Below are 141,955 nucleotides of genomic sequence, written 5' to 3' on the forward strand. Positions count from 1 at the left end.
TTTGTACTGCTGTGGATGAGGCTGTAGCAGAACTTAATTTAGCCACTTAAAAAAATATAAAATTATTATTATATAAAACATATATTTTTGAATATTCTCTCCTTGATGTTAGAAAGCCCTTTAATTTGGAACTATTTTTTTACACCGTACAGCGGCTCTGTATTCCTACAGTTTGGGTCAGCCGGTTATAGAAGACAACTAATACGTGCTGTGAGAGTGGAAACATGATGCCAAATTAAAGGGCTGCCTGACGGCAAGGTGTTGCAGTGACAACATTCAAAAATATATGTTGTGGTGCTGGTTTGGCTCAGTTGGTAGAGCAGGCGCCCCATGTATAGAGGCTACAGTTCTCGTTGCACTGATCGCAGGTTCGGCTCCCGGTCTGCCGATCCATTTGGTGCATGTCATCCCCCACTCTCTGCTCCCCACATTGCCTGTCTCTCGTCAGCTGTCCTATGAATAAAGGCAAAATGCCACAAAAATAATCTTTAAAAAAAAAAATATATATATATATATATATACATAGATAAATAGATTGTGTCTCAGATTGTTTTAACTGGCTACTTAAAGTAGATTTTGCTACAAGCAGTACATAGCTAACGGGACATAGCCTCTCCACACAGCGGCCTTGCTGACCTCCATCTGCTCTACATAATATAGTGACCATCTCATGAACTTCTCATCATGGCTGCGCTTCTCTCACAGGATTTTTTTTCTCTGTTTTCACTCTTGCAGAAGGGAATTAGGGCATGTCCCACTGTCCTCAGAGTGACTCTCCATCGTGTAAACCATGTTTTATTCTCCTTAAATCCCCCCCGACTCGTCCGGCCTGCCTCCGCTGAAGAAGGTGCTCTGACACTGTCACACTGCGGCCTGTTAATCACACAACCTTGTTGCTTTTTCCTCTTTCAGAAAATCTATGATCACACAGTTAGTGCAACCTTGTACCGACACCACCTGCTACCTCACGCTCCTCCCTTCTTTACCTCATGTGAGGATTATTCAGCAGCCGAGGTGAGAGTCCGCTGAGAATAGGCTGTAAAGTGTCAGTCATGGTTACCCAGAGTGCTGTTGTCTTAGACAATGTAACCAGGTGAGAGTGAGTGAAGGAGAGAGGAAACCATCAATATGCTCGCTGTGTAAATTGAACAAGGTCATGATTTATGGCTCCCGGCTGCGGCGTGCATACATGCTGAATCTACTCTTTTTTTCTCTCTGTCGCCTGGCTCAAGGACAGGTAAGGGTGCCTTTCTCCTCAGCTCATCCCCTCCGCCGCGCGGTGATGGACAGCCCAGAGGAAGAGCGGCGTGTTTCAAAATGAAGTGAGCGCCATCTATGGGCAGCCGCAGCGACTGGAGAACCGTGCAAAGTGCGCAGGGAGGAAGCACACGATCAGATATGCATTAAAACCCTGCACTCTGCTACCTGCACTCCACCTGCCTCTTCCTGTTCTTCATCACCTCATCAGTCACGTCCGTCTCTCGGTCTCCTTTTACTCTGGGACTCAGACAGAGAGGGGACAGCTGTGGGTTTTCTAAGGCCTCGCAACAGCTGCAAACCCCGCATGGCATTGCATCTGTTCCAGTCTCGCAGCCTCCACTAAAGCAAGCTACGTTACAGTTCATCGTGGGCTTCTCTCTGGTGTTACCCTATTAACCAGTGAGCAGATGGAAATTATATGTTAGGCCTGAAAATGGACTTGCAGGTATCTAGCTTCCTCAAAATGGGACAATTCAAATGAGGCCTCATGGGAGGAATCAGTGCTCGGCTGTAAATTCATTCAAGCTGGTACAATGAAGTCCTCTCTGAATCTTAAATTTGATTATTTATTTGGATGATTTATTATGTCTGCTCGCCTCTGACGCCGCTGCTTTGCCTTTGGAGGGAGCCAGACGTAACAAAATGGAGCGCTCATTAGCATTTGACCTCCACATTACGCTTTGTTTACCTGCCTCTCCTCACCTCTACATCTCCTCAGACAAAATCAGGACTGTCTCGCTGTGACACAGTTTTGTTTCTGGGCGGTAGAGGTAAGTAGCGCATTTGCATTGCAAGATTTCTCAAACAACCTCAGCATGCAGAAACAAGGAGGAGATGCTCGGCTCCTCTGGGACGGAGACACTCCCAGACGCTGTCGTCGAGGCTCTGGAGTCCTGACAGCTGCTGAAATCCCCAGAGGTGATAAGAAAGAAGCATGAACAAAAGTTACAGTAAAAAGTCAGCATGTGAAGGTACGGCGTGTGTTTGGATTGAACTTACTCACCACTAATTGCTTATAGAAACAGATCACCTCAGCTGGTACCAGCTTCTTTCCGACTCCTCGCTAAGGTAAAGCCTTATCTCCGTCCAATCGACTCTGAGAGAGTAATCCATGCCTTTATTACATCCCGGCTCGATTACTGTAACTCTCTGTATGTGGGTGTAGAACAGTCGTCTCTGCAGCGCCTTCAGCTTGTGCAAAACGCTGCCGCACGTCTGCTAACTAGGAGGAAAAAGCACGACAGTATTACGCCGATTTTGACCTCCCTTCACCGGCTCCCTGTCCGTTTCAGGATTGATTTAAAAATGTTGTTGATTGTTTTTAAAGTTTTAAATGGAATGGCTCCTTCTTATCTTGTCGATCTCCTGGATACTGGATACCACTTGCTCTTAGAAGTCCCAAGATCAAGGCTCAAGAACAGAGGGGACCGTGCCTTTGCGGAGGCTGCTCCTAGGCTGTGAAACAGCCGACCTATCCGCATAAGAACTGCCCAGTCGCTTGAAATTTTTAGGTCGCTGCTAAAGACCCAACTTTTCTCCAAGGCCTTCAATTAAAGCTGAGCTCGACTCTTCCTATTTTATCTTTCACCGTCCAGCAATTCTTTTATATTTATTCTGTTTTATTCTTCTATTTTATTTATTTGTGTAATATTGTGTATGTGGATTCTCTTGGTTTTACGGCACTTTGGTCAACATGAGTTGTTTTTAAATGTGCACTCTAAATAAACTTGACTTGACTATAGGCAGAAATGGGGGTTTTAGTTGTGTGAATTAACAGCTCGTGCCTGCAAACAGGTTTGCTTATCTACACCCACACCTACAGTTTTCCTAAAGCGATCCAAAAATAACTAATAAATAAATACAAAGTAAATAAATAAATAGCAAAAATGGATTAAAGGGATTTTAGTCTATTTAAATATTATAGAGTTTGCCTCATGTTCATTCAGACAGTAAAAACGTTAAAAAGGGAAATGCTTGAAATACAAGAAATAAGAAATATCAAATTAAATGAGAAAAATTAGTCAAATGTAACGTTTCTCTGAAATAAGAATTAGAGGGACTTTGGCCTATAGTAATATTTTTGTCTACTTCTTGTCATGTTAAAGCTCCTGTGAGGAGTTTTTAGTTGGTTATGAGACACACTGAAATTAAAACTGATACCTCTGTATGATGTCTGAAAGCAAATGAGACCCTCAGCAAGAAGACTGACTTTATTTAATATTTTAATGCCTGTTACTGCTGCCACTGAGTCGGTGTCAGACATGTGATGAACTACACGCAGCAGAAACAGCCTATTTTCACATTTTCCACAGATTCAAAGGAAGTTGAGCGTTTGACGGTTAAAATAAACAAAATTAGATTTTTCGTACACATACAGGACAAGATAAGATTTGTCCAAAGGAGCCGCCAAGATTGACACAAAAAGTTTCACAGTGGCTTTAACTCATACAGTAAATCTATACCAGAGAAGGGGGGCACGCTGGATATAAGGTAGTAATATCAAATTAAATGAAAAAATGAATTAAATGTTGCTGAAACTTTCCCATATGAAAAAACACAGAAATCATTACAATAGCAATTATATGCTTTGAGCAATATTAACATTTCCACGTTTCATGGGCGAGCAGGTCGTGCATAAAGTGTGTGTACAGAGAATCAACAAGTTATGGTAAACCGACGAATATGTACAAACACACACACACACACACACGCACAGTATCAGCAGACCGGGGGGTGTGGCAGGTAGCTGTGTGTGCTGTAGTTAATTGCACAACGAGAAACTGTTCTCTAATTTATTTCTCGCCTGTCCATACAAGAGTGATCATGAAACCCCATTCATTTCACAGAACACAATTTTCATATTTAATGAGCATGACTCCAATACAATTACAGTAATTAGTCAAATCTCACTCACGGCCAATGGAGCTCGCCGCCATTATTAGTGGATCTTATTAATGATGTTGCACATGTGCCGCTCGTAGGGTAATTGAGGGCATGTGTGGGTACGGGAACAGGGGGACTGGGGATTGGAAAGCGGTGGTGGTGTCGGGGTTTTTTCTGTCTCTGCTGGGCCTGGTGTTAAATGGAGGTCTGCTTGATATTAACATAGAGATGTTTAAACATGGTGGCAGCCGTGCTGTTGATTCCACAACATGGTCAACGGCAGTGGGTTTAGCCGTAGCTACAAAATGAATTCTGTTTAAATTCAGTTCAATGAAGATAAAAGACACATTGGTTTGTTGTCTTACACAAGCTGCTTTAACACAAATCAATGATAGCCTTCTAGCTAGGCTACGTAATTCAGGATTTAAGCAGCCTATAGTTAGCGTCTAAAAAGTACTAGATTTAATCCAAAACCGAAATATTGTCATGAAAGTTTCTTTCAACTTTACTGATGTCTGGTCTGAGTTGGATGTGCTTACACTTGGGCAAAAAGGACACGATTAATTCTACAAACCAAGCGCAGGAAAGAGTCACACGGCAGCTACGGCTGTTTAGCATTAGCTTAATCTTAGTATTGATATCCGTGGGTGTGAAGCGCTCGCTGTGGTTGTCTGTTTTTTGGTTGCGGGGGTTTAATTTGGACTGTTGGTTGTCTGTGTTTGGCAGCAGGTGTTGAGCAACAACTAGGGAGTTTATCTCCGCAATAACACAGCACTAGCTAACGTCACAGAGCAATCATTTAGCATTCAATTCATAGTTTTGCGAACATATAGCATTTTAGCTAATGTTGCAACTGTCAACTATGAAATAGATAGTAAAGCATTTTGTAACTCACCATTCAGCGACCATTGAAATAAATAATTTAAGATTTAAGAATTTAATCTACTGTTGCAGTATACAGAGTCAAGTAGATGTCAGTCAACATGTGGTTGGCCACGCCCACATAATCATCTGTTTTTGAACTACTTTTTCTTTCGTTGATTTTCTCTCAGATTTTTGCGGACATCTAATAAAACTCAACTTTGGTATTATAAGAGCATTTTTAAATTTTCAAGCCAAATTCCCAGAGGCTTTAAATAATTGCATATCAGTTCTCAGCATCTTGGCTGTGCTCTGGACTCGGGAGGATCACAACAAAACAGACAAAGGAGACTCAGGGAGGAGAAGCCCATTTGCTGTGAGTGATGATACTGCAGTGTCTGACATTTTGGAGGTTTGTAAAGCTTCTCTTTCCAGATGGATCCTTATTAAACCTACAGAGCTGTGTTGTATCTGCAACAACAATACGCAGCCTTAAAAGATACTGCACACCACGATGAAAACTAGGTCCTCTGTAGTTTCCTGTGCTTTGAACCAGTTAATGCCAGGGTTGATGTTTATAAGGAAGCAATAATGCGAATCAAAGAAAAGTGACTTTAATGGGCTCTTATCCAATTAAGAGCAGTGTCACCGCTGAGTTAATGAGTGTAACTGTAACAGAAAAACCTCTATTAACACAACATAATTAGCGGAACATGCAGGAATTAGACAGCAGCAGTGAAAACGCTTTGGTGTTTTTATGATTAAACACGGGAAAAGACAACAATTAAGCTCCATCTTAAACCCTGCTCTCATTCAAACCAGAGAGGACGTGTATTGTTATAGGGAAAGCTCCCGGGACAGAGCTGCAGAGGTTGAATTGCAGTTCAAAGACACAAGCTTAAAAATGAGGGAGGTCACGACAACAATGTGGGAGACTCAGGGAGGCCGGGTGACTCGCACACAGCTACGGTAGGTGCCATGTTTTTCATAGAAAACTGAATGATCTAATGTAAATGTCACAACAGTTTTTTTTTTGCCTTTGGTGCTCAAGAGAAGGCAACAGGGCTTGGGTCTTAATCTGAACACATTTTCAGCAGAGATTAACGCACCATTTGGCGACATATTGCTGCCAACATGACGACATACAAACAAAAAATCTATTCGCACTGAAAAGAAGAAGTTTGTACGGGGTTAATGAGGATAATTACATTTTTACACAACAACAACAACAACAGCGTGGTCAGTCCAACACTTTGTGTTCCAAGACTCCAGACTGAATATTTTAACGACTGGATGTGCATTAACTTTTGTAAAGACATTCAAAGTCCCAAAATATGAATCATAATGTTCACCATATTCACATGACGACCATTTTCCTGTGACATCACGCTCAGGGTGGGAAGCTCAGATGCTGTTTGCAAATGTTAATTATTGTAGGGAATCTGACAAGATGCAATAATTTCAACACTGCTTGATTGATCATTGACTGATAAACAAGTTGTATTGAAAATCCAGAGAGACTCAAATTTGATAACATATATCAACAGCTAAGTCACAAAGTTAGCATTCAAGCAATTCCTTGCTAATATTACAGCTAGCTAAAAATGTGCTTAATCAAACAGTAATGCTAGCTCGGAAGTGGTTGAATGCTAACGTTAACTGTCGTCTAACGGTAGATAAATGTTTCACCAAACATTTTTTAACTTTAAATACAGCATGAAGTTCCTTAAAGTTTTCACTATCCAATGTCTACCCATTGTTTACAAGACTTATAGCAGAATATTGCTAAGTGCTTCTCATGGTGATTCATGTTGGGCCTCTCTTTAAATAACATAACAAAGAGTCGGTCTAGACCTGCTCTTTTTGTGAAGTGTCTTGAGATAACTCTGGTTATGATTTGGCGCTATACAAATAAAATTTGGTTGACTGATTGATTTGACTTACAAGCTAGAACACAGCACTAAAACATTAGCATTTTAGCATCACAGCCTGAGTATGACTTCAGAGGAAAATGGCCGCCAGTGGAATATGGTGAATATCTCACAATTGTGGTTTATGTAAACAATTGAAGGAATTCCCAAGAAATGTGATTTTCATGTTCACTGTAAACCTGTTGTTTGCTACGTATGCTAAGTACCAATCAGCTAACATACATTTTTAGCAACAAACTGGTGAATATTAAAGCATTTAGCGGCTAAAGAAAAGCTGTAGACCAAAAAGTACGCTTAAAAGAAGGTGAATATGGGATTTCATTAGACACGTGACGAGACACAGGGCTACAAATGGATGCTAATGTCGCTAACACATTTGTTATATCATTTTTTGTGTTATGAAAGCTTGTTGAGCTGCCCCTAAAAGGCCACAGCATCAATGATTGGTTTAAGTAATGTCTGTATTTCTCCTAACACAGCCTGATTCAGGACTCAGTGTCAGCGCTAACAGCATGTAGTTGTTTGGATGCATCTCATTGTGAACTAACCGATTATTCTGGCTGCAGCATGCTGGAGGGCAGGCCTTATTAGCGATGTGCTAATGTGACATTAATTGCTTTTACTTTTTCACTCCATTAAGAGGCTGCTATCTGTTTCAGGAGCTCGGCCAGATGGTTTATCGGCTCCGCTCTGGCTGCTGTGTTGCTAATGGACTGAAGCGTGTGGCTGTAAAATAACGACAGCAACAGGCTACGACGAGAAATACCCATAACAGAGCAGCGAGTGTGGAGGTACAGAGCATCTGTCACACTGTGGAAAGCAGTACGAGATATTTGTCAACTGGGTTTTTGATTGATTTCGTCTTGCACCCAAATATTGATCTGACAAAAATGAGGGGGAAAGTAATTTGGACGGGCGTAAAAAAAGAAACCTTTGACCTCAAATAGATCAAGTGTGTTTGTTTAAAGTATCTTTAAGCTTTCGTTGAAGATCAGTGACAAGTCTTCATTCAAAATATTGACAGCCATCGACTATATGCTGGAAATAAGGCCGCTGCATTGAGCAGTAAAGCCAAGAGCAGGGTCAAATGCTAAATAAGAGGAAACTGGCACTGGAGACACCCTGGGGAAACCTCCTCCTCTGTGTCCTTATTCTCTTCCTCCTCTGTCCTCACTCTCCCACCCACCACCCCTCACCCTCTCCTCTACCTTGATGCCAAACCTCCATGACCTAGGCCAAGATCAATAGCACAGTTTAAAGAGGATGGACTGTGTAAATAGAGACGATGGATCCTGCCGATGAGGATGCCTTGACCACTGATGGCCTCTGACGGCTGCGGTAGCATTTGATCAAGTCCAACATTGATGGCTGTCAATACATCCGGCATCAGAGACGTTTGGATGCTGTCGGTGGGACAATCAGGATGGTGAAATGTTTAGAGGTTGGGTCAAAAAGATGAGCCGTCAATTTTCAGATCATTTTCTGTTCGAGTGGTACAACTGAGGATGAAGTGAGGCCTTCGGGGATCTGGAGTAAAGGAACGGTATTGGAAAATGGACATTCAATAAGAGCGTCCCGTGGGTGTCCAGTGTTCACCTTGTTCAGTCCAGAGCAGCTGAAGTACAAACTCATCCTGTTAATATGAAGCCTGCAACAACCTTTGCTACTTTCCAATTGAATATCTTTATGTTTTGGACTTTTGGTCAGACTAAACAAGATATTTGAAGACAACCCCTTGGATTTTAGGGAACTGTGATGGACTTTGGTGAATTATTCTGTCGTAAAAATAACCATTACTCCAGCTCCAATAACAGCAAACCCATTATTAAGTCACAGTGATGTTCAGAAAAGGAGGGGAATACAAACATTTAATCAAATATCCTAAACTTTTATATCATTAAATGTCTCTGTCGCTGTGTCTTAATTCAGGAGCTGCATCCTTTGAAAGATGCGGTCTTCGAAGGACGCGTCTTTCGTAGCCTGTGTAGGCCGCTTAGGCCGATCTGAAATGAGACTGGTCTGGTCTGAGTCTGGTCTGGTCTGGTTGTTTTGTTTTTTAAGTTTGTGTCGCTAGCTATTCTGTTGAGTTGAAACCAAAAAGTTTTTCATTTAAAAGTGTATTTCTCTGCCACTTAAGAGTCCGCTATCTCGTTTGAATTGGCGTGCAATGAATCTCGGGATATGTTGGGCAGCGAAGGATGCACCCGATGGATCCTTCGTGGCCCCTGGAAAAGGAGGACCCTTCTGAGGGAGCCTTTGATATGAGACAGCTTTTGACACACTGCTGTGAAACAATTGGCCTTTAAAGAATTCAAAGTAAGAATTACAATAAGGTCCAGCAAAAGGTGAAAACACTTGGCACAGAAAGGAAGGAACACATACACACAGGGTAATCAGACACAGGTGAGACTAACGAGACACAGATGGAAACAATAGGGGCGGGGCACACAGTCACAACGGAGGGAACACACACAGAGGCAGGAAGTGCAGCAGCACGAGAGGAAAGTGTGAATGAGAAAATAAAACAGGAAATGATTACTGAACAATGAAATCAATTAAAAACTACACTAAACAAGAAAGATACGCTCCCCTCCATTACTTTTAGAATACAACGTTTTTCATGTCGAGATGCGATGAGAAATCAGTCTGTAATGTGAACACACAGTTTATATGGAGGGTAAATTAGCAGTTTTTCCACAGTAATATTATGCATCAGGTCTGAAATCCCCAAATAACACCTGAGATTGAATACATTTTCAAAAGTGATTTATTATAAATAAAACATTTTTCTGCATCTTGGAAGACTGACATTAGCATATCTCAGGCATCAGCTTTTCTTGTGCAATATTCCTCTTTGCAGCATTTTTAATGGACCATGTGTATGATTATTTATATTGTTTACAGCTTATTAACATTTACTGGACCCATCGCCTGACAAACAGCCTCTAAACTCCAGGTGCGTTTGTGGACTGTCACTCAGAGTGACAAAACTTTGACTGAGTGACTAAATTTGGGGGTTCAGAAGGTGCAAATCATCAGTGTCTTACTGAAAACTGAGTTATTAGGCTTAATGTGGTATTTGATTAAAACATTACAAGTTCAGTCTTTCAACAACTCCAATTATGAAGGCTGCAAGGTGCAAATGTCAATCAAAGATGAGTAAACGGTCTGGGTGATGAAACATGGACTCCCAACCCTCTTACTGCAATTTTATTGCTTAGTCAAAAAAAGAGACAGGCCTTTCTTACCTTCATAAAAAGTGCATTTGCATCACTGCTTGCTTACTGTTCTGTACTGTTTAATATAAAGGCAGAGCTCCCTCCTGCGTGTATTCAGTGCATCCAGGAGGTGATGCCGCGATTGAATTTGTAGAAGAATGTCCATGTTGAAAACGTTTCTCTTAAAGGGCCGGTCCGCCGATTTTCAACCTCAGAACTTTCATGCTATTATGGGGAGCTAGTGCCATCATGGTAGAATTAGGATGCTATCCGCTTCTCCAGTGGGCCCTGGAAAACCTTCGCCATACTACTTAAAACGAGTGATATGGCGGAGGCCAGGGAGCTTGCTGAACTACACTTCCTCAATCTATGACGCCCGCCTCCAATGTCTCGTTCAAAAGCGTCAGGTTTGAAATGTAGACTGCAGACTTTAAGATGTTTTAGTCGAGCCACCGGTATATTCCCGTCGTATTTTGGAATCAATTTTAATCAAAAGAGGGCATGATTTTCATTTAACATATTCCTCATCCTATAGAAATCTAGCGCCTACATTACCCACAATTCAACTCGACTGCTTACAGTTTGATTGATATGGTGTGTTATGCTAGTAGCTGCTAATGTAGACTCCAGCAGCAAACAGGAGTGGGCAATTTCTCCAGTGTCTTTATTTGGAAAATAAGTCTTCAGCCTCAAATGACATCACTTGAGGCAATTTAACTAATTTTACACAGCTCCCTCTGGATCCACAAAGGGATTTTGTTCCTCTGGCAAAAATGTCCTGCATTAAACGACAAACTAAATATAAGTTAAAATGCAGACCCGACATTGTGTTGTGATGTGATTCATTCATGCAGCATAACTGTTCGAGCAAGATATGTGTGTTCTGAATGTAGAAATCAGCCTCTTTTGTATAGACCATACGAGCAGATAGCATCTTGCTACTGAATATAATATTTCTTCTGTGAAAACAAAAACATTACTCACCTACATTTACACAGCGTGCATATCAAACATTACACTTTGTAAATGCAGAAGTGTGAGTCATAATTCTGCTTATCTCACATGCCTGACAGCTCACACTTACCGCCTCTCCAAGTTATACGCAACAACAAAATGTGTTGAACCTGCAGCCGGCCAGCTGCTCGTATTAATCAAACAGCCCACTTCCCTTTATGACACACAGCAAATAGTCATAAATGCTCTTATCGGCCTTTCTAATAGTGCCCACGTTACAATCAGATTCATGGTGGCGTAAACTATTACATTTCATCTTTATCACATACAACAATCACTTCTTTTTCATGAGCATCGTTTATAACCGGGGGACAGCTTGTTGCGTAATGAAATTCAGAGCAGACTATCGGCCTGAGGGATCTCACACTCTGTTTACTTAGATTTACATATATTTATGTGGATTTTGTTCAGGCATGATGAATGTATGCTGGTAGTCCTGCTGGGACGTGTGGCTCCCTGCAGAACTGATCTGTGGTCAGCGAATTCCAGCCTTATTCTGTACTGTGCAATGTTTTATTACAGAGGAGCCTCTTCATCATCTCAACATGTTTACTGACAAAGACTTTAGAGGAATGTAAGGAGGACAGTAGTGCATTTCTGTCTTTGCAAAATGTATAACTGTTGATGATTTAAGTACACTACAGTGAAACTAAATGATATGAATAATCCCTTTTTTATTTCAGTTAAATCTTCCCACCCATATATCCAGATGTCAGTGAACACACCATTGTTTATCACACAGGTAAAAAGACCCTGCAGCATTTTTCACAATCAAATATGAGGGGAATTTTGAGAGCTCTGCTTTGTATACTCCCCCTTTAATTTAAAACACTTTGATTAATCAATTAATATTCCTTCTCAAGGTCTTTTTATAAACCTCATCATTAATAAAAGCAGACATTCAATTAGCAGCCAAATCTTGATTGCCAATTTTGTCATAACAGTCTCCCTTTCTCTGCTTTTTTCTGCTTCGTTATAGTTGGGAGTACGGTGTGGGTAAGGAAGAATTAACTAATTTCATTAATCTAATTGTCATCGCTTTCAACCATCCCACTAATAAGTACAAATTAATATGATTAATCAATCTGACGACATAAACTCATTCAATTACAGTTTTTCAAAGGCGAGTGGGTGTGTGCGGGTGATAGGGAGGTGGGCGGCCGAGCAGCTTGCTCTGTGAGGAGCCCGGCCCACAAAATTGAAGTCAAGTCAGGCAATTAGTCATCGTGAATGATAAATAAATGGTGATGAATGGTGGAGGGCGGGTTACCCACAAACTACAGCCTGATTTGATTCAGTGAAATTTGGTGCTTTTTATGTAGAAAACAGAACAGACAATTATTGGCTGTTTTAGTATTTTAGGCCAGACTGTGTCCATCCTCTTTATCCCCAAAACAAACATTCATTCTGGGGATCTATGGCCTTACAAAATAAAAGTGTTTGTAGATATGATGTACTGCAGAACTGTCTAACTCTCATTACTATGCTCGCATCTATTTTTCATATTCTTCCTACATTTACTCTGCCACTGTGCGAGTCATAGGCCTGAACTTCTCTCTAAGAACCGCCAGCTGCACAATATACAGTTACTGTTGTTAAATATGATATTGTAGTACCGGACTACTTCCGGTATTTTCCCAGCATGCACTGGGGTGGACTCCAAATGTTATTGTTAAGGAATTGAGCTAATATGCCTTGCTTATAATAAAGTGTCACATTGTACAGTGTTACGTTACAGTGTGTTTGTTGATGCCTTTGTGTTCAGACGTCGTTATGTCACATTCATGTTGCTGAGTTTAGCACATACCATAAGTGCGGGTTCCATCTCCAGTCTTGACCACCCTACCTTTGACAGTATATAAGTCTGCATTTTTCTCTGTGACTGTTTCTAAAATAGACAGTTCTAAAGAAAGCAAACTCCTCTTACTTATACACTTTGGTTTACCGCGATATAAACAATACCGGTCTGTATTTCCAAATAGGCCAGGGAATGTCTGTTTTGATTTTCTATTTAGTTCCAGTTTTTAAAATCTACTCCCATGAAGTGTTAAGTGTGGTTTGTGGTAAATTCTTGTGTCATGTATCAGCAGGAAGGGAAATTCAGTAATGGTGATCCCCAAAACATGTCTTAGACAGTCACTACTTTCTATATTTTCTCTGTGAAACTAATGATTTATTACTTTAGATTATAATTTATAAGTGAAATCTGGATTCATATAGTGTTAAAACCAGCCAAATAAATAAATCACTTCATCATTTTGTTTCCAAAAATATATAAAACCCTATTTTTTTGGTTATAAATTCTACGACTGCTACCACAGCATGTGCAGTAGACGAAGAAAACTTTATTAAACCCTAAGGGAATATTTATTGTACATAAAAGTACATAAAAATGTTTTATTTTTGTGTCCTTGTTTGCTTAATTTCTGCTTTGATAAAGTCTGATCTTTTTGTAGCTGTTGTGTGTTGTCCTAAAACTCCATGTTTTGTTTGTGTTGTATTGTGTTTGTGTTCCACGTGTATTTTGTTTTTTCTTCACATTTTCTCACAATAAAAAAAGAAGTACATAAAAATCACAGACGTGCTGATTCATAGAGTCTCACACTATTCGCCTTAAAGCTCACCCCTACTATATTCTAATAGATGTTCAGTCTTGACATTGTAGGGAAAATGTTTTACTATAACTGGTATCAAGTATCCCAATAAGCATGACAGTGTGACAGTAAGCCAGCGTGCACAACATAGGACCCTGGAACTGAAGAAGCTAAATGGAATTCAGCCATTGTTCATTTTTTTATTTACACCTGTATTTCTCCTGCTGTGACCTGTCGAGATGTCTTTACAAAGATGACTGTGGATTGCTTCACAATATTTATAGTAAACTAATTCCCAACACAATCAGCATTTTCAAGGTTGTATGTTTAAATGATTTCCCCTGTTCTGTACTAATTCATGTTAGACTACTTCCATTCAGATAGTATAACCTGCTATAGATTAACGAGTCTGGGTGTATTTACCTGCAGCAGCTGCTGGATTTTATTTGTGTATTTCAGATCCACTGTGCAGAGAGGAAGATGTGCTTGCGCAGCACTTTGGGTGATGCCCTTTAATGCACTTTATCTTATCAGCACGGCATCACCCCTATTCAAACCAGCGGCTGATTGAGCAGCGTGATGTTGTTCGGGTCTTACATTGGGAATAGTTTATAGAGGCAGCGTCTCTAATTTGTGAAGTGAGGTATTATAGAGGAGACAATTAGACCGAGCTTCGATTGGCGTAGAGAGGCTTGGATGCTGACAGTCAGGAGAAGGCTTTCAAATGTCATACCAATTAATCTATCCAGCCATCAAACAATATTCTGGAAACAAAGTCAGGGGGGGCGATCAATCCGCATCACTTTTCTCCTCACCGGGTTATGGGAAAATTGATTTGTCAAACAAAGCATTTTGGAAGCAGTGCATGGACTTGTTCGGGATCCATTAGCCTCCATTGAGCATTTTGTTTAACATAGGATTTTCATCACAGAGAAAATGCAGTGTCCTCAATACTGTGAGCTACAACTTTACGATTTCTGATTTCTTTGTTCTTGCTAAGAAAGCTTCAGAAAGTGCTGATGAAGATTGAAAAGAGCTAACTTCTAAAGCATTTTCAAATATCAGGCAGTTGTTTTCAAATTATTTCTTATCAAAATAGTGAAAAAAACACTTTAAGTCATTGTTATTTATGCACAACACAAATGCACAGTATAACAATCAGTCCTATCCATCCAAAAAGCCTCAGGCATTATTCCCTGCTATCAGTATTATTGTACACTGTGGGTCTATCCTGCCATCCTATACAGCGAGGCGGCCTTAAGCTGTATCATGAATTCCCTGTGCAGTGTATTGTTCTAAGGCAGAACTGTATCACATTGTGCCCGTCATGCTGTTTTAGAGGGGAGATAGCTTCCTCTATGGGATTTCTCCCAGCACCATCCCCTGATAATGTATCTCTCCCTAAAGGCGAGGCCTCCGTGACCTTGTCTTATTCATCGAGGGCGTCTTAAGCGAAAGAACTGAATCCTGAATGGGCCATTTCCCCTCTTTTAACACCCCTTTAATGTCATCAGTGAAATATGAAGTCATTAGGCGATATTAAAACACTGCTGACAAACTAATTAACGGGAGACATTAAACAGGACGGGCTTGATTAATCCGCTTTAACGATTCTTTTTAAGTGGTTCTGGTCAAAATTAATACAGATTTACTGGTGATCTTAAGAAAAAAATACTCTTATGTGTATCAGACCTCAAGGGCAACCTAAAGTCGCTGGTCTTTTACCTCCCACATCGCCCCCGTCCCACCCACCCACCCTGCCTCTTTGTTGTTAAACAGAGTCTGAACTCACACAGTTGGTCCCCAAGTCTCTGACAAACTACTGTAGACTGTAAACACTCATACTGTAGTCAATATACCATCTTATACACCATATGGAATATATTGTTATTAAATTACTGTCATACATTTTTGTTGTTAAATCATGAAACTTCACTCTGAAGCCTGGCAGTTTTTAGAGCTAAAATTATTTTATAAGAATACCTTGAATATTTTTTTTTTTTTATATTGCTATGATGAATTTAATCACTGTTGTTTTTTCATATGATGCAGACTTCCTGACACATTAAGTGGTACCTTGTCTAGTAGAAATGTCTTTGTAAATGTCTCCCTCTTGTGGTTTAAGCACAGACCCAGGGTCACATGCTCAACATCATTAAGAGTATTGTAGTGAGCAGCAATGAAAACCCAAGAGTTCATTGTTTTCCTTTGTAGTCAGACATCATCACACACACACACACACTTTCTCTCTCTCTCTCTCTCTCTCTCTCTCTCTCTCTCTCTCTCTCTCTCTCTCACACACACACACACACACACACACACACACACACACACACACACACACACACAAAATGTATTTTATCTCATTCCAATGGGCCTTGTTTGGTCCATTTTTACATTATTATTACATATTTATTTCCCATGGCATACATGTACACCAATCATCACCATTTATTGATCATGTATTTCAATGCTTTTTGGACATTCAATTGACAAAATAACGTATAAACCGTATAATGCCGAATAAACCATATGTCTATGGTATAAACAGGCATAATAATGATAATAATAATAATAATAATAAATTTGCCAACGCAAAGGAGTAGAAATGGGCCCCCGGAAGTGGTCAGCGGATGATGTGACGTGTTTCCGTCATCAGTTGGTGCCGTGCGTGCACTGTAGCACCAGCCGTTCAACGATATCACTAACTTTAACGTTTTGGTAACATAATCTGCAAGGATAAAGGTGTATTTTAGTAAATTAACCAAAATAACCATTTCGTACTACATTTGTGGTATTTATAATGTTTGTTTGAAGTGACCTGGCCTAGTCGGGAATTTAAAATGTAGCCATCGATTTTGTACATGGTAGGTGAACGTTAGCTGTTAGCTACATTAGTAACTCGGGCCCGGCTTTATGTAAGCACAAAGGCCGTTAACACCGTCCTGCTTTTTCACAATGTATCCCTCTTGGGGAAACTTTGGTGGACCCCAGTCGCAAAACTATGGAGGGTCTGGGCCCCGTAAGCAGCCTGGTGGCGGACTCACCGGCCAAGCACCGGGGTTCGGCGGCTTCGAGCCCCCAGCCAGCGGCTCACTGTTCACCAGCCTTCAGGAGCAACACCTCCAACAGATGCAGCAGCTACAGATGCTGCACCAGAAACAGCTCCAGTCGGTGTTACACCACGGAAACAATGCTAATGCGTACGGTGGGGCACACACAGGTGGGTTTTCAGGGTCACAATGGCACTCAGAAGCAACGTTACCGGTGCATTCAGACAGCGGTGTTGGAGCTCAGTCGTACTTTCAACAAGGGGAAACTCCTGGTCCGGCGGCTCCTCCACAGGGTCACGCACAGCCGCCGCCACCTCCGCCACAATCCACCCCCAACGAGCCCCAACCGGTTCCTCCCCCTCCAGAGCCCCCGGCAGTAAAACCACCTGAGAACCCCGGGGCTCCCCAACTCAAAGAGGCCAACCAACAAGATTCATCTATGACAGAGGAAGACAAATCTTTACCTTTGCAGGTACTTTCTGTCATCTTTTTCACTTGACTTTGATAATTTTGATGAACACCAAACAACCATTTTACCAAAGTTAATATTATTGTTATTAATTCTTTTGTTATGGTCATTAAATATGTTTATGTTCTGTAAGTGCTTGTCTCTGGGCTATGGTTAGAAAATCTGTATCATGCAGCACATGGCAAACGAGTAAGAGAAGTGGAGAAACAAGTTGACATACATTGAAAATCATGACATTAATAAAGACATTACAGATTAAAAAAATAAATAATGTACCTCCTGGTTAGTATTTTGTTGTTATTCTTTTGAACATTCAAAAACTGTGCAACAGAATTATCACTGTCTCTATATGAAAGGACTCTGGAATCTGGGGCAAAAAAACGTAATCGGGAGATCGCTAAACAGGTTTTAGCATGTGTCCTCTGTCAGGGTTTGTAAAGGCAATGTGTAAATACTTTTGTTTATGACAGGAAATGTTTCAACCGCAGCACATTACTGGAATATATGTATGGATAGATGAAGAGAACAGGGTTCCTGGTATTCTTTGTCTGACAGTCTTGTAACTGTTTTTCCCAGCATCAACAGCAACTTTGGTATAAACAACATCTTCAAAATCTACAGAAGTTAAAGCAAGAAAAGGCCAAACAGAATCAGAAAGAGGGTCCTGTGGCGCCACTCCCTCCAGGTAAAGCGGTTCCTCCTCCTCTTCCATCAGAACCACCAAAAGGTGCACCACCTCCACCTCCTCCAAAAGAGGAACCCCCAGCACCACCTCCACCTCCTGAGGAAGTACGGGTAAGCGTTTCTAAAATGCTACACAGGTGTGTGAATAGGAAGTCAAACTTTTCTTGGATGAAAGAGAACTCAACCAATCTTTTCATGTGAAAGCCTGTTTATAGGTGTTCGGGGGAAATACAGTAAAGGGAAATAGATGAGTGTCATGTTTATTTGCCTGCTTTACCTTTACTGGCATAGATATATTAAGGAATAATAACAACAAGCAACTCACACGTACCTGTGATTGTTAGGAGTCATTTCCACAGTGTAGATTTGGGATATTTATTCCATTGAATTATAAGTGGAACTAAGCATTGTTTTTATTATTTGCATGAACTTACAGATTCAAAATGTAGGAACATTAACTGAAACAGTAAGTCCAAACCCCACTGTCCAGTCATCATTATCATCATGCTCATGGATATTTAACCCCGGTGCTTGTGATACCTTTCATTTCATGAATGTGTGAAAAATCATTGGAGACAAGCACGTTAACTAATCTTACCCCTTGTATTGGTGAGGATTATCATGATTATGACCATCCCCATTTTTTTTATTTGTTCAACAAGTCACATGCCCACGATAAATTAGATTTAAAGTAATGCACTTACATACTTATCTTAACCCTCTTCTTCCTTCTAGGACTGGGTATCATTAGAAATGTTTTCAGTATCAGTGACAAACTGAATAGTAATCTATTCCAAATTGTTGAACACTTTCCTTTGCTGATTGGTTTGATACCCAGGCCTGTTGGACCAAAGTTGAATATTGAATGTTTCTTTTCAGTTGTGACCTGCCTCCATCTAAAAATACATTTCATCCCTACCATTACAAACCAGCTTCAGTAACACTGAGTTACAAATAAATAATTTGCGTCAATCTTGCCTTTTTTATGTTCATAGCCTGAAGTCCCAAAAGATCCGGAGGAGGCCGCTCGCCTCAAGCAGCTACAAGCTGCAGCAGCACAATGGCAGCAGGTGCAGCAGCAAAGAGCCAGTTTACAATACCAGGCTCTCATGCGACAACACGAAAAGCTTCAGCAGATCCTGGAACAATATCAGCAGCTGATCCAGCAACCTGCAAATTTACAGGTAGGTCAATGGTTGTCTTTTTTTAAGGCTACAAAAAGTGAAAGGAGAAAAGGAAGCATAGTTTGTTTAGTGGAACCAAAAGTCAGATCTGCAAACCCAGCCGTTACTTGGTGGCCGTTAGTGTTTATTTTTTAACATTTTTGTGATTTCTCTGTTCTACATTAACCTATATAACTATAAACTTAAACCCCCCAAAAATTGCATCTTTTCCTTAATGTCTTTTGTTGCAGTCAATGTCAGCTGAAATGCAGCTGAGGCACTATGAAATGCAACAGCAGCAGTTCACACCTTTATTCCAAGACTGGAATTGCTCCTTCGTCCTGTGGCACGAACAGTTCAAGACTTATCCCCACAAAGACCAACTGCAGGACTATGAGCGCCAATGGAAGCAGTGGCAAGAGCAGATGAATGCCACTAATTCCCACCTTCAGGAAAGGGTGGCCACTCTCACTGCCACGGTGCCATTTGCCTCAAACCAGTATAGTGGTGGGATGATGGGACAGTACGGCCAGTACCCCGGACAAGACATGCAAATGCAGCAGCAGTCAGTAACACCTGGCATGCAACATTCCCCTGCTACTGTTGGTCCCAGACCTCAAGGTCCAGCGCCCACTGGCTTTGGGCAACCCTCGGAATCGTCTGCTGTTCCCCCCGTGAGAGGAGCTGGGCCTGCTGGCATAGTCAGACCCCCAGGTCCCCCCAATGTTCAGCCACCAAGCTTCAACAGTATAAGAGGTCCACGGTCAGTAAGGATTATTTTGTACAATTCTGATGGTTTTTAAAAAATATTTTACTTTTAACAGTGGGTTTTCAATAGAAAATATTATCGAATCAGTTGAGAGAATATGAATTAAGGTGCATTATACAAGTAACTTGCAGTACCTCATGTTTACATTGAATATCTTTTTTGTCAAGATTTTACTGAATGTCTTTAAATGAAAGCTTATTTTAATAATAATGTTTTCTCACAATTTCTGTCCCAATGGGTTTCAGCGGAAACAACCCAAGGTTTGATCAGCCCCAGCAAGGTTTTGATGGTCCTCCAAGATTTGACCAGCCACAACAGCGCTTTGATGGTCCTCCGAGGTTTGACCAACCAAAGCAGCATTTTGACGGTCCCCCCAGGTTCAACCAACCACAGCAGCGCTTTGATGGCCCCCCTCGATTTGATCAACCAAGGCAGCGCTTTGAAGGGCCACCCCGATTTGACCAACCAAGGCAACGTTTTGATGGTCCCCAAAGATTTGACCAACCTCGATTTGGGCAGCAGCCTAGGTTTGAACCGCCCCCGAGGCACCTTGGCCCCCCGCCTCGTTTTGAACGCCCACCTATGCCGCAGCAAAAACAGCAGCAAGGTCCGCAACCTAAGGCAGAACCAGCCAATAAACAACCAATCGGTATGGATTCCAAAACTCTAGGAAAAGCAGCGGGGAAGCAAGAGACTGAGAAAGAAAAAAGTGAATCAGAAACAGACAATAAGGCCAATGTTGAAGACATGACAGATGACAACTTGCTCGGAACTGAGGGCTTTTTTGTCCAAAATGACCCCATTCCACAGACATTACAAACAAACACAACAACAGAAGAACCTGAAGGCAAAAATGCTTCTAACAATGGTGAAAAATCCAAACCTGTCAACAACAAACCTTCCACAACTGCTCCTTCTAATGCAGCATCAAAAAATACTTCTGTTACAAAAAATCCCCTTAAACCAGAGGGACCAATGACAAACAACAAACCCCAACTTGTTCCAAAGCCCCCTGGGAACCAACAAGGACCGCCAGCTTCTGGCCAGATGCAGACAACACCAGATCCTGCAAGGCCTCCCCCTGGTAGAGGAAGAGGTCAGCCCCCAGGACCTGCCACACTCCCTGGACGAGGACGAGGGCAAAGGGGTGGTGAAGAATTCAGGGGGCCTAACGCTGAACCCCTTGGGGAGAATATGGGAACAATGTCCTATGACTACATGCCCACCGAAGAGAACTTTGAGATGCCAGAAGAGCAGGAGGACTATCAGTGGGAAGATCCTTCATACGAGGGGTATGGTGGTGGGGAATCAGAGGTGCCCCCAGAAGAAATGTGGATGCCAGAGGATCATCACTTCTCAACAGAGGAAGAGTATTATGAGGAGCCAATTGGAGGACCCCATATGGGAAGAGGGAGGCCCCCAATGATGAGAGGAGGGCCCCATATGGGAAGAGGAGGCCCACCTATGGGCAGAGGTGGTCCTCATATGTTAAGAGGAGGTCCACCTATGGGTAGAGGGGGGCCGCCTATGGGGAGAGGAGGTCCACCTATGGGCAGAGGGGGACCACCTTTTGGTAGAGGAGGTCCACCTATGGGTCGAGGAGGTCCACCAATGGGGAGGGGAGGTCCCCCCATGGGGAGAGGAGGTCCCCCCATGGGAAGAGGAGGTCCCCCCATGGGAAGAGGAGGACCACCCATGGGAAGAGGAGGGCCGCCTATGGGAAGAGGAGAACCAATGGACAGGCACTGGGAAGACCCTGAGTCAGCAGAGTACTTAGAGGGAGGGGATCCTTACTGGGAAGAAATGAGACCCCCAATGAGAGGCATGAGACCACCATTTCCACCTGGCCGGGGTCGTCCCCCGCGTGGTCATCCTGGCTTCATGCACCCAGGACGGGGGCGCCCCCCTCACCCAGGACATGGGCCAATGGATCAAGATCCATTAGGCTATGATATGGAGGCTGATGATACAGAAATGGATCCAGCAGGGATGTTCCATGGACAAGACCCTCATGGCCATCCTATGCATCCTGATGCAGGAAGAGGCAGGCGTCGCATGCCGCCACCACCTCCTCATGAAATGTTGGATTCTATAGAGGAGCCATTGTATGATGAAGGAATGGAGAGAGAAATAGGGCGAGAACCTCCACATGGCAGAGGCCTTCCTATGCCTCCTCATGAGGTAGATTTGGGAGGAATAAGGAGAAGACCGATGGGTCGAGGGATGGCTAGAGGCATGTGGCGACCAGGTCCAGCACACAAGGAATATGAAGAGGGATATAAAGAAGGTTACGTTGAGGATTATGGTCATGGAGAAGAAGGGTATCGCTGGCGGCCTCCAACAGACTATCCCCCAGATGACTTTCGGCATGAGGCCAAGTACTATGAGTCTGAGTGGGACAGAGAGCGTCCTCCTCCTGAAAGAGACTATTCCCCTCGCAAGCCACCACCAGAGCCCTACAGAGACAGCCATTGGCTGGAGGAAAGAGAAAGAGAAAGAGGTCCCCCGCTTCCCTATGATGAGCATGACAGGGGAAGAGGAGAGCTTAGAATCCGTGAATACAGGGATGAGCCACCATACCCACCACCACCACCACCTCCAGAATGGGATAGGGCCACAAGGCGTCCACCGCCAGATAGGGGGTATCCTGCTGACTATGAAGATCGCAGACCTCGCTATGAAGATCACAGGGACGACCCTCTTTTGGACAGACCTCCACCTTTACCTCCTGCTGCACCTGTCACAAACTTGCCAGAGAGCTCAGCTGATCCAGCGGCACAAGGATCAAGCGGAGCAAATGTACTTGCACTTTCCCAGCGTCAGCATGAGATCATCTTGAAAGCGGCTCAAGAGCTTAAACTTATAAGGTAAGTTGTACACTTTCATCACTGACGAATATATTTTAATTGTTTTTTGTATTATCTCTTGTAGAGATGTTCCAATAGTACCATATACGATACTGATTGTGGTACATTGACTTGAGTAAAGGCGGATACCATTGTGAAATATATATATACATGTTATTGATAGAAAACCAAAGATTGCTGACATTTTGCAAGCTTCGCTAACATTACACTCCCCGTTAGCACTGCACTGTTGTTGTTTATAGTCACATGATAACGAAACCGTTTTTAAAGGGGAGGGGGCGGTAATAAATTGTGGTATTAGATTGGTGCATTGACTGTGGGCTCAACGATAACCAGTCGTTGTAGGCAGTATATGTAGGTGTACATTTGGGAATCTTCAGGTGACCTTAATTTTCTATGCTTTTGGGTTCACAGAGAATTGCAGGAAGTGAAGACGACGGGTACTGAACCTCAGCCTGCACCCTCTGACATCATGCCTGAGCTTCCTGCTGGTCTTCTCGGTTTGGAGATCCCAGCAGATGTCAGGAATGTTTTAAAGGTAATTCATGTCTTCATACACTTAAAATACTTACCCACATACTAACCCAATTAGTAAGAGTGCATTGGTGTAAGAATGACAAGGTCAAGATTATACCATTTCCATGATATGGCATGTGGCATCTAAGAAATATTATGTAGAATAAATACAGGATGCTAGGAAGACTTGTAGACTTTTAGTCACCATAAATTTCACTAATTCTGTTTTACATATGTTTGCTATTTTGTATTTAACTGTTCGATCTTTGTCATATCAAATATGTCACCTTCAGGGCATGACTGCTGCTGCACAGACACCTCACCCTGCGTCGTGGGATACCAAGCCTACTGTCACAAATTACCAGACATCTCTCCCTCCTGCACCTGTGCATCAAGTGATTCCAAAGACTGTAGATTATGGGCATGGCCATGGTATGAGCAGCACATATGAACAGGTTTATTTAATTTTAATAAGTGAGAGAGATAAAGTGATCGGGCTTTATTGGTGACTTTATCTCAATGTTTCAGAGCCTGGAGCCACTGTTGAGCGTATCTCTTACGGTGAGAGGATAATATTGAGGCCTGATCCTGTGCCGTCGGACAGGGGCTATGAAAAAGGTAAGTCTCATTACTGTAAAGCTCATTTTTGTCTTCTCAAATAGAACTAGCTTTAGCCTTTTAACCATTGTTCACTGATGGACTATTTAATTCTCCTAGAACCTCTTGGTCCCAGAGATCCTTACGGCAGAGACCCGTATTATGACAGACGATCCGACCCTTACATGGAGCGCCGGGATTACAGCAGGGAGAGGGAATTATACCGAGAAAAGCTGCCACCTGAATATGAAAGAGAGAGATTTGAGAGGGAGCGCTATCCTCCGAGAGAGAGAGATGAAAGGTAAGTCGCACGTTTTCTCGGTTGCTCCCTGACTTTTGGGAATTGCACTGCTTCCGTATGTATGTAATATTTCTTTCTATTTGTCTGTTTTCGATTCAAGCACACAGTCCATGGTTGATGAAAGGTACTAAATCACATTGTGCCATGCATTGTGATGAGTCATCAGTGTGTGTCAGTTTGACAAAAAGAAAATCTGGTGGGGAAAAAAGGAAACTTAATTATTCTCCTCCCTTTGTTTAGATCTCCACTGGCACCTGCTTTACGCTCGGGATACAGGGAGAGAGAGCGGGATATACGAGAGAGGGAACGCAGTGACAGTCGGGATCGAGATGATCATTATGGAAGGCCCAGCTATGATAGGCCTTCGTATGAACGAACTGGACTTGACCGCAGTGGGCCTGAGCGTTACAGTCATAGCTCCTCACCTTACGGTATGTTCAATCTCACACCTATTAACAGACGTGCATTCTAATACTTCAGCGTTTGGTAAAGTTTATTTCTAAATTAAAGAGGATGTGTTTGAAAAACAACCTCTTACCAGTAGATTAAATCTATAATCAAAAACAAATAATGCTGTTTTGAGAAATACTTACAACGCAAATGATATCATGCAGTGGACAGAAGAAGTTATCCAGAGGACAGAGGGCCTCCCGCTGCACCAGCCCTCCCACCCCCGGCTCAGCCACCTCCACGGGTCGAGAAGAAGCCAGAAATCAAGAACATTGATGATATCCTCAAACCACCGGGCAGATCATCACGGCCTGAAAGGGTACTAGATACTGCTGAAGTGTTTCTTTTTTAATGTAAAATTCACATTTTTAATTGTCTAGTATTGAATGCTAATTAGAGTGATATATTTTAACAGATTGTAATCATCATGAGAGGGCTTCCAGGAAGTGGAAAAAGCCATGTTGCAAAGCTCATACGGGTGAGTGGATCATGATAAAATGTAATTTAAAGTTATAATCTTGAAGAACAGTGTTGCATGTGTGACGTCCACGGTTGGCTCCGGTTGTAACTCTTGATTTTCTTCTCTGACGGTCGCTTTCCTTTTTAGACAGTTTGCCTTCATCTGAGCGTCGAGTTTGTTTCTTTTTCTTTCTTTCTTTCTCTCTCTTATTTTTGAAGTTGTATCTGTAGTCATCGATCTTTTCTTTGTTTGTTCAGCCATAGTAGATTACTGTTTACTCGCAACACTTGCAGAGATTGGAAAAGCAGCTGCTTAGCTCCGACTAACTGGCTGCCGCTTGTGACACCCAGTCCATAATAATTAAATATACTGCAAATGCAAAGACTTTCATCAGTGGGCCAATCACCGTTGTGTTGCCTCATCAGGCGATAGATAGTGACTTAACAGACATTCATTAACATGAAAATCTTAAAGATTATCACTTGAATGTAATATAACTTTGGGTGTTGTTTCCGTTTCTATTTTCTAACTATGTTTTTACCTAAAAAATATTCAATTTTGAAGTAAATCAATGTGAATATTTGATAACTTTTCTCTTCAATTTTGCTGACATTATTCAGGATAAGGAAGTCGATTGTGGCGGTGCACCTCCACGAGTTCTTGTTCTGGACGACTATTTCATGACGGAGGTGGAGAAGGTTCAGAAAGATCCGGACACAGGGAAGAGGGTCAAAAACAAGGTCAGTCTCAACTGCTACCGTATCAAAGTGGTTCCAATCAATTAAATTGTTAATCTAATTCAGCATCAGTCAACAGCACCAACACAAAGATTGTTATAATAAGTAATCTAATACAAAAAACTGTGTTTCAGATTCTGGAGTACGAGTACGAACCAGAGATGGAGGACACGTACCGGAGCAGCATGCTTAAAACATTTAAGAAAACTCTGGATGACGGCTTTTTCCCCTTCATCATTTTAGACACTATAAATGACAGGGTGAAACATTTTGATCAGTTCTGGAGCGCAGCCAAAACAAAAGGCTTTGAGGTGAATTGTTTTCATAATGTGTTTGAAACAGTTTCTCCTTTTGGCAAGAGAGAGTGAGACTAAAGAGAGTTTGTTTTTCTTATTTCCAGGTGTACCTGGCTGAAATCACCGCAGACACTCAGACCTGTGCGAAGAGAAACGTCCATGGGCGCACGCTTAAGGATATTATGAAGGTTTGTAAAAGTCCAGACAGCCTCAGGCTGATTTGCAGTAAAAGTAACGTTCGCTTTACCTCATATATATAGCATACACGTCTTAATGTAGCATTCTACTCACAGATGTCAAACAACTGGGAGCCTTCACCTCGACATATGGTGCGCCTCGATGTCCGGTCCCTGCTGCAGGATGCTGCTATAGAGGAGGTGAGGTCTTCAAGACTTGACGGTTCTCATATTATTAGAGCCCCTTATCAGCAACTGAGCTACACTGACATGCTTGTGTTTTATAGGTTGAAATGGAAGACTTCAATCCAGACGACGAGCCCAAGGAACCCAAGAGAGAGGAGGAAGAAGAGGGTGATCTGGTAGGACATGAAAAGCTTTATGTTATAGCCACATAGCTTCAGAATCATCTCCACTTATTTTCTTCCCATCTGCCACATTAGATGAATGCAGTAATTCATAATTAGCTTTAGTCATATATGGCTTTGTTTGGTTGAGCAGGTGAGTTGAAACAGATAAAACTGGACAAAATAGGTGTAATTATTGGAAATGATTAGGTTAATCTTTTTAGTTGTATTATTTATGTCAGGTTTGTAAAGAGGAGCAGAGCAGAGAAAATATCAGGCAGTATGACAGAAGAAGTCAGAATACTATCTCAGTCATAATCCTGACATAAAGTTTTAGCTGCAGTCCATCCTTGAAGGAGCAGTTGTGACTTTCCAAGTGTTTGCTTAGATTTCATTTTTACACACTTGAATTTGAAACAGTTTTTATCTTCACATCAATTTTAAATGACATGAAAGCTAAAGCACCACCACGAGGAAAAGCGTTCCCAAACCTCAGTCTGTCTCATTGTGAATTTTGAGGCTCATTATAGAGATTTTTACCAACAAAATTTGGTATTGAACAAAAACCTCACAATGTTATTTATAACAATTTTATTTTATTTGATAATTATTTTAAATCTAATTTATGGTTCATGCAAAATTTTAATTTGCACATTAATGACTAATATATTTCAGCTACGGTGCGAAAGTGTCACATCATGATTACAGTGACCAAAATGATTGTGGTTATCAGTATTATCACAATTATTGTAAAAAATGTGCTGAAAATGTTCAAAGCGCACTTATACACACACTGAAATCTTTTAACCAAGTTTTATTTTGAAAACCACACAAGAATAACAAACAATAACAGCACTAAATAAACACTGAAATAATAACTTAACTTTAGAAATATTGTGTAAACATATGAGAACCATCAAATGTGTACAGCAGATACACGATGCATACAGCAGCAAGACGAGTAAAAGCAAAACGTTTTGCTTCTCTCCTCTGCCGGTGCGCTGTCGCTGCCTTCCGCCGTGTTGTCAGTGTAAACAAACCCACATTGCATGCTGCGCTTGCACCTGGGAGACGCTGGATAGTATTTACCGTGAGTATATCAAAGCGCCCTAATCAAACACAGTTTTAAGGATATTAAAATTTAACACAGTAGCACTAAACGTCCGGAATTTCACCGTGGTTCGCCTTGAAACTGGTAACTGTTTCATCCCTAATTTCAGCCAAATACATTTTACAACGATGAGGATAATATTACTTTGATATGAAAGAAAATGTTTACATTCGCACATAAAATCCGAAACACGAGCGTTCTTTGGTATAAGATTGTGATAGGTGAGCTCATTTTCATGACATTCCCTCAATATTAGGCAACTGTTACGGCCACAACAAAGGAAATGTTTGGCTCACCATGTGTCCAGTAACACATGAAGAAGGACACCATAACCGAGTACAAGTTTCAAAAAGATAAGGAGTTTTTATTTACGAAGAAACAATGCTGTGATAAATACCAAAACTATGGGAGTCTGGAGGTCCCGCCAAAAAAAGAACAAAAGGAGTGAGGAAGTCTGCAGGCTTGCAGGATCAGGGAGAGAGACTCAGCTCCTGCTCCCGCCTCCCTTATATAGGAGGGGCAGGGCCAACAGCAATCAAGCCACCTGAGGGAAAAGAAAGCAGAAGCGTAACACAACTTAAAAAAGAAAGAAATCCACTTCCCCTTGAAAGGGCTAAAATGTATTTTAATTATCAATGACAATGGAAGCTAAGTGTGACAAAGGGGTCACCTGTAGTGATGAACCTACCTTTAGCTCATTGTGTAGGTGTTTGTCCAACATTGTAATTCTTTTGTGTGTGCTTGTCCTAACTCCTTCTAACTTTATTTTATACAAAACCGTTTTTTTCTACACAGAGGGGCAGAGGTTATTGATGTAGTTTAATTAATGTGTGAGCGGCATTAAATCTGGGGTAGTTTATTGCAAATCACATGCAGAGATAGTAGTAATGGATGTCTCGGATGACATCATTAAATGCTTGCATATCCAGGCCTAAATTATCGTGACTAATGACTCATGTAAAAGCACCAACCATTGATGTTTCATAGTAACTCATTGATTTGCTTGAGCAGCTTGAAAAAGTGTCCATGTATGAAACCGTTTTGCAGAATTGCAAACATGAGATCCTTCACATCCTTAAATGTCTGAGGCACCAAACTTTTCAACAAGCTGTATATGCAGTAAAAAAAAAATTAGCATTGCCTTTTATCTTCATACCACAATACCATCTTATTTACTTATTTTTCCAATATTTGACATGCTTTTGCTCTTGTGAAATACAAACAGATTCTTCCTGTGACACCATGAATCTGGTAATCCTGTACAGCACCAGTGAATATACACTTGCACATGAAAATGCTCTACTCAGAGAGATTGCTTTGTGGACTGTTGCTACTTGAAAATCACACACTGAAGCTCTGGACTTTCACGTCTGCTATGTTTATCATTCATCAATCAATCAATTTTTATCATCACCAAAGTTATCTCAAGACACGTTACAAAAAGAGCAGGTCTAGACCGTACTCTCTCTCTCTTTAGAGTGAGACCCAACATGAATCCACCATGAGCAGTACTTAGCAACATTTGACACTGGCAGAAAGACTTCCTTTGAACAGGCAGAAACCTCGAGCAGAACCAGACTCGTATTGATCAGCCATCTGCCTCGACTGGATGGATGGAAAGTGGGATAGAGAGGGATACAGGATAGAGACAAACAAACAGAGCGACAACAACATACTACATACGACATGTTGTCGCTGTAACAACAACAACTGTTCTTGTTGCAACAACAACAGATAATACAGACGAATGTTTACAATGTCAATAATAATGGTAAAAATGTGTAATATTAGCAAGAATGGCATAGTAATGATAAAAGACTGATGATAATAATTGTAACAGCATATAAATATTTTATAAACAATACCCACTTCATTTGGACATCACATTTCATTAGCCAACTTTGTCTATAACGTGTCCAAACAAAATGTTTATAAAAATCCATTTTTTTGATATAAATTTGGAACCTCTCGGTGGATTATAAGTGTACTCTCGTAGGTATGCTCAGTGAACACACATACTATGCTCAGAATGTTCAGACAGTTTAAAATGTCCAATGTATTTAAGGAATAGGAAGTGAAACAAAATCAGTTTATTGTTGGTTATTTGACACCACTCAGTCATGGTTTTAGTTGAGGAGTTCCTGTTTGAGGATGATCCTTCGTTGATCAACTACAATGATGAAAATATGTCAAAAAAATGAAATAAACTTTTACAGTAATGTTTAGGATGTGTTCATTAGCAGTGTCAGGGCCCGATCAGACAGAACGCGTTTTAACCGCTGAGGGCGGCTTTTTGTAGTTGTTTTCAATGAGAGGGAAGCTTTTTGCGTGCTGCTTTGTGTGCCCTGTGTTTTTCCGCTCTGCGCACCTCGAGTTTTTGAGGAAACTCTCCTAGCGCCTCGAGTTGAAAAAACTTCAACTCAAAGCAGAAAAGCGGCCGACGTCATGGCCGTTTCTCATCGTCCAATCGGATGAATGGCGAGGCGGGCCTTCTGTCAGTTTACAATATAGCAGTTAGGTTAATGACTGCTATTGATCTAGTGGTTGCCTTAACAACGGCGTTCTGTCTGATCAGGCCCTTAGTGTTCGCTAAGACTTTCAGGAAACAAAGTGTTTCTCAGGCCTGTAAAAGAAAATGTGAAGCTGCTTCGATCATTGTTACATTCAGCGAGTTGCGAGAACCTGCAGTTCTATACAGAGCATGTGTGTCTTCTGCAAAGTTACTATTTCACATTGATTGTACAGTCAGAGGCTGAAATCACGCCCATCCTCACGTTCAAACACTATCTGTTCAAACTGCTGAATTTTGCACCTGCACATGAATCAAAATGGGCGAGACTTTGATGTCTGCCACGTTTTATTTCAGATGCCGTTTAAATGTGTAAAGGTTTGAAATAATATGATAATAATTTCAATTATTAATGAAATGCTTCATGCAAAACTGAATCAGGCACCTAGACATGCTTTTTTCCTAAAGTGATTATTTTATTTAAAAACGCATACATTGAATAGAGTATAATTGAATTGAAATTATAAAGTGTTGATGTCATCTTTTGTTGTACATTTTTCCTGACACTTCTTTCATGAAACATTTACAGCAAAAGAAAGGAAGACATCAGACAGGGGCATACAATCATTAATATAACCTTACATAAGATAAGACAGAAATGTATTAATCCAGAAGGAAATTACTATATTATTATTATTATTATTATATTATTATTATTATATTACTATACTTGGAGCGAATTTCAGCTTCGTTGTTTAGGTAGCTCTTGAATCCAGTGATTATAAATAGTCCTAAAATTTCTTTACTGCAATTATCACTGCTTTCACACTATTATACAAAATGTGTAAATACTAAATAAATATTCCTTGTTTGCAGAAAGGAACATTTATTTTAAAGTATAACAGAATCATGTTTAGAACTAACATGTCACTCTGATCTCCAGAACAACTATATTACGTGGCAGCGGTCATGATAAACTTTAACTAACCAGCTGTGTATGTTTGATGTCCCTAGCAACATAATAGTGCCAACCTTTATATGAAGATGGGGAAGGGCACTATTTTGCTCAAGCAATTAAGCTGACTTTGTGCTGATTTGCTTCAAAACATTTGAATGGAGCTAAAAATAACACTATATAAAATGTTACTTCATGTCTTTAATCAATAATCAGATGATTGTGTATTGAAAAACAAAAACATCTAAATGTTTTTCTTGTTACATACTTTTGTTTTGCTGAAGCACCATCAATCTGCTATTATTTCTACAGTTCATTTTAGCTCACACCAAACCCAACACCATTGATGGATATCATCAGTTATACCTGTGACCACATCTAACAGTGTTGCAGTGTTGTACAGCAGCACACTGTGAAGTGCTTTACTGTCAAGTTTACACAGAATGTAAAAGCAAAAGGCAGTACATGTCTTTGAAAGCAACAGGTTGCTTCTTTTCTTCATCTTAATCATCAAGCTTCTGTCTGTACGTTAAACTCTGGACTCCAGAGTGCCTGAAACGGATAAAACCTGAGCAGATGGCTGCCGGAAGTTCAGCAGTGTTTCTTTGTTATTTTTGTTTTTCAGCCCATGTGTGGGTTTTCACAAATAACAGAGCAAGTTCTTGTATTCTGTTGTTCTTGTAATTATTACATTTTTAAAAAACATTTCAGGGTGGGCTGTAAACTTGAAATCTAAAAGATTTTCAGTAAATGTCTGTTAAGTTACTATCTTTTATTGAATAACTTAACAAAATGGTTATTGAGGATATTTCAGCGTATTAAAGCCCTTATATTTGCAGTAGTCTTTTCTGGGAAATATCATAAGCAACGTTAATCCTCTGAGTTGTTTGTAAACATTTGCACGGGCCAAACAAATAAAAAAGATCGATGACTACAGAAGACAGAACTTTTACGTCAAGTGCAAACAAGTAAGCGAGGTCCAAAGAGACGCCTGCAGTTACCGCGCATGGCCAAAGATGTCGCCAACGAAAAGAGAATCTTTGTGAGATATTAACTTTTTATACAGCAAATATAAACATGTCGTCTCTAACTCTCCAGCACGCACAACATCCTCCAACACAGGTGTTTCACTTAAAGGGATAGTTCGGTTTGTTTGAAGTCGGGTCGTTTGGGGTACTTATCAATAGTAAGTGTGCTACGCATGCTAGATAACAGTCAGCACGGCTCCTGTTAGGAGAAGCCAGCTGAAGTTAACTGAGCACTGATGTTGATGTTAACATTGAGCGGAGCTAAAGAGTATAATACACTTCACGACATGTGTAGGAAAACAATGTCCTGTAGTCCCCACCGTGAACAGGACTCTGCTGTTTCCATAATATTGTATATTCTTTTGTTTGCTGTCTCTTTTACCGCTGACCCAAACAGCTGTTACTGTGCGCTGCATGTGTAGGTATACAGGGCCACAGTGCAGAGGGAAGGGGCTTTCTGACGTCAATGTGAAGCAGTGACAAAACATTTATATACAGCATACACTTTAGGTGAAACGTTTGTTTATATGTAGGACTCTTTTCAAAGTGACCCCATCTGCAGCAGTGCTTCGCTTAACGTCCGTGTAGAAACTCGGGCCGGCTTCTCCTAACAGGGGTCATGCTGACTGTTATCTGTTGTATGTAGTGCACTTACTATTGATAAGTACCTTATACAACCCCACTTCAAATTAAACAAACTATCCCTTTAAAGAAAGCAGGATGAGATTTTTTGTTAAAAAAACAAAAGCTTGGACAGGACAAAATCGGCAAAGCAATAATAGGTGTGGCGTTGTCCACAGGGGGCGCCAAAATTGACATAAACCAAAAGTTCCCAAATGAGCTTAAAGTTTTGTATAAAATGAAAAGGCATCCAAAATAACAAATACATATATTTTGCTCAATGTGTTTAACATGTCAAAGGTGAAAAAGTAATAAACCCAGCGCAACTTAAATTGTAGAAAATATATAAATTATCAAAGAAGAGATATCTCTAGTTGAATGGCACTACTATCACATGTTAGTATACTCATATAACACTCACTGTTCCTTTCAATGTGACTAGCTCAGGTAGTTTGATTTGATTGTTGATTATTAGGCATAAAATAGTCAACAACATATATATTAGTTATATATAAGTATAATAACTTAATATAATTGTAATGATATAACTATTACCAATATAATGGTTAGGACATTAATTGGATAACATCTCAACTAGAATAAAAGGTGCAGTCTAAAAGTGATGCTCTGAATAAGACGTTGATAAAACTATCCTGCATGCTGTTAATGTAATACATTTAATTTCAATGTATTGTTAGTGCCTAAAAAAACATAATTTTGTGTAATTGGTTTCTTGTCAAAATTTCCATGGAGCTCCAATAAGAGCAAAGTTATACATGTGTGAGAAGATAGCAGTAGAAACTGGCTGGTGCTGTCAGCTATTTGCTGTTGGTGAGCCAGTAATTTAACAGCCGACGGTTGGTTACGAAGAAGTGATGCTTTGTCTGAACAGTGCACTGTTTGCTGTAGGCCATCAGTGGTTACATTTTAAGTTCACTATGATATTTGGTTTAAAGGGCGTTGTCCTTTGAAATTCAAAATATGTTGATCACATTATCTTTAGTTCAAGCAGAGACGCCCTCATGAATCACTGGAGATTGAGCTGCTTTTTTATTCCGATGTAAGAGGTTTGCTTGATAAACTTTGCACATTGGCACTTAATTTGTGTTCTCCAAAGCAGAGCACAGCCGGAAGTTCACTATTTTTGTTTTGCATGTAGACAAAAACAGACTTAGTCTGAACACACTCGTGTCTCTAAACCTTGAAGATCAAGTATTTGCATGCCAGTGAAACATTAGATTAGTCCTCATGCAGTCTCATCCTTCAGATGTCTTTGTTCTCGTTCTTTGATAAATCAGTGTGCTCTCTTTTCAGCCAACCCTGCGCCCCTCTCTCCCCCTCTTACCCCTGTATGTTTAACCCTTGAAGTGTTTCTTTCTATAACATAGGGCTACATTCCAAAAAGCAAATGGGAGATGGACACGTCTGAGGCTAAACTGGGTAGGTATTCCTTTTCATTGGTCTTTATTTTATGTCTAACCAAGCTTTGTCTCTGTAACATTATAATGTAATGTTAAAGTCCCTTGTTTGATTTCATTAGAAAAGTCATGTTGAATTTGAGCACTGAATGGCGTCCTTGTCTGACGAAATGACAATCCTGGCGTGTGTCCTGCTGGTCGCAGGCACGCCAGGCTCTGCCTAGAACTCTTTGCAGCACATACAGCCCAATGAATGGAGCTTTTTGTAAACCACTCTGCCTTTGATGATGTTACACTCACATTTTTGACCCAACAGCTTTCACATGTCTTCGAACAGTGAAAGACTGAATGTACTGAGGGAATAAAAAGATATGGTTTTGCACACAAGGCCAATAAATGGGAGGTCTTGAGCCTGACTTGAATAGATTAAATAGATTTTAGGGTGATGAGGTTTAAGTCAATATGGGGCGACAAAGCTAACCTGGACAGCAATTTTCCTTCTCTACAGATAAATTGGATGGCCTGGGGAGCAGCGGGAAGAGGAAACGTGAAGACATGGCAGGCATGGATCACTTCCTTCAGCTGCCAGACGATTATGCCACACGCATGTCCGAACCAGGAAAGAAAAGGGTAAATTAACACGCTGCGCTGCAGAGCTCACCTATAACTGTATTTGCTTCCCAGCAGGATGATGTTACGGTACTGAATGTCAAAAATGCAGGTACTCCAGGATTTGCTTCAGTTTATACATGAGCAAGTTTTATATAATATATAATGCTTCCCTTGTTTTATTATTTACACTCCCACTTCCTGGTCATAACGCCCTCCCCCTGGTTGTTCTCCTCGTTTAGGTTCGATGGGCTGATCTTGAAGAGCAGAAGGAAGCAGATCGTAAGCGCGCTATCGGCTTTGTGGTGGGTCAAACGGACTGGGAGAGAATAACGGACGAGAGCGGCCAGCTGGCACAAAGAGCTCTTAACCGAACCAAGTATTTCTAAGAAGATAATCTTTTGCCCCCTTTTCCCTCCACTGGAAGGTACGTATTTGAACTTTTACAATATGTAGTTAGGAAGGCTGTAGATGTTTAATGATGGCAGTGAAAAGTTAGAAGAGAAATCTGTTAAAATACAGAAAATACATATGGTGAAAAGTCTCCAGTTTCTTATATTGAAATATGTTCTCAGTAATTTACTTCATGAGGACATGTTTGAGACTTTTTCTTATTACGTGTCCTCCACTGAAAATCTGTTAAAGGTTTCAATAGTTTCTTTAATCCAGCAAATGAAAAGAAGTTTATAATGAAACAAATATTTTGCTCAATTTTTTGTTTGATGGACTCCTGATGTTTCTTTAAAAATGTTTGAATAGTGAAAGAAGTACTTTGAATAATTAAAAACTAGCCCTTATTTTTACTTAAATGATGAATGATTTTTTTTTTTCATATAAAGTGGCAACTATGAGAAAGCTTGAATATCTGTTCATATATGAAAGAATAACGTGACTGTAGTAATTAAAGAAACACATGTATTTATCAAAATGATCAATGATTTCTTTCTCTCTCTGCAGGAGTTCAGAATGTGAAAACACTGAAGCTGCGGTGAAATAAGAGACTCGTCGAGGTGACATCGCCAGTAATTATCAAATTATTTCAGTGATAAGGACACAGCATAGTTTCCTTTTTTTATTTTTAAGCAGTCCTCCTATTAAATTAGTAGTTTATGATTCTGTACTTCCTCTGGCCATGTATCCTGTAGGCCTTTTCTTGCTGTTTTATATTCTTCATGCTTTCTGTACTGTATACCTGTAGCACTGTCTCTTGGTCCGTGCATACTTGAAAAAAGACAATAAAGTTCACAAAATGTAAAGACTCGGGGAGGCTTTCTTGGGTTCTCATTTCAGCTTGTTCAGAAAAAAAATCCCCATTTGTATTTGGGATGGGTCATGAATTACGAATATTCAAACAGTCATTACCGTAAAATGCGGTGTATAAGACGCACTTTTAATGATTTTTTTTTCATCTAAAAAGTGGGCTGCGGCCTATTTAGCAGTGCGACCAATATACCAGTATAAAATGCAGAGAGAGGTATGTTATTGTCTAACGGTATTTTACCCAGACGATTGCACTATCCGGTTGTTAAGTGGTGACGTCACATCTCCGCATTAAACTGTTTCCGGGTCCAAGCTGCTACAACGTCTACAGTGCTGATTTGTGTTTTCCTCGCTGTTTTAAGCGAGGAAAACAAACTTGATTGTTGCTAGCGCTTCGTCACGGACATGCACCGTCATGATCGCCATTGCAGCCGCCACCCTCGTTACTGTAGGCTGCCAGCTACCGCTAGCTACAGCAGCAGTAGCTAGCAGGATTGCAAACTAGACGGGGTGAAAACAGATGGTAGGCTGTAATTTGTGTGTTTTGAATGTGTTTCAAATGACAATAAATTGAAATAGTGTTGAAATACACGTTTTATTAATAAATAGCCATAGAAAATCTCCTTCCCTCTGGGATACCCCCAAAAACAGACTGCGACTTGTATTCCGGTGCGACTTATATTCTGGAGTTTACGGTAATTCACAAATAATGGAAAAGTTCAAATGACTTTAATCTCATGTTAACAATATATTTGCCCATTGTTTTTACTGGCGCCTGGTTATAATGCGGTACTACCCCCAGGTGATGGCTATAGTGCATCTGAAAGCAGTTCGCTAACTGCCATTAAATAATAGAAGAAGAAGAAAGCATTAGTGCCAGGTGCCGGCAAAATGGGTCTGGTGCTGTGAGATTTGGATCTCTATCAGTAACAGTTGAACAGTTCCTAGTGAATATCGAATAGTATTTTTTCTTGAAATGCCCATCCCTAATTTGTAAAGGATTGCAAATCAATGGAAGGAAAATGTGCCAGATATAAATAAGTGAATTCTAACAGCTCATACATACATCTGACTTCACCTGTTGAGCTCCTGTGACATTTGTTAGAATGCTGGTAAACAGGTTTATCAGGTTTATGAGTATTTGCTTGTTTCTGCTTGAGTCTTGAATGGGTTTACAAGTGCATGACTGCAGGACTGAAAAAAGACCACTTCACTCTGTGTTTATAACCTGTTAGCATCATGATAAAAATATACAAGATAATATTAAAGTATAAAGGAAGAAGTAACTTTTGCTTCACAGTTCCACAGTGCATGGACTCATGCACATCAAGAGCTCTCAGGTACATTTATTGCTGTCATTGCAGCATACTATCAACTGCTGTTTTCTCATATCAAGATCTGATTCATAAAAGAAACTGTGCTCATTATATTACAGCGCAAACAGACCCGTGATGTTTGTAGCTGGTTGAAATCCTGTTATGCATCAGAATGTAAATACCCATGTTAGGCTATGTGCCAAGAACACTGGCTACAGTCTGATTTCAGCCTGCTTACTGAGGCCCTCACCTGGCTTCAACTACTGCTGCCATGATCACTGACGTGTGGTCATAAGACCTTTCATAAAGGTGCTTCAGTTACAACCAACTCTCAAGTTTTCACTCTTGCTGCATGTGTTGATTCAATTAAGTGCTTTAGCGGTGACCTTATAAACTTTGTGGGTATATTTTTACATCCTATTTAACATTAATTAAGTACTCATGATTTGTGTGGCATTCCCTGTTAAATGGCAGCTTCTATGGCCTTCTGTGGGTTTTTTTTTCTTTAGTATAGTTTTTCACAATGGTCCTAAAATGCTTTCTGAGAACTGGCTGCAAATTTATCCAGAAAAATCTGCACGTAAAATTGTTCAATTAAAGGAACCAAATACAGTCAATGATTTATCATTTGAAATATTCTAATGATATCAATGTTATCATGTTAAGTCACTTTTTGAAATACATTTCACATTTAAAACTTTGCACTTGTGAAGCAAAGGGTCCAGAACTTTGACACGAGAGATCTTCATCTGGATATCATCATCGCTGTTATCATCCGTTGTGACAATCACACAGAACCACAGCTGGAGACCATGTTGGATTTACCAAGAGGGAGGAAGCCAGACCGTATCATTAGTGGATGATGGATTTTGATGGTAAGTATGGAAGAGATAAAGAAGCACTGCTATTTTGTAAGAGATTAATTTGAGCATTTATGCAGTTTTACTCCTGTAAATACCCTGTGCATACATAATAATGAAGCTATGAGACCGGCTGAATATTAAACTCCTTTTCCTTCTTGTGTGGCGTGGACCTTTTATTTGTGCTAATTAAACAAACATGCTCATCAAACAGCAGGAAACTTGGTTCTGTGCACGTGTGACTTTGTGAAGACATTTCACTGATAATCTCACATAATCACGCAAATATGTATTATTGCTATATAATATGGCTGATATAGCAAAATACATGTATGTGAATCTATCAGGATGTAACAACAACAATGCCTTCTGTACACCCAGCCATTACAGCCATATGGTTGACGTGTAGTTGTGTACTAAACCTATTTTACCATATATTATGCTCTTTATTCAAAACAAAGTAGTTTGCCTGTGAAGGCTCGAGTAAGTCCACTTTGTGACAGTTACCACTGTGGCACACGATGTCCTCTGGATGTTTCTCATGTAGAGTGATGAGTGAACTCGGCTGGTACGTCGCTGTCCAGCTTACAGATCACCTTGTAGATCGCTTTCTTCCACGATGGATCTCGATCTTTTCCCATTGAAATGGCGACGAAAAATTCTCTCAATGTAATCTCTGCAACTTCCAGGAATCTGTCAGGGACCTGTGAACCCATAAGAGAAGTTTTAAGCATTTAGATTAAAGCCTTAAACACAGATTTTGTATACTTATTTTTAAGCTGCAAATCAAGGTAAGTAAGAAGTCAAAACTAGCGAAGGGTCTGTGATTGAGAACAATATTAAACCTGTAGAGAATTACCTGGAATTGTTTTTATCAATCTTAATTCATTTTATTTAGAAAGAATCGCTGCCTATTTTCAATCCTCTCTGAAGACTACAGCCCAACAACACAATGTTTGTACGAAATTGATATTGATCTTTGGGAGTTTTAAAAAAAATCTGATGTATTTGCTGAAATGTTCCTAAAACAACCCTTTACATCAATATACAATTCTTTAATTGGTTTAACAATTGCCACCCAGAATGTACTGCTTTCCAGGCTTTATTGGTGGCATCCTGGAGAGGCCAGTGTGCCATGCATGAACAAATCTACTTATAACTGTCACATGACACCCACATGGATACTTTCAGGGCCTTATAGCTCTCTCTTTAGGATGTACTTTTGATTTCAGCTCCTGCTTCAACACACTGCCTATCACTGATGGGTGTGTTCATGTGTTTAACCTGCTTGACTATCAGATGACGATCAAAGCCTGGACCCCATATTTTCCTTAAAAACCACAACTTTTTTTCTTGTCATGCTTACAGCTCTTCCCCCTTCTCCTGTCCTCTCTGCCACTCGTCAGGAAACAAAAAACAAACACAGCAGCCAACAGCTCACAACATGGTCGCTCACTATGTTTTTGCCTGTTGCATATAAAAGTCTGTATTGCCACTGAAGCTTTTTTTTCCTGGAATCCTGAACACTTAGTAAGACAAACTTGGGAATAGGTATCTGCTGGTCTTGAAAACCATTAAAAACCATTAAATTCAGTTTCCCTCCCAAAAAATATGTCTTTCCAGAGATTAAAAACAATGAATTGTATTTACAAAGTCTTTAAGTTATAACATTCCTTCTCTTGCCCAATGTAGGCATACATGTTACTTGAAATGTGATGATGTGTGAAAAAAAAAAAACTTGTTTCAGGCTGTCTGCAGATCTTATACCTATATAAATTAACAGTTTCCCAAGCAGAAGGCTGTTCAAACCTCTTTCACATAAACTGAGAAAACAAACCCTCCCTCAGCGTCCTGAGCGCTCAGACTGGGCAGAGTAAGCTAGCTATGGCTAACGAGCTAACAGTTACAGTTAGTTAGCTACAGGGTACTTACTAACAGAGAAGACCAATGTCATGAGTAGGGGAATCTTCAAATAATTTCTTAGGATAGGAAACTCAAATTCTGTTAAGTCATTCTCCCGTGTTCTAGTTTATTGGTTGTTTTAATTCTGTTAATTTGACAATTTCACTGCTCCTCAATTTATTAGCAACTACAAAAACACTGAACAGTGAAAGTCTGTAGGGCAATTTTTCAAGTCAGACCAACTTTTTTGATTACCCATTGGCCAAAGTTAGACGACAGCTAATGTAAGCCTATATCTACTTACTAGCTAATCTTACCGCCAGCCAGTAAGTGGATGAATGCTAACATTACCGTTTGACTGTGTTGTACGACACAATAGGAAAGGCGTAAATTCCTAGCCAATGGTAATGTTTGTAAGGAAAGGGTTAAATGCTAACATTAGCTGTTGTCTTAACATATTCAATTCTGCCTTTGTTATCGTTCGTATCACATGTTAAAAAAGGTAGTGTTAGCGGTTAGCCACTGCCAAGCTAACGGATATGCTAGCTAGGAAGTGGTTGAAAACAGTGTTAAAGTAATTTCATCCTAAATCTGCCGTAAGGTTTTGCCAAATTACACATTTTTAAAAAAGAGGGAAAATTCCACATTTAATATAAAATGTGTTTAAGAAAGTTACCAAATGGATTTTTATGTAATTTAATACCAGTATATATTTTCTGGGATTGTGTCCAGGTCAGCCTATTAAATTCAGCCACCAGGAAGTAAAACAATAATATGGTGAACTAAAATTCATAAATAGTAAAACTCAGGACACAATATAGTAAGTTAGTTAATAGTCATGCAATATATTCCTCAAGTCTTAATAAAATTATCATTAAGCTTTGTTCATTATGAAAACATTTATGCTTTACTAGTATGTTGTGTTAGTTTTTGAAACAAATCTTAATTTAATATGATATAAATGACCAATATAATGAGTGTTTAGTTTCCTGTTCTTTTAAACTGACATCACTGTCATTTTATGCTTTATTACAGACGCTGTTCTTGTATTCAGGCTTAGTTATTATATATTTAACGTGACATTTTTTTATAGAAGAGAAGAAATGGAGCTGATTGAATATGTTGGCTGACTAGCTCTGGTTTACAAATATAAAAGGTCAACACGAACTCAGTAACTTTATTATTAATTCCCAGATTAAGTAGAAAATGCTAATCACAGCACCTCTGCGTGCACATAAATACACACCCCAGTTTGTCACTGATTATTCAATATCTCATGGCCTGTTGGATACAACAAGAACCGATAAGGATATTTTCTGCCATATGTCCTTCAAGAGGGGTTACTTGTTATTGCACACATGGTTAAACTTCTGAACTCTGGAAGTCTTTACCTTCAAACGTATCTAATCAAAAAGCACTGAGCTGCCCACTCCCTGCACCATTGTGGTCACTTTTTCCTTCATAATAAGCTTATTTGAGCATCTGTGTGTTTGTTTTTTAGTTGTTGTGCTGCAGTGTCTCATGACTTGTGTCACATTATGCATGATTAAATTCACATGTTAGTGACGTATTATAAAAGGTAATTTACATTTTTTTTAAATGGATACATTTTGAATATTGCCAAACTATTCCTGGTTTTTACTCTCCTTGAACACATTACTGAAGAAATTCACAATTTACTATCACATGCATTCAAATTATTACACACAAAATATTAGGAACCCTTTGTTTAGTAAATCAAGTAAAGCCACAGAAAGAATGAAGATTGAGGCTAGTGGGGAGATTTAAAGTTTAACACAAGCACACACAAAAAAAGGTGAATCATGTGTTGGAGTGCACATGACGATAAAATGACTTAACTTAAAGAAGAAATTACAGCACTAATCACTGATAAACCTGTATCCCACTAAGATCTCACCAGTATTTCGTCCCTTCAGAACAATAAGAATTAAAGTGTGTAGTATCACTCACCTGGAAGTCGTTGGCTTTGTTGTAGTGCACGTTCAGAGCCCTGAAAAGTTCTGATTCTCTCCCCACAGTCAGACCCCTCACGTCGGCCGATCCCTCCACGAGAGCGTGCCGGGCAAACTTCTCCATCTGGATGTAGAAAAACTCCCTGAAGTTGCTGAACCACTTGATGAGCTGAGAGGTGATGCAGCGCGTGAACTGAGGAGGGGGACAGAAAAACAGGTGAGTGAGATGATCAAGGTTTGTTAACTGATGTACTCTAATGAATTAGTATTTATGACAGAAAATGACATGGTTTACAGTGTGTATATGTAGAAATTAAAAGGCAATATAATATGAATAAAGTTATTAATCCTGTTCTGATTGCTTCATTATTATGCTGACCAATAAAAAACAAAGTATTAACTTGTCTTGAACTGATTCTTCATTCTGTAGAGACAGAGATGCATTTGAAAGCATAAATTGGTTTGAAAATACCTTCATGAACCTTCTAATAATTAAACATGCAGTACACAGAACTTAAACCATTGACTGCCTTACAATTAGCATGAATATTTTATCACAAATAGCAAGAAAAAATTCTCCTTGAGATGGGGATAAATGTTAAACGTTGCGTTTGAGGTGCAGACACGGATAGTGCAGTACAGAGTGACAGGAAATGTGGGGGAAGAGGGAGAGGGGATGACATGCATCAAAGAGCCACGGTCAGAGTCGAACCAGCACCCCTACGTCTGTATTTAAAAAATATATATATAATTAAGTTACGTTATTAAAATCCATCAAAATTACAAAAATGTGTGCAAGAATTTCTTACCTGCACGTCATAGAAACACATCTTGAGCACCATGGAGCTCGGGTAGCGAGTGTAAAAGAACATCAGCTTTGCTTTCTTCAGATGACTCGTGGTGAGTCCTTCCTAAATGCACCCGGGTTAAGGAATAAGTTCATACTATATCCTGGACATGAAACGATGGGATACATTTTGTCTTAACTCAGGAAAAATGGAGATAGCACAATTTTCTTCGAAGTTTGGAAGATCAAAGGCGTTACTTGTAAGTGGTTTTAAAGTTGTTGATGAACAAACGGACTTGTTTTATAGCACATCCCTGGTTTCAAGAAAACAATTGGCATGAAAATGTTTTAAAACCTCAAGAAGACAAAATATGAATAATTACAGGTGTCCGAAAGGTAAGCTACAAAAACAAAGACCAAACATTTCATTGTATTTAAAAGGATACGTTCAGCATGTAGAGGTTACTCTTCACCAGGCTGTCGGACTCAGTCTTGACATGAGGGAGACACAGACTCTCTAAAAGCATCGGATCCACCGATACAGTGTGAGTGTGTGGTCTTCTGACGGATCTGGAGTTGACCTTTGATCTCACTTTGATCGTATTCCAATGTGCGTCAAACGTCTCAAACTTTACTTGACCAACTTCTTCTTGTAAGGATCTGAGAGCAAGTTGACGTGAAGTCTGATGACTCTCCTCTAACGGCTGGTCTTCACGCAGAGAGTCATGACTGAAGAGGACTCGAGGGTCGGGATGATGGATAGCTCTGGATTTAGACTGGAGGATGAACTTGTCATCTCTCTCCAGTCGAGGCTTTTGAACAACCAGAGACAGAGCTTCAGTTTGGACATCTGGGACTTGCCCCTCTGTGTTCCCACAACACGAAAGTTTTTGATTATTATCTTTGCAAACCGATTGCTCAAGAGGGAGATCAGTTGCTACGTTCCCTTCCTCAGCTGGCGACGTCTGCAGAAGCGGCATGCTTTTAAAAATAGAGTCAACGCTCCTGTTGACAGCTCTGGACAGTTCGTACTTTAAAACATCTGCCATTAGCTTTATTCTCTCCGGTTTGGATTGATAATAGTTCATCAGCTTCACCTTCTTCCATCCTTGATATTTTCCACTCGAGCTGCTCTTGAACTCACCGTATGAGTCGGTATGATCATCCCTTGGAGATGTTTCAGGTGAATCATTCCAGGCGGGATATTTCTCTTCCTTACTTCCGTCTGAAGTGTTAGTTACTGCATCCCTGTAGTTTAACCTTACTCTCGTCATCTGGCTGTGGCTCCTGCTGCCATGTCTACGTTTTTCCTGATGTAAAGGCAAATCTTGAATTGTTTCATTCTCCTCCATGCCGTCAGACTCATTCTGATTTGTTGTTGCATCTGTGCAGTGCATACCTTTGATGATATTCTCTACTCTGGCACGCTTTGCTTGATGGCCACTATTTACGTTCCAGTGAAGATGGCCACAAGAGCTGGATGAAGGAGATGGGTGCCTTCTCATGGATAAATGTCCAACATCTCTGGAGAGATTGAGCTCCAGCTGGCTGGAACAAGGCAACCTTGAATCAACATTGCCACTGCTGTAATAAACCTGCTCTGGGAGAATTTTCATCTTCTCGCTGTCTTTGTGTAAGGTCACAGGAACACCTGACACATCTATAGGTACTGTCATGGGGTCAGGTTGAAAACTGCAGAGATGCTCTGCAGTGCAGTCACCAGGGCAAACGCTGCCAGAACAATACGAACCTTTGCTCCAAACACTTGGATCCATACTTGCTGGGTTAAAAAAAGACAAAAGTAGACAAAATACTATAATTACAGGATGATTAAAATTACATTAAAGCTTGGAATTATTAAAAATAGATTAGAAACTAGTTTTTTGTGTAAACATTGATCTTGTTTGCCTTGCAAATAATAATAAAATAAAATATACTGTTTTCTCTGTTTTTATGTAATCAAGGGAACTGACGTACATTTCAAACTTTAAAATATTAATAAAGAAATTTTAGTTACTTAAACACAATTATATAAGTAAATGATGTAGATTTAGCATTTGAGTTTAGATAACCATCTTACAGTCTAACTTGATATGAGAATAAGAGAATAAGAAGCACAGCTACATACAGTATTATACATACAATGACCCACCTGTTGCCTGTCGCAAAGGACCCGAGGAGGTCTGAAGCTTGCAGGAGAAGTGACTCAAGTATTTGTAGTGGTCCAACTTAGAGCCCCTTCAGAAACCAGGAGGTGTGGTCTAAAATCCATCCTATCCCATCACAACCTGCCCGTGATAACATTTACTATTATCAGTACCGGACATCCCACTGTTATTACTGGACTATGCAAGGTAGAGGTTCAAATTTTGTCTGTTTTTTTATTATTATTTCGGAACAGAGTGCCTTTGTCTGTTGAAAAAGTACTGATTTTACCTATTGCAAAAATGGTGAATTAACTAATGTTTTTATATTATCATTGAAAAAAATATGTTATTTCAAAAATATAAAGTTCATGACGGTCGATATGTTTTTTTATGTAGTCCAAAAAATCTCGTTTCCCCTATCATGGACCCCCCTTCTAGTGCTGCCGCAGTGGTTCCTCCCAGTCTGTCCGCCCTCGCGCCTGAGAGCAGCGCGAGCTTCCGTACCGCTCCTTCAACTGCTGTCAAAAAGGGACACAGCCGCCAGCTAGCGCTATGTTATCGCGATCCAGATGTGCATACCGGACGCTTGGTCGTTCTCTGTCAGCGGTGAGCCAGGTAGGTAGAAAAAAAGTCACTGAGCTGAGTTTGTTTATTAAACCTTAAACGCCTCCAACTTAATGAAACGAGACCCAGCTAACTGTCTGTTAGCTAGTTTTGAACATACGTTAGCTTGTTAGCTGGGCCTCGCCTGACAAGGACAGACAGACCCTGATGGCTTCAGAGGCAGCTGGTGTGTTTACGTTTTTGAAGGAGCTGATAACAATATCCCCTTAACTATCTGACTATTGACACAGAGGTTATATTTGAAGATAAAAGCTGCAATTAATGTTAGCTTAAAGCAGCAAGTCATAACAAACTAACTAGCTGAGAAACTAAAACCACTATCCTATCTTGCCTCTAAGTTATATTTTCTATTATTTTTACATTTACTTCTTACAATTTCTTTATATCACAGGGCAGTCTTGGCAGGCTAATGTTAGCATGTTATGCTGCCTTGTGTTTCTAAGGCAGCAGCGTGTGGCTGCACTGACAGAAATAGCACATGTCATGTTCACATTACACATGTATGTGTTGTGAGGGGATAGCATGTCTCTGCCCTCACAAGTTCAGCTGTCTGAGAGCAGGTAAAGAAGCTGAAACATGATCACGACAGTAAAAGGTTATTTGTCCTGACAGGGTTGAACTGCACTTCGCCCTACTTCAGACAGACTATGGTAGTGTTGCCAATAGATCAATGCTTGCATAGGTGTCTTAAGAAATACACTAAAGTTGCTAGTTTATAAGGAACACTTATTTAAATTTAACACAGTCTAAAGCTCTGCAGTGCATGTGAAAACCACTCTGAAACAGTTAGCTATAATTAAAACAATAGTAGTCATGGTGACATGGAGACTGCATTAGTTGATTGCCAAATTTATGTAATAAATAGTATATAAATAAGGCTGCAAGTTCTGATTATTTTAACGACATTTAGTTCCCACCAAGTAATTTGATTGGATAAAAGGCAGTCCATGAATGCTGATATATTGTACAACAGCACTGGGACTTTCAATATGTTGCTTGTTGTAAAAGCAATATTAAACTCAAGGGCAAGCTGTTGTAATGAATATAAACACGGCTGTGATTATCTTCAGCGCTCAGCCTGCTGTTTTGTGCCTAAGATGGAATCACAGCAGTGCTCATATTCGCTACAACAGCACTCCCTTTTGTGTGATATTGCTTTACTGTAATTTTATATCATCTATAAGTTTAGTTAGAGGAACTGGAAACAGGGAGTATTCTGCATTTTTGCAAAAAATTAAAACCTACTTTTTATATGTTAGGCTAACTCCAGATAAAGAGGATTTATCTAAGGATGGCTGTACTATACTGCATCAGCATGTAAATGTACCTGAAAGGCAGGCAACTTAGTTAAATGGTGCAAAACATTTTCTTTAAAGTTAATCCACAGTTTTAATCAAAGAAAGCATTAAAGGGGGCCGATTGAACAAGTTAATGGACACAGACTGCAGTCACAAATAAACTTAATATGCTGGTGATTCATCAGTGTACTGGTGTCCTCTCTGCCCTTTATGGTACATTATCCACACCAACCTTGTGAGTAAGAACAATGAAAACTCCACTGACTTGGTGGCTGCCTGCCTGCCTGCACATGCTTCCATTTACTGCATTTGATTTGGTCCACGTCTGACAGCTCCGCCCTCCTCTGGCATCCCACACCAGTAGGTTTTTGTTAAGAGTTCGCAACTGACTTCACCAGGAAAACATCAGCGTAAAATAGCTAGAACTGGACTGACTTCCACACCAGAGGCCCTGCCCTCAAAATACCCACAAACGTGACTCATAACATACAGAAATGCAGCACAGATGGAGCAGCTTGTTTGTGTCAGGATTGGAGAATCCAGTGGTTTGACTGTGGTGATGACGGGTTGTTCTTGTACACAATTTGCTTTGATTTATAAGCCACTTTTAGGCAAAATTGCAAAATAAAATTCTCTATTTTGAGTTTGTATCTGTTTTGTATCATGTAAACAGAATATGTTGTAGCTTTTGGACAGTTGGTCAGGCAAAACGAAACTTCTGAAGACATCCGATAGCTCAATCAAGATGTTTTAGGGACATTTTCCATAAATATTTGGTATTTTCTTGATCACACAATTAATCAAGAAATGTATTGCATTTGAACTGATGAGGAAAATAATTGTTTTTTGAAGCCATATTAACGTATGCCATGTGAAAGGAGGTGGTCTTTGTTTCAAGCAAAACATACTGAGTAGTAAATATTAAAAAGTGGGATTAATCTGATTCTTTTCTTTCTGTGTCCACACAATCTTTTATTTTTTCAGGCCAATAATGTGCTGGTCCGACAAAGTGCATCAGGTACGTGTGCTTCATATTTAGTAGACTCGACCTTTTGATGGGTTTGAGGACCTCATCAGTAATGCAACATCTACAATTGCAGTCTATGTCATCGCTTATAAATAAACAAGCTCTATGAGGGGATAATGAGACGCATATTGAGTGATGTTCTTTGAATGACTTAGATGCTGTAGGACAGTGTTTCTTAAATGAGGGTACTTTTGAAGAAATTAGAGTAATTATATATAAATATACATGTTAGAGCCTCAGGAGAAACAGTTACAGCTCTTGTTTATTCTCTGTCTTCCTTCTTCTCTCACTTTTTTATGTTAAGGCCTTTCTGTCTGCAGCCGGCTAGTTTACAGGAATTCTCAACCGTAAGTGCTCTCTACCACTTTGTTGCCTGTCTTTGAATGCCCCTCATTAACCACAACGTGTAAGAAGAAACTCTCGAGCCAAGAATCCACTATCAGTTTGTGTCTCACATTACTGGTTTGAAGCTGAGTTGCTTACTTCTCCAGCAAATATTGTCTTAAAGAGATTTAATGTGCTGAGTTGTATTTCTTTTTTGGTTTCTCAACATATAGATGTGAATTTCCAACATCAGCAAATGTCTTTCACATCAGATACTTCAAGACTTCTGCTGCTCACAGTACGTACAACAACAGTTCTCAGAGTTATATTGACATCCACTCTGATGGGTGTTAAACTTAAAGCTTTTGTTTGTGCAGGGGACGAGGTCGTCACAGTCAAAACTCCTGCATTCGCAGAGTCTGTTACAGAGGGGGATGTGAGGTGGGAGAAAGGTGGGTAAAGTATTTCACAGTTGTTAGTCAGAGTCATATATTGTTTTACCATTAAAGTAAATGTGACAATACATGCTCTTTCATTGTGTACGTTGTAGCTGTGGGCGACTCGGTGAATGAAGATGAAGTGGTGTGTGAAATTGAGACTGACAAGGTATGAACAAGAACCATCATCTGCCAAAACATTGAGTATGTGATTTGTATTTTTAATGTGTGTGTTTTGTTCTTCCAGACCTCCGTACAAGTCCCCGCTCCAGCATCTGGTGTCATTGAGGAGCTGCTGGTGCCCGATGGAGGGAAGGTAGAAGGAGGGACGCCACTCTTTAAACTCCGGAAAGGAGGTGTGCTAAGTTGAATGATCTTTTTATTTTTCCAGTGATAAACACCTGGTGAAGTTGTGTATTAGTTAATATGAATTGAAACAAGCATGCTGCTGAGAGCCGACTCGATACAGACAAAAACAGTTATTAAAAATGTATTAAATCACAGCACTACAGCGTATTTACAAAAAACTCTGGTAATTGTGATCTTAACTACATTTGTCCTTCCTTCCTCAGCTGTTGCTGCCAAAGCTGCCCCCTCCCCAGCTGCAGAGGCACCAGCTGCAGCCCCACCACCACCACCTCCTGCTTCAGCCCCTGCTGCCATGCCTCCAGTACCTCCAGTGCCGCCACCGGCTGCCCAAGCCAGACCTGGTGTGTCTCCTTCTCTAACATATAAATCTACACAGAGCATGTATTTATTATTATAGAAAATCTGTCTTTTCTTCTGTCAAGTTTCTGCTGTCAAGCCCACTGCTGCACCTCCTGCACCAGCTCCTCCAGCAGCAGGAGCCAGAGGAGAAAGCAGGGTAACACACATGCTGATGACACAATTATCACCTGCAAATGTGAACCACTTAAAGGACGTGGCTCACAGATGCTTTGTTCTCCGTTCAGGTGAAGATGAACCGTATGAGGTTGAGGATCGCCCAGAGGCTAAAGGAGGCTCAGAACACCTGCGCCATGTTGACTACATTCAACGAGGTGGACATGAGGTGAGCCACAGCAGCTCCTGGAAAGATTACACAAACCTTCTTCTGACATTCCCCCTGGTCAGTTCTCTAATGTCCTCAATTTTTGCTTCAGCAACATTCAGGAGATGAGGACCGTCCATAAGGATGCTTTCCTAAAGAAGCACGGCATCAAACTGGGTTTCATGTCTGCGTTTGTGAAGGCTGCAGCCCACGCTCTGACTGACCAACCTGCTGTCAATGCAGGTGAGACACACAGACTTCTTTCTTTTGCTTGAAATAAAACCTCCCCCGAAAGAGTTTAGTGTTCCAAGCCAACTGTTGTCCTTTTTTTAAACCGAACCGTATTCCTAAAATGTTTCACTACAGTTATTGATGATACAACCAAAGAGATCGTCTACAGGGAGTACGTAGACATCAGTGTCGCTGTGGCAACTCCAAAGGTATTTATGTTGCCTTGATAACACTTTCTATTTTCTATAAAAGCTGTTGCTGTCAAATGCAGAATACTCTTGAATATCATGTATTTGTTTTAGGGGCTTGTTGTACCTGTGATCCGTAACGTCGAGACCATGAACTTCACCGACATCGAGAAAGCCATTAATGCACTTGGAGAAAAAGTAAAAACTTTTTGCAACACACATCCTGAGATTTTAACTAATGTTCTTTGGAATCGTAGAATATTAAGTTATATCTCTAAATTGTTTCTGTCATCTGCTTCAGGCTCGTAAAAATGAGCTTGCTGTTGAAGATATGGATGGAGGCACCTTCACCATCAGCAATGGTGGCGTCTTCGGATCTTTGTTCGGCACACCCATCATCAACCCGCCACAGTCTGCCATCCTGGGCATGCACGGCATCTTCAACCGACCTGTGGCCATCAACGGCCAGGTGAGAATTACCTGTCCTCATATATAGAAGGAAGAACTTCATATGCATGCTGTAACTGTGTGACTCATTAAAGAGAAGGGTAGAGCGAAGTGTCAGGTTTTTATACTCAGATTGTCATCATAAAAACAACCAAAGTTTGTGCAGGACAAACTTGTAAAGTCTCAGAGCCACATGCTCAGACAATGATCATTTATACTAAAATGCATCTGCTTGTGCTCCATATCTGAGGCACTCAACTGTGAGTTGTTTAAGGGCCAGTTCGCTGATTTCCAATGGATATGTGGAGCTAATGCCATAACAGTAGGAAAAAGGCTCTGTGCCTTTGGAGGACGCTATCCGCTTCTCCAATGGACCCTCTGAAAACCTCCGCCAGACTACGTAAAAAGCGTCATCTGGTGGAGGCCAGGGAGCTCACTAAACTACACTTCCTCAATCTAGGACGCCCTCCTCCGCTGTTGTGTGTCGTTCAAAATCAGCAGGTTTGAAATGTAGACTGCAGACCTGAAGATTTTTTTAGACGATCCACCGGTATATTCTCGTCGTATTTCGGATTCTGTACCGCTCTGAGCCAGTGCCTGCAGCGGACAACGGTAGTATTTCACTCCAGCATCTCTCGTTGGGACGTTCCTTTCAGAGGGAGGGGCGCAATGCACGCTGGATGTTGTAGGAATGTAGAATGGGGAAAGGCTTTGACTGACAGTTACTTTTTCCAGTGGCCATTTGCTACTTTAATAAAACTGCTTTGTGCTTTGGCAGGTGGAGATCCGGCCCATGATGTATGTGGCGCTGTCGTACGACCACCGACTCGTCGACGGAAGAGAAGCGGTCACTTTCCTACGCAAGATCAAAGCGGTGGTGGAAGATCCACGAGTGTTGCTTCTGGACATGTGATGTTTCTACCAACACATTACCCTCGTGTAAAGATAGCATAAAATATATATTCCACTTCACACAAAAACACGCACAAGTCGCACAAAATTGCCTGAACAACTACTTTTGTCTTTCTAACTGTTCAGTCAGACTGCAGACGGATGTTTTCCTCCTAAGACCTTATGAAGCTCAAACGCATCATGTTATCTGTAGAGTAACTCCTAAAACATATGCTTTAAATGGTTAAAACTTTTTTCACATTTACATGTCTGAGGACTTAAACTTGCGCACACAAGCTTACAATGTTAAAATAACTCGCATATGTATGAGTCAATGCAGGTGGACATGTGAAGCAGTAGATAAACACTCGCTGCATCCTCATCACAGTTGTGTAATCATTAAATAAGACTTCCAGGCAAAAGTTGGCTGCCTGACTTTCTCCCCTGCTTGTTAGTTGCTGCTTCTGAACCACTTTTTCCACAGCAGCTCAGTCAAATTAGTTCAGGATGTTCCTTGGTTTGCTGCTAGTCTTTGTTACTAGCAATAGTCTGGAAAAAAACTTTCGTCATCCCCGTCCTGTCTTTGTTTAAATGTGTTAAAAGCTTTCCGGCAGATTCTATTGTGCACTTTTGGTAAACCACACACGTGAATTCACTCTTCATTGGCAGAAACTGTTCAAAAACACCAACCAGACTTTTAAAAAAAAAAAAAAAAATCTATATACAGTTTATTGTTACTTTATGGGCAACATGTTGGGAGAATTCTGCTGCAGGTTTTTCTGTTGAGCTCCAGGGTTGTTTTCATTGTGCTATCCTATATATAAAATACTTGTATCTATTTAAAGAAACAATTTTTAACATTAAACATCTCAAGAGTTTTATGTTCTTACATTTGTCTTGCACATTTAATTTGCTGTATGACTGTTTGTCCAACTGAAATCTTGGATCCCATCGGCTACAGTCTGATGACGATGTAGCCTCTGGGGACACCGGTGAACATGCCGGGGCGTGTAGCCAGCGGTTAGCGATAAACGTGTCCTTTTCCGCGTGCTGCATTGGCCTTCATTTGTGATGCATTCAAGGATGTCGGGAAATCTGAATGCTGAACGGCTTTCGTGACACAGCGTCAGGGAATTTATCTCAAGTTGAATTTTAGATCTAGAACAGACTGTTAGCTGTTAGCATTCAGATGTGTGTTTATAGAGATGAATAAGAAGCTAAGTCATCATCAGATGACCGCTAATGGGAGCCGGGATGTCATCACGGCGGATTACATTCCGCCTGCTTTTGCTCTCCACATGGACTGTTCTTCCTGCATGCGCTGCAGCCTGCTGATACGTGATTGGTCGATATTACTCGGACTACAGTAGTAGTACACGTAGTACAAACGGAAACCAGAACACGTACGGTCCCGGAAATCCACGTTCTCTTTGAACATAGCAGTATGATCTCAGTCCTGAGTCATGTAATGTTACATGTACACCGCACCAGACAAACTGTTGCATGCACATTTCACTTGAACTTTCCTCTTCTAAGTACAGACTTGGTCTTTTACAAACTGATTCACAAACATGACAAAGGCAAAAATGAAAGCACAGAGCTGAGGCAGGGAACATCTTCGTGGTCTATCTTGGCTGCAGCATTTTATCTCGTGCCAAAACTAATTTGCTCCTGAATTCCCTGCTCTCCCCGTGAATTCTGAGCCAAACACCGATCTTCAAAGCCTCATTAGCCGGGCCTACCGCTCGGCTCTTGAGAAGATCCAAATAATGGGATCATGTCTGACAAAGTCTTGAGGGTTGATCGGCCCTTTCTCCCACTTCACAAACACAGGCTCGAGTGTCTGCAGCTGTGTACGATACCCCTTCAGCATTTCTGTTTACTTTAATAATCACAGGGGACAATGGGTCCTAATGTACGTCTTTGTTTCTCTGCCAGCACCTACACAAATGTCTGAACAACACTGTTTGGAGGAAAAGCACAGGATTCATTATGAGAACACAGAAAACCCAAATATTAGATTACCATGAGAATACTGGAGGTCCTAATGGGCCTGAATACAGCAAACAATGCTACAAGGGTTCCTTTAATTTAATTATTTACTTTTATTACCGCTCAAGATTCCATTAGCGCTCTAGAGATGATGGTAATTGGCAGCGTGTGCCAGTGGGTGCATAGATATCTGAAGGGTTTGTTGGCAGGTTTTTGTTTCGTCTTCAAAATTTGGCCAAATCTGTGAATTTCCAATGGGACTGCTCAATAAGACGTGGGTTTAAAGTCTTTGTGTCCATTCAGATGAAAGATGGCCCATTAGAAATTGGCAGCTAGCTGTTTGTTTTCATTAGGACACATCAGAGAGATAATTTACCTAAATTATTCTGTTATTTTTTTAAATGGATAATTATGTCAGTCATTATATCAACATCTGTATTTTAGTCCAGTTTAAAAAGTCTGTTTTGAATTAAATTGTCCATTTATATTTTAATGCTCCTACACTTTTACTTTGAAATAACTGAGTGTAAAGTTTTGATTATGACAGGGCTTTTAAGTACGCAAACTAATAACAGCTAAAATCCTTTTATAGTTTATGTCATATAATTGTTTTTTCTATGTGCGTCATCCCTGACAAACGCAGAAAAGCGACAAATAATTTTAGCTATTGGTTAACAAATTATGTTTATCTTCAAAATAAAGCCTTTGCAGTAATGTTTTATATTGTTTCTATCTTGACCATGGCTTCAATAGTTCCAGCTACGTAAAGAGTCTCCACTAGAAAAGTAATTCACAGAATGATGACAGAATTTGACTGAATGCTTCCAACAAAAGGGCTCGTCCAATAAGGCCTAGAAAAAGTTGAATGTCTGAATAATCTACAGTATTAAATTAACTTTGTTAGAGTGGAAGGGTTGAAATATTGGCATCGAGTGTTTGATTTTGCACACTTCTAGACAGATGATTTTGTTTTTGTTTCTTGCTCTCTGAAGAAGCTGATCCAGATCAAAGGCAAATTAGATGCACAATTCAGTCAAATGTACCTGCTGGTGTCAAGTTGCAAGAACAGGCGTAGCGCAAACCAATTGAAGCCATATGGCTGCTTTGCATATTAGTATTTAGTCTGTTTACAAGCAGGGCTTGTAAAAGCTTGCTAATCTACCCCCCCTCTCAAATCTGAAATTGACATTCACGCTTAAAACAAAACTTCCTCTCTCAGTTTCTTCTGCAAGTTCTAGGATCACGTGTTTTGTTTCCACTGTGACATTAAACCCCCATGTGAGCACAACAAGGACAACAAGGACTGAGTGTGAGTGTTGACCATGAGGTAAGTATTGAGGTAAGAGCTCTTAAATTAATCTACAACTGTAATTACCACAGTGCTAGTCTGACTTGCCTGCTGTCAGTCACTAATTGAGGAACAGAAAATGAAAGTTCTTTTTTTGGGGGGGGGGGGCTTTTGCCTTTATTTATAGGATAGCCCAAGAGAGACAGGAAATGTTGGGAGTAGAGAGTGGGGGATGACATGCACAAAATGATCGGCAGACCGAGAGTCGAACCTGCCATCAGTGCACCGTGGACTGTGGCCTCTTAGCTGATCCCCCCCCAAACTTGTTAAATTTACACAAATGAACAACAGCTAGTTGTGTTATTCTGCAACAATCACAACAACTGATAAACAGTGTTTGATTTGATATTTTTTCTGAGGTAGCACCTGTTAGGATAATCTTATTCGTCAGGCTGCTCGTCTGCAGGAGAGTAGCTGAGGTAAAATAGGGTTGCTCATATTACCATCTCCTGTGTGGTTACCACTGTTACCACCTGACGGAAACACATTGCACTGTTTGATATCGCACCTTGAGACAATTCATCAGCATCATCCTCAATAATCCTGACCTGCAGGTCTGCATAAGTATCCCTCACATGCATATTCATTTTGTTTCCTTTACAGGCCATTTCATTCAAATCTGACCAGTGTGCTGAAACAACTAGCCCGCATCTGGCCCTATTCTTCCTCTCCTCTCATCCTTTGATATGGACGCCAGCTCTCTTTTCTTCCTGCTCTTGTTCTGTTGTCATACCAGAAGATTATTTTTGGATGGGCAGAATGAGGCGATACCCTGTGTCTCAGCAGCGGACACAGCTGGCAGCGCCGAGGTGGGTGCAGCTGGTTGGTGTCAGAGTTCAAGTGTTCACGCTGGACAGAATCGGGTTGAGTGAAAAACTACAGCGGAAGCAGAGGGGAGGAGGGGAACCGAGGTCATTTAAGGTAAACCTGTCAGCGTGTAAAAAAAAATTTGGTTTGTGATTTAAACCCTCTTCCTGGTAAGTGTCTCTGTATTTTGCAAAAACTACAAAATTTGTCTGATACCTGTTTAAGAAATACAGGTGCTACTTTAGTCACATTGCTAGCATATAAGAACTTAGTCACATAACAGACTCAAGGAACTTGAAGATGCCTTCCTGGTTATCCAAAATCCTCACCTATGACAGCTCAGCAAACTGACTGCAACAAAGAGAGAGAGCCCAAAAAGAAAGTTGGACATTTTCTGAAACAGTTTATACTTGGCTAATAAAGTGATAAGAGAGCCAGTGTCACAAGTAAGTAACTAAGCCTGAAGGGTCACTTCTGCCTAATAGAAATCATTTCAACTGACTTAATCCTATTCGTTAAAGCTCCTGGGAGGAACGTTCTGTTTGTATTGATTTTGGCGCCCCCTGTGGACAAAGCTGTACCTCCTATCTATTTGCTGATATTGTCCTGTACATGCTAAAGCAGTGGCAAAAAATCTCATCTTATGTATCACTCACTTTAAATGTTTGCCCTGTAAAATGTCAACAAAGGCAGCGTGCAGTTAATCGCTTTGTCAGACACCTACCCCCCCGCTAGCAGTTTCAGGCTTTAAAAGTAACTATATAGAAATAATCAATCTTGTTGCTGATGGTCTGGTTTGCTTTTGTAGCTCATATAGAGTCATTAGAATTCATTTCAGTCTGTTTCATAACCAGCGAAAAACTCCTCACAGGAGCTTTAAGGAGCAGACGTGGTGTTTGAAAGCTCTAAAAAAAGTCATTACGTGGACTTCACTTGATTATTTTGTACAACTTGAATGAACACAAAACATGTTTTCCCATTGAAACAAAGTGAAATGTATCCAGGTAAATATAATCAGATTTTAAAGGTTTTTCAGCCAGTGCTGCGATTGTCTGCACAGTTAATATTTAATAAATGCATTATTATCATACACTAACCTGTAGAGAATGGCAGCTGTGCAGTCCTTGTCAAACTTCCTAATTAACCACTCAAGCTGTCGCTGATCCAGAGGTACATTAGCTGCCTGCATGCATAATAACATTTTCTTTAGTGTTCATTGATACAAAAGTGATGTTGCTTTATTTTCAGTTGTACTCATGAGCCTGACCTGTACAGCCTTCCTGAAGGCAGAGGTGGAGACAGTCATGGTTTCTTCCTCATCTAAAGCCTGGAAGAAGTCTATGACGCTCTCGTTTCGCTCTTCAAAGAATTTCTATTAAAGAAAACAGATGTTTTAAATTGAAAAACTGACACACATACAAAGATTTGTGATTTGTCATCATTCCTGACTGCTGACCAGAAAGGTCTGTAGGGCTGATAAGTTCCTGGTGACGGAGCTCATGACGCTGTACCGAACATCCAGAGCAGGACGGCTCTGACGGGCTTCTTCCAACAGCTCCACAAAGTCCTCGCGCACAAACACTGTCTGCACTCACACAGGCACACATTCAGGCAGATGTAATCATCGTGTATTTACAGGCAAGATTTCTATTTATTCTCAAGTTCGTATGCTGCACTTACAGAAATATCGAGCTCCTCCACGGCTGATTTCATGTTGTTTTTGATGGTTTTGAGGAGCGTCACAGCTCCAGTGTTTGTCAGGAGGTTGTGGGAGAGCTGAAGATATGAAACACACATTAAACCTTTCATATATCAAGAGTGCACAACCTTTAAAATCACCGTGGTGATGATGATGACCAAATTCAACTTAGAATACCGGCTTTTTGGCCGCCCACCTTGAGGACCTTGAGGGTCTCGTTGGTGGCGAGGCCCTGGCAGAGCAGCGTCACAACCTGATCGTCTATCAAGTTACCGCTGAGGTCCAGCAGCTTCAGCGTGCGGTTTTGTTTCAGCGCCTGACCCAGAGACTCTGCCTTGATGTGGCCGAAACAGTTCCATGATAGCTGGAGCTGCTTCAGAGTCGAGTTCTCCTGAGGAAGGAGGAAGGTGAGGGAGGTCAGCTATGATGGGAGACAGAGCGGTAAATATACACTGAAGAATTGTGCTTATGTTTGTCACCTTCAGGCCAGCGCTCAAAGCCACTACTCCAGCCTTACAGATGTGATTCCAGCTCAGATTTAGGACTTCAATACCTACATTTGTGGCTTTAAGAAAGAGGGACACATTTTTTACAATAATTCGGTAAACTTTAAGACACAAATGAAACATCTTGAAATTCACTTTTGCTAAGAATACAGTATATACACTATTCACCTGCGTTATTTTTGACAGCGATCCATATCTGGTAAAAATCTAAAGTTTGCAGCCTGCAGCTCTTTGCCTCTCCACAGCTCTTTATTGCTACAGAGTAACACTTATTATCTTTTTAAGTGTGACGTTTCTTATTTAAATCTCTAATTTATCTTTAAGAATAAGAATTCAGTTGGACTTTAACTTGTGTAATATCTGTATGAGTTTGTTTTGTGTTAGCTCCAAATTCAGTCTGAACTAAACCACTGTACCCAACATACGACCCAGATGTTCTCCTCCTGCGACGCTGATCTTGTTGTGACTGAGGTCCAGCTCCATCACCATATAGTCACCCTGAGACGAGAGGAAATGTTGGATCGAAGCTCAATGCAAGTTTAGATGTGACAGTTCCTTCTTAGGATATGTTCATGCAAAATGTTTAGAGGCTCAAATACTCATTTGCCACCTGGGTTCATCTGTCAATTCTTTGTACTAACCTTTAAGGCATCAGCAAAGTATTTAGCAGCAGAGTCATCAAATTGATTTCCTGAGAAGAAGGTTTTTATTTTAATAAATCCAAAAAAGAGCATTTTTGTCAAAATATCAAAATACAATATATCTTGCAGGGGGAAAGACGTAGATGATCACCTGATAGTTTGATGTATTTGATGTAGTAATTGTCTGAGATCATGTTGGAGATGATTTCTGCTCCTTTCAGGTGCAGCTGGTTGTTGGAAAGATTCTGAAGTAAAGACATGCGGTCATTTTTATTTGAAAAAACAAGTGTATTCTAAAAAACATTAATAATTAATCCTCTTGCAGGTCGATGTTGATTTGAATACTCACGAGGCTCTGGATGGTGACGTTTCTTGCAAGCATCTCCATCAGATAGTGTGCGCCCTCTGTCTGAAGGGCGTTGTCCTCCAGCTCAAGGTTGATAACAGCATCGTCTGTCTAAAACACAAAAAAGACAATGCATTTTGATCATTAATTTTTCACTTTTAATTTCATTTATGTGAATATCTACATTATCTACATACTTGCAGAACTGTGGCCAGAGCTTTGGCCCCCTGAGGTCCCAAACCATAGTGGTTCAGGTTGAGATCTGCCTCTTTCAGGTGGAGGAAGGAGGAAACAGGAATGGCCCCTGTCCGCCGACAGGCCTGCAGGTACCGCTCTGCACGGCGCAAACTCTGTCCCTCATCGGTGGCAACTGAAAGCAAGTGGGACAAAAGAGAAGAAAAGGAGGACATGAGGATTTCAAAGACTAGGCATTAATTATTACTAAACAGTATAGTCACTTTAACTTACTGTCTGTTTCTAGATCAGTGTCCCACTCATCACCACTGTCCTCCTTTTGACCCTCGGTTGTCTCCTGCATCTGATCCTGGCTTCCCATTGACAGGACTGGCTGATCACATGGCTGCTGCTCTTTCTCTTGCTGTTCGTCATTGGACTGAAGAACTACACTGTCCTCATCACACTGATCCATCACACCACAAGAACCCGAGAGCCTCACCTTGATCTGCACTACAAAGCCCAGAGAGAAGAGAGGTGAGGTTTGCTGTAGCAGAATTAGTGCAGAAATGCAGAATGAAGCTTTTTTTCATGACCATTAGCTTAATATACAACTTAAGTCAAAAGGTTCACTATCCAGGTACTAGCAGGTCTTTCTTGATCCTTATCAAAGTTGTGCAACTGTGGATAGTAACTAAGCATATTTACTTAAACACTACCTAAATTCAAGTACAATAATACATTCTTAAACTCTACACAACCTTTCAAATATGCGTTTTACTCACTGCATATTTGAAACCTTTGGTTACAAGTTACTTTGCAGACTCCGATACATAATATAAAATATTGTGAAAAACAAAACTTGATTCCTTAGTTAAATTCACAATACACCCTGGTGTATACAGTGCACAAAGTGTCCCCACATTTAGAAGCTGTAACAATGAAATAATGCAATGCATCAGTAATCATTATGAAATAATACCATACATTCTTTTGGAATCTAATATTCTGGATAATGAGAATTTTAATTTATTTATTTTTACTTTTCTTTACTGTACTTTTTACTTTAAAGCGCTAATAGCCTACTTTTGTACTTTTATTAAGCTAAGTACGTTTCGTACGCAGACCTTTACATAGGTTTTACTTCATTATCTCTACACTGAGGTACAGTATATCTGCGTTTGCTTAGTTAGGGAGTACTATCATCACCACCGTTTTTTTAATGTTACAATTAGACGAGAAAGTGCTGTTTTTAGCTAGCTTTAACTCCTTAATTTTTTCTCGACAGGTTTTTTTTTTCCAAGCACGCGACGGTTAGAACCGCGCACCAACGTCTGCAAGAGGGAAATCTTTACATTTGACCAAAATAAAACAAATTTGTATCAATATTTAAAACAAAATGCACTTATTTGTTCAATAGTCGTGTAAAATTCCCTTTATTGTTAGTTGTAGAGAAAATAGTGGCTTGCCTAAACAGGTTTTGTCATTTCTGAAGTGTAGGTTAACTTGTTGAAGTGTAGGTTAACGGTTTTAAATCAACGTTTACCCGCAGAAACCAACCGTTGATGCTGACGAATTTAAATACTCGAAGAAAAAGGCCGGTTAATTAAGGTCAACAAATGTAATTATGCAAAAAGAAATAACTGATGTGCAAAAATAATCGCTACGTACGTTTGTCTATAAAGCTACTTACCAGATATCAATCGTTATTAGGTGGAAAATATAATCTCTGGAAGTCTAATCGAGTCCGTGGAGCGACTGCTCATCATGCAGTTCATAAAACAATCCGCTAGATGGAGCTGTTGACCGCAAATTGAGCCTGAGCATACCGTTATATAAAATATCTACTGCACAGCACAGTAGACGCAATACCTCAGTAAACTTTATTTTGTCTATTAAACATGTTAACTCGGCTCTACTGTGAGTAGAGATGAACAGTGTAAAGTAGTAGTAAGTTGTAGAATTACTGTTTATGTGTTATATAGTTCACCCCTGTAGTTGTCTGATTAAGAGAAGAAGAAGTCTTGTACTTCTCACCTTAACCACAAAGGGCTCATTTAACATTTTATGCTCATGCAAGCAAGTTTATGTCTGAGCAGCACATTGATCAAGGTCATCATATTAATTGAATATGACAATTAAAAATATATAATTGTAGCTGTCATAAGGAGGGTATTTCTTTTTGTAGGACATGACTCGTATCTATGGTGACCTTTTTTCTGCTGTCAAAATATAATGTCAATCACTGTTGTCAAAATAGTCAAGTTCCTTAAGACAGCAGTTCCTTAAAACTTGACTGCTCTTGTAATTACATAACAATAACAATAATTATATAATAAAAGAAACTGATGACAATGCCAGTAAGTGTTCTTTAAAGCTCTTATGTAAAAAATAAAGACTTGCTGGGGGCTTAAAATAGTCAAATAACTCAATTCAACTACATTTCAGTTTTACAGTGATAGAAGTCCGCTTTTAAGTAAGTAATAAAATCTTTGGATATATTGGTATGTGGCAAAGGCTGGTCTCTGTCAGCAGCTTTCTGTTCAGTCTGCAGATGGGGGATATTTATCCTGCTGGGTCCTGAACAAAGAAAGCTGCAAGCATAAATGACAGAGTTCTGTAAATGAAAGTAAAACCCTGACTTTGGCAGTGAGCCAACTCAAGAAATCCTGATTGCACAATGTTTTTCACTTGGTAGTTTTGCTATCATGACTGGGAGGAACAAATACAAGGACTGTAATTTCACTGAAGAAAACCTGAGATACAGCATGCCTGATGTAAAAAGTAAAAAACATATTCTTTGTAGTTAGAAAATAAATTTTAATCTATTCAGAGTACCAGAGTCATACATAGCAGATACAGGTCCAGATCAGACATTGAAATACTGCTCAGCTGAAAAGATTTCCTTTTTGTTTTCACAGCTGTTTGACAGCGCAAACATGACGGACACAGACTGAAAAGATCGAAAAGACAAATCACATCAAGTGATTAACAGGCATTTCATATATGTTTATGTATACAAAGCAGTATAAAACAGGTACAATAATGGACAGACAACAAGTCCAAATAACAACGGTGTAAACATTTTGTGTATATGTGCTTTTCATGACGCCAGCGTCACCACAAATCGGATCAACCGGTATCTGCCACATTCGAGGCAGCGTATACAAATATTACAAAAACAAAAAAACTCTACTTCGTCTGGTGTACTTGTATTGAGTATTGAATACTAAAAAGTCTACACCTGTATATTTCGGCTAGCATACAAAAGAAAACTGCAGATCACTAAGCCTCTGTGGGCCTCTGCATCGTAACAATGCCACACAATCTACGCAGGGCTTTTGTAACAGAGCACCATATTGATATTAGTGTGTTTCCTCACTGTTGTTTCCATTCGTACTCTACCGTTTCCATTGGTCCCTTTTTGTAGAGATGGTTGAAGTAACAGCTAGGCACAGCGGGTGTCAACAACAACACTTAATGCAGAGATGAACCTGGTTATTTCCAGTCTTCCAATGGACAGAGCCAGCTCATGTAGCAGTTCAAAGAAGCCCTTAAACCTCTGGTCTGTGGGCAGAGTCTCCAAAAGTCCTCAGCTTGGAGCTCAAGTGCTTTTTTAGAAATGTATTGCCAGTCACTGTTTCATAAAAAAAATGGCTGCCACAGTGGTGCTAGTTTGGGATTCGGGGTTGGGGGGCATTCACATCCCTGGACTCCTGGTTTCACTTTTTGTCGGCGGACAGCTGCTCAAGCAAGGGGTTGGCCTCGCTGTCGGGGGTTTTGACGCTGTCGGTCCTCACGATGCAGGTGGGCCGGTGCAGGTTGAGCATCACCATTAGCTGCTGCCTCTCCACGCGGAGCTCCTCGATCTGGGCCTTCAGCTCCGAGTTCACCATCTCCAGACGCTCCGATTCCTGTGACAGAGATGTTAAATTATTAGATACTATTGAAATATTTAAAGTTATAAATCTGATATAACCTCAGAAAAAGAATGAGAGAGCCATTTCTATATTTGTGTAGGCACATTAATCCTAATACTTTCAACTAGGCTTGATTTAGCCTGATCGTGTTAGCTCTGAGTTGAGCTGAATGCCTCGAACTAGACTGAGCTGTTCAGGTTAACTGAAGTCAGGGTGTTCTTGGCTACTGAGCTGCTTTGTTTCTGCAGTGTCATGAACTCACCCTTTGAAGGAAGTCAGTCCGTTCCTTCTTTTTGTTTCGGCATCGCGCTGCAGCTACCTTATTTTTCTCTCGTCTCCGTTTCCTCCTTTCCTCGTCTTCATCCATCTGCAAACACAACGGTTTATTAGTATGAGGAACAGGGGTTATATGACTGCATTTTATAAGAAGAAAAACTGACTACTACTTTTTTTAACAACAGAAAAGTAGATAAATCTACAACTGATAGTAGTGATCACATAGATAAAAAAACTGTAGTGCAATCTGTGCTGTACTTCTTGTTGTAAGCAGGAGAGGGGGCAAACAAGTCCGAGTCAAGTAAAAGTGTAGGCTTATATTATTTACATTTCAATCAGTTCTTTAATTCCTTATCCCATAAGATAAGAAAACTGTCACTACAAAAAAACAATGATCATGATGAACATTTGGTTTTTCCAGTCAATGAGAAAGAAACAAACCCTGCCTCGACAGAGCTTTTTAAAAAGTCCTGAATCTGATAACCTCTAACTCGTTGCACATCTTTCACACACCCTTCCACTGAACCATTTCCTCTTTTTTCCCCCCTTCTCTCTTCCTCCTCACCTCTGTCTTGATGGCCAGCGGCCTCTTCCCCAGCCTCCCCAGGAAGTGCAGCGGGGACAGCATGGCGCCCAGCTGGCGGAAGTCGGCCAGCTTGAGTTGATCCGTGAGCGTGGTGGCCGAGATGCCCGCCAGCGGGCCCAGGCTGGGCAGGGAGCCGGCCGCCAGCGAAGGGTCAGGTATCTGTCCCGGCATCATGTCCGACCCGGCCACCACCGCCCCTACAAGGGAGACAGAGAAGAGGAAGAGACACACGGTCAGCACAAAATAAGACTCGCTGACAATAATACCTTTATAGTCCAAATGGCAGAACATTACTATTCTTATTTAAGTAGCTCAAAATAACAAGTAAAGCACATTATATTCTGTAATAACACAGTTTAAACAGCCTGGTTCCATTACTTCTTTGTGCCTAACTCTGATTAGATCTGTTTTGTAAGTTTCTTTATATTCTTATAGTCTGTGGTGGTTACATGCACACCCATCTACCATCATCATATTGCAGCCATCAGACCCTATCTTCTATCTTCATCATGATCTTATAGTTTTGGCATTCAATCCACAAGAAGACACATTTTCTGCCTTCTATCTTGTCATCAAACATCTTTCTAAATACACCCTGCTGTTTCCAAGAATGCATTCAAACGTTGACAGCTTTCACAGCTGTGTTATCTTTTTAGTCAGCAGCCGGTAAAAAAACAAACTTCTCACTGACAGCAGCTACATACTCATCTCTGTAGTTTCACATGCAAATAGAAGCCACAAAACTCTCCAGTATGATCACATAAACAAGAGCTATCTTCTGCACTCATGTTTCCAATCATTTACCGAGTGGTTTTCATCTTCAGTGTTCCTTTGGTTTTTTTTGTCAAAGAGGATTCACTGGATATGAAAAGCATTCATGTCAACACTCGTACATTCCGCCGCCACCCTCTTTCAACAATTGGGGATAGTTTGGAGGGGTTGACCACAGCGCTTTTTAATGCAATCACGGAGGAATGAGGGACTGAGAGGAGGAAAAAGGAGAACTTGTGCAGGCCTAAAGGAAGTGGCTGCAGAATTAAGACTGCTTTCTAATTACTGTTAGACCGAGAGCTGGAAAACTTCTGATGGCCAAATAAAAAACAAATGTTACAGATGGGAAGAGTGAAACATGAGCCGACCGTACCCTGCCCATCCCTGCAGAGGGAGAGTGAGACCAGTGGGTTTTAGAGAAGCGGTTCCTCTTTCTGTTCAGTGTTTACAGAGAAAAATAAATACAGTGAACTGTCAAGCGGTAAGTAATCGGCAAACGTTCAGCTGACATTTCATAATGTCTGCTAAAGAGTTGAAACAGAATCACAGGGTGCATGACTGATACGACGCAACAAATGATACCTCAATCACTTTGGTGCTATCAGCCAGCAAAATGAAGCTATGAGGACTTTTTAAAGATTGCTCATATCAGCGAGGCTCCTACATTAACAGCTTCATTCACATCTCCCTCTCAAACCTCTGCAGGTCGGGCACAAAGCGAACAAAGCCCCTCTCATATGGATCCAACAAAGACGAGTATTGTGGGGTGCTGCGGAAACAGCTGACGCTGCTGGTGGGTGACGAGCTGACAGGCCGACTGCATTGTAAGTTAAACCAAGTTTTTCTTTCTTTGCTGAAGGGCTGAAAGACACGCTCTATTACAAAGGCCGTAAAGGAGGTAATAAAAAAACAAGGTTATGTAACTCTATTCTAACGTACTCCACCCTGCTCATGGGCTGGTCCCTGACTGTTTTTACAGTTGGACTTGGAGTTTACCATCGAGCACGCTGGAAACCAAACTCACTTTTAGGAAGAGGAAATCAATTCAGAAGTGCAGTAAGACTCTGAGAGATATATTTCATATAAAACTTAAATCCACTTTTTCTACTGTTTCTTCCAGCTTGTCATTTTAAAAATCAATACAACAGTCGAGCAAAACTGAAGCAGTCTAACAACCACAATCTTGGGTGGGAGATCGCTGCATATAGCCTCTACAATTTCCAATAATAATCACCTATAACATTTGGGATTACAGCACATCCACTGTCAAGTCTGTCAGCCAATCTCCACCTACACTCGACCTGTTTCTTACCACCTTCGGTCTGCAGGATTTAGTCTCTCCAAGGACAAGTTGCTGTGTGGAGCCAGTGTCCAATGAGGCATTTTATTATTTAAATCCTGACAGCCCCCTCCCTCCCTCTCTCTCACTCTCACCCCCTCACACCCTCTGTATGTATACTCCCATTTACACTGCACTTGGCAGCCGCCTGTTGTTTTTGCTGGAGAGGAAAAGAACAAGACAGCCCTGGTAAAAATCTCTCTCTGACAAAATTCCCTCCCTCTCTCTCAGAGTCCCGGGAGAGGTGGAGGAATGAAAGGTGCCAAAGCCCTCTCTCTCTCTCTCTGTCTCTCTGCAGAGAGGCTGTCTAAGAACAAGACAAACCATATGGTGGGCTGCTAATCCAGGAGTGAATGAGAGAGCGCTTTTTAAAATAGCCAGACAATAGTAGAAGTGCTGGAGTGAAGTGACTCACACACTGGATTTGCTATAAGCACTCTTAATCTTTGTAAACGTACAAAATCAAATCGACACGTGATTCAAGTTAAAGTCTGCTTCTCCCTGCATATGAAAAACCATGACATGTGTGACATAAAGTGTAACTGTGCTGGAATTCAAAAGATGCGATCCAAGCTACACCCTGCGCCGAGAGAGCGGCCACAGGAACTGAAGCGCCCGTTAGGAATGACTGAGTAAATCAGGTTCAGAGCCAAAATGGAGTCCAGTTTCAACTTGGCCAGACACTCAGGACCAGTGTACAGACTCAGATTAGGCTCCCTTCTGGACAAACATGATTTTTTTTAATGGAAATTGACACTAAAAAAATAAGTCAATCTGGGAATAATCATATTTCACGTCTATTAGTCTGGCCTATTAAGCACATTGTAATGCAAGCCTGTTCAGTCAGACGTCTAGCGAGGAAAGCCCCCATTCCTCGCTATGGCTTGTTGAAACATGCCGCTGAGGCTAGACTTTGCCGCACACACACAGAGACATATAATACACTTTGAGTACATAAACATACATAAACCTCACATTTGTCTGCATGACATCAGATCACACGAATGAAAACACCACCAGAGGTAGTTTTGCCTGCGGCCTCCAAAACAAAAGGTGATCCATCGTCTGAAGCGAGATGCCTATCAATTATCACGCATAAAGGTGACTCACAGGCAATTTATAGTGCTGCTGTAAACTCAAACACATAACAGACGTTTGTGTGACTTTTAAGTTGAGAAGAAAGTTTATTTTAATCTGTACTGTCGCTTTCAACCTGCCACACAAGTGTCTTAAAATCCCCCTCGTAAATTTAACACGAGACATGAAAGCCTGAAGGAGTCTCATCTGTACGGCGCGGGGAAAGTTTGCTGATGCGCCGCACTCGCGCTGCGTAATTACACCCAAAAGCATGAGTCAAAGTGATTTTTGCATTTTTCAAAAGAGGGGTATTTTTCTCTTCTTTTTTTTCTGTCAGCAGCAGACTGCAGCCGAGGATTAGTGGTCAGCGTTTGATGATGCAACGCCGTCACTGTGCTTTTGCAGTGGAGCAGAAAAGCCAGTGCCACAGCCTTTTTAGGCCCACGCTAGCCCCCAGACAAAGACACCCACACAGCCTCGGCTCGGCTGCCTCTCAGGGCTAACTGAGAGGAGACATGCTGAAGCCAAGGGCGGGGAGCGGAAATGTCATGTATTAGTTATGAAATATAGGACCGTACCCGATGCAGGTCTCTGGCTTCTGCCCAAAACTAATCTTACAGCAGATAGCTGGAGGTGTGTGTGAAGAGTGTGAGGGCTCCTACACATGCACTGTGTCCTATATATATTTACAATCTGCTGGTTTCTTCGCGCACACACTCTATCTGTCTTCAGCTCGACCAAATGTGTCCATTTCCTGAGTCATTCCTGAGCGCAATTAGCGGAGCTGAGGAATTCAGACCCTTACCGAACGCCAGCAGCACGACTGGAGGCCCTATTATCCTCGTCCCCTATAGAGACGCTGAAAAGAGGGGGTTACAGGGGGCTTTCAAAGGCCACTCATTACCTTTATATACTAACCGCTAACCTCTACCAGCCTGGTCATTTTGAAGGCATGAGTCAAAGGTAATTGCTTTCTAATTTATCTATGCCTGAGACACAACGTTGCATTATTGTGCTGCCAGACGGCTCAGTTTTAAATCACCGGATCACGGCGTGCAAACTTTCCAAGCACACTTTATTAACATCTAATTCTGGACTTATAAAGCACTACACAGCAGCGTCTTGCAAAACTCGTACACACAGCTCCTACAGCTCACGGGTGCTGGAAATGAACAATGAGTGAAAAAAAAGGATCAGGCCAAGGCACGCTCTCTCAATCTGTGGCCAAGGTCTCAGCGATCATCATTACCGTCTGCCCTCCGTCAGGCTTGTGTGTTGAGTTACAGCCTTTCGCAATCCTCCCGAGGAAAAACCAGGGAATTTGGCAGCGGCTTTTCCTCGAGGACAAGACAGTCCAAATATACAGTACACACGTTCCTGCAAGCCTTCATTATGGCTTCATTGGAAGGACAAGACACACAGGCGCGAGGATGGGAGGGAAGCTGTAATGATGGCTGTTGTTCTGATTATGCTGTGGTCATCTCTGGCCATGAAACTCGATTATGACAACAGAAACTTTTTAGTTTAGCTTTCTGTTCTCGTTATGACGGCCTAGAGATTGACAAAAAGTCCTGTTATGAATGATCATCATTGTGATGAGACACGGCTGCAGCAGTGAGTAGGCCGGAGTACAGTGCACGCAGAGGTTATCTTTTCTTCATAATGAAATTACACAACAGAGCAGGAAGTTTGTCCACTGCGTTTTATTGTACACCCATGCCTAACAATAAAACTTTTTCCAGGAAAATGGAAACACAAAGCACCTGCAGATAAAGCTGGAGCACTGCGGCTGCCTCCATTCAAACATTACTGTGTGATCATTGGCTGGATTCCTGCTCGGCCTGCTTCATGCCATTCAAACAGGCACACATCTATATTCTGCACCTGGGTGGTCCTGCTTGACTTATTATAACGTTGCCATTTTTCTCCACATTGTAAGTCAGGATTAGACTTTGCATGGCTCTGAGCTTTGGCTTGGCTCAGACGTGGATTAAAGGAATCAAAATACAAAACGCAGACAAAAGCCATTTCAGATGTATGGAGTTCAGGTCTATGACAAATCCGAGCCGCGCTACGTGCAATCTCTGAATATAAGATGTTGGCCAATCCAGTCTAGAAATCAGATTTAATGATGCCTGTTGAAGCAATCACCATTATTGTGTAACGTGTGTTTGTCACTTTAACGCTGCCTCACACTTTGTCCTCTGATTTCCCCATCTGCCCGACGTCAGGCTGACGCTCGCTGTGATTAAACGAGCCCCCGTGTCTGCACTTATCTGTACATTCGATGCTTTTGTTGCTCTCGAAAGCTGTGGGCGAAAAGTCAACGATTCATTCAACATTTACTGACGCGACTGTTTTCTGTGCAAATAGAGAGAAGTGGCTTCGGGTCCAAAAGAAATTCAGGAAATCTGGAAATCATAACTATGTAACTCTGCCTTTTAAAAAGGAGCTTTAACTGGGATATTTTGTGAAAACAAAAACCCCACAGGCTTTAATGTCTCTTCTCTCAGTTACACCTTTGGACATTTGGGTGTTTGCTTCCACATCCAGCCTGTCCTGACACTGTTTTTACAGTCCATGTGGAAAGGCTTATGGGGACTACAATGTGAGACTGATAATGTGATACATGCAGCAGTGAATAGCTGCTCCCCCAGCATTAGTATTAGTATCACTGAGCTGTTGCATAGTTGGCTGGCTCGCCTGCAATGCGTCTGCTGTCTATTCAGTGTTCTGGGGTGCAGCTTGGCAATTCCAGCTCTCCAGAGACGCACTGGAAGGCATTTCTACTTAAAATAAACCCTGTGCGCCCACGTCCAGCCTCTCAGCCCCGTCGGCCCTGCGCTGCTTGTCGGCTCGCCAGCCCTTCCCCATTAATCCACTGCAGCGTTCCACTTATGCAGGAACCATCCTACCGATGTGCCCGGGCAGGCGCTGGGGCATTTAAACCCTCTGAAACCCACGCTCCATCACTTAGACACACACATACACAGATAAAAACACAAAGGAAACACATATATAAAAAGCACAAATAGTTTCCCCTGCATGGCATGTCGCTGTATGAGCAAGCACTGCAGCAGCTGAGGAGCGTGCAGTAGGAAAACACTGAACCCATGAACTTGCAAGTCATGAACACACACACATTCACATGATCCATCCACATTCATCATGTTTCCCATTCCTTGATTGGCCTTTAACTTTCAGGCCAACAGGGGCAGATAACTAAAGCTCATGTAACTGCGCGTGTTATAGAGTAAAGTGTAAATCTCTTCAAAGATCCTGATGTGGACAGGAGCATATTTCCTGACTCATCACAGAACAGGAAAACATAGCATTGTTGTGTCGATTCAAGGCAGGTATAGGTAGTAGTACACACACACGAAAAGATTTCCCTTGACCAGTGCAGAAACCATACACTTAAATACATACAGAGAACGTGCATTGTGCACACACTATGATGGGCCAAAGCAGAGATTACAAATATAAGCCTCACACACTCACATGCTGCCAAACTAGCTTCACACTTCATTAAGATCACTCATGTTTCAAGGTAAACTAGCAATGCCCAGAAAAGTTTATTTGGTGCAGCAGAAGGTGAGACTAAAGACAGCAACCTTACAGTTATTCTACCTCAAAGGTTTTAAATGCACAATACTCACTCAGAGAAAACCTGCCAGTCGTCTTCTGTCAATGATGCAACTGGGTTTGGACGCTGTGGAGACATGGTGAGATATGTATTACTACCAATCAAATGATCAATGATCAGTAGAAAGTAACCCAACTCATTGTTCATATGAAATGTGAACATTATGTTTCCTATTTATTAAATGTGAAAATATTCTTTTTTCTGTTTTATGTCAAGTGGAGTTTTTGCTGTGGAAAAAATTCCAGTTAATCAATTGTAAAATTATAATCAAGACACACTTAATGTTGCTTACAATGAACATCGTTTGCAGCTATAATTATTAATTGTCCATCAATGCCACTGTTATCTTGCAGTTACTGTGTAAATCTGGTAGTCTTACTTGTATCCTTCTGCTGCATGCAATGTGTCTGAGTTTAAAATACTAACAGTGAAAGTAGTTAACTTCAGAACGAGCAGGCCGATTCTACTGTGAACAAGCGGCATGTAAGTACAGCCGTCATAAATAATAATTTACGTGTTTCTTTAATGTTACATAAAACAAATCCCTGCAGACTCCGTGTAGTTTGGTGCAGTGGGCTCGCTTAGCTAACAGTTAGCCTCCACAGCGTGTGGCGGGTGTAGTGTTACATAACTGCATTCACAAGGCTAACCGACACTTCTCCTATTCAGCAACACTGAAATTAAAACTCCTGCGATGAAAATATCATCAGACCTACACAAGCTGGCGTGTAATTTAGCTCATGTTGTGTGTAAATAACAAGCTGTGAGGCGACAGTTGCTACAACAGTTGTAACAACAACGTAACGGTTGTGGTGGAGAGTAACGACAATAAACTTCTGCGATGAAAGCACGGAAAACTTTTAAAACTCAAACTTTTTCACAGCAGCAAAGTATTTTAAAAAAATCTCCTATTTTTAATGAACCGAGACAAATTCATCAAAAGCTTAAATAAAATGTGTTGAGTTGAGAGGAGGGTGAGAAAATTGCAAACAACATGCAAATAAGTAGCAAACTTGTAGCAACATTTACTCGCATAAAAACAAATAGAGGACAGCACATTAGCATAATAACGTTAGCCTGAAGGCTCGCCCGCAGACTTACCTGCTGTGCGTCCAAAAATCCGCAGTGATAATAATAATGTGACGGTGCGGGAGTTATGAGTCGGATGTAGGTTTTGGGACTAGCTGAGGTCGTTGCATCAGCCCCGTTTAAGTACTGCTCTTGTCTGTGAGAGCTCCGGAATGCGGAAGTGCTTTCCGTACGTAAGCATGGATGAAAATAATGTAAGAGGAGGGCAGTAGACACAGAGGTTTGTTTGCTCCACCCCTAGCAACCGGAAAACATACACAGACTGGAGGAGAGGAAAGTTTCAGCAGGAGGGACTGATAGAGAGGAAGACAACACACGCCTGCAGCCATAGACGACTCAATAAATATGTCTATAAACACATAGCTGCAGGTGTTTTATAATTTGACACAATGTGGGGGCGAGAAAGTTGAGCCATTGCCAACAATAAACGATAAAAATAAAACTTCAGAACCTATAATTGAGCAGCATTATAATGGAGGTCAAAGCCAAGCCTGAGAGTACAGGTGGGAAAAATGTATATACAGTTGAACGACTTCTCTTTATCTTTTTTGGCGTGTGACCCCTAAAACACGAATGTTTACTTGTGATCCCTCCACAAAAGTTTCTGCCCAAGAAAGAAGAAAATTTAGAGAAAACTCATAAAAACTGGCACCACAAAACCCTAAAATCATCTTAAAACCAAGACTCAGATTGATCTTGTGATCTCTTAGCAGCCCACAGGTTGGAAACCTCTCGTGCAGGGGATTCACACTACGATAACTTAAGTATGTGGCATAGAAGATCATTAACATATTTAAATGACTGTGAAACACAATAATAATTTAATATTCCATTAAGGCATTTACAAGGAACCCGTTTGTTGACGACCCATGATGGTTCCTGATATCTAATGACTCATTTAGGTAGTGAAGAACATCTTCCATCTGACAAAAGAAACTAATTTTAAACTGTTTTGTTCCAAATCAAACATTTAGGGTTGAAATGTTACAACATGTTAAGGAAAAGATCTTATTTTCCAATTCCTAGAGGAGTCATCACTTCCTCTTTTATCTGTAAAGTCAGACTGCTGAAACTGAGTACTTTGAATATTCTTGCAAAGACCCCTAAAGTGGCATTCAGATGTTATTCCCAGTGTGGCTTTTACACATGCTCAGAAGAATAAAACAAATACCCAGTGTTGATTTTCTCTGACTAATTCACAGAGAGCTGCTATCTTCTAATTTGAGGTAATAGAGGAAGTTTGATCCCTGCTCAATGTACTAAGAGTTGCAGGGTAATACAGCTTTAGCTGCTGTGAAACTCTTCCTTATAAAACTGAGACTTGATTCCAAACACATTCTCACTAGAATATCTAACAAAATCACATCCAAGTATCACTGATGGAGGTTCCAGAAAGTTCCAGAAAACTTCCTCAGGAAGTCTCTTTCTGCTGCTTCCCTCTTGTGTTTACAGTTGCAACTACATCCCACTGGACTGATCCCATAAAACTGAAACTTATCCAGTGAAGCAGAATATAAAAATAAAATGCTACTCTTAAAGGACTGAAATCAACACGCTATTTAAAAAGCTTCATGATCTAACTCTTGAATGAAATTTGTGCAGGAATAATGCATCCTTTGGTTTTAATGTAGCCATAAAAATTGTTCATTGTGCAATTGTGCAAAGATCTTGACAAACTCTACCTGTGGATTACTTTACAAATATCAAGATCAGAGGTTTTTTTTCAAAAAAAGCTGCAAAATAAAATCCAAAAATGAACATTTTCATCTTCAAATATCAGGTAAACATAGTGTGATTTAGTGTCATTTTAATCAAGCACAGCTTTAGCAATAACAACCCACATTCCTGTGCACCTTTTATTACATCTCAGGTTTTTATCTGAGGCTCCGTTGGGTTTTACACGATGCCATCTCAACTGTTCCACCTCGAACAAGCAGCTGAGTTATTAAAGGCTCTCCAAAATACCCCACTCTGTTCCTTTTTTTAGATTCTAATTTGGTTCTGCTGTGATTTATGTCCTGCATCTGAGGGGAGGTCGAGGGGGGGCGCGGTGCGTCACAGTCGCTCTGAACATAGATGACAAATGTCAGGGTGGGGGCTTTCGGGGTTAATAAAGCAGAACTGAACCGACGCAGCAGACGGATTTCATAAAACAGGAGGGTCCTGGGCATCTTTTGCTCAGACACTTCAGATGTTTTTCCCTGTTGCAGGTTTAGACTTTCAGCTGAATTCCTCTGTGCGTGCAGGAAGGCAGCCAGAGATGTCACTCAGTACTCGGACACACATGGTGCAGGTCCATTTGGCACTTTAAGCTTTTAAGAGGGAATTGTCCCTGCCAAGAACAATAAGCCTTGATAATGGCCTGCTGAAAAAACATACCAGTCTGAATATGCAGGCCAAGTATGCAAAGCATGTTAATTTGTTCAAGAAAAAGGTAACAAAAGTTCTTTTTTTGAGATCATTCTGAAATAACACTGCAAATGATATTATGCCTGTATTTCATTTAGTTGAGTTAAAAATCATGTCAAGATCTTGATACCTGCCTATTTCCATCTTCCAGTCTTTGCATTAAAACATTATCTTGGTTGCTGTCTCCAGCAGCCGCCCAAACGATGAATGGAGAGGGAGAGCAGTTTGTAGGTTTGCAGCTTTGCACTCCAGCAGAGTTCTTGCTGCGTGGGCGTCAGTCAAGGTAAAAACAATGAAACTACACTTGCACCTACAAGAGTTTTTCTTTCTCTTTATTTATTCATTCTTGAACAGATATTTATGCAAACATTGCATATGCTCATTTTCTTCAAACTAAACCAGACAAAATCACATCTGCAGATCAAGTTAAAGTGCATTGTCCTACTGTTATCCCATCTTTGGGAAATACCCACCAAACCAGACACCTCCAGACACAATCCTGACTCACCATCCGCCGCTCTGCAGACAATATGGGCAAATGTATTTTTACCATCGCTTCATTTAATTTCCTTCCTTCCTTTTTTTTTTCTTTTTCAAAATAATCCCAGACACTTGTCACTCGATCACGTCAAAATATGTCTGGCAACGTGCAGAGATGCAACTTTTTCTGCCTGGTTATTTATAAGCAAATTTGGAAATTACTACAGGATTATATTTCCCATTTTGTGGCAACAGTGGTTTATGGGGAAACGGAAACTTTTTTTTGGTTTTGTCAAACATCAAAATCCTCAGTGAAGCACTTTTACAACCTGTGCAAAAACTGGAAACTAACACATAACAATAGTGCACACATGAATGTCTATTACTGTACACTTCTATCCAATCAGTGTATCAAACACAAACACAGATGAGATAAATGCTTTTCTTCATGGATTGAATTGTGATGCTGTTGCAGACTCCATTCACACAAATCAAATCAATCACTTAGTGCACCAATTGCGTGCCGAATTTAAAGCCTCCTCTCTTCATCTCCTTCTCTCCCTCTAAACAGGCTGTCAGCTACCACGCCAGCTCAGTCCCCTTCCTCCCCCACTGACCCTGTTTCCATTTCAGCCAAAGCTCCCAGTGATATTGAGAGGTTTAATGCTCATCCACGGTATCATCTAGTATCCAAGTCTATAAAAAGCACATTCTTTGCAGTTTTATACTTGATTAATTCTAGTGTAAAGTACAGTCATGAAAAACAGGTGAGTCATTTCAAAATAAAGTGCCACATCAGCACAAGATCTGTTTCTTGTACCACTAAAGCTGCTATCTCCACATGCAAACCTTGCAGTGTTCATGTACATATCAGCACCATCTTTGGCAATATTACAGCCTTGCTCAGCGCAGGTCAGGTGACCCAACCTCGCCGAACCCGTATGACATTGATTTATCCCTGTAAATATAGCACTTCCTTGGGAATATCACAGCAGGCAGGAAACATAGTGGTCAGGAGGTGCATGAGAGTGAGATAATAGAGGTGGAAACAGTGAGCACACAACAAATAATGGAAAGATAGAGATCTGTAACCAGGCCATGTGAGACATATTACAGTGTGCTGGTGTCGCTGGGAGGAAGCCTGAATCATTCCTGCAGTAAGGGGTCCGCCCATCAAACTTCTACATGCTTATTTAAAGTCAATGCGTTACAATGTACAGTTTATAGAATTACAAGGTGCCATGCAGACAAACAAGTGCATATAAACATACATATACATCAACAACAACATAGCTTACTTATACACAGACTGTCTGCACAAACCTATAAAAAAGACTAACAAAACATAAAGTATGTAGACTTAGACTAAGCACTAGCAAATGAAAACAAGCAGTTGTGCCTTAAGTTCATATTTAAAAGTGTAGTATATACTTTTAGTAAACCCTTGCAGACTATTACCTAATTCAAAAGGTATGCACACAATTAAAACAAGATCAACTTACGAAGGATCAAATGTAACTAAATAAATATATTTTGACATATCTCAGCAAGAAAACCTTGCTTAAATAATAAAATCAGCCTAAATAATGTTAACACCTGTGTGGGTGTAACATGAGTGATAGGTACAGTTTTTGGTACTTTACTTGTTACTTTATATTTAAACGACACTACATCTGAATATTTTAGCCATATTTATTTTGTATATTTAATATGGCAACTTAAATAACTTGTAGTTTTGCAGGTTAGGTGTGTAAATTAAATATATATTGAAGGCTATATAATCAATTTTAAAAATACTTTTTTTGACATTTATATGCAACAGCATATAACTTTTAAAAATGTAATTCAACTTGATATTCAAAATTGTGTCACAAGCTATGGAGGTGACAGGCATCACGCTGCTGGACACACTGAGTTTGATGGAACAAGTGGAGAGGACAGAGAGTGAGTCAGTAGACATCAGAGCTGTTGACAGGCCCGTACATCATCCCTCTAAAATAGCAGGGCATCGAGACATAACATAAATACACATAAAATGAGATCCTCTTCTATGAGGTGCGTGACACTGCTCGTGCTGGAGCTCCCCCTTCTGATAAAAAGCGAGACTGCAGTTCCCACATGCTTGGAAAGATTGGCCATACAGTTTATATTGTGTAACGAAGGCTTTTCTGGAAAGCTTAAAGGAATAAAATGTGCTTGTTTGTGCTGACTGTGGTTACATTAAGCTCGAAACCAAACAGACTGTGGGCTTTAAATGCCCCGTTTGCTGTTCCGAGAAATGCTTTGGCACCGTTAAATTACTTATTAGGCCACTTACCATCATGCACGTGAGGCCCGCTCTGTAATTGATAAGAGGGTTCGTCTATTTACGCTCAGCAACAGCTCCCGCTCCGACTTTTTCCGGTAACGTCCTCCAGCGGCGAAACATGACACCCGTAGCCATGGAAACAAAACAACTGCAGTTACCCAATATGGGCAAGGGGAAGTGATACGTTACGGCAAACGCGTGTTGACGTCACACACACGGCACGCACTGTGCGGCTGCTGCTGCTGTAGAATCGGATTCCCTTGACCGTGACAACAGTGGAGCCGAGAACGAGCTATGAATAAATAATTAACCTGCTGTTTCTGCTGCTCCCACTCCTTTTATACACATAAATACATTTTCTCGATGTTTGTACTTTATGTAATCCTTAATCCAAAATATAGACACTCTGACATCCTTATGGACTGATGCAGAGCTGAAAATATTCCGAAATAAAGTTCATTTGTGACCCTCTTCTTGAGTTTTATAAAGCTAACCTAGCATAAGAGGCTATATAATCTTTTTCAACAGCTGGATAATTTAACAATTTTCTTATTTTTTGTTAACCCTTGCATCCAGCAGAGGTTAATTTTCATTCTTGACCTCAGGAAATAGCAGTTTAGCAGAAACAGAGGCATTTACTAGCTAGCTATGATATTTATAACCAGTTTAAGAGCAGAAATTAGGCACTTTAAGCATGATAAGAAAGAAAGTGATCAGAAAAATAAGACCCGTTTGGTACCTGATCTGGAGCATCATACCTCAGGATCTTCTTTGGCAGATAGCTTAGTAGCCATGATGCTGTGGATGCTAAAATTTCCTCTTTATTAAGCATGTAAGGTCTTTCATGATGATTAGCTTAAGTTAAAAGTTTATTGTCAAGACTGGAAAACAGAGATAACATTATATTTTACCATGAATTTCCTTTAGTAGGTGTTTGAACCTTCTATCATGGTACTTCCTCAGGCCATAAAGGGACATGATGACTAATTTAGACACTTTGAAGACAGAACGCCTTATAGTGCTCCACAAAGTACATTTGAACATCTGCAATTGATGATTAAGATTATGGAATATGACTGAAAGCTCCAGAATAGCTAAACGAACCCAGTGATTAAATGTTTGTTCCAATAAATGTTTCTGACTTAATGAGAACGAAAGCAAGCAAATCTTTGTGGTTGTTTTATTTTATTTCCAGCATTATACAATTGCATCTGACATATTTTGATCGGTAAAAAAATAAACTATGTCATAAAATACATTTTGATAAAATACATGACATGATCTTTTTTATGGAAACACTTTAAAGTAAAAATGTCAAGTTAGGGGACACCTTACAGCAAGATGTTACACCTACACGCTACACATTAGCAACCCTGCTAGTTTCACTTTTTGGCTACGACACAGTATTACACACATTATAGGCTATTGAGCATGATCTTACTTCACATCACAATTAGGGATTGTTTAACACAAGATACCACCTTGTCTTTGAATACAGATGACTTGTATTTGCATGCATTTTTTTTTTTACCAGTGCGAGACTTTTTCAGAGAATTGCACCAGCAGTATGGAAGAAGTCAACCCTGATACACCCACAGAAAACATGTCATCTACACGACCTTTGATGTTTATGTTTACACAACACCAAACTCACAAAAGATTATTTGAGAGAGAGCGATCATAGCTTGCTGGCTGGTTAGAATACAATAACAGTATCGTTGCATAACTTCTTTTGCATTCACAAGGCCAGAAGTGTTGGAGAATTCAGACTATCTTTCATTAACTCAGATGCACCCAGGCTGCCTTTGAGGCCCTCGAAGCCCTCTGACAGGGAATCAATCTCAGAGTAATTAAAGGAAAACACTGTGCGGTAATTGCTACAAGTGGGACTGGAAGACATGACAGGTGTGCTCAAAGATTCAAGGTCGTTCGCCACAGACTTGTACAGGGTTTCCCAGTCGGAGAGGCAGAAGGGGCTGCTCAGGTCTATGTCGGGGACAGAAGCGACCATATCCGAAGTCACTTCCATCTCCAGGCTTGGCACCAAGTCATCCAGGTCGTCTCCTTTTAAGTCCTCCAGAGCGTCTTCTTCTTCTGCACTCGAACACAGCAGGATGTTGGAGTTCCCAAAAATGGCCGCCGCAGGGATGCAAGGGACGGTATCCATATCCTGACAAATAGGGACTTCTGCAACCGCCGTGTTGCTCTCTGGGGTTTTTACGTTCTCTAAGATGGACAGCAGCTGTGGGGAGGCCGGAGGGTCCTGCAGCATGGTGTTATCATCATCCTCAGTGTCCTCCTCCTCATCATCTTCATCCTTGTCGTCATTTGCAGGGAGTTTGCAGGTTGGTTTATGGGAGGCTAAGACCTGCTCCAGTCTTTCCTTCTCCTTCAGCAGGTCGTCTATCTCTGTCTGGAGGGTCGACTTCTCTTCTTCCAGTGTGTCAGTCTCCTGAGGTGAGGAAGAAAATCAAAGGAGAAAGAAAACACTTAGCATGAAGGAACATGAAGACACTGCAACCCTATGGTGCCAAGCAGTCATCCCTGCTGTGTTCCTGTTATCCTTAATCACTAGCGACATGTAACACAGCTATGGGTGAGTGCACGTGCTGCGTGGCGCTCTGTAAATGTTTACATGTAACAGCATACTTACAGCTTGCAGAGTGTCTATCAGCTCCCTCCGTCTGTTACGACACTTTGCTGCAGCGATTTTGTTCCTCTCCCTCCTGATCCTCCTCCTCTCCTCCTCCTCTTTGGAAGCCTGAAATCAATCACAAATCGTCAATTAAATTCCGCATCCTGCTGCGTTTCTGCCATATCAGCAGTTGGCTCGTCAACACAATTTCTCTTGCCAAAAAAATGAGGAGGAAGAAAATCTTCGTCGCAGTGTATGCTGGGAATACAGATCGTCTCGGTGCAGACGCTCTCGTTCAGTTCAGGCGTTAAAATGCTGCACCACTGGCACGGTCCAGTCAGGCACGTGAACGCGCACGTTTATGCAATTTCCCGTTTCATTCATAAACACTGCTGGGCTCCGGACTGCAAAAGTAATTGCACTGCTATTCCTTGAAGTAATTACATTGAATAAAGTCTCGCGACGTTAATTTTGCTTTAACACTGTAGGCTAATCAATTACCTCGTCCTACATGTACTAATGAAAATATCGCGATAATTACATTTTCATTTTCCTCTGACATTGGAAAGGAGTTATGGGGAGAAATTGGGTGTTTTCAAAGAACAATATTGACTTATTAGTTGCCTGCTTAATTGACTTACTGATTGATTGATTGATTGATTGATTGATTGATTGATTGATTTTTGTAGGCTATAGCCTATTATTTAATTGATGAGGGCTGTGACATTACAGCACAATCAGTGAAGAGAAAAGAAACAGTACATGATGTACAAGAAGGCGTCAAGACATACAGAAAAAAGACCGTTACAAATGTATACATTTGATTGATTGATTGATTGATTGATTGATTGATTGATTTATTGACGTTATTTTTTAAACTGATATTCATTTTACTTCCAACACAGTTTTTTTTTCTTGCATACCTTATCTTTCAGCCCTTTCCTGTTGGAGGGCTTCGCCTTGTTTCTTCCAGCCGGGGAAGACGACTGGCTCACGCCGTGACTTCTGGTCCTCGCGCGGCCGGACGGAGACACAGATGTGATCACTGTCGGCTGCACCATCCACTTCAGATCCGGCGAGGTTGAGATTGCAGTCACAGTCGGAACAAAGGAGTCTGCTACACTGGACTCAATGTCCTGGTAAAAGCAACACAGAGACACACATGCAGTTAAACACTAATTTAACTTATCTGATGAGTGAAGACTCACCACCGCCTGTGACCTTTAGATGCGCTTAAATGCTGCATCAATCATCTGGCTGAGAAATGCCAAAATAGGCTAAATCAATAATGTCTGCAAAGCCATCAAAATAAGCTACATTCATCTCCATCATCATCATCTCTACCATCATCCTCTAAAATGAAAGGTCATATCTATGTAAAATACATTTCCAGATACAAATACTCCATTTCCATTTGAATTATCGTGATACATACAGACTCTACAGTCTCTGTGTGTACAAGCATTTTCAGCACGGGACATAATCATGTTAAAGAACATGCTGTCTATGAAATGTTCTTTGAAATGTGTGAACATTTTGTCCCAATGCACTGTCCTCCTGCACCCTATATTAGCCATATGCATGAATAATCCTGCAGGATTACGTTAGCCTATATGAGGATTATTTCTGTGGATGATCAGATCCGCTTGTACCTTGTCGCTGTCCACTGATGATGAAAGCGAGTCAGGAAGATGCTGGCTGCACCCAGGGGTGTCCCCGCCAGGCGATGCTGTGCTGCAGCTGGACGAAGAGTCGGAGTCAGAGCTGGAGTCTGGATGCATGTTCTCGTCTAACATCTCTGCATAAAAAAAAGAGAGCAGCTGATCTATTCTAAAGAGGAAAGTAACGCTTAAACGCCTCTCTATATTCCATTTGCCAGCTTCATAAATGGGAACTGTGCAGATAGTGGAGAGGCCCGCCTTTTATAGTGAGCTGGAATTTTATGAATGAAATCTGTGTGGTGAGACTGAACCATTCCACACGGGGGAGAGGGAGGAGAAAATAAAACCAGCATATATATATTTTTTACCAATGAAAAAATAAATCCTGCACATGTCTACAGCAACATTAGCAGATCGATCATTTTAACTCATGTTGTTCAATCAAATATCACAAATATCGAGCATATGTTAAGTGACACCCCCGCCTGCATGAGGTGCCCATCGCCATGAATGAACTACGTCATATCATGTATGCAGCATCTGCATCATATAGGCTACATGATGTTCCCTTTTTGTCCTCATATGATCACACGGTGTACCTTAAAACTACTGCCGCAATCGTGGCGAGAGAAACGTTCCTCCAGGAGAACGGAGGAGATTGCAAATAAATACAGGCTAAATAATCAATTTAAATCAGTTGGTGTGTGATGTACGAACAATGCTGGTGGACTTTATAACATCCGCAGTGCAATAATATAGATACAGGGACCTAAATGTCTCATGAGGACAAATACTGTAAACCGTTTTACAATTACACACAGCTTCAATCACCCTGCCTGATTATTGATGAGCTGCTAAATGAAGTGTCATCCATATATCACATTGCTTTTCACCTGCCTCTGCATATGAATACAGCTCCAGCAACAGATTTGTCGCTGTAGTAAAGCAGCCAATCGCCAAATGGACCGGTCGAGCCATATATGGTGTTTCCGTCGAACAGGGGGCGCGCTGTGGCGCACAAGAGAGAGAGAGCGCAGACGGACGTGTGCGTGTGGCTGTGTGTGGCCCACTCACTCACAAAAGAAAAGTAAAACAAGCTGTAAAAGACTGTCCCGTCATGCATTGTACCTGATAGCAGCGTCATTATCTGCGTCTTGAATGGACTCAGAGACGCTACTTTTAGGACACGCCGCATGTGACCCATCGTTTAGGTGTAATGATATGATACACAGCTATTTATGCACATATTGATCTGCAAATGCTTTTGCGGGTCATCGTATCATCAGACTAATGGGTGAATGCAGATAACTAAAAATATTAGTCATCTGCTTTTCCAAAAGTCTATGTAACTTATGATTTTCAGGCTGGTTTTCTCATAACAGGCTAATTATTTATGAGAAAACAGCTATTTATGGCACCAATTGTGTTGACTGAGCTTAATTCCCGTATAGCCCAATTATATTCTTAAAAGAAAGGGGATTATATATTCTGCATATGCTATATTTAGGTCTCAGATGACCTCACAGATCCACTGTAGAGAAAGCGATAGACTGTGAATAGAGGGGGCCTCTCCCCGCTCAGAGGGCTTCCCGGCAGGCACAGCCCCCTTTGGACTCCTTTACCGGCACATCATTAGGTGGTCCGCGTGAACCCATTCAGTGTGCGGCGGCTCGAGACCAAAAGGGTTTAAAGGTCGGACAAAAGTGCAGACACCCCTCACCAAAGCTCAAAGGCTTGTTTTCTTCAAGGCAACATAAGCGTGAACGTGCACAGACCGGCGGAGTTTATTTTTAGCGTCAGTGACATCAGCGGTCAAAGGTCATGTAAATGAGACAAATCATTTAAGTTTGCTGTGAATAAAAACACTGCTGCTGTTTAATAAAACTTAAGGTAAAATTACATGGCCCAGATTTTTTTCTTTAAATGATTCTTTAGAACATAAACTACAATAATAGCATAACAAAACCAAAAGTTCAGGTGTAGCCTCATCCATGTAAAGTATTACTAAATAGTAAATTAATTTCTCCAAAACAGAAGTGCAGCCCTCGTCTGTGTTATATTTTCCTTCCATTGTTATTGTTATTATGGCCAACAACTAAATTGTTTTGGTCACCAATGCGCTATGCCATTCTTTTATTTCTACTTTATTTCTACTTTGTACTAAACATTGTTCAAACAAATAGTCTATGTCAGCATAGCTTTGGAAGCTGCTGTTCTTGCCAACCAGTCAAACAAAAGTGTTCAAACAATCCACAAGATAAACGGGCTGTTTGGTGTCCTCTTTCATTTTGCAAACACCATGGAGAGAGCGCTGTCTGAGAGCCACAACACAAACAGAGCTCTCACTCTGCCACTGTCTCACAAAACCAGACGTTTCGGGCATTCAGCTGACGTAGTGACGCGTCGTATGGGGGTTACTGCGCAGCCGACACAGGAGAGCCGGTTTTGTTTTTACTGTGTTGAGTGAGCCGTCTCCACAACATAAACGATCGTTGTTGCTATGCAAAATGAGGACGTCACTGACGCGAAGGGGTGGAGTGTTGCTGGGGCAACCAAGAATGTTGAGCAAAACAGGAGCGCGGGAACCAGAACACGAGTCCTTTAACCTATATTGATGCACTTAGACATAATAACACTGTTATTATTTACACGGATATTAACACAACTTTAAGACTTAAAATAGGCCTACTTGATTTATTTTTAACCACATCCCAGCCTGTAGATGTAGCCTACAATGTTAAGGGACCAATAAAGAAGGGCATTCCTAAAGGAACTCTTAGCAATTCAAAGAAAAAGAGGAAGCAACTATTGTGGACGTTACCAGAGTGTTTACTTTGGTCTCTCCTCATTCATAACTTTTTATGAATGCTAACTCAACAAATCATCTACAAAATGTTGCTGACACTATTACATTGAATTGTGGTGTTTGTGCCTGTTCTACAGGCCCACTTTTCCACGAAGGGAAATGGAAATGGAAGTGAAAATATGTTGTAAAGCAATACAGCATGCTAACTCAGTTATACAATCAAGGCACGAGGATTCCCCTCTTATTGGGGAAGACCTTTATGATGAAGCCCGGACATCCCTGAGAAAAGCTGCCGTGGAAAAGTACACAAAACAAACCAGTTATCAGTTTCCTGCGTAACTAAACACGCCCTGACTTGTGTAGCACACTTAAGGAACAAGAAGTGCCTGAGGGAAGAGTACACATGTAACTGCGTCTGCTCTGACATGAATTATGGAGTATGTGATGCATGTTTACATAGAAGTGTTTTGCATTGTAGGCAAATTAGACACATTCCCTTTTTCTCATGCCAGTGAATAAATATCCTGCAAGCTATGGGGGGATTTCAGTTAAAAAATTAGGCTTCTTTGTTTACCACATATAACGTACAAACAGTTTTATTTTTACCTTTAATTTTTTATTCATATTTCATTATTCACATGTCTTAAAAGCATGCCACCAGAGGGATTAGATCATGTTACACAGTGAAAGAAGATTTGAAAGGTTGAATATAAGTTTTAAAATATGGTTCAAAAACTGAACATATTCAAATAATCAATGTCTGGGGGGAAAAAAATACTTCACTTAAACAATTCCCATAGAGTAATGTTTGCAATGTCGCAAAGCTTCAACACACCTTCACTGAAAGAAAGGAGCTTTGCATTCTGGGATTTTGAGGATTGGAAACCAAAAATGCATTTTTCATTTTCCTAACATATTTGTATGTTGGGAAACTTTTTTCCCTGACTTGTTGGATTAAAGCATGTTTGGTCAAACCACTAACGCTTAAAGATGAGGAACCAGGCTCCTATAATGTCTATCAGAGGACATTTGTGTCAGTTATCTTTAGGACAAATAGGTACATTTTAATGCAAACATATCGAATGATTAAACACTCTTCTTTTGTTAACCCTGATGTGCTCAGCAGTGATGCACAGTTAGGGATGACAGAGGGTAGTTGTGTGAAACAAAAGTGTGAGCAGGAGGAGTCAGAGGAGGTGACTGGTTGAGTGGGTGAAGATGAGGGGAGGAACTCTGACTGATACGCTGATGGATCCGACTGGTACCTGAAGGTAGCACAAAAGAGGAAGGAGTATGTGTTATATTGGAGATGTGCTGCAGGAGGTCAGGGGACCTTGATATATCTTATTTCTTCTTGACTATCTTCTGTATAGCTGTTTAGCTGGAGGACACCTAAAGACCACAATACATCTGAAATATATGTTCTAATATCATTAATCTGTACATTACGACTCAAGAAAGGCCGATTGGCTTACTCACTATGTAATTTAAACGAGAATAAAATAATAGTGGAGTTTCTCTGGGTACCAACAGCAGATTTAAATATTATTTATTTCTTTTGTTACTTGGCTATTATGCTAGTAGCAACAATAGTGTATTTGCAAAGCTAATATGTTGGACAAGCACACATAATTATGCACAGAGGGGAACATAATTTATATTTTTATCATCAGCATAACAAACACATAAAGTTCAGCTCAGTAAAAAGAGTGATAAAGCAAACTGCAGTGTTTGCTCCTGGCAGCACCATGCTACTGGAGGTGTAAATGTATTTGACATGAAGCTTTTATGCCTCTGTGAGCTATAGAAATGCATTGCATGCAAGCTGCCAAAGTAAAAGAAGTGAAAAGAGAAAAAAAAGTCTTATGATAAAGAATGACATTTTAATAACAGTTACATTTTTAATGCTTATTTCATAACAGACAAATCTGCATGTTTAAATTTGCCTCTGATGTACTTGGTGTGTAGGATGTACTTTTGCTGACCATTATCCCACTTATTCAGTTTTCACAACAGCCTCTGTGTTTGTTGTCTTACATAACGTCATGTCGCTGTCGGCCACTCGGATGGTGTATTTCCCAGCAAGGTCCGCCCCTTTTACAGGATGCACCATATTTGGAAAATGACGTACTGGGGATACCGTTTCTGGAATATTCCATTTCTTGAAGACAAGCGTAAAACTTAATATCTAAATGATTCTTTTCGCCTTTAAAAGCGCATACTTGCGTTTTATATTAAACCTTTAGTGCTTTTAAACTTTGTACAAGCTATATTTCGCTGAGTTGCTAGGTCATTGTTTTGGTGTTTTCTCCCCGCGGTGTCGGGTTAGGAGCGCTCCTTTTTGCCTACGTCACTCCGCCGGCTATAAAAACCCTCCGACCTGACAGCGTTGGCATTCAAACTTTCAGTAGCAGAGCAACAGCAAGACAAAAAAGAGATCGGGAATTTTGAGTTTCTCACAAACTCAACTTAAGGGATTTCCTCACTCAAGGTTACATTTCCTCGTTTATTTGGATCTTCCTACTTGTTTGTTGGTGAAAGATGATGTTTACCGCTTTCAACACGGAGTGCGATTCCTCCTCCCGCTGCAGCACCGCTTCCCCGTCCGGAGAGCTTGGAGGCTACTTTCCCTCTCCAGCGGGATCTTACTCCAGCATGGGATCCCCCCAGTCTCAGGTATGTCCAGTCAAATATTACTCAACTGTTATTACAATGTTAGTTATATGGCATTTTTTATTATTTGTTCTTGTTTGCAATGCAAGTAATAACACGTAAAGATAAAGCTCAGTTTAGCATTCACGGCTTAAAATAAAGTAGAATAAAATAGGAGCTGGTTGATCAATATGGATAAGATGCTAAGTTGTCTTCAAATAGTCTACTGACCTGCACTTTAGAGTGCAAGGCAAGCTTCATTCATCCACCTGGAAACTCCTCTGAGAGAGTGTAACGTCACAGCTGACATCATATGGATATTTTTAAACCACCCAGCTTTTTATAGCCCCCCTGTTTCATTCATAGACACCCTGCAAAGCTGCACCCCCTCCTGACATTATAAAATGTACTGATGATTCTCTTGCTTCACTTCCCACAGGATTACACTGACCTGACAGCATCAAGTGCCTCCTTCATCCCCACCGTCACAGCCATTTCCACAAGCCCAGACCTGCAGTGGATGGTGCAGCCTTTGATCTCCTCAGTGGCCCCCTCTCACAGAGCTCACCCCTACACCTCCAGCCCCAGCCCCGCCTACTCCAGACCGGGCATGAGGTCTGCAGCCTCCAAGGCTCACAACTCTCTGAAGAGGGGCAGAATGGAACAGGTAATTAATATCTGATCATGTACTTCAAGCGTTGCATAACAAAGTGCTGATTATTGTAGAGCTGGAGGCTTAACTTCTTCTTCTATTATGCGCAGATAACACCCGAGGAGGAAGAGAAGAAGAGAGTTCGCAGAGAGAGAAACAAGCAGGCAGCAGCAAAATGCCGCAACAGGAGGCGAGAGCTTACAGACACTCTGCAAGCTGTAAGTATGCCACAGATTTACCACCACTCTCTCCAAAGTATTTCTCACCACGGCTACTGGAATTGTTATCGAACAGCCAAGCTAACGCCACTTCCTTTTTTCTACCTTGCAGGAAACTGATCAGCTCGAGGATGAGAAGTCCAGCCTGCAGAACGATATCGCAAATCTTCTGAAGGAGAAGGAGAGGCTTGAGTTCATTCTGGCTGCCCATCAACCCATCTGTAAAATCCCCTCAGAGCTGGACACAGAGTTCTCCATGACCTCCATTTCTCCTGTCCACTCCTGCATCTCCAGAAAGGTGTCCCCCCAGCCTCCGACCACCCTCCCTGCTGCATCCACGATCACTTCAAGCCAGCCAACCTTCACTTCAACCTCCAATTCCATCTTCTCCAGCAGCAGCTCCATCCTCTCCACCGCCACCGTCTCCAACAGCTCTATGAAGATGACAGACCTGGACTCCTCCGTCTTAGAGGAGTCTCTGGATCTGCTGGCCAAGACAGAGATGGAGACAGCACGCTCAGTGCCCGAGGTCGACCTGGCCAAGTCCCTCTACGCTACTCAGGACTGGGAGCCCCTTCACGCCACAGCCAATAGCAATGACTTTGAACCTCTGTGCACGCCTGTGGTGACCTGCACACCTGCCGGCACCACCTTCACGTCTTCTTTTGTGTTTACCTTCCCAGAGGCGGAGACCTTCCCCACCTGTGGCATCGCCCACAGGAGAGGAAGTAACAGCAATGAGCAGTCCTCTGACTCCCTCAGCTCACCAACCCTGCTGGCCCTTTAAAGACTCTATCAAGAACATTAATACTTCCTATGGAGCACATTTTCTTTACATATGAGATAGATGTGCTGATCACAGGGCTATGGAATGGACAAATATTTATGATTTTATTCGCCTTTATCTATACTTGCCTATTACACCGATGTAGCAAGTAAAAAAAGCATGTTTCAAGTACTACCACCTAGTCGTTTTATGAGTTCATATATGATTTTCTGGTGCTAGATAACAAAAAATTGTTGTAGTGGTTATGTGTTCAGAGCAATAGTTATTATTGATCCAGTTTGTTTTTCTGGTTGATGGAATGTTAGAGTAATTGTGAACTGTTTGTGAAACTTAAAACTGACGTGCTTTGTCTTAACCATGGTATGAAGTTTTCTGTGAAAACATTAGTGGTTTTAATTTATGAAATTTCAATTTATTTTTTTACAGAGAGAGTAACTATGATCGCTGTTTGTAAGATATGTGAATAAAAGATAGTGATATTTCAATTCAGTTATTTGGCTCTGTGGCTTTCCTCTTCCTGTTTGCACTCACACGTTTGAAAATATCTTTGCAGATGCATAATTAACAGTGGGATAGAATACCAGCTTTATTGGGGAATCAACACACAATTAGAATAATGTCTAAAATTAGCTTCTTTAAGGAATAGCTGTATTTTTCCTGCACCTCCACTGGCTCTATTTATTGTTCCGTCTGTTGCCAAGGTTAACTATACGTCAGGGCTCTGACGTCAGTGCGTTCTTTCCATTTTTTTTAATTTGCAAGCAAAGCGCGATGACGTGACACTTCCGTGCCCAAATATAGAATGTTAGCACGACTAGTTGCTGCTGTCAGCCATAGCTAATAGCAGACAGATCGCTCGTCCATACGTTTCTTTTTCTGCTCCAACATCAAACTAAGTGTTCGTCTTTGAGTTATTATCGAAATATATATCCTATTTGACCGTTGGTGTGTCTGTAGAAAAGAAGGAAACGTGATTCTTTCTTACGTGCTCGTGGCAAAAGAACCGCTGCAAACGTACGGTTATAAAACAGGAACCGCAAGAGGATCCGAAAGCAACATTTCAACCACGACCTACGTTGGTTTGATTTTTTCTGCTCTTTTTGAAAGACCCGAATTTGTCAAACTATCACCTCCCACAGTCAAAGATGCGAGTTACAGCACGATGCAAGAAAGGAGTCCGCAGAAATAATTCATAAAGGCACAGACAGCAGTTTAGACTGAAGCAAATGGACTGGCCTGAGGCATGCAGACAGCTGGACATGAAGTGCTCAATTCCTTTTCATTGAGCCTGTTTCAACTTTCCCTTCGAACCAAGCAGACACTAAATTAACCTGCAAGGGAATTGCAGAGCTGGGAGAAAATGTCTGGAATGATACATAGTTGACAATTGAATATGACATTTGGATTGTGGTGATCCAGATTTTCCAAAAAGTCTATATTATAATTTTCCAAATGACCAGTTAAGGCCACAGACCCCTAATGATTTATTTAGACACACTGTCATGTAAGAAACATACAGCTGACTCAAATGTGTGAACAAAAGCTTATAAAAAAAAGCTTTTCATTTAATTCAGGACATTTGGGTGCTTTAGTTTCTGTGATCCAGGTGCATGTGAGATAGTCTCTAAGCAATCATGACTTTTCCATCTTTCCTCCACAGAATTGTAACTCTAAATTCCAATTCACAGACAGTAAATTCATCACTTAGGCTACACATTGGTCAGTGGTGGATTTAATTTCAAACCAAGTGAGTGATCATCATGTCATTTTGGTCCACACTTAATCATAAAATTTTCCTACCCCTCCCTTCTACTTGACCCTCTTTCACCTCACTCACTCATTTCACCCTTTATCAATATTTCACCATGTGAATAATCATGGGAGGGCAGGGCAAGTTGCTTAAAGGCTTTGCACAGGAAGTGTGTTGCGTATGCGCACGGCGGACGCGCTGCGTGGAAGAGTACCAATCGCACAATACCTAACCTACTCTGACGCTTGAGCCCTTCCAGTGTGGTCACACCCTTTTTTTTGTGCAACACTGCCAAGATATCAGCAACTGTTTCTTTACTTCCTGTAGGCCTGCTGCTCCCAAGTACAACCTGCACCAAAGCAAAACATGCAAATATTTGAGAAAGTTTAATAATTGAAGTGGCAGAAGTACAATGCTTCTTGCTGTCTTGGGCTGTTTTTGCAAAGGCTCTTATTTTGTAAGCACTGTGCTGTTGTATAACTGCTGTTGTATCTGTTTTTCTTTGCACTTAAGCAGAGCCACTTTTTCCTCAATAAAGCCTCTAGTGCGACCATGCAGCGCCTAATAACTCCGTCTATTAATACCTTTTTGCCAGCCCCGGGGAGATGGGGTAGCAGCAGAAATAGCAGGTGCCTATTGCTTCTTTTAACATCAGCATCAACAGCAGTAAAATTAGACCACTATGACGCCAACCTGCGTCGGTGCTGCAACCCAGGGGAGGAAGCAGGCAGCGTACGCCTGATAGAAAGAGAGGAGCAAAGTAAGAGCGAGGAGAAGAGAGGAGGGGAGGGGGGAGGGAGATAGAGATCCCTGCCTTGGTGTAATTGTGAGCTCAGTGATGATGAAACAGTCGAGTTCGCCTCCGTGGCACGACGAAGCCCATCCCCTGACACTTTTCTTTTGTCGAGACAGGTTATAAAAGCTTAGAGAAACCATGATTACTTCAGTGTCTTCCCTCTGTGTCTTTCCGAGTGACAGTTTGATTCAGTTACTCAGTAGGGCATTTACAATGACACCTAATTACACCGGCACAATGCATGCAACTTATTCACCATGTCATCTGTGAGTGTTCTCTGTCGCAGATGTGTTCTGTGCTCTTATTTTTAGTATGGAGATGTGATAACAAGCATAACACAAAGAATGACAGCAATTAGACTGAGGGTGTGTAGACACTTGCGTCAGCATTCACGTATTGTACTCTGTACGACTTTCATAATGACCTGCTGAACCTGAGCCCAGAGGTGATAAAAAGGTGGGTCGATCAATAGGAAGATTACGGAAGTAACTTTCCAGGTCGCTGACACATTCCATTTCCTACAGAACAATGAAATGATTGAACATCTGAGGAAATTCACATTTAGTCATTTAAACATGTAAAAATGTACTCTGTTATATGACCATAGAGTTGTTAGAATTTCACTTCTTGCGTAAAAGCTCTGTAGCATGGAGGTGTGTGTGTGTGTGACAAGCTATTCTTAGAGGTTTTTTGACGCACTACACTGCAGCACTGGAGGGATTTCTCTATCCAATAATTACAGTTCACTTAGTACCAGACTCCCCACTCAGCCGCGTGTCCTCGTCTCATCTCGTGGGATCAGTAACAGGGATGTTTCCCTGGAAACTGGACAGCTCTATCGTATGTAATTGGGTAATCCCTGAGCTGCTGACAGAAAAATAATAGCTTTTGGGATCTTCTAAAAAAACCCAGCCAACACTGAGCGTGATATGTCTGTTTCATAACCAGGATTTACCATCACAACTGGATGGATTATTATGTAATTACGATAACATTAACCATGTTATAATCTCATTTGATTACAACATTTATTAGCATAATAATGGGCTATAGGGGTTTATGTTTCTAGCTCCTTCCACCAGTCAGTTTAAACGTGAAGAAGCCTTTCGGGTGAGAGGTGAAACATCTTGAAGAACAACAAGTTCAGTTGCCTTTTGGATTAAGCTTTTGAATCACCATGACCTGGTTGACTGAGAGCCTTCACAGACAAGACATTTTTGAGTAAATATGTATGTTTCCATTGTAAACATTTTGATGGTTTGCAGAGAAAGTGGAAAGAGACTGTTCTAGGCTTATAATTGCACATCAAAATCTTTCTATGGGAGCCAGTTTGAGATACGAGAATGATAGTATATAAATCATTGCTTATTTGTTAAAGCCTGCGTATACTGCCCAAGAGGGTTCATAATATGGTATAATGGTACTGACATATTTGTCTATCGATCCTCAATTTAAAAAAAGGTTTAGCAACACGAACTGCCAAGATTTCAATCTGTGGTTATCACTGACACTAACCCTCTCACACTGCAGCTGTCATAATTAGTCTTATGAACCAGTACATATTGACCCAGTAGGGGGCCCAGGTCATAAATGAGCAGAAGTCTAGGTGATATGTAAGGACCCCAACAGGATATTCTCAAAACTGAAAGCTTTACTTCTCTCAGGGGACCCCAGGAAGAACAGTTGTTACTGCTGTATTAACTAATGGGGATCTGTAAATACATAAATAAGACTGTTGATAGTTAAGTTTGATAAAATGATCTGCATGCAACTAGGAATACAACTGACAAAAATACTGCTGTGGTGTAGTTGTAATCTACAAAACACCTACAAAGATCAAGACTAAAACACATATTACTCTAACTAACCAATGGTCTTAGCTAAAAGGTAAGTTAATAGCTTCAGGAGCTTTCAAATGCTAAGTTTCAAACTTGGGTCATGTGTCTCTTGCATGAAATGTGAATGTTCACCTTGATGTTTTTACAACCAGCAACAGTGAGAAACTTTCATTTTGAGTAGATTTTGGCTGCCCCTGTGGACAATGTCTTATCTCTTTGCTATTTACCTGGCAAAGAGTGCACAAACATCCGGAGGGAACACAGCAAATATTTTGACTTCTAACATGAGGAAAAGCTAAAGCACAGGTGTTGATAAATGGAATTCAGCCATTATTAATGCTATAAACACCTACGCTTTTCCTACTGTGATACGCTAAAAAGTCTTCCGTGAAAAAGGCCTATAAAGGGGTCTATCCGGCCACATACAGACGGGTTGACCTCAACATAAACTCAGGGTAGAGCAGTCGGTGAATGGAGTGTAGTTCCTCCTCCGGGCCAGCAGCGGCGCTGGAGAGCCGAGTCAGGCCGGTAGTGTGAGTTGGAACTCGGTGTTAAGCTGGTTTGTCTGGCACGGGCTGGTTGGTCCGACCAACGGTTTGTTGAGGGTAGCCATGGCTCGACTCGTTGTGCTACTGCTGTTACCGGTTCTTATTGAATGTGTATTTTCAATTTCTTTCTTTTTACCAGTCAACACAAGGAAGTGCTTACGAGAGGAAATCCACAAAGACGTCCTGGTCACGGGGGAGTATGAGATAAGCGAACAGGCTAACACTAAAACCAATCTGAAGGTGAGCACAGACCTGCGGCTAGCTCCCTGTCTGTAATGAGGCCGAAACGGCCCCGGTCTGTTATTTAAAATGTTTAATTGCGTTAGCTGTTACAAGTGAAATTCATTTGTTAAATAAAGTTCTAGTTATCGGCGAGGTGCTGCTGAAATGTGTGCAAACTGTTGTTAGCATTGTAGCTAGCCAAGGCCCTGAAAAGCTCGTCTTCCTGGTTTTTGTAGCTTCTTAGCTAGCTAACGTCAGAGCTCACTAACGTTAAATCTACGCTTTGACATAAACTCTTATTAGTCTTTCACCAATGACCTCCCCCCGTTTCAACAACTTTGGATGCTTATTTTACATGTTTGTGCGTTTTAATGGGTATAATATTACTAATAACTCCATCTGTGTCAGCGGCTCTGCTCTGCTGCTGTTACACGTCAGTCTTACCGTCCATTCAACTGCAGGCAGATGCTAGCGGCATTAGCATATTAGCTAATTACTTGTCAAACCACAGCTTGTATGTGCTGATATGTAAAGTAACAGAGTTTTATAACTTGCCTCACACATCGTTATCCTCCCTCCATCCTTTCGTTGTTATTAACGATGGAACCATAAATGAAACGTTTTCTAATAAAAGGGTTTTGAAAAACAGTCTTTATGTCTTAACAGCTGCCAAGTAAAAAATCAACAGTATTAGATTCCTGGTATTGGAGAGATAGTTATTACTCTTGATTTATGATTAAAGTTATTAATGCAGTCAATTGGGGCTGCAAGTCACCGTTAGGTTTAATATATTGTTCTATAAATCTTGAAAGCAGAAGTTATTGAAACGCCCAGCTGAAAACCTAAGATTTAATATTTTATGCAATATACTTTAATTCACCATCTCTCAAAGCACATTTTAGATTCTTGAACCAGGTATTTTTTTAAGTCAACAACTTTTTTAAGGAATTTTATTGTAATTAATTTTCTGCACATCCTTCTAGCAGTACACTAATAGGCATTAGGGCTGGCCATATCGCCCAGCCCTATAGGATTTATATCAATATATATATTATGGGTTTTTTTCTGGTAATTTAACAAATAATGAGTCTATATGAAATAAACACATGGTGAAGCCTGGACAATCCTGTTTGAATTAGATACTTGACATACTTGACCCCATTTTCGCTTGAGCTGAGCCAGAGTCCTTTTACATTGCATGTTAATGTCTTTGTTAATAAACAGCGCCTCCCTCTTTGGGTCACTCCCATGTGCAAGGATTAGAACGTAAAGCATTGTCAAAATGAAGTTAAAATTGCCGTAAAGCAGTTCGGCCGCTGGTTTTGTGACATCAAGATAGATAAGAAAAACACATGCGGTAGACATTTTCATATTGTTTTAACGATGTATATTGTCATATTGCCCAGTCCTAATAGGTATATTGTTTTCTTTAACTATGTAGATCACAGATTCCTCCAGCCACACTCTTTACTCTAAGGAAGATGCAACTAAAGGAAAGTTTGCATTCACCACAGAGGACTATGACATGTTTGAGGTGTGCTTTGAGAGCAAATCACCCTTGGGTAAGTGTCACACCAAGTACATAATTATTAGTTTTGAGACAGACACACCAAAGGCAGTCTTAAAGTTTATTTTAATAACTGTAGAAAAAGTTTTTATCTTCATTATTTGATAAGAGTAAAGATAAAGACTGCAAGAGTTAACAATGAACATTTTGCTTCAGAAGAACGTGTAATGAAAATGTATTCCTTTGGTGATATTTTTAATGTGATTCAAATAGATGGTTATGAAAGTGCAGATGTGAACTGATGGCAACGGTTTATGCAATCTTATAAATATGCACTGTAGATATTAAGAGAAGGTGGAAAGGAATGCATAACAAATGAGTCAAAAATACTAATAATTCATAGAGAACATTAGTTGGCAGTTGTTTTTTTTTTGCCATCCTAAAACCAGACTGGGTTTACACAGCACAGTGAGTGAACACAATTAGTTAATTGCCTATGATGCTAAAATCTCTACTTTTTTAATCAGGAACAGGAAGAGTACCTGACCAGCTGGTCAATCTGGACATGAAGCATGGTGTGGAGGCCAAAAACTATGAAGAGGTAAGCACTGTTTGCGGGCTATTGTTTGATGGTGCACATACTGCAGATAAAGAAATTGTGTCTGCAGTTTGTGGACACGGTCAGTGAATGTGGGGCATCGGTTTTACTACATATATTTGGTCTAAATATATATTCCTGTGTAATAAACTAGAAAGTCACATGGTCATTTTAGTTGACTGAAATCATGAGCCTGGTGAAAGTTTTTAGGGTGCAGTGAAAAAGTCCTAAATACAATCTTAACTTTGGTTCTACTTGTGCAAAGTTGGATTTGAGAAAGTCGGCAGATTGACCCACTTGGTTAACATGCTAGTAGACTCCTAGTAAGGATAATTGGGCACATAATTTAAAAAGGGTTCAGATTTCTGCATTGAGAGATGCGATCCTTTGACTGTTAACTGTTGCACAACATCAAGATAAGCAACAGCTTAAACGGATGAATAACTGTCAGTTTAAACAAGAATATACTGCTCTGTGATCTAAGCGTTTATGCCAAATTCAACCTCTGTTGTCTTGGCATTAAATGCTTTTTATATGTTATATATATCGCAAGTTTTCCTCCGTCAAAACATAATGGCTCTACGTTGTCCCTTACAGACGTAAGGGGAATTAGCGGGGGAGTCTTTCAATATTTTCCTAAATAGGGACTCATCCTTGTGCATCATCACTTACATTCACAGTTATTCTTCTGAGAATGGATAGCACTTGGTGCTGTTGCTGCCTCAGGCAACACTTAAAAATAAGAAGTGATAAAGCTCTGTGAGCCGAGAATCACCCTCCCTCCCACACATGCCTCGCGAACATGACGTTCTGTTCTGCCGAGTGTGAAGGCGGATGTTCAGGGAGAGCTCGGGTGGGCATGCCTGTCTGCTTGCAGGTGGGTGGAGCAAACTTTACACATGTATTCACCTGCGTAGATGGGTGTGTTACTGTGAACGCCAATGATGTATTTGTCTTATACTCTGGCGAGAGTCCCAGTTGTTTACAAAAGGGTTTGAGAATGTGTACTTGGCAGATGCAAGCCGCACTGCTAGTTTTTTTTGGTTCTGTTCTCAGCTTATTTGACTGCATCTCAAGGTTTATGTTAGTATAAAGGATCTTAAGGGTAAAAAGGGATGCATCTTTATATTTCTGAGGATGCTGCACAATTTCTGGCTGTAGCTTGGTTAATGTGTGGTCCATACCAAAGAGAGAAACAGTTTAGGGTTCACTCTAAGCACAGGACGATATGATAATTTTGTCACAATGATGGCTGATGGCCTGGCTCACGTAAATGCAATTCATGCAATGCTGAAGATTGCAAAATTTACCATGATTTGCATAAAACCCTGAAAATAGTGCTGAGACATACTTGAAACCCTTTTTTTAAACCGTACATTTGTTGGGAAACAAATTATTTATTCAGTTGAAAATGAGACACTTGTCTTTTAAAATAAATATCCCTGAAAAACAAACAACCTTAAGTAAGGTAATCATAAATCTTAAGCTCCCCCCTGCATGCTTTCGTTGCGTTTCACAACATACCAACTGCACAAGAGTTAGTTCAAGATTAAGACCTGCCCTCTCAGGCAGAGCAGCTGTCCAGTTCACACGCAGAGTTCAAACAGTAGCTTTCTCACCAGCCTTTATTTAACAGGTGTAAACGGCCAAACAGTTCAAAGACGGGAGGTGCATTCACAGCTTAAGAGCGACACCTGCTGGACAAACTTTACAATGACACTCTTTAAAAAGTAGTTCTATCTCTGCTCCTTCCCACGCTTCACTTTGAGCATCTTCGATTTGTCCCTCCAGATTGCCAAGGTGGAGAAGCTGAAGCCTCTGGAGGTGGAGCTGAGGCGACTGGAGGACTTGTCGGAGTCCATCGTGAACGACTTTGCATACATGAAGAAGAGAGAGGAGGAGATGCGGGACACCAATGGTGAGAACACAAAGCATTTAGTCAATCTGCCTTACCAGCACGAGGGCCCCAGGGAAAAGACAAATGATCGGTCTATAATTGCTCAAACTTAATTTATAGCTTTATTGTTGTCTTAATCCAGGAAGTTTATAGATTACACCTGACTGAAACTTTGTATTCGTCCAACTTGTTTTGAAAATTTCTGAAAAAATTCCTTTCTGACTAATAACCCCTCTATTTTCTCTCCCTCTCCAGAGTCCACCAACACACGTGTGCTGTACTTCAGCATATTCTCCATGTGCTGTCTCATCGGGCTGGCTACATGGCAGGTCTTCTACCTGCGGCGCTTCTTCAAGGCAAAGAAGCTGATCGAGTAAAGCGACATCTAGCTCCTTTACCTCGGGGGAAGCTGCCTGCCAGCCAGCCAACACATCCCAACATCCACCCTCCTTGGACTAGCTTCAGCAAACAACAGCAAGTGGGGTTGAGGGGCTCAAATTCTAGTTTTCACGGCTGTAAGAGAGAGAGAGAGTACCCGGGTTGTCCTCTGAAAAAAAGATTCACCTGCTTATGAAGTAGTTTGAAACATAAAAGGCGCTGTAGGGAGAAATGCATGGAAGAAGAATCTGTCCTTCTCCATGGTGCTTCTCATTTCTGTCTGCACTGTTTTTAAATGTTGCGGCTTACTGAATAAGAACTTGTTCCTTCAATCAGTTGATTTTGAGCTCAGTTTGAATGGATGTGCCACGAGCGAGCGTCTTTTGCCCTTCTGTTGATGTACACATTCTTCGCCATGCCAAGCAAACTAGATCCTTGGTGCCCTTTTTATCAAGTGAAGGCTTTTGAAAAAGTGGTTTGTTGTTACTTTGGTGAGAAAAATTGACAACCACTGAACTTCTGTGTTATGTCACTTAATTTGCATACATGTTTGGTAGCTAAATTTAACCGTGTCTTTAGTTTTTCATATTGTAAATGCTACTTAGTTGCTTCAATTGGTTTTGTTTTTTTTGGCGGGGGGTTGTGAGCTTTCAGAGTAATATTCTTAGTTATAAATAAGGTCACGTCTATGAGCTCTTGCACATTCTAGTTTTGTTTTTCAAATACCTGAACATAAATTTCTCACCAATCAAAATAGCCAGAAACCAAAACCTTGTCTTTGGGAAGGAATTTGCCACATGATATCATATTTATACGTCTATGAGTACTTAAACCTGACTTCAGTGATCGCATACTCACAGTGGATGGAGGTTTTAACGGCAAATGTAAAATAAGATACCCAAACATTTTCTGTAAGTTCCTTTCATTCATTTACTCCTTTTTTTCACACTGGTAAATTTAGTCATCTGTTTGTAATATTCAAAACATCACATCACAAGTATTTGCAGATCCATCCAGCTTGTTTCTTTTCTTCAGAAATCCGTATGAGGCTTGGGTTACATGAGAGCGGGATTGTTTTTGACAGGGATTGATTGAGGCATCTGTCATGGATACATTTTTAACAATGAACATGCGCATTGTGCGTAATCAATAATTTTTATGTTGACTGATAAATTTTGTAAATTTGTGTTGGGCTTTTATTCAATAAAATATTGGATGGATTTACATTCGTTATGTTGTTTGTTTGTTTTTCCAGTTGCATGCAATAAATTACTGTTAAATGGACATAAAACTGATGTTTTTATAATATATCCATGAAAAAAAAAAAAAATTAGGGTTAAAACATACCTAAATTGGGTACATGACGCTCTCACTCATTTTTAATGCTGAAGTGTTATTTTATGTGACCCAGTGTCCTCAAATCAATGTCAGCATACTGGGTCACATGACATGGAAGCTATTGGAAAAAAATATATATATTTCCATAAAAAATATTAATAGACAATAGAAAAAGGAAAACAAATCCAATGTAATGAGGTGTGTTTTATTTGTCCAAGTGAGTATTAATATCTGAAATTGATTTAAGGACACTGGATCACATGACATGGAAGCTATTGAATTTTTTTGTCTTTAGAAAATATTAATAGAAAATTGAAAAAGTAATAACATAAAAAGGTGTGTCCTATTTGTCCCATTTAGTATTAGTTTCTCTTTTTGATTTTGAGCCATTAGGTTACATGACATCAAAGCTATTGGCAAAAAAAGTCCTTATTCTTTATTTAAAAAAGAAACATAGAACATACTTGAATAACACTTAAGCATTTAAAATTAGAGGGCCACATGTACCAAATTTAGTTGGACTATTTAATCCTGATTTATACAGTATATGGGCAAATCATGGAGATATTATATAAACATCCGTTTTGTATCCATTTAACCGTAATTTATTGATGGTCCCTAAGTTTTTTTCTAAATTTCTTTCTTTCGTTTGGATAGAAATAGGTCACTTTGGCCCACACTTCAGTAAAGTAGGGGGCGGTAATGCACCTTAAACGCTAGTAGCCTCCCGCCACTGAACAAGAAGAAGAACGAAATCCGGAAGTACTCCCTAAGTTCTTCCTTGTCAACAATTGCATGGTAGTTTCACCAGAAACATTAGGTAGCCTACTTTCGCTGAGCAAGCCTCTGTTATAACCAATATGCCGGGCCCAGACAGAGAAACAGAACTGACGGAGAGGATTGAAGCTTTTCTGTCTGACCTAAAGCGTGGGGGGAGCGGGACGGGGCCGCTGCGGGGCTCGGCAGAGACAGCCCGAGAAACGACCTCCCTGCTCCGCAGAATCACAGCCCAGGCTCGGTGGAGTAGCGCAGGTGCGTCATACCACTCTTTTCTCTTTAGTTACAGTTTTTCTCAGACATTACAGCAATGCAGGCAGGTACTATTTTAACTTAACAGTGTGGACTTTTTAAAACTGCTGTAGCAACTGTCAAATATGTGGTAACGGTTCATAGCCACTTTTCACGATATTTCATAAGGGGACTAGTTTATAACAAAGGCGTTTAGAGCTAGTTAGTTTACTTAGTTTTGTTTTCTGTATGAAACAGTTAACTTATATAAGTTGAGAAAAAAGCTTTAATCATCTCAGGTAATTTTGTGCTAAATTAACTGTTGGTCCTTTAAATTATGGTTTTAAATAAGTACAAAAAAGGTCTTTCAAATAGTAAATGAAAGCTGTGGTTATGTTGTGGCATTTTCAGATATCTTATTTCTGCTGAAATGTTCTCTGTTTCAGGTGATCTGATGGAAATAATCCGAAAGGAGGGCAGGAGAATGACGGCCGCCCAGCCATCAGAGACCACTGTGGGGAACATGATCAGACGGGTGCTGAAGATCATCAGAGAGGAATATGCCAGGTGAGGAGGTCTCAGGGACAAAACAGAATGACAGCTGTTAAAACCAGTCACTTTAACATAAAGGTTATAGAATAAGGTCATTGATTATATTCACCCACATGGCACATATACAGAAAATTCTCTATGTCCTGTTACGTTATGGCCTATTAGTACTACTGGGTAAATGCCCCCTTCCTCTCCAGTGTTTCTGCTAAAACGACTATGGCATGACACCTCTTTTCATGAGCTTGTTTCCGCTTATGTTTACTGCAGATCTCGAGGTAGCAGTGAAGAGACAGACCAGCAGGAATCTCTCCACAAGCTGCTGACCTCTGGAGGACTCAGCGAGGAGAACTTCAGGCAGCATTTTGCCGCTCTCAAAGCTAACGTCATCGAGGCCATCAATGAGTTGCTGACTGAGCTGGGTACGTTTAGTTTATCCATCAGCTGATGTTAACTATGCATCACACTCTGTATTTATTCTGTGAGGTTGTTCTGTTTTTTTCTTCTGTCATCAGAGGGAACAACTGACAACATTGCGATGCAGGCCCTGGAGCACATTCACTCTAATGAGGTCATCATGACCATCGGCCGCTCTCGCACCGTTGAGGCTTTCCTCGAAGACGCTGCACGAAAACGGAAGTTCCACGTCATTGTGGCAGAGTGTGCCCCGTTCTGCCAGGTACACAAACGCATCAAAGATACAAAAAATTGTATTATATTTCTATGATGATAAACAAAAAAACATTGTTGTATAACAAGTGTTATAATATTCATCATATTTCTTCATCCACCAGGGACATGAGATGGCGACCAGTCTATCAAAAGCAGGCATCGAAACTACCGTGATTGCAGACGCCGCCATATTTGCCGTCATGTCTCGTGTCAATAAGGTATTTAACACCACAGATGGCGTTAGAACTGTCAAGTCAGAGCAGGTGGGTTAACCTGTGCAGTGATCTCTTTCCAGGTCATCATCGGTACACAGACAGTTCTGGCTAACGGCGGGCTGAGGGCCGTCAACGGGACACATACTCTGGCGCTTGCAGCCAAGCACCACTCGACACCTCTGATTGTTTGTGCTCCCATGTTCAAGCTCTCGCCTCAGGTGAGAAGACTCTTTAGTCTTACAGATTTCTGTCATTTCTGCTGACAAAAACATTATACTGACTCATGACTATCTTGTGTCCTCAGTTCCCAAATGAAGAAGATACTTTTCATAAGTTTGTCTCCCCACATGAGGTGCTTCCTTTTACTGAAGGTAACTCCAACTTTCATAATAATCAAGTGAATCTTTGGAAACCAGTTTTTAAGCCTTTATGATAAATGTTCCTCTTTTGTAGAATAAAATCCTGAAGTTCACTTATTTTTAAGAATGTACCTTTTTTGTATTCTAGGTGAAATTCTCTCAAAGGTGAACGTGCACTGTCCTGTGTTTGACTACGTCCCACCTGAGCTCATCACACTGTTCATCTCAAACATTGGAGGACACGCGCCGTCATACATCTACCGACTGATGAGCGAGCTTTACCACCCAGAAGACCATGAGCTGTAACCAGTGTAATTAACAAATAAATTAAATTAAATCATCGAAGTAGCATCCTTTTGTTTAAAAATAATTCCCATGCAACAAAACATCTCTATTTAAAAATCAAGCGCTTCTATTTTGAAAAGGGAAACTATCAAATATTTAATGTTATTGCACATATACAGCTCTGTGGTCGAGTCAGACACTGCTTTGGCTATTGTTACTGGTTTGGTTATCAGAAAATAAGGGACAAATAAAATAAATAAATTTCAGTTCTGGCTCGGTAATGACAGTGTCCACTTCATGCTTTGTATGGAGAGTTTCAGCTACAACCATCCTAACATATTAAGGGTACTAAACATTATGTAATCATGTATTTTACCATGTTTTTCGTATCTGTACCTGTCTGTAGGCCTAAGGCAAAATTCCCCTTGGGGACAATAGACTTTAACTTGAACTCTGCCAGATAAAAGGAGTAATCACTGAACTCCACATAAACAGCATGAATAAAACCCTCATAACCCCCGACTGGCAGCTTCTGCTTGAGAAATAAAAAGTAAGTGCTGAGTGTGGTTGTTGTAGTTGCAGGAGTTCTCCAGGTGGAGGCGCTGTAGGACTTTCACCACAACTAACTTATCAATTCAAAACACAAATTAAATATTTTTCAACATTAAATATTCTCCTTTTTTAATATTTTAAAATGTGTATGAGTAACTCATCAAATCAGTTTAATTTTGGTAGTTTTAGTCTGCCTCCACCTGCAGGACGTGATGACAAGTGCCGAGTGTGGTTGTTGTAGTTGCAGGTGTCCTCCAGGTGGAGGCCCTGTAGGACCCGCAGAGCAGCAGCTGTGTGAAGGTTTTTCACGGTAACAAGAAGATGAAGAAGCAGTGATGAAGCTGCTGTGTGATGTTTGGATATAATGTAGAGTGTGTGTGTGTGTGTGTTGTGACAGTAGTGTGGTGGTGTGTGTAAAAAAGACTGAGTTTCGCTGTATTACTCAGGCTGCACTACAGCGTCTATTCACAGGCGCGATCCCGCTACTGAGCGGCACGGGGGCTTTGACCTGCTCCGTTTCCGGCCTGGGCCGATGCACCCCTCCTTAGGCGACCTGGTGGTCCCGGGCTCCCCCAGGAGCACCATATCGATACCGAACTTAGCGCGGACACCCGATCGACATAGTCCACTGCAGCTCAGAACTCCTGAGCTCAAACGATCCGCCAGCCTCAGCCTCCCGGTAACTTGGATTACAGGCGCGCGCCACCGCACCCGGCGAGGAAGACACTCATTCATAGGACTTTTGATTGCACTAGTGACGTCATTACAGTGTGATGTTTTGGGCCTTTGACAAAACTACAAGTGTAAAAGCTACAGCCACAGATAGACTGTTGAAGACTGAAGTTGAAGTTAAGAACATACAGTGAACTCTTTCACCCTTTTACTTTTAAATGCCGTCTTTATAGTAAAAACATCAACCCACTTTTTGAAAACTTTACTTATAGTTTCTGATGTTGATAGTGATGAACTAAAAATGAATCAAAGGAAACACTCAAACACTTAGTCTGTAACACAGGTTACATGAATGAACACAAAGAAGCTCCCCTGAAAAACAAAATATAGTCATTTCTTTTTTTTCACGTTATTCATTCTGTTTATAGACCTACATTTTCTCAGCATGAAAAATGAAACACAGACAAACAAAAAGACATTCACATATATGACCTCTGTCTGTGAAACACTAACAATTTGAACGGACTGATTTACAATAAATTACTTTTGAAAACATTTTATACAACAGTGTCCTGAACAAAAACTGTCAAATCTATGAGACACTCTCATGGCATCAAACCTCGGTGAAAGAAAATCTATTTCACGTTGATAAAAACCACAAAATCCATCAGTTAGATCTTCTTACACTGTGGGAAGAAGTGACAATCAAACTCTGGGATTTTGTTGCAGTTATGAACATAAAGACTCAAGTTCGACCGATATGTCTCTGTGGGTTTTGTTGTGTGAACAGATAACTGATCAAATAATGAGGCCTGTAAAAGAAAACATTTAGGTTGAAGCATTTCTCTGACATGGAGCTGATGTTAGCTCCTCTAAAACTAGCTTACACAACCTTTATTCACTTTTTACTCATTGTTTTAAAGAGTGTTCACTTGCAAAAAGAAACTTCAGCACAATCTCCAGTTTACACAGAACAACCTTCATGTCACTGAACCTCAGTGAACTCACAGAGTGAGACGAAACAACAATCAGCCTGTGATTTGGCTTTTTGTAACAACTGAGAACAAACTGTTTGTTAGTTTTCTGTCTAAAGTCAGGACATAAAAACACACACCTGCAAACTTGACCTTATGTGTCAACAATGTGTAAAAAGTGAAAAAGGTTATGTGTAAGCTCGTTTTAGAGGAGCTTTACTGCATGTTCTTAACTTCAACTTCAATAGTCTATCTGTGGCTGAGGCTGTTACACTTTGGCTGGTCAGTTTGTTTTGTCAAAGGCCCAAAACATCACACTGTAATGACGTCACGAGTGCAATCAAAAGTCCTATGAATGAGTGTCTTCCTCGCCGGGTGCGGTGGCGCGCGCCTGTAATCCAAGTTACCGGGAGGCTGAGGCTGGCGGATCGTTTGAGCTCAGGAGTTCTGAGCTGCAGTGGACTATGCCGATCGGGTGTCCGCGCTAAGTTCGGTATCGATATGGTGCTCCTGGGGGAGCCCGGGACCAACAGGTCGTCTAAGGAGGGGTGCATCGGCCCAGGCCGGAAACGGAGCAGGTTAAAGCCCCCGTGCCGCTCAGTAGTGGGATCGCGCCTGTGAATAGACGCTGTAGTGCAGCCTGAGTAATACAGCGAAACCCAGTCTTTTTACACACTCCACCACACTACTGTCACAACACACACACTCTACATTATATCCAAACTTCACACAGCAGCTTCATCACTGCTTCTTCATCTTCTTGTTACCGTGAAAAACCTTCACACAGCTGCTGCTCTGCGGGTCCTACAGCGCCTCCACCTGGAGGACACCTGCAACTACACAACCACACTCGGCACTTGTCATCACGTCCTGCAGGTGGAGGCAGACTAAAACCACAAATATTAAACTGATGTGATGAGTTACTAACAAACACATTTTTAAATAGTTCCTTCAAATATATTTTTACATTCCTCTTTTATCTGTGTTTTGAATCGATACGTTAGTTGTGGTGAAAGTGCAGCAGCTGTTTAGATGAAGAAAACGAGGAGAGGGCCTCCTTACAAACCTACTGTGGATACTTATGTTCATTGATCCAAACTTTCTGCAGTTTCATTATAACAAAGTTCAACATTTCTCATCTTTGATTGTGACATGAATCAGTTTACCTGCAGTCTGTACCCACTGAACGATAATTTAAATGTTCACTGAAAAAATCCACCTAATGCTTTAGCTCCTTTACAAACATGCTGTATCCATGTATAGTGGGCCACCCAGATGAGTTGTTGAGTCAGATTAATAGCCTCTATCCCTCAATTAATCTCACTCGGAGCTAAAGCATTAGGTGAATTTTCTTAAGTGCACATACAAATTATCACTCAGTGGGTACAGACTGCAGGTAAACTCATCAATGTTATAATCCCAGACGCTATATGTTTAACTTTGTTACATTGCAACTCTGCAGAAACTTTGGATCAATGAACATAAACACATCCACAGTCATTTGAGGAGGCCCACTTTGTTCCTGTGTCGCGTTTCCTTCATCTAAACAGCTGCTGCACTTTCACCACAACTAACTTATCGATTCAAAACACAGATAAAAGGGGAATTTTAAAATGTGTATGAGTAACTCATCAGATCAGTTTAATTTTAGTAGTTTTAGTCTTCCTCCACCTGCAGGACGAGATGAGAAGTTGCGGAGTGTGGTTGTTGTAGTTGCAGGTGTCCCCCAGGTGGAGGCGCTGTAGGACCCGCAGAGCAGCAGCTGTGTGAATGTTTTTCACGGTAACAAGAAGACGAAGAAGCAGTGATGAAGCCGCTGTGTGATGTTTGGATATAATGTAGAGTGTGTGTGTTGTGACAGTACTGTGGTGGTGTGTGTAAAAAAGACTGGGTTTCGCTGTATTACTCAGGCTGCACTACAGCGTCTATTCACAGGCGCGATCCCACTACTGAGCGGCACGGGGGCTTTAACCTGCTCCGTTTCCGGCCTGGGCCGATGCACCCCTCCTTAGACGACCTGGTGATCCCGGGCTCCCCCAGGAGCACCATATCGATACCGAACTTAGCGCGGACACCCGATCGACATAGTCCGCTGCAGCTCAGAACTCCTGAGCTCAAACGATCCGCCCTCCTCAGCCTCCCGGTAACTTGGATTACAGGCGCGCGCCACCGCACCCGGCGAAGACGACATACACTCACAGGGCTTTTGAGTCGATCTAATGACGTCATCAAGGTGGGATGTTTTGGGTTTATGACAAAACTCACCAATCAGCCAAAGTGTAACAGCTACAGCCACAGATAGACTATTGAAGACTGACGAAGAAGTTAAGAACATGCAGTACACTCTTTTCCCCTTTTACTTTAATTTTCTGATGTTGATGGTGATGAACTGAAAATGAATCAAAAGAAACACTGAAACTCTTACAGGTTACATGAATGAACACAAAGAAGCTCCCCTGAAAAAGAAAATATTGTGATTTTGTATTTTTCACGTTATTCATTCTGTTTATAGACCTCCATTTTCTAAACATGAAACATGAAACACAGACAAACAAAAAGAGCTTGTGTAAATGGTGGCCTTCAAGTCACTGAACCTCAGTGAACTCACTGTGAGAGGAAAGACATGTGAGTGTTTCTCATAGTCCAGGTCTTTTTAACACTTGAGACATGGTGAGCAACCTGAACACTACAGCATGATGGCACACTCTACATGAAAAAAGCACATAAGTAAACTAATACGTACACAGGGAAGTGTTAATGGGGGGTGGGGGCTTCAAACAGCAGATAACTCTTTCCTATACCACCATAATCCCAAACAATAAATGTTTATTTTGATACATTACAACTCTGCAGAAACTTGTTGGATCGATCCATCCACTGTCATTTGTGTAGACCCTCTATGGGTAACCCCTTTTAACATTTAATCAGTAGGGCTGACTAGTAGCAATTTAGTTTTCACATGTCAAAACGTTATTTTGACTAGATAAAGATATCTGTAAAACAATTTTGACGTGTTACAAATAGGATATATTCTCACATGTAATTACATTCTGACAAGTCAAAACTGATTTACATATATCTTTAATTTAATTATAGATATTAGCAATTCCTTTTTTGACTAGTAAGAATAAGACTACAGATATGTACAATTGAATTTCCATCTGTTGAAAAAGGATTGTTCGTAGGGGAAATGCATTCTCATTTCAGATATCAGAGATGCAGACTTGGTGTATGGTGACTTGGACTTGAGTCGACTCGAGTCACTGTTTTGATGACTTGCGACTTGACAAAAAATAAATGACTTGAGACTCGACTTGGACTTGCAAGTTAATGACTCAAGACTTGACCTGAGGCGTGATGACTCGGGTGACTTGAGTGTGTTCATAAGTTTGAATGTTAGCTGTTAAATATAAAATGATAAAATTCAATGTTGTCAAGTTTCTGTTGCACTATCAAGTATGTACGCAGCGCATGCTGGGAATGTCAGTCAAACTCCTCGTTATGGCAGCACGCAACATCAAAGCCCCCTGCTACCTGATGTTTTTCCCCAAAGAGAATCCTCATCAGTCGTACTCGTTACTACTCAATACGGTCTCAGACCATCATCATGCGCCTGTGCCAAGATAATACAGATACAATTCCCTGTCATACTTTTTGAACAGGTTATATAAATTGGCCAATAATATCATTATTAGACGAGTTACTAACACCTTGTCTTTTCTCTTTATAGAGGCCCGATACTACAGTTAAGAGTGCTGGATCTTGGGTGGCAAAAAAGTGACTTGACTTGCCTTAACTAAGGACTTGACTTGACATAACCTGTGACTTGACTTGACTTGCCCAAGGAAAAATAACTTGAGACTGACTTGGGACTTGAGCAAAGATGACTTGGTCACAACACTGTCAGATATCAACAATTGCATTTCTGATATGTCCGATATATCTGAGATCCATCTCAGACATGTAGCCCTAATTGCCATATTAGTTAGAGATATGTTCGTTTGTCATTGAAGACGTGAATTCATTGTAATTCCTTTTTTGATATCTAAAATGTATTTCTGACTAGTTACAAAGGGAATTGTAGCTATCTCAAATATAAGTGTTACTAGTAAGGTATGTAATTTCAGATATGTACATCTGAAATGCAATTGTAGATATCTGAAATTACAATCTTTCCCAGTTCAACACCAACATATCAGTAATTTAATTATGACTAGTCAGAATTTAATTTTAGGTATCTTGTATTCCATTTAATCTGCAATGTAAGAACAATTGTAGATATCTACAATGAACATTGCTACTTTTAAGAGTTGACTTGTTGATATCAACAGTTGATATTTACACTCGTGAGAATACCGTTACAGATACCATTGATTAGAATTGTAACTAGTCAAAATTACATTATGGATAGGTTGACTTGGAATTATAACTGAATTATAGATATCTGTAATTGTGTTTCAATTGAAGTCAGTAGAGTTGACTAGTAACTACTAACATTTCCACTAGTAAGAAAGTAATTGTCGATATCAAGACCGTACATTTAGACTAGTGAGAACTGAGTTGTAGATATTTGTATGTAGAATTGCAAGTAGTCAAAAAGCAATTGTTGATATCTACAATTGTTATTACTGCTACTGATTAAATGCTGAAAGATATAGCCATAGAACCACTATATTTCTGTGTTTCATTCTTTTAAACACTTGTTGCTCTTCCACAAGATTAAAACTTTCCCCGCACAAGCATAAAAAATGTGTTCACACCTCATCAGGAAGCTGTTTGTCTGTGGCTTTAGTCTGCCTCCACCTGCAGGACGTGATGACAAGTGCTGAGTGTGGTTGGTGTAGTTGCAGGTGTCCTCCAGGTGGAGGCGCTGTAGGACCCGCAGAGCTGCAACTGTGTGAAGGCTTTTCACGTTAACAAGAAGATGAAGAAGCAGTGACGAAGCTGCTGTGTGATGTTTGGATATAATGTAGAGTGTGTGTGTTGTGACAGTAGTGTGGTGGTGTGTGTAAAAAGACTGGGTTTCGCTGTATTACTCAGGCTGCACTACAGCGTCTATTCACAGGCGCGATCCCACTACTGAGCGGCACGGGGGCTTTAACCTGCTCCGTTTCCGGCCTGGGCCGATGCACCCCTCCTTAGACGACCTGGTGGTCCCGGGCTCCCCCAGGAGCACCATATCGATACCGAACTTAGCGTGGACACCCGATCGGCATAGTCCGCTGCAGCTCAGAACTCCTGAGCTCAAACGATCCGCCAGCCTCAGCCTCCCGGTAGCTTGGATTACAGGCGCGCGCCACCGCACCCGGCAAGGAAGTCGTATACTCATAGGGCTTTTATCTTCGACTAAAATTACGTCATGACGTAGTGCGTAGCAGCGGCTTCTAGCGTCGGAAAATACAAATGCAGTCGCAGCGATGAGGAATGTGTTTGATGCTTCTTCCCCTTTTCGAAAGAAAAACACAAACTACGACTTGATGACTTTTTCCAGGTAAAAATAGTAATAAAAGCTTGTGAAAAATACAAAGTGTTAACTGCCTTCAAACACAAACTATTGGGATTCTTTTGTGTTCCTGATTACCAGATTTTAAACAGACTATACGTGTAATTTATGTAATATAGGCTTAGAAAATACACTTTTGTCATCTCTGATCTTTTTTTCCTAGAACGTGCAAATGGTGCTGCAAAAAAATTTGTGGAGCAGTATTTTTTGTTGTGTATTTCCTGTGATAATGGAAATAAGAAAGGAAGCATCAAAGCCCCTTTATTTTGCATTTAAAAAATCCATATAGCTCTGATTATATCTGCTACAATAGATATCTTTGAGTGCAGTCTAGGACTTGCTGACCTTTTACATTAGTATCAAATAATCAAATACAAAACCACACTCAGGGGGACTTAAAATGGAAGTCAAGATTAAACCAAACAGACAGTATATTCATGAAATTGTTTATTAATAGGAAACCATCTACTTCATTGTTAAGAAAACGAGACAAATGATGACATGAGATCAATTTAAAGTTAATTGTGAAGCATTTTAATATTCGGAGCATCAGCAAAACCCTGACTGTTGAACACAATAAACACTTCTCTTAAAAATCCTTTGAAACAATAAATTTAAAACAAAATGAAACGAGGTGAAATCTGAATATGACAATTCATCGACACGTTTACAGAACATCTTCCACAGCTTCACGTGTTGACCATCATCAGACTTCAGTCAGGACTTTATTAGCTGTGAGAGAGAAAGAGGAACAGTATTTAGAACAAGCTGAGACTTTACTTTAAATAAGCTGCATTTTAAGATGAAATGTCCTTTTTTACATCGTAATTAGGATTACAAATTAACAACACTAACAAAAACCTGATTGAAGATGACAATACTTAAATCATGGTTCTTATTTATCAACTAGTAAAAAAAATCCACCAAATGTAAGTTATTGCATTATTCCATTTTTAGACCCCCCCATATGTTTACCTGCTCTGCGTTTTTGTCCACTTCAGAGCGTGTCTGGGTGGCACAGATACGCTCGGGTGGTAGAAGGTGCAGCCAGCACGTTTACACTGCCCCGCAAAGCGACAAGGCTGCAGGTGAGAGGAACAAAATGTAGAAAGTCAGACTAATTTTTCAGGCTTGTGCAGAATGTCTCGTGCGTGGATGCAAAAAGAATCGTAATGTTCAAATTCAAATAACAATTACAGAATCAAGGCTCCACTTGTCGAGTGTTTTACCTTTGGATGATAGAACGGACAGTCCATCTTCTTGCAGTCTGGGAAGAAGCGACACACGCTAGTGGTTTGCACTGGCTGCGCTGCTGTGAACACAAACAGTCACGTTAGAAGTGCAGATAAACAAACTACAGATAACTGCTTAAAGAAAAATAAGATCTGCTCAATGTTGCCGCTTTATTCATAGAATTACAATACATAAATGTACGCATATAAAGCATTGGTTTTTGGGCGGGGAAACACTTTGTATTACAGAAGCCCAGAAGATAGTAGGGGTGATGAGTGTACCTGGCCTGGGAGGAGGACCAGCTGTGCTTCTGCGGCTGACGTGAGTGAAGGGACAGTCGGGCTTTTTACACCTGGCGTCATATTTGCAATTAGGATGGACAAAAAGGCATTTCTCCCCAAACTTGCAGCTGGGAAAAGTCCTGCAGAAAAACAAGACAAATCACTATGTAGACAAAGCAAATCATTGAAACCTCTAGTATCACTTCTTCCATTTAGTAACAAACACACTTACTTGCACTGCGCTGTCGGGTGATGGTACACACACTCATCTCCACTTTTACACACCGGCCAGAACTTGCAGCGCTCCATCACCTTTTGCTTCTTCACAGGGACAGAGTCGTCCTCCGCCATTTCAATGTCCATCACGTCATCTGTGAAGAGATCAGAACGTAATAATTCAGTAACATTACAACCCTTTTCAATGCTTTTTGTAACCGTGTTTAAAATTAGTAATACAAATAGAGTCAAGTATGATTATATGATTTATTATCACAAGACCGCTCACCATCTGCTGTTGTGATTCTCTCCTGTAGCCTTTGCAGGACGCTCAGTTTGGGCTCCCTGTTGATGGTCCCCTCCGTCGCCTTTGTGGGCGGTCTTACATCATCCAGCTCCATCTCACAGTCTGCAAAGGTCCCCATCGGGCTCGGTACCCCGTCTAAAGTCACTATGAACTTTGGGCTGGCTGAGTCCATGATTTCCTTACTAGAGAAGGGGAGACAAATCCAGAGGAAAAAGAAGGAAATAAAACACGACAAATCAAGAATGGCACACACAGATCTGAGAGTGATCATCTCACAGTGTGTGTGTGTGTGTGTGTGTGTGTGTGTGTGTGTGTGTACCTGGCCTGGATTGGCTGGCCATCCTCTCTGACCAGGAGGCGCTGCTGGATTCTGGCTGCAGGTTCTTGCAGTCGTGGTTGACTCATTATGAAGGAGCGGGTATTAAACGACTTTGCCTCACTGCCTGCTGCGACCTCAACGCCTGGAGGTACATCACAAAATACACATACACACACAAATGAACACACACACCAGTGGTATGCAGCACGAAAGACATTAGAAACTTTCATGTTTCAAAAATAGAGAAAAATATTCACCATAGTCACTCTGCTCTCCTCCGTCATTGCCCTCTGCTAACTGAAGGCGTGAAGCTAAAGACCTCGCTGGAGCTGGGAGGAAAATGTAACAAGAAACATAAATAATATAAAATAAGACCAGACATTTGTTCTTTCAGTAGTTAATCTATCATATGACAGCTTTTCCAAAGATAATGATATGTCGCCTGATTTTGCTTGTTCTGCTCTTCACATACCAGGTGGTCTGGTTGGAGGTAGCTCTGTGGAGGTGTAGGTCTGCACCCTCGGGGCCAGGCTGTGGAGGTGCTCCTGGACCAGCTGGATGGCTGCAGTCATCTCTTCAGTGCTGGCCAAGCGGGTACGAGGAGCCACAGGAACAGTCTGCCTCTGGGGTACTGAGTGTCGGGAGAAAAGATGTTAAAGGGATCAATATTAAAATAATGATTAAGCCAACTAAGATGTTCATGGTTTAACAGGTAAACATACTTGATGGGTAGGCTGTAGTTTTGGTGATGGAGTCCTGAGCCTCAGAGATGGCCTTCAGGATCAGATTCCTGTTGGCTTGCTTTGCTGGAGGGAGAGTAGGTCTGGAACAACATGAAGCACAAAAACAGTGAATTACAACCCTGGCTCGCCCCTTTTATTCAACCTTTAATTCCCCATAATGTTCCATAATATCATACAAGTTGTTAACACTGACTTGCGTTCTGGTTTGGAGGGCAGGGACACTCTGCTTGACAGGCCTCTTCCTCCATAACCCGCATCCTCCTCTTCCACATCATCGCTGTCCTCATCTGCAGCTCTGTTCACTCGTACCACTGAACTCGCTACTGGTGCCTTACGCTTCCGCGACAACTCCTCCTGTTCAGAAAACACCACAGAACATTTTGATAAACTTTATCTGTCGACACTTTGTGAACAGAAAAAGAGTTCTCACAGAATCAATGTACCTTGCTGGAGCCGGTTCTGGAGGTTCTGCTGCCTCTGCCGTCCTGCTGCCTAGCGTGAGAGGATCCCTCTGCATGTCGATATGAATCCGCAGAGCTTACTGATGAAAACTTGCTGTGACCCGGTCTGTAGATTTCAGCTGTGGGTCGACTAGCTGCGCCGCGTGTTCGGCCATGGTTGGTGGCTATTTCTACCAGGTCTTCAGCAATGAGGTCATCATCCATCTCTGGTTTGATGTCAATCACAGCCTCGGAGGGGAGCAGCTCCATGAGAGGCTTAACCGTGGAGGTAAGTCGAGAGGACATCTTCTCTAAGGCGCCCCTCCTAAAAACAAATAATGCAAAGAAGTATTTACATTTTCTGGAATTTGTATAGTTTAACATGATGAAATTTCAATAATGAATGCCGGCACGTGAAGACAAATACGTTAATCTAGCTTTGCAGTAGGCACCTGTTTTCATGAGCAGAGCTGGACACGCGGGCATCAGTCCTATCAGAGCGTGAGCTGGACACTGTCAACACCTTCAACTCCTCTGCTCTGCTGTCTTCACTCACAGATGATCGACTCCTCCCAGCCACAGCACCACTGTCAGACTGGAGCTGATTTTTGAGGGATGCAGGCTCTGTAACAAAGAAATGAAAATTGGAGAAAGAAAACATGACCTTCTGTGACAAACTCATAGCATAGTTAACATTCATTTGGCAAGGACAAAACTGTCTATGGTGGTTTGTACACTGTAGAAAAAATGAGTCTGACTTACCGACTGCAACAGTTCTCAACTTCTCAAGGACACCCTGTAGCCTGAAACACATGAACAAATACATGTTATGGCTAGAGCTGATAGTCGTGTGGAGAATAACTGCATTACATGTAGAGAGTGCATGCTTCTATTCCATTTTACAAGTTAAATAACAATGAAAGACTTGTAAACAGAAAATCTACATCTTTGTTATGATCGTACCAGGCTGTGAATTTTATCGTGTTGTTTCCAAGGAAAAGGGAGAGATCATCAGCCATCTGTTGGGAGGTCTTCTTGTTTGCGACCATCACCATGATGTAGTCAGGGAGCTCTTCATCTGATAAATAGAAGAATCACATACAGCATGTAAACATCAGGCTGGGATTCAAACAAGCCTTGAGACATTAGATGTGCATTTTATTCACTTACCAATATATGCACCGAGTTCTTGAAGCTTGCCCTTAATAGCAGCCTGAAACAGAACAAAAGTAAATTGTAGACGGTATTATCGCTCTTAACGAATGAAGATCAGCATCCATGATGCGCTGGTTTCACTCACTTGGTAGCACATACGTTTACTTGCTAAACACGATACCGTAAAATCAAATAAAACACTGTTAACACGTCTGTAAACCGACTTGAAGGATACATTATAAAGTAATGTAGCAACTGCGACCTCCTTGTAAACAGAAACCCTGTTGCCATTCTGCTCAACTGAAAAAATACGTTAGCAAGCTAATGCTAGCTAGCAAAGTCCTCGCTAAACCAACCTCGAAGAGCCTTTAAATTCAGTGAAAATGACTCATATTATGACAATAAATGTACTCACTCGTATTTTCTTGCTGATCTCTGTCCCGATCTCCATTTTTGTGGTTTAATACAAGTGAAAAAGTTACAAAAGCAGCGACTGATTCTCCAGCACAACCGCTAACCAGCGGGGGACAAATGTGACGTATGATCACGTGGCCAACGAAGGTAGCCGAACAGGGACAAAACCAGCAACGTCCGCTCCCGGATTTGATTTCGTTAAGCACTGTCGTTTTTCATTCCTAGTGTCTTTTAAACTTTTAGAGGGTTATGATGTATGTTACAACCAACTAATACAATATAACTAAGTAAATATAATAATTAATCTATCGCTAAAAGGACATCCTCCAAACTGCAAGTATACAAGAAGATCATTCATCAGGCATTAGGCTTCAGGCCTATTACACAATAAAAAAATTTGAAACAACTACTTGTATTTTAGACACAAGCTGCAACAAACAGTCGAAAATTCAATCATTATCAAAGATGTGTCGATTCAAAGTCGTTTTGTTATATTTGAAGTTGCTCTGCACCACCTGTCAGTTATTAAACTCCAAAATAATGTAATGTAAACGAATATATTAGAAAAAACATTGCACTGATTTGAACTGTGCAAATGATTTCAAATTTTTTTTTATTCTACTATCACTTCAAGCTGGCTACTACTACACATGTGCAACTACTGCAGGTTTCAGCTGTTATGGTTAATTTTTGTAAAGACTGACTTTAAAGTAGTGTAGGATTTTAGTCTTACAGCAACATACCAACAGCATAGTATAGCATGTTTTGTTTCCTTTAAACAGAAGGAAAAAAAAAATCTACTTTACTACTCATCCCTCATACACTCTCCGGCCACTACATTAGGTACACCTGAAAAATCTAATGTAATCCAGTACACCAGCTCAGCCATAAGATTTGCTTTTATGTTGCCTGTAATGTACAGGCTTCTTAATAAGCTGTCATAGAGGTGGTCATTTAATGATATTTCAGCTGCATTTTATTCAGAGGTGTTTCTAATACTCTGGCCCCCTCGTGTGTGTAAATAGGACAAAAGATTAGAGACACATCTCAATATAATTTAGTTCAGTACAACACCACCTTTAACTATGGCCCCAGTAATAAACATAATCAACTCTCAACTAAACACACATTTGATATAAATGGCTCCAAATTTGTTTAACACAGACAACAATAATGGGAATTATTTTTTTCCTTCTTGGCATTTTAAACAGCAGTTTAGCATCTTTTACTCATCCACGCTTGATTTTTTGATCACTTTTTTGTGATTTGTAAGGGCAAAACTACAAGAGATGTAGTTCTTAATATCAGTGTTTAGCTTAGGTTCCCCTATTGTGCCATCTCCCTGTTAAAAATATTACCACGCACCAACTGACTATATCAAAGCTGAAATATAACCGGTGTCCACCAGATGGCGCAAGAGACCATTAAGAAAAAAACAGATTTCCCAATCTCAGGTCACGTCCACCTTATATCGACCGACGATTTTAAGTTATTAATTGATTCATAGTTTGACAAATAGATTAGTAAACAAAATACAGACCTTTATAATTATATTAGTAGTATGTTAGTATATATATATTTGCTTTCAAACTGTTACACTGACATAAGCATCCTAATCTAGAAGTCTCCTGGGGCTGCAGGTTAAAAAAAAAGCTGACTTTAAAAGTTATACAGAACAAAAGAAAAAATAGTTCTGCTTTGTTTTAACACTTCATCGGTTTTATAATGCACGTGTTATTTAATTTGAACTGATGTTTAATTGCAGCCTCCCACAGCTTGTGACTGTGACTTTCTAATGCTCATAGCTGTATGTTTTCCCTCAGAGATTATTTCCTGTTTTGCAGCCCTTCAATGCCAAACAACAATGACGGGAAGGATCTAGCCTGGCGTCTAGACGAGCGACACACACACACACACACACACTCTCAGCCACAACTGTCTGCTTTGTTCACACTGCCTGTGTTAATTCACGCAGATGCACTAATTGTTTAATGTTCAGAAATATCAGCTCTGTTTTTTTCCTCCCACAAATTATGTTCTTGTTGTGCTTTTGTTATATAAGAACCTCAAAAGACCTTTCTTAACACTCCTTCTGTAATCATCATAACGTTCCTGTATATATGGCACTAACCAAGTGTGCTGCTGCAAACATACCGCATAACACACAACAAACTACTGCAGTATAATTTTTTCTTCGAGGGGAAGCAGGAGTGGATTTGTTTGTAGAGGGTTTGAAGAGTGCAGCTTCTTTTGCCTCTTTTCTGGGAATGAAAGAGAACCTTGAATGGCCCCTATTGAAGCACAAGAGGACGGCAGAAACAAATTCACCTCAGAGCATAAAGATGATCCCTCTCTCTCTCTGTCACTCATTGCACATACAGCCTGTCGGCCCTGCTGCATGTTCTTAACAAGCAGTAACCTGGCCACTTGAGGCTGGCTCCTATAGCGAGTCAGTCCCCTTTACGCCCCATTTTAAATGTATCACCTCAGATAATTCAGTCACTGAACTTAATGTTGTCGTCTTTTGTTTTTTTTTCATGCAAATGTCAGACAATTAAAATGTCTTGCTGTGTCATTTGTTGTACAGTTTGTCCAAGATGTCTGTGCTCCATTTTTTATTCAGTGAGTGGAAATCTAGTGTTACTTGATCAATATTTTAGCACTAATGAGCAGGTATCAGGTCATTCAAGGATTTATTTGTGGCAGCCGGTCAATGGAAGTCAGGAATTTTAGTGCCTGCAGCACCGGCTGTCTTAAGCCCTATCCCTCGCTTGCTTGCTCCCTCACGGGTGATTTGGGGCGAGTGAGCAGCAAGTTTGCTTTGTTCCACGAGCTCTCGAATCAGCCACGGGTGTAGACGTGTTAAGCTTTGATTACTTTTCATTTCCAGCCCCTCGCTCTTCTCCAGCACCACCCTCTTGTCCAAATAATGTGTCCCCTGGCTCCCGGTTTGATTGTGGTGCATTGCAAACCAGTCTTGATTCTGTTAACTCATCACATCACATTGTGTTACCCGACTAAGTATTTCTTGCCAAAAACAGCCAGGAGCAGTGGCTGTTGGCAGCTTCCTAGCGTTAACCTTGTCATCACGGTGTGATTGTCATGTTTGCTTCCATCGTACCTGCAGAGACCTCCACTAAGGCCTCAGCTCACTGATGGCTTTTTGCAATCTACACTGCACAGATTTGCAGGGCCAAGTTAGGCCAAGAAATAGTTACATCACAAAACTTGCTGCTGAAACCCTAATGGTTATTCTTACATCATTGTTTGAGTAGGGATTACACAAACAAGATGAAGCATGCTGATTTGTGAGTTTAAGATTTAATGGCACTTTTCTTTTTACTCTGGTCATAAGCCAGGCTGGCATTTTACCCCTGCGTTCTCTTTATGCTAAGCTAGGCTAACCATATATCAGCCTCAGCTCCATACTTGTTTCATCACCACATTTAAAAGAAGGAAATTAAATGAGCAGACTAAAGTGCTCAAATATTTTCTAAAATTACAAAAAGTCTCATGAAAATATCAGATCAAAGGTACAGTGTGGCATTTTTAACCACTAGGGGCGCTCTAGAGCAGTATTGTATTGAGCATATTATGTTCCTGTAGCTCCTCTGTGTTGGTCTGAGGTTTACGTTCACAGATATGTAAACTTCAATGACTGTAGTGATTGTTTCTGTTACGTTTTCTCTCGCTGTTCCTCCTCCACTCTGCTAATCAGGAACAGATCGGCTGCAGGAGCCTAATTTGTCAACAGAGCTGTCAATCATCCTTTTTACAGCATCAAATAACTCATTAAAAATAAACCTGTCAGAAAAATGAACACTTGGACATGAATCAGCATGATAATAACTAACTATAATGACAGAAACCATGTTTGAGAAAAATTTATTTGGCGTGTATTTTGATTTTATAGTTTGGCTCATGTCCCATCTGTTAACATGGAGGAGGCGGGCTTTATTACCTATACTGCAGCCAGCCAGCAGGGGGCGCTCGAAATGTTTTGGCTTCACTTTTAGGGAGCTGTCATGTCGTCCATCTATATATACAATCTTTGGGCTGCAGTGGTTTGTGCAGTGGTTGTCACCTCACAGCTTGAATGTTCGTAGTTTGAATCCTGGTTCAAAGTTCGAGTTAGCATGTTTTCCCTGTGCATGTGTGGGTTCCCTCCAGGTACTCCGGCTCCATTAGGTTCATCGGCGACTCTAAATTGCCCGTAGCGTGAAAGGTTGTCTGTCTCTATGTGTCAGCCCTGTGATTGACTGGCGATCAGTCCAGGGTGAACCCCGCCTCTCGCCCAATGACAGCTGGAATAGACTCTAGCCCCCGCCTCCTCTGCGACCCTGAACAGTAGTATAGATAATGGATGGATGTTCCTATACTGTTACAATAACATTAATTTGATAAAGTTTGGCCAAAAGTTGAATAATCTTTTGCAGAAGTCACCAATAGCATTCCTGCTAAACAACAAAAGCAGGACAGGATTATGCGATACTTCACATGTTGCAGGAAACCTAATCTAGATGCCACAACGTGACAATTTCAAAACACCTTTCCCCAGTTGATATGCTTCTTAACTTCTTTATGGGAAACATAACAACATAAGATAAGAGTTAGTGTGAAAAACACCTTCATTTTTTTCCCCCAACTGCAACTGCACGCACTCTCCATCTGTACTGTCTGTATGCGACCACAAATCAGCTCTCCTGCGGCTGTCGTCGGTCTCCCTGACACCTACAGAGACAGCTGTGGTGAGTGAGCTTCCCTTTTCTTTGAAATGTTGTCATAAACTCAGAGTCTTCAGTTGTGAATCAGCTGATAGACTTCCGTGAATTCTTCAACCGCATGCGCCGCGATGACGTTAGTTCTGCCACCGAGTCCCCTGACACGAGACAGTGAAACACTGCTCTCTCTCTCCGCCTTCTAAAACCTGACCAACATGTAGTACTCTCTTAGTTTCATGTTACAGTTTGGATAAGTCAAGATCCTGCCTTGAGGCTGGAAAGAGGAGGAGAAAAAGGATGGAAAGATTACAGAAATAGAGGCTGTAACAAAGACGGGCACAGGAAGATAATTCATTGCACCTGCTCTGACAATGTCCAGAAACCCAATACGGGCTTTCCTGGACGAGATGACACCTGTAAGAATGAAGCTGCTGCAGCTGGGTGCCGGGCACCCACACACACACAAACACACACAAACACACAGTGAAAGACTTGCGTGCAAACGGAGTCAGAGTGGAACAGCTGCACAGATTTTGTGCGCAAACACTTAGATATGGAAGCAGGGGTGATGTCAGAGGAATTACTGCAAAAATAAAAACACCATGCAATCGGTTACAGTGAATATCTTGTTGTGAGCAGTAAGTCAGGAAATCCCAAAAGGTTGAGTGAGGACAGGGTCTGAAGAGTTAACCCACATTTGGTTCACATAACTTTTACTCATTAGTCTTGCAGCAAAGTGAAAGCCTGCTAAGATTTACAGATGGTCTTATTACTGAGACCGAACCTGCTGGAGTCTGCATGAGGCAGGGTTACACAGCTGGAAACATTTCCAAATACCCGTCTTTGCGTGTGTGTAGGAGTGCAGGTCAAGGTTTGATTTTGTATCTAACAGCACATTTAGAGTTTTATACAACCTGGAAAGCACTCTACGCGCCAAACTCCACTGTGAGGAACTTCATGAACTCTGCACTGCAGTCTGTAACATGTCAGCTCTGTGATAAGTTTGTTATTAATTGGTCCTCAGGAGGGAAAATAATTTGCTATGTGAATGTTTTGTTTTTGCCTGTATGAACCTTCTCTTCTTTTTTTAACACACACCAACCACCCACACAGACTGGATATGTTTTGGTAGCTGTGAGCTGGTTGTTAAGAACAAATCCACATTGTCTTTCTATTAGTATCATTGCATTGAGTGCAGAGAATAAGCATTAACTTGATCATATGAGGACATGAATCAAATACAGTCTGCACAGATGTGATACATTAAACACAAGATCCTTCTGCCCTAATGATAAGGATAAGCGACCGGTGAAGAAACCCCTGACCTACCACTGCAACTCAAGCAGCATTGCCAACTTCAGCAGACCCAGGCTCGCTTCATGCAAGCTCCAGGTATTGACAACGCCGACATGGCTTCTACTGGCCTCCACATTTGAATTAAACACACAAGAGAAAAATATAGAGGGAAGGGTAGAGAGAAGAGTTTGTAGGACGGGGAAGGCAGAGCCAGGGTCAGGTGCCCTGTCTGGGGCTAGCACTCACGGCTGTACACTCTACCTCCCCCTATGGGGATAAAATGTATTGTCTTTGTTACTGAGAGTTTGAGGACAAGACTGACACCGCTATGGGGACAGTACATCAAATATTAAGCATCAACCAGCTAGCTTAGCTTAGCATGAAGACAGGAAACAGGGGAAACAGCTATCCAGCCTCTGCCAGGAAAAGTCTGAGAGAAATATCAACCTTTAGACAGAGGCAGAAACAGGTCGACATTTTATGGAATACATACTTTTGTTTTGTTACTGAGACTTTGATGAACAGATTGATACCACTCTCAAAGATGTGCCTCAAATATGAAGCAACATCCATCAGCAGGCTAGTTTAGTTTAGCATTAAACTGCAAATGGGCCAAAGCAGCATTTCCTCTCCCTAATGGTAACAACATAAAAAAAAGGTCTGCTTCTCTCAGTCTCACAAAATGAGTTCCGTGGACTTTGTTATCTTTGGACAGGGCAGTAGCTGTTTCCCCCTCTTTACAGTCTATTACTCTAAGCTAAGCTAACCAGCTCCTAGCTAGCTTTATCCAAGAACATTTTGTGGAATATTTTGTTGCTTTGTTACTAAGAGTGTGATGACAAGTTGGGCCTACAGACCACTATCATGTCTCTCTGTTAAATATGAATTAACGCTCAGCAGCCGGTTAGCTTAGCTATCCTGCTTCTGTCTAATGTAGCCCCCCTTCATTTAATGATTTGATTTATGTGGATTTTGTTACCTTTGAACAGAGCCAGGGTCGTGGTTTCCCCATTTACAGTATTTGTTCTTAGCTAAGCTAACAGCTGCTAGCTAAAACTCAGCAAGAAGGCTAGTAAGCGTTTTTCCCATAATGTTGACCAATTTCATGAACTGTAACAGAGCCAGGGTAGCCGTTTCCCCTGTTTTAAGTCTTTACTCTGAGCTAACCAAACCAGCTCCTAGCTAACACTCTGCAAGAAAAGAAAGTTCACGTTATTTCCTTTTGTCACTCTGCTCTGTATAAAAGCCTGGTTGAGTCATTCCTCGCCAGTTCGTCCGTTCACCACATGTGATTTTCGACTAGGCTGCTCTTTGAAAGCTTTTTGACCGTTTATTTGTCGTGCTGACTCTGTGTTTTTTATGCTTAGATCCACCTTCTCCTGCTGTCTCCAGGCCAAGCTCCTGTCCTCAAGCCACTCTGGTCTACCTTGCCCTGCTCAACTTCAGCCTTTTGTCAAACTGCATTTTCCAGTGTGTTTGCTGTTTGTACATGGGTCCAACTTTTTGGTTACATTATAACACCTTTTAACATTTAAGCTAAATAATGTTTACAAAGCAGTTCTCACAGTTATTAAGTGGCAAGTGCAACCTTTAGACATTTACTATTTTTCCCCACACAGACAGTGTTTTCTTTTTATTGTCTGGTTAGCATTGATGCTCCTAGCCCTATAAAAATGTGTTACAACATTATTGGAGCGATAATGTGTAATTGGTCCTCACTTTTAATTGCAGAGGAAGATGCAAACACGTGTCTACAACCAATAAAATGTTCATTTTAGGAGAAGGCTTATAGAAAATATAATTCACCATGCGACAGGATGGATTCAAGGACAATAAAAAGCTATGTGAGATCCAAATACGATGCCTACAGCAAGTACACATCACTGACACTTCTGCATCATTTAAATGTAGTGGTTGCAGGTACAACCCACACCGAGTCTCATAAAAAAGAAGCCATCTGCTGCGTCTGTGATGTTTATAAGAAAAAACATGGTGAGAACATTCTGGTAACTTTACTCACACGACTCTCTCAATACCACATTTTTACATATCATGAACATGTTGCACACTGTCTGTGGTTTTTCTTTGTACTGGTTGATGACAGCCAAGAACTAATGCAGGAGGTCAAAATGAGTGGAGGCCAAGTACACGCTTTTTTCTGACCTATGTGTGTGGAAAATGGTGAAGGCGTCCCGTGGGTTAAAGCTGAACATGTGGTTTTCACTGTTTTTATAGCTTCGCTAAAAATATAACAGTTGTTTGAAATTTGTTGCGATTGGGTCTCTGAGTGGTGTGAATGCTGGTGGAGTCCTGGGCCCCTGATATGTCGCAGCATTAAAAGCCTGATACATTTCCACATGCGCTCTTCTCTTTGACATGCTTTGACCCCAGTTTTAACACAACAATCCTGTCGTACGCACACTTATTTCGTGAATTTGGTCGGAGATATGTTGGTCTGAATCAGCGGCGGCGACATGTTCACTTCGCAGCTACTCGAGCCACTTTTTCAGCTGAAGCCTGTTAAGAGCTTTCACATCTTGGCACGCCTCGCCGAGTCGTGTAACAACCTCCGCTGATTGCATTTGCAGCTGGTTGGCTTCAACAAGTGCATTTCCCCGTTGGAACAGACAACACATGTGGAGTCTTTGTTTGAGAAGAGAAGTTTATAACACTTTTATTTGTCTGGCGGCCTGACATCTGGTCCGAAGGCTCCTAATATAACATAAAACCCTTCAAAATAAGAGTCTGAAATTGCACTTCCAATAACATCATCATTAATAATTTTTCTTTGACCTTCTTGAACAAAGCCTTCCTACATTATAAAGCACATCATCTCGCAGCTATTTTAACTAATAATCTGCTTATAAAGGCAGAATAATGAAGATAATGCATGCCATTGTGGGAATGAGTCGTGGTGAAGGGGGTGACTGATTATGTGTTGGAGCACGCTGCGCGGCTGTTGGCTTTAATTAGAGTATTAGCAGGAAGCCGAGGCGCGCTTTTCATCAGAGGACCAAAGGAGGCAGAAGTTTCACAATAAGACACCCTGCAGAGCTGGTTTATCACTGATGTTGATAAGACTAATCCCCTCCATGAATGATGAGATATGATATTCAATGACAGTCTTAATAATTAACATGTTGTGCTTGAATATATTATCAGGCTTTATGAAGATATGAGAGATATTCTTCAGTTCACTGTTAAGGGTCTGATTATTCTTGGCAGAAATCACAGTTCAACATGACCCTTGTTTCTGGTTTAAGTATTAATCATTATTATTTCCGTTTGTCTCTATCGTTTCCTATAATTAAAGTCTTATTTGTAGCTGATGTTGATTGACCTGTAACGCTCTGAAAGTGAAATCACATGTAGGTGATTTAACACCCACAGGAAGGACTTTTCCCTGCAACAGGAAATATTCATTTCGACAGGCCGTGGGTGTGAAGTTTCTCAGCGAGTGACTCACTGTGAATATACACACATATTTTTTTAAACTTCCACAACCACTGAGTGAGAGGCAGATGCTTGTAGGTCATTTAAAAAAACAAACAGGCCTGAACAACATTAGTTATTAATCTCTCCTCTTAAGATCCAAAGTCCTGTTTCTATCTGTTTTATGTGAAGTGCATCATGCTAAAATATTTCACTGTTATTCACATTGTGATGTAACAAAGTGACTTACTGTAGACTGTCATGAACCATTTTGCTGTGCAGAAATATAGTCATGAAAGTATTTCAGAGTTGAAACATCTTTCCTTTATCTAAAAACTGCATGTCCTCTTTGGACAAAAGGAAGACCCCAGCTGGCTGATCTGGGACTTGAACCGGGAACTTTCTAGCTGCAAGGCAACAGCACTAACCACTGCCCCACCGTGCAGCCAACAAAAACAAATTCATTTGTGGTAACAGCTGAATGATAACGTGGAATTAAACATGAAATTAATCAAAAGCTTTAGTGTGCATATTCTCTGAAGAATATATAAGAGGGGGCGCCAGTTTAGCTCAGAGGTTAAATTGCGCGTCCCATATACAGAGGCTATGGTCCTCGATGCGGCGGGCCAGGACTCATCCCTCACCCAAGGCCCTTTGCCGCGCGTCATCACTGTCCCCTCTTAAAAAAAATGTCACCAGTCAACCTGGATGAGCAGATGGTGTCTCCAAGTGGTGTGAGTGTTGGCACAGTTTTAGCAAAGATAACCAAGCGCTGTACGTTTCTCTCTGTCAGCGTCACTCCTTATCTTTTGCCGGGTGGAGTTTTTTACAGTCGCCGTTTCTGCAACCTTGGAAAAGTAACCAGCAGTTATCAGAACACAATAGCTGACGCACTTCCTTTCATACCATAAATCGTGCCTTCATGAGATCGTATCTGACAGCACGGTGAATTACAATCAGTCAATCTGAACAAAGAGTGTCATTATGGTATCATCATTATCTTCACTTCCAATGTGAGATCAATGTGAACAAGAAACAGAAGTGATGAAAAGAGGTCTGGGCTTTAAACCGTGGCAGATGTATTTAAGCTGATGTGGAATCCCACAGATGTCGTAGACTGTCCAAACAGCAGATTTGTTAAAATGGCCATATTGCATTCATGACCTCCAGGTTTGACCTTTGACCTCGTCCTCTTAACTCATCTATCAACACCGTTCTTTCCATAGACCCACACCTGCGCAGGGACAAACCTACTGCCATGCATTCGTCAACTTCTTTATGAGGATGATTTAACGTTCTGTTTTAAAACAAGAATTAATTAAAAGCTAATTTAGAGCTTTCTTTTTACATTCTGTGATAATCCCTATTCTCTGAGGGCGGCTGGTTAAATGAGCAAATAAAACTCTGGAGGCTACAACAAAAATACTTTCAATATAACTTTCCCTCATTTAAGCCCGTCTTTCAGCACTCTCATTGGCCTCGTACCCCCTGGATGCCTGTAGCTATAATTATCTTCCCAGTACGCTGTGAATGGGGAGCAGCCTCAGGTTTCCACATTAATTACCTTTGCGTGAACGTCACTGCTGGTGTTACTGCATGAATAAAGCTGTCGGACACACTACACCTGACGGCCGGGAGCGGGGAGGCAAACGCGGAGGAGCCGGACTTATCACAGGGGGCGAGCCGGGCCTGGGGAGATTAAAGGTGCTAAATGATGAGGAGCAGAGTCTGATGGCAGAGACGCTTTTCTTTTTTCCCATGATGCATAGAAAGAAAGGGATAGTTCATTTATTCCCACATGAAATTTTCAACATTATCTGACCTTTTCTCTAATCTAGTTACAAAGGGTCACTTCTAAACAACATAACGCGACATATAGAGCCATGAAATATGTCATAATATAGTCTTTCATCCTGGTCTCGAGATCTGGAAAAATCCCCCAGTGACAGTTCTGGGAATCTTCTCAAGCTTAATCAATTTTAAGGGACTTGAGCGGGGAATTCCTTCATTAGCTTGTCACAAGTAATCGCAACATAAATCAGGGCTGAGTACCTGCTCTGGCTGAACAAGGGGAACAAGAGCATTAAAAATCCATTATAGCGTTAAATAAATCATTTGGGTGTTTTAAATTAGGCAGTACTCGTCGCTGGTTTGGGTTTATAGCTGAGGCTACAAGTCTTAAAACTTTACATCTCCAACTAGCTGGTTAAAAGAAGGAAGCAGAGCAAGAAAACTTTTAAAGCCTCAAAAGGTCTCTCTGGCTTGTGTTGTGGGATTCAGTGCGGTAGAAAAAAGGCCTAAACAAGCTGGGTGATGAAGTTAAAAGCTCAGCAGCTGCCTGTTTGATCATATTACGATTGTTTTACGCGTTCTGAAAGGCCTTTCTGTATATATAATCATGACAAACAAAGTGTCCCACAGCTAGATGAGGAAGCATTTTGGATTTAAAACCATGAAGAAAAAAGTAATGGATCTACAAGCGATCAGCCATAACATTATGACCACCTGCCTAATATTGTGTAGGTCTGCCTTTTGCCGCCTAAACAGCCCTGAGCCATCATGGCATGGACTCCACTAGACCTCTGAAGGTGTGCTGAGGTATCTGGCACCAAGACGTGAGCAGCAGATCCTATAAGTCCTGTAAGATGCGAGGTGGGACCTCCATGGATCAGACTTGTTTGTCCAGCAAATCCCACAGATGCTCGATCGGATTGAGTTCAGGAGGCCAAGTCGACACCTTGAACTCGTCGTCGTGTTCCTCAAACCATTCCTGAACCATGTTTGCAGTGTGGCAGGGCGCATTATCATGCTGAAAGAGGCCACTGACATTAGGGAATACCGTTTCCATGAAGGGGTGTACTTGGTCTGCAACAATGTTTAGGTAGGTGGTACAGCCAGCAGAACATCGCCCAAAGCATCACACTGCCCCTGCCGGCTTGCCTTCTTCCCATACTGCATCCTGGTGCCCTGTCTTCCCCAGGTAAGCGACGCACACGCACCCGGCCATCCACTGGATGTAAAAGAAAACATGAGTCATCAGACCAGGCCACCTTCTTCCATTGCTCTGTGATCCAGTTGTGATGCTCATGTGCCCATTGTAGGAAATTTTGGTGATGGACAGGCGTCAGCATGGGCACCCTGACCGGTCTGCGGCTATGCAGCACCATACACAACAAGCTGCAATGTTCTGTCAGAACAAGCTTGAACTTTTTCAGCTATTTGAGCTACAGTAGCTCTTCTGTTGGATCGGACCACATGGGTCACCGGTTTTCATTCCTTGGACCACGTCCGTGGACCCCACAAGAGCTGCAGTGTTGGAGATGCTCTGACCCAGTCGTCTAACCATCACAGTTTGGCTCTTGTCAAAGTCGCTCAGATCTTTACACTTGACCATTTTTCCTGCTTCCAACACGTCAACTTCAAGGACAAAATGTTCACCTGCTGCCTCACATATCCCACCCACTGCCAGGGGCCATTATAACGAGATAATCAATGTTATTCCCTCGACCTGTCAGTGGTCATGATGATGCTGATCAGTGCAGGGTGTTGGATGACCCTGGAGGCTTCCATATTGCCTTAGTACGGTGGCCCTTAAGGTCTAAACACAACAGCATTTCAGAACGCAAAACAACCCAAAGTCATTTAATTTTGTTGGATTTGAAAAAAAACCCCTTTAAATTCAGAATAAAAACTTGTGCCTTGACTGCTTGCACCACCACGCTCAGTTTCAGTGTGAGCTTTGGCCTTTTTACTGCTTTTCAGTTTCTTTGGCGAATGAATACAACACATAACATTTGAAACTCATTACATTAAAAAAGAAAACTATCCCTTTAAAGATGCTGTGATTAGTATATTCATAATAACTGTATTTCAAAAACAACTGTGTATTTTGAGAGGCGTGGCTTGAAGTGATGAACATACACAAATGAATCTTCAGCTCCTCTGAGCTCTCGGGAGTTTTACAACAGGTTCCAGCTCTTTGTTTTGCTTTCTGGCCTGCAACTTTACTCTTGCTGTTCACTTACTGCTCTCATAGCTAGGTTTTTGTCCACGAAAGACAGCTATCAAAAGTGAAAAAGCTCTTGAAACCTACTGTACACTACCTGACCGGCAGCAAACAGAGAGACGACGCAGTTAGCTTCTAGCTAGCACCCACAGTGTAGCATTTAGCTGCTAATGACTGTAATGTTAGCCTCAGGAGTTGGTAGAAACAGCTAATAGAAGAGTGAATACTGGTCTTACATTTGTAAAGAGGACAGATATATCACACAGTGTTGCTCTGTTACTGCTGTACTTTAAAGGTGATGTGTCAGTAAGTTGTTTCTGCTGCCCCCAAGTAGCTAACTGCACCATCAGTTATTGTCTGTATTTTTTTTTTTAAGTGGTAAGTTTTTCTGTTCGTATATTTTAAATGCCCTTGTATTAACCGTGTGTATATGTGTTCCTGTGCACGGTCGTATATATGTGTCCATTGTCCTTTGTGTCTCTGATGTGAGTTGAAAGTGCAGCGTGAATGCATCGCGGTAGCGCCTCGGGCTGTTCTCTGGGGAATCTAGCAGCCATCAGGGGTCACAGCTCTGTCTAATTCCTGTGACACATTAGCAGGTAATTACAGGCCACAAACTCTGCAGCTGCATGAAGCATGCCCGTGCACGCAGACAGAAACACACAATTACATGTGCAATTATCACACCGGCCATGAATAGCATTGTTTGACTGTAGCAGTAACTGTTTTTGCCTGAGTACATTTTGATCCACAAAAACAAGAAATGACACTGAATGCGTCTGAATCAGGAACGCAAACACGAGTCACGGTCGTGTCTCATGTTCAAGACATACATTCGTGATGCACTTTTAACTTGCTGTCTTTGATAAGAAAAGTGACACACAAATCACACCTGTAGAGCTAAAACCCTCCAGCTATAAACAGGAGGATCTCTTTCTCCATCCACTCTGTTTATGTTGCTTCAGACACATAGGGTCTGCATGAACACACTGTGGCTCCACCCTGCAGACACAAGTGAGTCAGAGGAGTCATAGGAAGTCACCACCGCAGTCCAGTCCCGGTCTGGGAACAGCCGAATCAGGGAGCTCATTGTGTGTCTTCTTCCCATGGAGGAAACAACTGTCAGAGCTTATTCACTATATTTTAACCTCATCTATCAGCACACTGCCACGGGGCAATAACAAATGAGTGTAGGATGACTAACAATGGCAGCGAAAGCAGCTTTCACATCTGCCCCGTTTCCTACCTGAACTTTAGAGGAAGAATAAAAGACGGCAATGTGATGAGCTGATGACACAGTGCATGCTGGGATTGACGCCAACGCGCTCTTTGACCCCGAACAGGATGCGCAGATGAAAAATGGATGGATTCACACTCGATTCTTAAATTGGAACAGAATAAAAAGATGATAACCACTCACTGTCCTACAATGGGTTAGTGTGTTAGGTCATGCTGCTGCTGCATATACCACAGTGTTATTTGTAAAGCAGGCAAGACAGCTGACTTTAAACCAGGAGATGGCTGTCAATGGTGATTTATTATCTTAACCCAACTCATCCATCCATTTTCTGTACCGCTTATGTTCAGGGTGGCGGGGGGCTAAGGCCGATCCCAGCTGTCATCGGGCAAGAGGCGGGCTACACCTGGGCAGGTCGCCTGTCAATCACAAGGCCGACACATAAGCTGTGTCCCAATCCAGGGGCTGCATCCTTCAGAGGATGTATCTGAAGGCCGATTGCGTCACAGCGGCGCATCGAAAGCAGTCCCATTTCAAAGGCTCCTTCAGATGCGGCTAACAAATGCGTCCTCCTTTTTCCAAGGCCACGAAGGATCCATCGGGTGCATCCTTATGAAAGCTAGTTAGCCCGCTAGCTACCTGTTGCTAGGGGACAGGAGCCGTGTTTGGTGATGCAAACAAAAAATCATCCATAGACCAGACAGTTTCATTTCAGTTTGGCGTCAGCGGTCAACACAGGCTACGAATGACTCATCCTTTGTATACCTTGCCCTTCGAAGGATATAGCCCCCGAGTTAGGACACAGCTATAGAGACAGACAACCATTCATGCTCACACTCACACCTACAGGCAATCTAGAGTCACCAATGAACCTTACGAGCATGTCTTCTGCGACTCCTTGTCTTCTCAGCTACAAATTCCGCCCGTCTCCGTCCGAGCAGCGCTCGAACATCGTTCCAAATTTGTCAGTGCCGAGTTTAATAAACAGATTGAATGAGTAATAGATACAATAAAGACCTAACCGCCGTAACATCTTCACTGTTTACTAACCCTGTTTCGGGCGCGTTGGTGACGTCAGACGGTGACGCAGCAGAAAAGAGACCAACAGGAGAATACTTCACAGGCAATGGGAAAAGAGACAATCAGCATCTACTTCATTAGCGGGTCTTCCCAGGTCTGAAAAACCTGCGTCAACGCGCTAATTTTGTTGGGAAAGGGGTATATGTTTCACTTATGGCAATGAGCTCTGAAATTGTGAAAACAAGCAGCCCCAATGAGTAACCTCTGTAGGATAGCTAGGCTCAGCCTCATAGAAAGGATGAGAAGCTCAAACATTCAGAGGGAGCTCCGACTAGCAGTGCTTCTCTCTCGCATCAAAATGAAGCAGCAGAGACGGTTCGGTCACATGATTGAGATGCTTCCTTGTTGCCTCCTTCTGGAGGTTTTCCAGGCAAGTCAGAATGGGAGGAGACACAGCAGGAAGACGAAAGGATCCCTCAGGGGAGGCCCAAAAAAAGTTCCTTAGTAGAGTAGGATGTCTGGAACACCTTCTCAGACATGACGAGAGAGCGGATGGATGACGGCGCAGAAAGTTTTTGTCCTCATTCTTTGTCCTCTTCCGTCGATTGTTTTTGTCAACTGATGAAACAGCAAGCACAGCAAAGACCTATTTAATACGCTGAATGAAGTTATGCAGCAATTAAAACACACAACATTACTGCTAGAATCAACTGAAACACAACCTAGACACTATTTGTTATTATTTGATGTAAGTAATGTGTTCTCAGATCTCTCTAACTTAAAAAGAAACTTCCTGAATAAATACAAAAGTTACAGAAAATAATATATTTCATTTAGTTTATTACCGTGCACAAGCGGTTAAAGCACATACTCCCTATCAGCTCTTCAACACGTGTGACATCAGCTCGTTACATGGATTTTTATGCGGAAGAAAAAAATGAAAGGGTGTCTCTCTTGTTCCAAAAAGCTCACTGACATTTCCCCCGTCAGTAAACAGTCAATAGGTCAGTGAAGTCAAGACGGACTGTTACTCTGAGGTTTCCTCTTCTGCAGCCACTAAATGTGTCACAGGAATGAAAGAATCAGCTCTGAGCCTGCGGCGTAAATCCGCCCTGACAGGACTGCTGAGAAAGCTCTGCGTCCACGGCAACGCTCAGAGAGCTGCCTGCCTCGCCGTCCACACAGCAACAAAGCTCACACAGCGGGCCTCGACCAATCAGGACGCTCCAAAGGTGACAGGCCCGGGCCAGGTCTTCCTTTTGCTCTCTGTCGCTATGGCTGCTGCGGGTTTTTTGTTTTCCTGAGAGGAAAACCTGCGGATGGAGGGAGAGAAGAGTGACAGAGAGATGGAGAGAAAACAACATTCATCTCGTGCAGTAAAGCTAAATAAATAAATGTATGTACGAGAATAACACTTTAAATATACACGTGTAAATCTGAATTAGGATGACGTGGGTGAATGTGTGACCTCCCGTAGGTGGCATGTCTCTGTTGAACTTGCACCTTTCTTATATTTACAGTTTGTATATGGATAATCTTTTAGTTCTATTTGCATGTACCTGTCTGCCTGCCTGACTGCATTTGTCTCGACGCCAGTAGCACAAGTGGATATTGTGGGATGCAATAATTTAACTGTGTAATCATCATCGCGTTACTCTGTCAGCGTGTTGACACACACGTGTCACCTGCGTAAAGAGCAACCTGTTAGAGTACACATCAGAGGCAGCAAACTTTACACAGTCGCCGCCCGTCTTTGACTTCAAGCCTGCAGCGATCGCAAAACAATTAGATAATATTAATTCTGCTAATTGCAGTGGAGACAGTCAGACGTGCATTTCTAACCGGCTGACATCATTTATTTCCTGCATTAAAGGTAAAATCAAACCACAATGAGTCACTACACTTGCATTTTAAACCTTTTATTTACAGACTCTTTAACGGCCAGTTAATTTAATAGTGCATAAAGGCCTCTCCCAGTTCTAACGCTGAAGCAGAGCTGGTGCACTTGCATAATGAATTTTAGCAAATGCACTGAAGTAGATCTTGGACAAGAGCCTAACAATGACTGAATCTCAATAATGCTTACACACATTAAAAGAAAGCAGTAGATTCTCTAAATACGGGCTCTGCACGTTGATTTATGCAGCCCCTTGTGCACTTTAAAAGCTCCACTTGTGCTGCATTCGAGTGCCTGGTCTCTCTTGTAAATTTGAGACTTATTGTTCACAAAGTATTTCTCCTCTGTGTGCTGAGGTAGATAAGGTCTTGAGCAGTGAAAAATCTTTGAAAAGAGACAGGCAGTCACAATGCATTTGCTGTGTGTGTATCCTGACGTGACCTCTATTCTCTCTCGGTAAGTGTATATGTGTGTGTGTGTGTGTGTGTGTGTGTGTGTGTGTGTGTGTGTGTGTGTGTGTGTGTTATTGCTGGAGCTTGCTGGAGTCCATCTGGGTGCTTGGATTTGGTTGCTTCGATGCACGCCAAGAACAATAGTCCTTCCTCCTGTGGCCTGGCCATTCTGCTGGCACCGCTTCACCTCTTCACTCTCACATTGACTCTTGGCACATCAAACAGACCAATTAAGAGATAGTGCAAAAAAAAAGAAAAGTAAGTGAAGCCACGTCAGAGCGATAACCTTTGGTTCAGATAATCAAACTGTTTTTATTCCTTTGTTTGTTTCAGCCGGATCTGTGGAGAGTGTTAACGAAGCCTTTTAGATTAGCTACTCAAATTCTCACCTTTTTCCTGCCAAAGCTCACTCGTTGACTCACCGTGGTTTGAGAATAGGTCTGACATAACAGAGAGAGGGAGAAGGACATTTTCCCGCCACTTTTATTATCAAAGATGTCAGGATTGGGGAAAAAAGCAGGAGAGTGACACTGAAAGCACAGGTTGTTTGAGTGCAGGAATCTGCCCTCAAGCTTGGGAATATCAAAGGCTGCAAGACCCGCTTTAACCTTAACTGAAGGTGTTTAAGTAGCCTTACCAATTAGTTAATCTTTTATGATGACAAGCCAACAACTGGATGTCCAACTAACCGCCTGCTAAACCTCTACACTCAACAAAAATGGTCCAATCATAGCGTTTATCTATAGACCAAACAGCATATCATCAACTACATTAGTTTAATGGGTAACACGCTAACGATAAGCAAAGCCCAGTTCTTACAAGAACAACCCCGTGGATTGTCTCCTTAAAGAGGGGGCAGTTTCACATTTTAAGACATATATTTAATGTTACAGTGTTGGATGTCCAAACTAAACGTGGGTAAAGTTTCAAATCTGTAGGTGAAAGTATGTTGGAGTAATCCCCAGGCTTCTCAGCTCAGTCTGCAGGCTGCTGTGAGGTTTCACACAGTTTTTTCTACACGTTGCACTTTGTGACATCACAGCAGGCTTCAGAGAGCTGGCCAATCAGAAGAAAGCCGGCTTGTAGGGGTGGGGTTTCTTAAAGGGACAGAGCTGACTGAGTGGTTTCAGGCAGAGGCTGTATGAGGGCCTGCACAAAGCGCCAGAGTGACAAAAATTAGGAGTTTTTAACTGTAAATTATGCTAAGCTACTCCACAGGTATCACCGAGTGAAATACGAAGCTTGAAATTAGCATAATACCCCCCCTTTAATGAGTCAAAACTGGTCCTGGATGCTATTTATTGGATTTTGGTTGATTTATACCACATTAACCACAATAAATACGAACATAAGCTGGCAAACAGTCTGGTCTCAGATATTTAATTCCTCCACAATAAACAAGCTGTTGCCTTACTTTCCCGTCTCCTACATATATCAGCAGTAGGTGAGGATGCAACATGACTTGCAACTGACTTGGAACATGCAGCTGTAGCATTAGCTTTTAGCAGAGCAACAAGGAATGAAGCTTTCATGTGCATTTTAAAGGATATTCATTTTAAAATGATCAGGCTTCAAAATGCCTGTGACAACATTTTCAACCACTTCACAGAGGTAAGCTAGCTTAATAAGCTAGTTAGCTACAGCTGATGAAATCTGCCAGCTGCATTTGTAATTTGTGGTTGGTAAAGTCACACTTTAGTTACTACAGTGGGAACATTTATTGAGTTAAAATAGCTCTGCTGTGTTTTCTTGCAAATTTTGTGTGCTGGACTTTCCACACACATACACATGCACAGATGACTCTGCATGACTGCGCACAGCTTTCCACAGAGTACAACTTCCCTTTAAGAACACGCAAACTGTCGCAAATCATCATGTGTACAAGTGTTAGTTAACCATAAGGACTTGAAAAGAATCTCTGGAGTTCCTCAAAACACGTCTCATGTAAACAATTCACTCTCGAAGTGGGGTGAAGCACGTGCAGATAAAACCAGAGATCCCTCTTCTCCGTACCGTCCAAGACCACACAGTGTGGGTGAGGTGTGAGACGTGGCGTACCAAACCATGTCTGCTGTCCTCTCCTGAACCACGGAGAAGACAATACTTCACTTCAAACAGAAGTTGCACAGTTATAATTGATAGAATAGAAAATGGCAAAATGTCTTGTAAAATAACACTATTTTTTACAGACATTAAAAGTGTTTTTTTCCTACAATCTCACCCAAAGTAATTCATGTTTCTTTGAGCCACACATACAAAACCTCATGTCCTTTTTGGCCTTTGCTGTCTTAAAAAGGTGGGTGACATTTTCTTCCTACATGATCCCTGTTAGCATAATCATGGGGAGCTAGAAACCACTTTTTAAAGACACGTGTTTATCGCTAAATCTAAATTGATGTTCTTCTCTAATTGAATCAGGTCTTCTAAAAATACTCTCCTTAGATTAAAATATAATTCTTTCTGATCTTTGACACATGCAGCTATGTCACATATGTCGAGTCAAGTGCTCCACTGGTCAGTAAATTTAGCTCCTGTCCCTAAGCTGGCAGATCATCCCTTCACTCAGCTGGGACGGACAAACAAAACAACACGGCCCAGCGTGCTCAGAGTTTTCCCACGGCCGTCTGTCGGCGACAGTTGGCCCTGACAGTTAGCGAGACAGGTGCACATCTTTCACTCTGCCCTGCAATCGGTGTCAGAGCCGCTCCGCCATAATGACCTTGACTCATAAGTGAGCAGGGAGGGAGGGACGCTCTGTTTGCATTTACAGGCACTGACATTAAATTGACTCATGTTTACATATGAAATTACAGGACTCAATGCAAACCTTTAGTTACACCAGTCTGTTTGGACAGTCTGCGTGTGGAGGCGTTCACTTACTCTCGTTGTGTGTTTTGTCTGGAGCTTTAGCTCTGCTCTGAGGGATAAATATAACAAGGATTACAAAGTCTGGTCCTGTGTGTGCGCTACATGTTCTAATCCCAGGTCATCAAATAAACGCTTGTCTCTAACCTTTTGCCTGTCATACAATCGCACAAGGTACCTTTAACATCGTCAGCAAGGGATCACTTTTAAGGAACCCTTTAAAGTAGGTTTTAAGCTTGCCATTTAACCTTGATTTTAAGCTACCTTTTAGTGTTATTATTAGGGTACTCTTTTATCAGTTTTAGGGTACCCTTTAACCCCCGTTTGAGGTACCCTTTAATGACAGTTTAGGGTACCCTTTAACCCCTGTTTGAGGTACCCTTTAATGACAGTTTAGGGTATCCTTTAACCTCCGTTTGAGGTACCCTTTCATGACAGTTTAGGGTATCCTTTAACCCCCGTTTGAGGTACCCTTTAATGACAGTTTAGGGTACCCTTTAACCCCCGTTTGAGGTACCCTTAATCTTTAACCTTGGTTTAAAGGCTCTGTGTCGGTTTTATGGTATCCTTTAACATCTATTTTATGGTACCCTTTAACGATAACAGGTTTCAAGGTAATGTTGATTTTAAGGTACCCTTTAACGTCGGTTTTAAGGTACCATTAAATGTAGGCTGTAACGTGCCCTTTAACATTGGTTATCTGCACCTCTCTGCCAGATAACTCAACATTTTCGTGGGAAAACAAAAGGCTTTTCTCCTCGCTGAAAGCCTTGTGTTGTTTGACCTGTCTATCCACTGGACCGCCTCCTAATATGAACTTTATTGATCTTTATACCACATCAACTTCCCACGTGCATCCGCTCTGAGAGTCTTTGCCTTGAGGTTAGTTAAAAGCAAGGTGCATCTCATAAAGACGCTCAAGGGTAGCTTGTGTGTTTTTAAAAGCCATCGGGGTGTTACAAAGTAGGTCGGTATTTGATGAGCTAGAAATGAGAATGGTCTTGAGTACTGTAACTTCCTACATGAAGCTCATCTGCAATGACTTGGTGATTCTGGCTGGAAAATAGAATCCTGTCTTATTTTCTTCTGTGTTGTTTTGCAGTGATGTAACTGGTCCAACCAGTGCCCGACCTGAAAGTATTTTTAATCTTCAAGTGTTTGTGATGTGTCTCAGCAGTAAGTATAACATAGAGTTAAAGGACACATACAGTGTATATACACTTGCACACATTGGAAACAATCCAGTTTGGCATCAGCTCGTCTATTAGGAGGGTAGATGTTGTAACAAAGCAAATAGAAAATGTAGTATTAGCTAAATAGAGCTAACACCAGAGCCTTGATTTTCACACCAGAACAAACCTTATAAACCTCTTCACCCTGGCACCAACACACTGCAGAGGAGAGTAAATATCCTCCACTGGGAAGGAATGAAGCTGCAGCACCATCCCATCCCAAACCCTCCACCCAACCTGCCCTCCAAATGAAAGTCTTAACCTCGCTGTTCAAATTGCTGACTTTACGACCTCTGCTGGAGTTCGCCTTGACCCCTGCACAAGTGCACAATGCCCCCGGCTCGGTCCGGATGGCATGCCGCAAATACCTGGAGCGTGGGTTTACTTATGGAGCGAGGCGTGCCAGCAGCGCGCAAACGAGCGCGGCAGCAGCTGCTGTGTAAAGCTGCTTGTTATGAGCCTGCGATACTTTGGCATACCGAACCATCAGTGAGTGTGTGTTTGAGAAGTGACACGCTCAGGGGAGTGACACAGATACGGGTGTTACTGATGTATGAATGTGTGTTTATGATACACAAACCATAGCTGAGTGGAAGCAATGTGCAGTGCATAAAGATGCATGGGATTCTTACTGAGATATGCACTGCATGTCGAAGGGGGCATGTTAGCTCGTGTAGCGCTATGCTATTTACTTTTAGCTTCTGCAACATTGCTGACACAACTTAAATACACTAGTTGTAGAGTGTTTAGAGGTTGTGTAACCATAGCAGATTTTGTGGCACCCCTGACACTCTACAAGTGACTCTCTCCCCCTGTTTCCAACACTATCCACTAGTGCTCACAATAATGCGCTTGAATAAGTAGTAATAGATTGATTGAGAATGTTACCTACCATTACTGACGCTGTTCAAATGTATGTTTAATTAGCGTGATCAGCCCGTGAGAGTAACTTTTTGAAACAAAATCTTACCGTCTCCTACTTCCTGTAGCCGTTAAAGGCAAACAGTCCGCGGCACCTCAGCTCTGTGAACGGTCTGTTTATGTAGCCACAACGTGGTTACATAACGTGCACCGGGAATCGGGAATACACACACTTATTGCCACCTCACGTAACTGCCCATTTACCTCGATCATCCCGCAGGCGCATCTGTGATGGCCGGAGCGTCGCGTGCATGTTTACAGTTTACAGGCAGGTGACTGACACACGGACTCTGCATGCACAGTGGTCAGTTTACTCTGTGCTCACATTAAAAGCTGCACTATGTGATATCAGACGGATATCAGACTTTTCCTGTTGTTCTTTGTGTGGGAAACACTGCTGAGGGTGTTTAGTGGCTCATCAGCGTTGGGGGAAATAAATCTCCCTCGCGTGTGTATGAAAACTAAAACGTGTGTGTTTATACTAGTCCGCGGTAGCTTGCTAACGTCAATTGGCGCGTTGTAGAATGACAGCTGATCTGTCACGCGTGCAGCGAGTAGCGTGTAACGTGTTGTTGACAGCAGTAGCCAAAGGGCCTGCAGTGATGCCGACATTGGACTGAGATTACTGCGTGTTTCTGCGTAGAAAGTAATTCGTCCGGTTCATAGGAACTGTGAATCTCGGGAGGGCTACTATATTGTCTACATTGTGGGCTTGTGGATCCTACTGGCACACCGGGCCAGTTAAATAGTTAATCTACTAGCATACTGTCAGGCCACTGGGCCAGTGCTTATGTCGAGCCCTGGACATGTAATTTATCACATGTACGCATTTGTACAGTATAAAACCATTGATAAGATAACAGGAGCTTTACTAGCTCACTGCACAATGACTCATTGAGATTAGCAATGACACACATATCAGAAACAAAGCCCCTTATTGGCCGACAGACTCGACACAAGACATCAGGAAGTGGTTAACTGGACGGCTAACAATTTTCAACACAGAAACATGCTTTAATAATCACAAGAAGACATCAAGCACTGGATCTTTGGAAGGTTTCAGGGGGGAAAAAACTGTAGCTGTAACTGTAGTTGGATTCAGAAGCTCCTGAAAGACAGACGATCACGCAGGAGCCTCGTTAAAAACGGCGCGTGAGTTTGGTGACGTACGTGCCGACCATGCCCTGAATTAACGGAAAAGTTGCAGTGATTGGAATGCGCAGGGATTGTTACGTGAGTTGTTGGGATTGCAACATTGTGACTTCCTGGAGGGAGTGCTTCATAAATCAGAGGAGCAGGAGGAGAATGAAAGTGATGCAGATGGCTAAGGGCCGGGCCCTCTCTACAACTACAACCCCTCGTCTGAGAGGAAGCCTGAGAGAGAACAATCAGGGATGTTTCCTTGCCTCGCGGACCATTTTAATGTGAGCTCTGATAAGAGCGATAACAACCTCCCTGCCATGCTGCGCTATTCTGGGAGGAGTGGGCTCTGGAAAAACAGGATATCCCCCTTTGTTTTGGTTGGTGTTGTGTGTGCGCATGCATGTGTTTGTGTGGAGTAAAATCTTCAATCTTTGTCATCTGTGTCACCAGCAGTATGTTTTTTTGTATTAGCTTGATGGCTTGCGTCGTGCAGTCATATTCTTACCCTGTCCTGTCAGCAGGCTCGGCTGTGGGTCAGAGGGTTGGAGAGGTCGGGCACGGGGTCACAGCTGGTGCTCTCCATGTCTGCACAGTAAAAGGAGAAAACTCTCTCCTCTGACAATCTCTATCTCATCTTGATCTTTATAGGGCATCTTACACAGCTAAATTTATAGTTTGCCTTATCCTGATTTTTCTACGTTGCCTTATTGCCTGCCCCTTCTGGATTATTGCTTCTGACTGCCTGTGTATCAAAGTGGACATTAATGCTTTTACCTGCCTTGTGTGAGTCGTTGCTGTTATTCCATTGGTTGTGTCATATATAAAGAGATCTTTACCGCTTGAGGGTAACAGCTAAGATTAAACCCAGAGATGATAAGGTTGGCCTAGCTAACAAAGCTAGCCTGGCTTTCCAAAGATCTAAACATTTGCACACCTTGACCTCTAAGTTACACAAGTTACATCTTATTTGTCACATTCATCTAACTATCAGCAAGTTTTATGAGCATCTATCCAAACACATCAAATGATTCCCTTCAGTACATTTAAAAGAATCTATTTTCTTGGGTAGTTATTTCGCCTATAATCTGTATTCAAACACATATATCCCTTAAATATTTAATCAAATCCTGGCATGCTTAATCTCTTCTCTCTGCACCGCCTCGCTCCTCCTCCTCTGTGTCTCTCTGTGCGAGTGTGAAGTTATCTGATATAGAGGGGGAGGGATACTCAGGCTCGGCGCCCTGCGCTGATCCCTCCCTCTCTCTTTAACACACACTGGCAGCATCGAAAGGATTTGTTTTCCTACGTTCTCTCCGTCTTTCTCCCTCCATCTCTGATCTCAGGTTACAGTGACTCTATGTTTCTCTGTCAGCTTCCCAGCTGAGACACAGCTGCTGCCCCCCAAACCCCAAAGTGTTTCCCCTGAAATTATGACCTTTTTATTTGAGCCGCATAATCAAGTGTAAGTGCTTTTTAATATGAATCATGAACACAGTTTGGCAACAATCTTAAAGTATGTTGTTTATACATTTAGCACTATATTTATTACAGAACTTGACATCTGCTCCCACCTGATTCCCATATTTTTTCACAGTAAAGATAAAGGAGACAATTTTATGTAAACAAACCCCGGCCTTGCACCAACTTAATGTCTGTATTTTTTATTATTGTAATGTAAATACTGTAAATACTTCAAGAAAGCAGAACACAAGGACAATCGATGATATATGAAGGCATTAGCCTGGGCGCCGGCCCTTTAAGTTGATTTAAACCCAGCAACATGAAGTGTCCTGTGATGAACTGCTGGCCTCGCCAAGGACACAACAGATGTACAATGGGACAGATTCCTGTCTGCAACATAAGTGTGCTTCTTTCAGTCTGGATACATGACGACTTAGTCCATGACAGAAATGTTCTTTTAAGCTCTGTTGTGAACACATGAGAAAAGAGGACTCTCACAATAACAACCTCCAGCATAAAGAAGCTCCTTAGACTTGTATGAAACTTTCATGTAACACCTGTACTTGAGGAGAAGCGGCCCTCTGGGGGTCATTTTAGCAGAAATTACAGAGCATTTAGTTTGTATTTGCGTCATTTACCTGGTGAAGACATGGCACAAGGATGCACTGTGGGAAGAAGACAAGCTGGCGGAGGCAGTGTGATGCAATGGGCAAAGTTCAGCTGGGAACCCTTGGGTCCTGCTATTCATGTGGATGTTACTTTTACCCCTTTCCCACCTAAATTTAACGTGTTGACGTGGGTTTTTTAGACCTGGGAAGACCCGCTTATAGATGCTGAATGTCTCTTTTCCCATTGCCAGTGAAGTACACTGCTGTCAGTCTCTTTTCTGCTGCGTCACCGTCTGATGTCACAAACGCGCCCGAAACGGTGGTTACGGTGGTTAGGTCTTTATTGTATCTATAACTCATTCAGTCTGTTTATCAAATTTGGAACGATTTTCGAGCGCTGCTCGGACGGAGACGGGCAGAATTTGTAGCCG

The 141,955-nt window shown here is 41.3% G+C and overlaps 10 protein-coding genes across 14 annotated transcripts; 5 read left to right on the plus strand and 5 right to left on the minus strand.

Moving 5' to 3' along the window:
* Positions 1 to 16,441: 16,441 nt before the first annotated feature.
* On the plus strand, positions 16,442 to 36,147 carry ylpm1 (YLP motif containing 1). Of its 3 annotated transcripts, XM_069684737.1 has the most exons (23): positions 16,442 to 17,286; positions 17,860 to 18,078; positions 18,404 to 18,433; positions 18,963 to 19,151; positions 19,382 to 19,893; positions 20,145 to 22,766; positions 23,181 to 23,304; positions 23,576 to 23,714; positions 23,811 to 23,900; positions 24,000 to 24,180; positions 24,281 to 24,304; positions 24,421 to 24,611; positions 24,795 to 24,949; positions 25,046 to 25,108; positions 25,711 to 25,830; positions 25,962 to 26,138; positions 26,228 to 26,311; positions 26,417 to 26,500; positions 26,587 to 26,661; positions 34,259 to 34,310; positions 34,797 to 34,918; positions 35,140 to 35,324; positions 35,855 to 36,147. In XM_069684737.1, the coding sequence occupies exons 1-22, from the start codon at positions 16,720 to 16,722 to the stop codon at positions 35,284 to 35,286; spliced, it is 5,967 nt and encodes a 1,988-aa protein (XP_069540838.1). In that variant the 5' UTR covers positions 16,442 to 16,719; the 3' UTR covers positions 35,287 to 35,324; positions 35,855 to 36,147. The 3 variants fall into 3 exon arrangements, with proteins under 3 accessions (XP_069540838.1, XP_069540844.1, XP_069540851.1); XM_069684743.1 differs by lacking the exon at positions 24,281 to 24,304; XM_069684750.1 differs by lacking the exon at positions 18,404 to 18,433.
* A 2,725-nt stretch (positions 36,148 to 38,872) lies between these two features.
* Positions 38,873 to 44,671, minus strand: LOC138585300 (prospero homeobox protein 1-like). The gene is made up of 4 exons (XM_069657587.1): positions 43,442 to 44,671; positions 43,018 to 43,119; positions 42,207 to 42,401; positions 38,873 to 39,037 (listed from the first exon to the last, which is right to left on the minus strand). Exons 1-4 carry the CDS (start codon positions 44,669 to 44,671, stop codon positions 38,873 to 38,875), a joined length of 1,692 nt encoding a protein of 563 aa, XP_069513688.1.
* Positions 44,672 to 45,652: 981 nt separating this feature from the next.
* LOC138611579 (dihydrolipoyllysine-residue succinyltransferase component of 2-oxoglutarate dehydrogenase complex, mitochondrial-like) lies at positions 45,653 to 52,528 on the plus strand. 2 transcript variants are annotated; one of them, XM_069684761.1, is made up of 15 exons: positions 45,653 to 45,757; positions 48,049 to 48,082; positions 48,396 to 48,438; positions 48,649 to 48,713; positions 48,793 to 48,867; positions 48,966 to 49,021; positions 49,100 to 49,208; positions 49,425 to 49,562; positions 49,644 to 49,717; positions 49,806 to 49,903; positions 49,995 to 50,125; positions 50,249 to 50,322; positions 50,416 to 50,499; positions 50,603 to 50,770; positions 51,527 to 52,528. In XM_069684761.1, exons 1-15 carry the CDS (start codon positions 45,695 to 45,697, stop codon positions 51,659 to 51,661), a joined length of 1,347 nt encoding a protein of 448 aa, XP_069540862.1. In that variant the 5' UTR covers positions 45,653 to 45,694; the 3' UTR covers positions 51,662 to 52,528. The 2 variants fall into 2 exon arrangements, with proteins under 2 accessions (XP_069540862.1, XP_069540869.1); XM_069684768.1 differs by having other exon boundaries at positions 45,653 to 45,748.
* Positions 52,529 to 55,445: 2,917 nt separating this feature from the next.
* Positions 55,446 to 59,627, minus strand: LOC138585303 (leucine-rich repeat-containing protein 74A-like). Its single transcript, XM_069657589.1, has 13 exons — positions 59,447 to 59,627; positions 59,176 to 59,348; positions 58,982 to 59,089; positions 58,784 to 58,877; positions 58,633 to 58,682; positions 58,408 to 58,489; positions 57,965 to 58,050; positions 57,682 to 57,876; positions 57,467 to 57,562; positions 57,243 to 57,371; positions 57,054 to 57,158; positions 56,884 to 56,969; positions 55,446 to 55,452 (listed from the first exon to the last, which is right to left on the minus strand). Exons 1-13 carry the CDS (start codon positions 59,625 to 59,627, stop codon positions 55,446 to 55,448), a joined length of 1,392 nt encoding a protein of 463 aa, XP_069513690.1.
* Positions 59,628 to 61,954: 2,327 nt separating this feature from the next.
* Positions 61,955 to 71,993, minus strand: LOC138612866 (jun dimerization protein 2-like). 2 transcript variants are annotated; one of them, XM_069686371.1, is made up of 5 exons: positions 71,869 to 71,993; positions 70,781 to 70,833; positions 63,914 to 64,131; positions 63,335 to 63,439; positions 61,955 to 63,066 (listed from the first exon to the last, which is right to left on the minus strand). In XM_069686371.1, the coding sequence occupies exons 3-5, from the start codon at positions 64,106 to 64,108 to the stop codon at positions 62,875 to 62,877; spliced, it is 492 nt and encodes a 163-aa protein (XP_069542472.1). In that variant the 5' UTR covers positions 64,109 to 64,131; positions 70,781 to 70,833; positions 71,869 to 71,993; the 3' UTR covers positions 61,955 to 62,874. The 2 variants fall into 2 exon arrangements, with proteins under 2 accessions (XP_069542472.1, XP_069542463.1); XM_069686362.1 differs by lacking the exons at positions 70,781 to 70,833; positions 71,869 to 71,993 and having other exon boundaries at positions 63,914 to 70,772.
* Positions 71,994 to 78,251: 6,258 nt separating this feature from the next.
* On the minus strand, positions 78,252 to 81,484 carry LOC138585304 (protein c-Fos-like). Its single transcript, XM_069657590.1, has 4 exons — positions 81,341 to 81,484; positions 80,612 to 80,824; positions 79,707 to 79,814; positions 78,252 to 79,505 (listed from the first exon to the last, which is right to left on the minus strand). The coding sequence occupies exons 1-4, from the start codon at positions 81,482 to 81,484 to the stop codon at positions 78,792 to 78,794; spliced, it is 1,179 nt and encodes a 392-aa protein (XP_069513691.1). The 3' UTR covers positions 78,252 to 78,791.
* Positions 81,485 to 86,558: 5,074 nt separating this feature from the next.
* On the plus strand, positions 86,559 to 88,953 carry LOC138613517 (protein c-Fos-like). The gene is made up of 4 exons (XM_069687210.1): positions 86,559 to 86,831; positions 87,247 to 87,474; positions 87,570 to 87,677; positions 87,790 to 88,953. Exons 1-4 carry the CDS (start codon positions 86,697 to 86,699, stop codon positions 88,462 to 88,464), a joined length of 1,146 nt encoding a protein of 381 aa, XP_069543311.1. The 5' UTR covers positions 86,559 to 86,696; the 3' UTR covers positions 88,465 to 88,953.
* A 4,445-nt stretch (positions 88,954 to 93,398) lies between these two features.
* On the plus strand, positions 93,399 to 99,224 carry tmed10 (transmembrane p24 trafficking protein 10). The gene is made up of 5 exons (XM_069657684.1): positions 93,399 to 93,636; positions 95,060 to 95,180; positions 95,653 to 95,726; positions 97,515 to 97,641; positions 97,876 to 99,224. Exons 1-5 carry the CDS (start codon positions 93,460 to 93,462, stop codon positions 97,995 to 97,997), a joined length of 621 nt encoding a protein of 206 aa, XP_069513785.1. The 5' UTR covers positions 93,399 to 93,459; the 3' UTR covers positions 97,998 to 99,224.
* An 887-nt stretch (positions 99,225 to 100,111) lies between these two features.
* Positions 100,112 to 102,476, plus strand: eif2b2 (eukaryotic translation initiation factor 2B, subunit 2 beta). The gene is made up of 8 exons (XM_069657247.1): positions 100,112 to 100,368; positions 100,791 to 100,911; positions 101,164 to 101,315; positions 101,409 to 101,572; positions 101,688 to 101,783; positions 101,861 to 101,998; positions 102,085 to 102,151; positions 102,288 to 102,476. Exons 1-8 carry the CDS (start codon positions 100,197 to 100,199, stop codon positions 102,443 to 102,445), a joined length of 1,068 nt encoding a protein of 355 aa, XP_069513348.1. The 5' UTR covers positions 100,112 to 100,196; the 3' UTR covers positions 102,446 to 102,476.
* An 8,143-nt stretch (positions 102,477 to 110,619) lies between these two features.
* Positions 110,620 to 115,331, minus strand: zc3h14 (zinc finger CCCH-type containing 14). Its single transcript, XM_069687302.1, has 17 exons — positions 115,235 to 115,331; positions 114,835 to 114,877; positions 114,628 to 114,742; positions 114,427 to 114,467; positions 114,117 to 114,288; positions 113,668 to 113,989; positions 113,418 to 113,578; positions 113,204 to 113,304; positions 112,954 to 113,112; positions 112,739 to 112,810; positions 112,482 to 112,623; positions 112,145 to 112,344; positions 111,872 to 112,010; positions 111,640 to 111,779; positions 111,355 to 111,437; positions 111,101 to 111,207; positions 110,620 to 110,857 (listed from the first exon to the last, which is right to left on the minus strand). The coding sequence occupies exons 1-17, from the start codon at positions 115,268 to 115,270 to the stop codon at positions 110,854 to 110,856; spliced, it is 2,037 nt and encodes a 678-aa protein (XP_069543403.1). The 5' UTR covers positions 115,271 to 115,331; the 3' UTR covers positions 110,620 to 110,853.
* Positions 115,332 to 141,955: the final 26,624 nt, after the last annotated feature.

The sequence above is a fragment of the Semicossyphus pulcher genome, unplaced genomic scaffold (genome assembly GCF_022749685.1).
Source record: "Semicossyphus pulcher isolate SPU_LCO1_2020_fin unplaced genomic scaffold, fSemPul1.0.p SCAF_11, whole genome shotgun sequence".
In the NCBI taxonomy this organism is placed as follows: Eukaryota; Metazoa; Chordata; class Actinopteri; order Labriformes; family Labridae; genus Semicossyphus; species Semicossyphus pulcher.

Coding starts and splice junctions, on each gene's coding strand:
- ylpm1 (XM_069684737.1), top strand. CDS start 16,720: ATGTATCCCTCTTGGGGAAACTTTGGTGGACCCCAGTCGCAAAACTAT. Junction 19,894..20,144: donor AACAGTATAAGAGGTCCACG/GTCAGTAAGGAT, acceptor AATGGGTTTCAG/CGGAAACAACCCAAGGTTTG. Junction 34,919..35,139: donor CCGAACCAGGAAAGAAAAGG/GTAAATTAACAC, acceptor CTCCTCGTTTAG/GTTCGATGGGCTGATCTTGA.
- LOC138585300 (XM_069657587.1), bottom strand. CDS start 44,671: ATGACAGTACCTATAGATGTGTCAGGTGTTCCTGTGACCTTACACAAA. Junction 42,402..43,017: donor TGTGTTTCTATGACGTGCAG/GTAAGAAATTCT, acceptor CCCCCTCCTCAG/TTCACGCGCTGCATCACCTC. Junction 39,038..42,206: donor ACAAAGCCAACGACTTCCAG/GTGAGTGATACT, acceptor ATGGGTTCACAG/GTCCCTGACAGATTCCTGGA.
- LOC138611579 (XM_069684761.1), top strand. CDS start 45,695: ATGTTATCGCGATCCAGATGTGCATACCGGACGCTTGGTCGTTCTCTG. Junction 49,904..49,994: donor TTCAACGAGGTGGACATGAG/GTGAGCCACAGC, acceptor TTTTTGCTTCAG/CAACATTCAGGAGATGAGGA. Junction 50,771..51,526: donor CTGTGGCCATCAACGGCCAG/GTGAGAATTACC, acceptor GTGCTTTGGCAG/GTGGAGATCCGGCCCATGAT.
- LOC138585303 (XM_069657589.1), bottom strand. CDS start 59,627: ATGGATCAGTGTGATGAGGACAGTGTAGTTCTTCAGTCCAATGACGAA. Junction 58,878..58,981: donor ACGTCACCATCCAGAGCCTC/GTGAGTATTCAA, acceptor TCTTTACTTCAG/AATCTTTCCAACAACCAGCT. Junction 57,372..57,466: donor TGGAGGAGCTCGATATTTCT/GTAAGTGCAGCA, acceptor GTGTGAGTGCAG/ACAGTGTTTGTGCGCGAGGA.
- LOC138612866 (XM_069686362.1), bottom strand. CDS start 64,225: ATGTTCTGCCATTTGGACTATAAAGGTATTATTGTCAGCGAGTCTTAT. Junction 63,440..63,913: donor CGCTGGCCATCAAGACAGAG/GTGAGGAGGAAG, acceptor TTGTGTTTGCAG/ATGGATGAAGACGAGGAAAG. Junction 63,067..63,334: donor GGACTGACTTCCTTCAAAGG/GTGAGTTCATGA, acceptor TCTCTGTCACAG/GAATCGGAGCGTCTGGAGAT.
- LOC138585304 (XM_069657590.1), bottom strand. CDS start 81,484: ATGTTAGACGAGAACATGCATCCAGACTCCAGCTCTGACTCCGACTCT. Junction 80,825..81,340: donor CATCAGTGGACAGCGACAAG/GTACAAGCGGAT, acceptor TGCTTTTACCAG/GACATTGAGTCCAGTGTAGC. Junction 79,506..79,706: donor TGATAGACACTCTGCAAGCT/GTAAGTATGCTG, acceptor TCCTCACCTCAG/GAGACTGACACACTGGAAGA.
- LOC138613517 (XM_069687210.1), top strand. CDS start 86,697: ATGATGTTTACCGCTTTCAACACGGAGTGCGATTCCTCCTCCCGCTGC. Junction 86,832..87,246: donor TGGGATCCCCCCAGTCTCAG/GTATGTCCAGTC, acceptor CACTTCCCACAG/GATTACACTGACCTGACAGC. Junction 87,475..87,569: donor AGAGGGGCAGAATGGAACAG/GTAATTAATATC, acceptor TATTATGCGCAG/ATAACACCCGAGGAGGAAGA.
- tmed10 (XM_069657684.1), top strand. CDS start 93,460: ATGGCTCGACTCGTTGTGCTACTGCTGTTACCGGTTCTTATTGAATGT. Junction 95,727..97,514: donor AGGCCAAAAACTATGAAGAG/GTAAGCACTGTT, acceptor TTGTCCCTCCAG/ATTGCCAAGGTGGAGAAGCT. Junction 97,642..97,875: donor GGAGATGCGGGACACCAATG/GTGAGAACACAA, acceptor CTCCCTCTCCAG/AGTCCACCAACACACGTGTG.
- eif2b2 (XM_069657247.1), top strand. CDS start 100,197: ATGCCGGGCCCAGACAGAGAAACAGAACTGACGGAGAGGATTGAAGCT. Junction 101,573..101,687: donor AGTGTGCCCCGTTCTGCCAG/GTACACAAACGC, acceptor TTCATCCACCAG/GGACATGAGATGGCGACCAG. Junction 102,152..102,287: donor GGTGCTTCCTTTTACTGAAG/GTAACTCCAACT, acceptor TTTGTATTCTAG/GTGAAATTCTCTCAAAGGTG.
- zc3h14 (XM_069687302.1), bottom strand. CDS start 115,270: ATGGAGATCGGGACAGAGATCAGCAAGAAAATACGA. Junction 113,579..113,667: donor CCAGAACCGGCTCCAGCAAG/GTACATTGATTC, acceptor TTTTCTGAACAG/GAGGAGTTGTCGCGGAAGCG. Junction 111,438..111,639: donor TGGTCCTCCTCCCAGGCCAG/GTACACTCATCA, acceptor TTGTGTTCACAG/CAGCGCAGCCAGTGCAAACC.